The 144,179-nt window shown below is 41.0% G+C and overlaps 9 protein-coding genes across 9 annotated transcripts; 3 read left to right on the top strand and 6 right to left on the bottom strand.

The window, feature by feature from the left end:
* Positions 1-17,637: 17,637 nt before the first annotated feature.
* LOC139469763 (E3 ubiquitin-protein ligase TRIM56-like) lies at positions 17,638-22,664 on the bottom strand. Its single transcript, XM_071252045.1, has 3 exons — positions 22,513-22,664; positions 21,190-21,487; positions 17,638-20,301 (listed from the first exon to the last, which is right to left on the bottom strand). The coding sequence occupies exons 2-3, from the start codon at positions 21,485-21,487 to the stop codon at positions 18,689-18,691; spliced, it is 1,911 nt and encodes a 636-aa protein (XP_071108146.1). The 5' UTR covers positions 22,513-22,664; the 3' UTR covers positions 17,638-18,688.
* An 11,192-nt stretch (positions 22,665-33,856) lies between these two features.
* LOC139469764 (E3 ubiquitin-protein ligase TRIM33-like) lies at positions 33,857-37,146 on the bottom strand. The gene is made up of 3 exons (XM_071252046.1): positions 36,995-37,146; positions 35,750-36,047; positions 33,857-34,875 (listed from the first exon to the last, which is right to left on the bottom strand). The coding sequence occupies exons 2-3, from the start codon at positions 36,045-36,047 to the stop codon at positions 34,079-34,081; spliced, it is 1,095 nt and encodes a 364-aa protein (XP_071108147.1). The 5' UTR covers positions 36,995-37,146; the 3' UTR covers positions 33,857-34,078.
* A 19,934-nt stretch (positions 37,147-57,080) lies between these two features.
* On the bottom strand, positions 57,081-72,551 carry LOC139467429 (uncharacterized). The gene is made up of 8 exons (XM_071248992.1): positions 72,524-72,551; positions 68,690-68,740; positions 66,787-66,977; positions 65,852-66,264; positions 65,259-65,439; positions 63,838-64,358; positions 60,708-60,727; positions 57,081-59,555 (listed from the first exon to the last, which is right to left on the bottom strand). The coding sequence occupies exons 1-8, from the start codon at positions 72,549-72,551 to the stop codon at positions 58,174-58,176; spliced, it is 2,787 nt and encodes a 928-aa protein (XP_071105093.1). The 3' UTR covers positions 57,081-58,173.
* Positions 72,552-73,822: 1,271 nt separating this feature from the next.
* LOC139467428 (tripartite motif-containing protein 2-like) lies at positions 73,823-76,434 on the top strand. The gene is made up of 2 exons (XM_071248991.1): positions 73,823-74,126; positions 74,513-76,434. The coding sequence occupies exons 1-2, from the start codon at positions 73,823-73,825 to the stop codon at positions 75,904-75,906; spliced, it is 1,698 nt and encodes a 565-aa protein (XP_071105092.1). The 3' UTR covers positions 75,907-76,434.
* A 4,940-nt stretch (positions 76,435-81,374) lies between these two features.
* On the top strand, positions 81,375-106,597 carry LOC139468676 (nucleolar protein 11-like). Its single transcript, XM_071250802.1, has 16 exons — positions 81,375-81,510; positions 83,326-83,439; positions 85,783-85,839; positions 89,524-89,724; positions 92,598-92,742; positions 93,045-93,203; positions 93,930-94,012; positions 97,388-97,573; positions 97,951-98,010; positions 98,344-98,531; positions 100,667-100,792; positions 101,557-101,670; positions 102,406-102,484; positions 103,382-103,465; positions 104,636-104,743; positions 106,468-106,597. Exons 1-16 carry the CDS (start codon positions 81,379-81,381, stop codon positions 106,588-106,590), a joined length of 1,959 nt encoding a protein of 652 aa, XP_071106903.1. The 5' UTR covers positions 81,375-81,378; the 3' UTR covers positions 106,591-106,597.
* A 551-nt stretch (positions 106,598-107,148) lies between these two features.
* On the bottom strand, positions 107,149-110,596 carry LOC139468674 (thioredoxin, mitochondrial-like). The gene is made up of 4 exons (XM_071250800.1): positions 110,565-110,596; positions 109,298-109,559; positions 108,398-108,521; positions 107,149-107,892 (listed from the first exon to the last, which is right to left on the bottom strand). Exons 1-4 carry the CDS (start codon positions 110,584-110,586, stop codon positions 107,779-107,781), a joined length of 522 nt encoding a protein of 173 aa, XP_071106901.1. The 5' UTR covers positions 110,587-110,596; the 3' UTR covers positions 107,149-107,778.
* Positions 110,597-112,415: 1,819 nt separating this feature from the next.
* LOC139468675 (ciliary microtubule inner protein 4-like) lies at positions 112,416-117,415 on the top strand. Its single transcript, XM_071250801.1, has 4 exons — positions 112,416-112,590; positions 114,093-114,887; positions 116,447-116,543; positions 117,333-117,415. The coding sequence occupies exons 1-3, from the start codon at positions 112,416-112,418 to the stop codon at positions 116,530-116,532; spliced, it is 1,056 nt and encodes a 351-aa protein (XP_071106902.1). The 3' UTR covers positions 116,533-116,543; positions 117,333-117,415.
* Positions 117,416-124,742: 7,327 nt separating this feature from the next.
* Positions 124,743-125,660, bottom strand: LOC139468836 (uncharacterized). The gene has a single exon (XM_071250972.1). The coding sequence runs from the start codon at positions 125,658-125,660 to the stop codon at positions 124,743-124,745; it is 918 nt and encodes a 305-aa protein (XP_071107073.1).
* A 4,044-nt stretch (positions 125,661-129,704) lies between these two features.
* On the bottom strand, positions 129,705-140,443 carry LOC139469805 (glutamate receptor ionotropic, kainate 5-like). Its single transcript, XM_071252101.1, has 7 exons — positions 140,312-140,443; positions 139,162-139,262; positions 138,221-138,311; positions 136,496-136,814; positions 135,787-136,004; positions 134,012-134,277; positions 129,705-129,936 (listed from the first exon to the last, which is right to left on the bottom strand). The coding sequence occupies exons 1-7, from the start codon at positions 140,441-140,443 to the stop codon at positions 129,705-129,707; spliced, it is 1,359 nt and encodes a 452-aa protein (XP_071108202.1).
* Positions 140,444-144,179: the final 3,736 nt, after the last annotated feature.

Genomic DNA, 144,179 nt, shown 5'->3' with positions numbered 1-144,179 from the left:
CCAATTTTCTGATGCAACGTTAAATTTTAACTCACTTACTTAGCAGATTCCAATAAGCAAGTCAAACAAGTCAAGATTATAGTCCATTATATGGAAACTCTGAATCTGGGAAGAAAAAGCCATCCACTTTTCAATACTTTCAATATTGGAGTGTTGTTGTCCTTTAAAGTTGTCCTGCACAAGACAACATTAGGGCTGAAAGATGAACACAGATATTGGTGAGGCCAGCTGTCACCTAATTTGGTGAAGTCCAAATGGTTCTGGATATATTGTTGCTGGTGGCAAAAGTATGGAATACTGTAAGGGACATTCTCGCGATCTCGCATTCTCGCGATCTCGACCTTTGGAAACGAGGTAAATATGCCAAAAACCCGAGAATGCGAGATCGTGAGAACGCGAGATTTGGCCAAAATCTCGCGTTCTCGCGATCTCGCATTCTCGTGTTTTTGGTACATAGCCATTTTTGTCAAAAGTCGACAACGCGAGAATGCGACATTTGAACATGATGCAAAATCTCGCAATCTCGCAATCTCGACTTGTCAAATTAGGCCACAAAAACACGAAATCGCGAGAACGCGAGAATGCGACATTTCATTTTCTCGCGATCTCGCGTTCTCGTGTTCTCGCGTTTTAGACGCTGTCCGTGCGCATGCGTAATATCATAAGGTCAAGCGCATGCGCACGTTAGTAGTCCTATGGTCATGCTTCTTTCATGCTCTTCATTCTCCAAGTAGCATTTCGCAAACTTATGACTTGAGCTTGGAAATGCTATGTAATTTACATACACAAAGTCTGAGTCATCTCCCGTTGTTACAGTTTCCTATGTACTTTATAATAAAACCCTCAACATGCTCAATATATTTTACAAAAGAAATTGTGTGCATGAAAGTCCAATGATAGTGAAACTATTAATGTGTCTGAAAGCTGGAAACAAAACTATTACCGTCAGTGAGTGAGTAATATTGCTTAAAGTCGCATCAGCAGTACTACAGTTACAGAAATAATCACAACCCTTTGAGTTTCTCCATGAGGCAATTTTATACACGGCTAGCATATTCATGAAAGGCAAAATTCTCATAGACCAATTTGTAATACAAAATTAACTTTCATATTTTCATATTGTAACCGGGGATTGTGATGGAAAATACAATTTCAAACATAGACTACGGGTGTGAGTGTTTATTGCCAGAGTAGATAATGACATCCTTTAATGTACAAAACAATAACATTATAAAGACAATACTGCATAGGTTTCATTCATTCGTTTCATATAAACATACGTCTATATTCTGTACATGAACATGAACTTACTAATCAATGATATACAAAATCATTATATTAACCCTATAATGAACAAACAATTCATCAAGGGCGATAACTCGATCCCGACATCACTCATAAGATACAATATAAACCTGGTCCATGTTGTAAAACACACTTAACATTATAAATACAATTACCATTTTCTTGAAACTGCTGTATTTATTCAGTAACTCACATATATTTGGCACGATACACTTTTTACAATTCATATTTCGAGACACGACAAACATGTAAATTACCCATACCCAGTGGGTGACACTGGGATGTTTATCGTCTTCATGCAACCGCCTTATAATCGAAAATGAGTTTCTTTATAGAGCAAGCTGACGGTCTCTTCCCTCTCACAGTTAACGTCATAAAACTCTCTGCGATATTAAATTACATGATCACAATCAAATCATCAGAAATGAGGTCATGATTAATCGTATAATACACCCCGTTTCGTTCTTCAATGATTTTAGCGATTAAACGTGTGGTCATCTATAGAGTAAGTGAGAGAGTTGGGTTTAACACCGCTTTAAACAGTATTCCAGTTACATCACAACGTGTCAGCTTAATATGAGAGGAAAGCCCGAAGTGATGCAGGTCTCAGACGTTTACCTCTTCGATGAAGCCCACGAGAACGGCGAACCGGCATTCGAACCCACAATCATAGGTTCCGGGCGTGCCCAACTGACGCAACTCTGCACAGAGAATCGCGGCGCCTCAGACGACTGGGCCACCCTAACGAGTGTTGATATATTTGATGTCAGACCGCCATCATATAGCTGGAATATTGCTGAGTGCGGCGTTAACAACAAACAAACAAACAAAATCTTTCTGAAAAATACCTTTAGGCATCCATGTTGGTTATTTGTTCACAGGCAAGAAACAGAGAGTGTTCTTGACTTTATTATGTTACCAGTCTACATAAAATTTCTGTATAATCAAAAAACTTGGAACATTTGCATTCTGACATTGTCAAAAGTCACGTGATTTTGAGCAGCCATTTTGAAATAAACTTCATTAATTTGCAAAGCAGAAATTTCTATGAACGTTGTGGTTCATCCCGTCGTTTTGATGTTAAAAGACACGAGCGTGAGATTTTATTCATCATCCAACATCATTCTTCCAACTTTTTCAGTTTGCAGACAGTAATAAGATGTTGGATACAATGGTTCGTGCGCACCTCAGTTCACGCCGCTGCACGCGAGTTTACCGTGAGTGAGTGAGTTTGGTTTTACGCCGCTTTTAGCAATATTCCACCAATATCACGGCGGGGGACACTATAAATGGGCTTCAAACATTGTACCCATGTCGGGAATCGAAACCGGGTCTTCGGCGTGACGTGCGAATGCTTTAACCACTCGGCTACCCCACCGCCCCGAGTTTACCGTGACGAATTACCTTACAAAATAGTTACATTTAACTGTATAGACAATAAGCACAAAAACACGAGAACGCGAGATTGCGACACTTGACCAATGTCGCAATCTCGCGTTCTCGCGTTCTCGTGTTTTTGTGCTAATTGCCTATACAGTTATATGTAACTATTTTCAAAAACACGAGAACGCGAGAACGCGAGATCGCGACACTTGACCAATGTCGCAATCTCGCGTTCTCGCGTTCTCGTGTTTTTGTGCTAAATGCCTATACAGTTATATGTAACTATTTTCAAAAACACGAGAACGCGAGAACGCGAGATCGCGACACTTGACCAATGTCGCAATCTCGCGTTCTCGCGTTCTCGTGTTTTTGTGCTAAATGCCTATACAGTTATATGTAACTATTTTCAAAAACACGAGAACGCGAGAACGCGAGATCGCGACACTTGACCAATGTCGCAATCTCGCGTTCTCGCGTTCTTGTGTTTTTGTGCTAATTGCCTATACAGTTATATGTAACTATTTTCAAAAACACGAGAACGGGAGAACGCGAGATCGCGACACTTGACCAATGTCGCAATCTCGCGTTCTCGCGTTCTCGTGTTTTTTTGCTAAATGCCTATACAGTTAAATGTATTTATTTTCAAAAACACGAGATCGCGACATTTGACCAATGTCGCAATCTCGCGTTCTCGCGTTCTCGCGTTTTTGTGCTAAATGCCTATACAGTTATATGTAACTATTTTCAAAAACACGAGAACGCGAGAACGCGAGATCGCGACACTTGACCAATGTCGCAATCTTGCGTTCTCGTGTTTTTGCTACTGTTTGCCTGTACAGTCATCTTGTGGCTCAGTCGTCTGAGTTGTCGCAATTCGTTGTGTAGAGTTGCGTCCCTTGGATGTGCCAGAATCCTACAATGGTAGGGGCATTGCCTAAAAGTCGGGCCGGGCCGGGCCAAGGCGGCCCAAAGTGTTACTGGCTAATTACTTCATTATCGGCGATCATACCTACATATAATTGATGCAACATACAGACATGACATTAATGAACAATCACCAAACAAAAAAGTGCACCATATATAAGTAATTCGGAGTAAATCACTTGAAAACCAGAAAGTGGAGCTGTGTGTAAGCGTCGCTGATCTTGGTAACATGTAAAAGAGCAATCGTTAAACGAAATAAGATTTGAAACGTATCAAATACTTCTAGCTATCGTAATACAAATTTCCATCTGTGAGCATAGCGTTTATATTTATAGGAACGTACTATATATAAGTAAATACCACTTTATGATGTCACTGATCATCGTATTTAAAGCAGACACGTTGGTTAAAGTAGACCTCTTCTCCCTATACTCTCAACAGTCACACAAGTGTTCGGTCCGACTTGGCCCGGGCTGTCAAAATCAACTTTAAACTCACATATGTATCATCAAATGGATTCACATCTATAAACTAGTATAATATCTACCTAAATACCACTTTATAGTGTCTCAGATCGCTGTACTTAAAGAAAACAAGGGGCTCAAAGTGAAGCCCTTTTCCCTCTACATTCTCAACATAGTCTCTATCAGAAGTGTTGGCTTGTGTTGGGTCCGACTTGGCCCGGGCGGTCAAAATCAACTTTAAACATAAATATCTATCTTCATATGTGTTTACATCTATAGATTAGTGTTATATCTACCTATATACCACTTTATAATGTCACGATACATCGTATTTAAAGAAAACATGGGGCTCAAAGTGAAGCATGTTTACTGTGTTTTCTTAAGAAAATCTATGTCAGAAGTGTTCGGTCCGACTTGGCCCGGACTGTCAAAATCAACTTAAACCTCACAGATGTATCTTCAAATGTGTTTACATCTATAGACTAGTGTTATATCTAAGTGAAGCCCTTTTCCCTCTACATTCTCAACATAGTCTCTATCAGAAGTGTTTTGCTTGTGTTGGCCCGGATAATAGAAGCATTAAGCAGGGTTGAGGGAGAGGTTTATCCTGAAATCCAAAGTGTCTCACCGTACCTTCTCCAAGCGTTACCCTGTAAGTATGATTCTTGAAAAAAACGACGGAATAGGTAAAAGCAAGGGATTTTCCGACCAGACACAAACCATGAAAAAAGGGCTTCACTTTAACGAGTATACTTCACTCCAACACATTTGGTGATACATCTGGGAGGTTTAAGATGAATTTGACAGCCCGGGCGAAGTCGGGACAAGGACATGTGACAGAGATTTTCTTGAGAAGATCTTTAAATGCGAAAAACTGTGACGTTATAAAGTGGTATGTAGGTAGATATAACACTAATCTATAGATGTAAACACACTTGAAGATACATCTGTGTATTTAAAGTTGATTTTGACCGCCCGGGCCAAGTCTGATCCAACACAAGCCAAACACTTCTGATAGAGATAATGTAGAGGGAAAAGGGCTTCACTTTTGAGCACCTTGTTTGCTAGTGCAATATGAGACACTAAAGTGTAATATAGGTAGATATAATATTAGTCTATAGATGTTAAGTATGTATTGTAACTTTAGAAGCGCTTTGACGGTTATTAACACGTGTCGTGTCAGTCCTATGACATTCGCGAATATCCACTTGCAGAAAACATCCTGTGTTGGTTTAAAACGAATTAGTGCCAAACACGTTAATTAATGAAAGAAGAGTAGTCAAAACACTGTCATTTCGAATTCCTGCCCAGGATATCACACCCCTGCACGCTAAGGTCGGTGAGAAACCTTCTCATCAAAGTAAAGACACAGTCAAGACACTGACTTTTCGGCCAAATTGGTGTCACATTTACACGGACGGATCCTCAGATCCGACCTCCAAACACACTGGTTTCGGAGTCCATACCACACAACCAACTAAAACCACACAATCCTTCCGACTCCCAAATAACCAATCAATATTCACGGCAGAACTAATGGGCATGGCCTCAGCCCTCCATAATCAAGAATCCAAAAACCACAAAAAAAATCCTAATACTTACCGACTCCCTAAGTGGACTGCAAGCCCTCCAAAACACCAAAAATACCAAAAACCGACCTAAATTAATAAATCAAATACTTAAAAGCTCCAACGACCTAACTAAGGCAGGCAAACAAATAACCTTCTTGTGGATCCCCGCCCACGTAGGAATATACGGTAATGAAAACGCCGATAAAGCAGCTAAACTATCCCTCAAAATCCCAGAAATAAGCTTAAAATTACCCATCTCAAAATCAGAAATTAAAAGTGTAAACAAGCAAAAAATCACCAAAAAATGGCATAACCTTTATCTAAACTCAAATAGCCAAATCAAAAAAGTGCTCAGCAAACCACTAACCAAACCAAAAATTCTCCATCCATCCAAAAAAATCGACAGAGTAATCACTAAACTCCAAACAGGACACACCAACCTAAATAACCACCTAAAAAAAATTAAAAAAACACACTACAGGTAACTGCCCACATTGCAAACAACCAGAAACCCCAGAACACGCACTCATCCACTGCACACACTACCTCACACATCCAACCGCATTACAAACCACCCTCAATCTAAACAAGGCTCTCACTGTAGAAGCAATACTAAACCCACAAAATAAACTAGAAAACTTCAAGGCCTTAGGCGTATTCTTAATCAAAACGGAACTAATAAAACGCATCTAAAAACATAATAACCTACCAAATCAAAATCACATAAACAAACAAACATCCACCATACCCAGCTCCCTTAGTTCTCCTCCCCAACCCCATCGGCATCTATTCCAAATCTCAAAATTCCAAAATTATATATAAGCAACCCCTAAAGCGCCCTCTTAGGGTTGCACAGGCCACCTTCGCCCCTTTCGGAAACACATTAAATGGCCTGGCCGGTATGGACTCTCGGCATGTAGCTATAATTATCATTTTGTTACATTGCTGAAGATGCATTTTGATACAAACTCAATTTATAAGCAAAACTATACGTTTCTGGACATTTGATATCTGCCTAGATATGCACGTTTCGTTTTATTATTCTGCAATCCATTTTTAGTATTACCCGCTGGCCCGACCCGCCCCGACTTTTCTTGGCCCGACTTTTAGGCAATCCCAATGGTAGGTTTCCTCCCATTTCAAAGGGGCACTGATCTACAGCAATGCCCCGAGACTGGTTGTTGTCTTTGTTATTGTTTTCCCCCGTGAGTATCCGGATGATATAGCAAATGTCAAGACTAGTTCGCGACCTGTGTTGCGCCATTCGTAAGCGCATGTATCGCTTTTATTAATAGTATTTCATTGTGGGTATATTGTTTAGACAAAATGTATAAAGTTTCACGAAGGCAATTTTTGCAACGCATAAATATTCAGTTATTTTACAAATTGACTGAAAATCGGTCAATTTATGTTATTGTTATTACGAATTCCAAACATTTTTATGTTTTAATTTCATCACCCAGTGACTGAAAATGATAGGATTAAATTAAAGAAAACGAAATTCAAAGTATGTTTCTATAGTTTTGGCTTCTAATACTAGCGGGGCGGTCGGGTAGCCTAGTGGTTATTGCTGAAATAGTGCTAAAAGCGGGGTAAAATCAAACACACTCACTCACTCTAATACTAGGATAAATAGTCTAGTTTTAAGCCCTTTTGAACCTCTTAAAAGTTGTTAGTCAATCTGGACTTGGATTCAGTCAATTTCTACATTACTGATATATTTAGACATTTTATAAATTGCCTGAGTGAATCACATTTTACACATTGAGTGTAACATACATGTATACACGCCTACAGGTACAAGAGGAACAAAAATGATTTTGTCCAATGCAACAGCAAATGAATGAAAACAAAATGCAAATATCATAATAACGACCCACCGAAGTTTTATGTATACATTTGGGCAGCTTCCTTGTTCGAGGAATGTATCCGTGAACATTCACAAATAGGAACAATATCCCTTACGTCTGCAGCTGTGCAAATAAATTTATCCGACTTCACATGGCTCTGTTACATTCAAATGTTTTAAGATATATACATATAGCGTTTCTGGATATTATAACCCGTGTTCGTTTCTCAACTGATCACTAAGTTTGTTTCAGATGTTTCACAAAGGTGTCTAGTCTCATCGGTCAGCTGAGATAGCACGTGTGACAATTATGTTCATGATGTCCATGGTGCTTTATAAATATCCATGGAGTTAGAAAGCAATGAACAATCAATAAACGTATTATCGGCTAATCCTTTGAACCAAGTATGTTGTTTTTACATCGGCACTTCACGCCATGATATGAGTGTATTCCGTCTGCTTTAGTAAACCTACACATGTAAACACTTACAAACCCACTGTGCAAGATAACAGTGATTAATCAATGAACGTATTTTCTGTGGAACTTTTGATGGCGAGGAATGATCCGTTTACAAAAAAGTAAATGAACTGATCACTCCTCTTGCTGGGCTGCGACGTGAATATTACATAACATACATTTCACCTCACTTCAAACCTGGATTCAGATGAAATAATTACCCCAGACACAAGACACAACAGCCAAATGGGAACCGTTGTCAGGTAATCTGAGTAGTGCTACCACCTACTATACCTGTAATAGGTTCATTAACTGAGCAAAGACACAGGTGTAGGGTTATGCCAGAAAACGTGGATAACAACAAGAGGTAGCAATCGTATTATCTGCGCAATCCAAAATCCGAAAATGCTTTCACTTCTGGGATACCATTTTTTAAACTATAAAAATAAACTGACGGCCAAAAGAAACGTTACCAACGATATTTCTATGATAAAATATGACCAACACAAATTGAAGCAGCAATAACAATTAACACGTCCCATTTTAATTCTGGAAACCCTAAAGGCCAGAAACTCTACGGTCTTTTCCCAGTGTCGGTCAAAGGTATTTACAAAAATAAGCATGCTGTTTTCATGGGAACATACTAAGGAAGAAAAAATGAAAAAAAAGAGTTCAAAAACTCAATATTTACACCATCTCGCCCATGGGCCAATTATTGTATTGTAGAAATTCATCATTCAGAACCGTAAAATTGCTAATTCAACAACAAAGTCCTTGACCTCCAACAGGGACATTTCTTGACAAGGGGTCATTCGTCCAGTATTCGATCAACAACATTGGTTACTTTAAGGTGACAACGGCCCAGACCGTTCAAAACGGGATATGACCTCCATGAGCGGCAATGCATCTTCGAATGCGGCGTCGAACTGAGTATACAAGCGTCCTCACATCCACCGCAGGTATCCGATTCCATTCCTCACGGAGGGCAACGATCAACGCTTGTTTCGTGAAGGGAGGATGTTGACGTTTCCGAAGACGACGCCCCAGCTGGTCCGAGATGTTCTGTGGGTGACAGATCTGGTGATCGAGCTGGCCACGGCAGGACAGTCACGCTGTTGGCGTTGAGGAAGTCTCTAGTAATACGGGCTTTATGGGGTGTGGCGTTAACTTGTTGGAACACCTTCCGTTGTTGACGCTGGATGAAAGGAAGAACCACTGGCCGTACGATATTGGCAATGTAGCGTTGTGCTGTCAGATTGCCTTCGATGATGAGAAGTTCCGTCTTCTCGTCCCCGCAAACGCCGCCCCAGACCATCACACTTCCGCCCCCGTAAGGTTCAACCTCCTGGACACAACAATGCAAGGAGCCGTACGTTCACCACGTCGTCCAAAACTCGCGTCCGCCCATCAGGTTTGAAGAGTTGGAACCTGCTCTCGTCACTTAACAGCACTCGCCGCCAATCCCTTTGTTGCCATCGCTGAGTTTGCCTGCACCACGTCAATCTGGCACGTCGATGTTGACGGGTCAAGGTCATGCCCTTGAAAGGGCGATAAGCCCGGAGACCAAAATGTCGTAGTCGTCTGGTCACTGTTTGTCTGCTGACCGGATGTCCTAAGCTGTTGGCAGCTGATGACGTCACAGTAAGATATCTGTTCCTCGGATGAAGTACCCGTAAAAAGCGGTCATCCTGCGGGGTCGTGACCTTTGGTCTGCCACTCAGTGGTCTGTCTGCGGTTCTGCCAGTCTGTCGGAGACGTGCGACCAGTCTGGAGCAGTTCATGTTAATGGCAACCGCTCTCTGTGTCGCTCCAGCATACATATGGCTCTCTCCCTCTGGACAGCGGTGGGGCGGTCGGGTAGCCTAGTGGTTGAAGCGTTCGCTCGTCACGCCGAAGACCCGGGTTCGATTCCCGACATGGGTACAATGTGTGAAGCCCATTTCTGGTGTCCCCCGCCGTGATATTGCTGGAATATTGCAAAAAGCGGCGTAAAACCAAACACACTCACTCACTCACTCTGGACAGCGATCAGACTTGGCATGTTCGTTGGTGTTAATCATCGCAACCATTGATAGGGAACAGATCCGTGCGTAATTTATACCCGGGATTGCACGATAATTTGGGAAAGAATGTTTTATAAAATTGCTGAAAAACACCAATATTTCCCAAAATCCGTAAAGCACGTGTAAAGAACGACAGAGAACATGAAGGCTGTATTCGTGAAATAACCATCTGGGGTATTTCCAAATAACGACATCCGATGAGCTTCCATCGTTGTTTTTGTCCGTTTGTTTAGGCTGACGAAATTAATTAACATGCGCCCTGTGTCTGAAATTACAGATTACAGGTAACCAATCAGTGTTCTTGAACACGGTAGTCCAGTCTCTTGTCACGCTAAGTTGCGTCAGCGAGCTAATCGGCAGATAGTGAACCCCAGCTGGCAGTGTTAGACAGCCGAGAAGAAGATTAGTGCCCCTTTAAACCTACAAGCCGGGATATAACTGAAATATAAATACTGTTCAAAGCAGTGTTAAGCCAAACTCTCTCACTTAATCAGAGCCATGCCGGTCCCCCAGGCTTGATATTGGGGGTACTTTTCCAGTATAAGCATGCCTGTCATTTGGATGTTATGGCCGCAATAAATTAATAGTTACAGTTTGATTGATTTTTTAAAAACATGGGAGACAGGAGACATTTAAATTTAACGTTTTATTTTGTTTTTATCGACCTACTTTAGGCATATGTGTACAATTGCTGTCGACGGATGCGATTCACATGCATCATGTGTGTTCAGTAGGGCTACGTGTTGCGGAGTATTTTATCAGGTAAAGAAAGTAGAAACACTCATATTAACGATACTTTTATTTCTAGGAATTTGAGGGCATTAAAATAATGTAAGGCAAGATGTTTTGTTGTCAGGCGGGCGCGGATGAACATCAATTTATTAAAGTAACGAATATGGTATCGTATAAAAACAAAACAAAAAAACCATCGGACAATATCATTTTATCCGAATGCTACAATTTGGTCTGTGAGAATTTTCTTTAATGAATATTCTAGCCGTGTATAAAATTGCCTCATTGAGAAACTCACTGGCTTGTGATTATTTCTGTAACTCACAGTGTAGCCGCGAATAGCTGCAATACTGCTGATACGGCTTTAAGCAATATTACTCACTCACTCACTGACGGTGATAGTTAATGTTTTCACCATCATTGGACATTCATGCACACAATTTCTTTAGTAAAATATATTGAGCATGTTGAGGGTTTTATTATAAAGTACATAGGAAACTGTAACAACGGGAGATGACTCAGACTTTGTGTATGTAAATTACATAGCATTTCCAAGCTCAAGTCATAAGTTTGCTAAATGCTACTTGGAGAATGAAGAGCATGAAAGAAGCATGACCAAAGGATTACTAACGTGCGCATGGGCCTTGACCTTATGATATTACGCATGCGCAACGGACAGCGTCTAAAACGCGAGAACACGAGAACGCGAGATCGCGAGAAAATGAAATGTCGCATTCTCGCGTTCTCGCGATTTCGTTTTTTTTGTGGCCTAATTTGACAAGTCGAGATTGCGAGATTGCGAGATTTTACATCATGTTCAAATGTCGCATTCTCGCGTTGTCGACTTTTGACAAAAATGGCTATGTACCAAAAACACGAGAATGCGAGATCGCGAGAACGCGAGATTTTGGCCAAATCTCGCGTTCTCACGATCTCGCATTCTCGTGTTTTTGGCATATTTACCTCGTTTCCAAAGGTCGAGATCGCGAGAATGCGAGAACGCGAGAATGTCCCTTACAGTATTCCATACAAAAGGGTTCGGGGCATATAAGATAAGGTTGGGGTGGGTCTGCTTGCATTTTGGCATGTAATGCAAACGTCTGTTTGGTTGTTTTGTTGTAATTGTGTATGACGGCACAATGACAGAACCTGTCCCGGACGTGCAGTATTTGGATACATTCCATGACGGATCTGTGCTATAGGGAGAGTTAAGTAAGAACAAGTAAAAAAAACCGAAGTTATTATAATTGCATGCACAAATCTAATTGTGTTGTTAGACATCATATAATTGTTCCAGATTCCTTGACCGTGTGCTTTGGTAGAATATTCTTAAAGATTTTCAACATTAAGATGTTTTTTGTCAAACCTAACACTTTGGTTTTAGTGTCATGATATGCTCATCATACTAATCTCATACATTAAGCAGGTTGAAAACATAATTCAAACCTGAACAGACAGGTAGATGACTACAAGGGTTGAGATGAGTCCAAATTTACTACCCAGGTACCCGATTCCCTATTACCTGACCCTACCCAGGTACCCGACCCCCTATTACCTGACCCTACCCAGGTACTCTACACCCTGACTTGACCCGACCAGGGAACCTGCTGTAGGATTCGAGTAGGGTAGAAAATGCCTGATTAGAAATAGTTTACCGGACCCCTGGCAAAACCCCTTGAGATACATGTATGTACGAACTGATCAGGCATACACTGAAGTTGACTGAAGCTTTACCTTTACTCAGATATAGAAAAGTGAGAAGGAATATGTGGATCGTCAGAAAGAAATCTGAAACATTAGTGATTTGTGGTGTAGCCATGGAGTTTTATAGTTATTGAACAATATATCAAGTGACTAACTACGGGTCCGGGTAATCTTGTGGGTGCCCAGATCCAACCCAGGACCAACCTAACCCAGCCCTAATGGCTAACAAAATAAGTGTACGGGGTGAGATTCTGATTCAACTGTAAAGAGTAATATCAAATTCTCCAGTGTAACAAAGTACAGCTTACCAGCTTCATTGGCAGAGAGAAAAGGTATGTCAGTTGATCGTGGCGTCATGGTAACCGATGATGTCACACTGGTCCGCAAAACATTGTGACGCAACTTTATTGTAGCAATACCTCCTGTGGAATCCAGTTATGGAATAAGAATTTTCTTCAATATGTTTTTGCGTTTATGGAGGTGTAAGTACATGACAGACAATGGTATAGGGTCATGTTTTTTATTTGTGAACAATACATTCTGCTCTTGCTGAGTGTAAATACTATATAAAACGATCCAATGATTATGTGTGCGGTACAAAAAAGGTAAAAGAAATCAATTGAAGTTTTCTTTCAATAATTTCAATGATTATATTTTAACTGGTGGTTATGCATATCTCGGGTGAGCCACCGCGAATTCCTACGACGTCACGCAAGTAGTTTGCTTGTGGGCTCTTGCTAATGTTATTTTAGGTTAACCAATCTAATGCAACGGACTCACATGCAATTTATTTATTTAAGAATTAACTGAAATATTTATTGTGTTTATGGAGGTATAAATCTAAAAGAACTTGTGTGCATACCATGCGTTCACTTGTTATATACAATCTTCGTATAAATCGCAAAGTGTGCATACCCCTCGAAGCACATAAATATATCTTACAAGTCAACAATAACAACTTCATAAAGACATTAACACAAACAAAGAGTAGACGATTCAAAATATGACACTGTACAGGGCAATAGTGCAACACAAGATCTACCAACTCTATTATCAGCCAGTCATGAAACAAATCCGAGGGTGTGCGTGGCCTAATATTTGTTCAGTTTATGCAGAGTAAACTAAATCTATTTCATGGTCTCTTATTATGGAGCAGGGGTAGGTCCCCTGTCAATCCCCCTAAACGATAGTGTTTACAACAAATATAGTACAGTGGAATTGTAGAGGATTAAAGACTAATTTTAATGAATTACATCTATTAGTCCAAGATTTTAATCCATCAGCATTCTGCTTACAAGAGACATATTTAAAGCAGACAGACCAATTTAACTTACGTCAGTTTAATGCGTATCATTCGTTTTCTCCTCCAGGTGATAGAGCCTCAGGAGGATCTTCAATCATTGTGCGACAGAATGTTATACACAGTCCTGTTGTGCTTAATACTAATCTGCAAGCCGTTGCAGTGCGACTTACTCTGCACGTTGCATTTACACTGTGCTCTCTTTATATTCCACCGTCGTCAGCTCTCCAGCAGTCTGAACTTCAAAATCTCTACGATCAGCTCCCAAAGCCATGTATAATCATGGGTGATTTGAATGGACACAATCCACTCTGGGGCGGTACAAACATAAATGCTAAAGGTCAAGTACTTGAAGATTTTATAATTAATAATGATCTGTGTATCTTTAATGATGATGCACACACTTATCTGCATCCAGCAACTGGGACTTACTCTTCATTAGATTTGTCCCTTCCTGATTCTAATCTACACAATGATTTCGATTGGTCTGTCCACAATGATCTTTGTGGAAGTGACCACTTCCCTACTGTCCTATCAGCTGTAAATCCGTCTGATGTTCCTCCTTCTACACGATGGAATTTTACAAAGGCCAACTGGTCTTTGTTTCAAACAATGTGCCAAACTGAAATAAAACCCGAATGTTTTACTGATGCTGACGATCCTATTCAGGATTTTTCTGATGTTTTAAATAGAATTGCTGACGAATGCATACCTAAATCCTCTACAATTCCACATATACGTAAACCATGGTTTAACCTCGAATGTAAACAGGCTAGAAAAGTGAGAAAAAAGGCAGAGAAATATTTTTGACGCCACCCAACTGTCCATAATTTAAATAAATTTAAAGTGTTAAATGCTAAAGCTCGTCGAGCATTTAAACAGAATAAACGCCAATCATGGCAAAGCTATGTCTCGAAAATAAATTCCCGTACTCCAATATCTAAGGTTTGGAATATGGTACAAAGGATTAAGGGCAAAGGATCAAAATCTAGTGTTCATCATCTTAAGGAGGGTGACACAATATTTACCGATAAAAGAGATATAGCGAATAAATTGGGAGAAACTCTTGCTAAACATTCTTCCTCATCAAATTATACACCAAATTTTCAAAAATTTAAAGACCAACAAGAAAAAAAGAAAATTAATTTTAATTCTGATAATGGTGAGGATTACAACGAAATTTTCTCCATCCATGAGCTGCATACCGCCCTTGGGCAAGCTCATGACACTGCCACGGGTGCTGATAATATTCATTATCAGTTACTCAAACATTTACCCGAGTCCTGCTTAGAAACATTATTAAATATTTTCGATCATATCTGGACAACTGGGAATTTCCCTTCATCATGGCGAAATGCCGTTGTTATTCCAATTCCAAAACCTGGCCGTGATCATACTGATCCTTCTAATTATAGGCCGATATCGCTCACTAGCTGTGTATGTAAGACCATGGAAAGAATTGTAAATAACAGACTTATATGGTATTTAGAAACCAATAATCTTTTAACAAATATTCAATGTGGTTTTAGAAAAAATAGAAGTACAGTTGACCATTTGGTTAGACTGGAAACATTTGTGAAAAATGCTTTAATAAATAAACAACATGCGGTATCAATATTTTTCGATTTAGAAAAAGCGTATGATACCACCTGGAAACATGGAATTTTAAAAGATCTTTATGACATGGGTTTGAGAGGGCGTTTGCCACATTTTGTAGATCAGTTTTTAACAGACAGAAATTTCCAGGTTCGTGTGGGATCCACCTTGTCTGATTTTTACGATCAAGATCAAGGTGTCCCACAAGGTAGCATATTATCAGTAACGTTGTTTAGCATAAAAATTAACAGTTTGGCTAAGGTTTTAAATGACTCTATTGACGGGTCTTTGTTTGTTGACGATTTTAATGTATCATGTCGAGGTAAAAATATGCACACGATCGAGAGACAATTGCAACTTTGTCTGAATAAAATCAATGTTTGGGCAGAGCAGAACGGATTCAAGTTTTCTAAATCTAAAACTAATTGTATTCATTTCTGTCGAAAATATAAACCGCATAAGGACCCAGATTTACATCTAGCTGGAACTCCAATTAAAGTTGTAAAAGAAGCTAAATTTTTAGGAATAATTTTTGATCATCACCTTACTTTCCTACCGCATATTAAATATTTGAAAGCTAAATGTCTGAAGGCACTAGATTTATTAAAGGTTGTTTCTAATTCCAAGTGGGGAGGAGATCAAACGACCCTCCTTCACTTATACAGATCACTTGTCCGTTCTAAGCTCGATTATGGCTCCATCATCTATGGTGGAGCCTGTAAAAGTAATCTTAAATTACTCGATCCCATTCATCACCAGGGTCTAAGACTTTGTCTTGGATCTTTCAGAACCTCTCCCATAGACAGTCTGTACGTTGAGGCTGATGAACCACCACTTAAACTACGCCGAACTAAATTATCTTTGCAGTATATCACAAAATTATATGCTAATCCATCTAACCCTGCTCACAACTGTGTGTTTAATCCACTTTACGAGGATCTCTACAGTAAGAAGTCCTCTCTTATTCCGCCTCTTGGGATAAGAATAAAACCGTTAATTTCTTCTGCTGGTATTCAACTGGAAAATATTTCTCCTTTCCGCCTGCTTTCTTCACCTCCTTGGCAATTGGTAAAGCCACGGGTGGATCTTACATTATCTAAACTAAAAAAATCGGACACTAATCAACTCCAATATCAACAGGAATATAATCAGTTAAGGTGTGAATATGATACCTATAAATCTATATTTACTGATGGATCCAAGGATGGTGATGCTGTTGCCAGCGCCACCGTCATTGGATCCAGAACTATATCAACTAGATTACCAGATGACTCTTCAATTTTTACAGCAGAATCAAAGGCCAATTTAACTGCTTTAGAATATATAAATAACCAATCTAAACATAAAGAATTCATTATTTTTTCAGACTCCTTATCCTGTCTTCAGGCTATTAAAAATAATTCGTGTCAGCATCCAATTTTACTCGACATCATAGAACTTCAAAATGATCTTGCGACTGGCCAATATGACATCGTCTTTTGTTGGTTACCCAGCCATGTTGGAATTGTTGGTAATACAATGGCTGATGCTGCTGCAAAAGCAGCACTCAACAAATCTGTGACACCACTTCTTTTACCATACAGTGATTATAAACCTGTCATTAGATCTTACATCAGAGATCTAATGCAGGAGAAGTGGGACACCCAAGTGGGTATAAATAAATTACATGCAATAAAAGCGAATATCGGTTATAACTACTTGGGTTGTCAGTCCAGATTTGAAGAGGTCATTTTAAGACGATGTCGTATTGGCCATTCGCGTTATACTCATGAATATATTTTAAAAGGTGAGGATCCTCCATTATGTGTCCCTTGTGATGAAAGAATCACGGTCAAGCATGTCCTGCTTGACTGCATTGATTTTTCCATCACAAGGGATAACTATTTCAAGGTTACATCTATGAAGGATCTTTTTAATACTATTAGTTCTCATTTAATTATTGGTTTTTTAAAGGAAATTGACTTATTGCATAAATTTTGAATGTTATTTTCTGTACATAATCAGTTTTTTTATAATTGGTCGAATAAAATTAATAACTGAGATCGTTAGTGGCTATATCCTCGAAGGGGGTTGAAGTAGTGTAAAATTATTGTCCCCCTAAGAGGGTATGTAAGACCACGTCTTTCAAAGTATATTTATTTGTACCACGGTTTTAATCGTAGCATATGTGTTATTTTAATGTTTGCTAAATTTGTCAATAATCGCCAATAGCTGAAGGGATGATGTAAATCCGGCTAGGGTCCATGCAGGTAGCAAAAGTACTGTAAGTCCCCATGGACCCTAGCATGGTGATCTCTCTTCAGTGGCTGGCGATCTATAGCTCATTTTTATCTTGTATTGTTTCGTATGTTGTTATATTTTTATTGCTTACTACTAGTTTTAGACATGATCTGTGATAAATCTAGTTATTTTACTGTCCTTCGTCGACAGGTTTTTATTTCGTATAATTATGTGTATTATTAATGTACTTCTCGTCACGATATGGCTGAAATACTGCCGATGTGACGTTAAATCTTAACTCACTCACTCACTCACTTATTATGGAGCTGACGCAAAAAATTATTTTATTTTTAGCCAAACACTAACATGGAATCACTTACAGTTTTTTTTGACAATTGAACAATGAAATGAACTATACATACAACACTATTATAATTATTTTAGATATGAGGACAATTACACAATTGTAGAAGTGTTCCTCCGTACAAGTGTGATGCAGGAGCTATTTGTTATTAAGTGGCTCACCATAACGTTCCACAAAACAAACTTCATGACATCACAAACATCCTATATGGAACACCCGATCTACTATCGCCCTAGTAAAGTAAAAACATTCTATGACCACGGTGCAGTGGACCATGTACCTCACATCTACTGAATGGACCTGGGACGAGTCCAAATCTACAGCCCGGGTAACCAACGCGACCCGGGAACCCGCTGATGGTCTCAAGAGTTGGGAACTCATTAGTGTCATCAAACAATATATCAAGTGACCATCCACAGGTCCAAGTAGCCATGTGAGCACTTCAATAACAAGTAAACCATATCATATCCACTAAAAATAGAGTGAAGTATTGGTATCTCTTGAGCAGATTGGGATCAACCACGGGCTGTTCGCCTTCCCGGCCGACACCGTACTCACGAGAACACGGAGGCGATTTAATAAAGAGAACCAGGTTGCTAAAGACATAATGTGATGTGTAATGATGTGGAAATAATGTCAGTGGATACACCTTTGTATGATCATTCACACCCCAATCGTAAGAGTTCATTTTGTGTTGTTATAGCGCATATAACACCAGTGATACCGATGATTGAAAGCATGCAGTGGTTGATGTGACTACATGAAGTTGATTTCGAGTGTCTGACCTCCATCACAAACATACAGTGTGTCATGTCTATCTACATACAATCCTTGTGGATCACAGTCAATGTCCTGATGATCTGTGACATAATCCCCTGTCTCTGTCAGCCGTATCACCTTGCTGCTGTCTGCAACCAGGATGTCTCCTGTTGGAGTAGTCGTTATACCATAAGGGTTGAGAGCTCTGTCTCCGGTAGGAGCGTATCTCCACTCAACATCCCCCTCTGACGTCACACATGTCACAGACTTGTTCCCCCAGTCAGACACGAGTATGTTGCCCTTGTTGTTGACACACATGTAGAAGGGGTGTGTAAACAGTGTCTCATTGTTGTGTGTAGTGACTGACCTCAGCACGTGTCCCGCCATGTCCAGGATATCAACACAGTCATATGTACCTGCTGCTAGAGATGAAGGACTCAGAACAGCGAGACTGAAGTACCACTTGCTTGTTGTGATGGTTGAGAGCAGCACTAGGTCGGGGGTCACTTCTACTGTTACAATCTGACGGGATGAAGGGACAGCAACCATCACCTGGTTTTCCTTCAACTGTGTTACACAATGGGGAGAGTTATTCAGGGGAAGTCTACTGTGGCATGTCAAGTTTCTGGTGTAGAAGGATTTCACACACGTGTTATATACGTCAGTGACTACAACTGTCTGTATACCATCAACAACCAGGACTGTGACGTCACGAAGTAGAGGAACCAAATCATCACCCGCCATCCTCCCATCTATCACATCCATCAGCACTGGAGACGGCAGACAGGTGCCCTGGTCCTGGTAGGTGACGTCAATCTCCCCCAGCTGTAGGTCATCTAGGATGTGCTGGACGTTGTCAGTGTCTGGTGTAAACCTGACGTCATCTATTCTCCGTGTGTCTTCTGTGTCTGTGTCCCTGACATCCCCCAACTCTACAGCCCCCGACTCCCAGGCCTGATACGCGTCATACAGGTCCATCTCACAGTCCGATACCAAGGCCTGGTCAATGAACTCACAATGTTGTTTGTACATCTGCATCTCAATCTCTTCAGCTTTAAGTTTCTTGGTTTGTTTGTCTGTAATATCCTTGAATTCATTCATCAGTTGTTTTCTTTTCTGCTTGATATTGGCTATGGCTCTCTCAACAGCAGTTTTAATGTGATTTTCTACTGTTATTTTCTTTTTCTTAATTCTGCCAATTGTCTTGTTTCTTTTCTGAACAATTTTTTGTTTTTTATGTAGTTTCTTTGATAACTTTTCAGCGTTTTTTCTCAAGTGGTATTTCATTGTTGGTATCATTGACACTATGGTAACGACAGACTCACATTTCCTGTGGTTAATAACAAAACATGTCTGACACACAGCTTTGTGGCAGTCTTTACATACAAGCTTTATAGCCTCATCCTTGTGTTCCCTGCACATGACCTTGCGTCTCCTCTTCACCTTGACCTCTCCTGAAAGGTCACAGATCTCATGGTCATGTGATGATGGACTTGCACGGTGTATCTTAACACATCTCTCGCAGAGAGACACTTGACACTCAGAACACCATGAGGCTCCCGGAGTTGTCTCCCCTAACTTCTCACACACAGAGCAACATGAAGCGGAACCTGTAAGTGGACATGTCTACAGTTATTTGACATATCAGGACAATATTTATATAAATTAGAACATTGAGAATCCAGGTAAAATCAACCCCCTCTCACCTATTTTCAATGCACGAATAGGGCGGTGGGTGTAGGCTTGGAGTTCAAGTGTTGGCTTGTCACGCCCATGGGTTTGATGTGTGAATCCCTGCATTGGCATAATTAACAGTGGCGTACAACTGAACTCATTCACCTAGCTATGTACATGTAGTTTCAACAGCTACAGTTACTCTTACAAGTGAACAGTTTTGATCACGATTTTCACGGGCGGTAGGGAAGCCTTGTGGTTTAAGTGTTAGCCAGGTTTGATTCCCCACATGAGCAAAATTTGTGAAGCCCATTTCTGGTGTCCCCAGCAGTGATATCGCTGTAATATTGCTGAAGGCGGCAAAAATACATACTCACTCACTCACTCACTGTTATCAACCTGAAACATTCTCTCATTACAAATACCCTTTTCATTAACTGTAATTTGTAGATGTTTTCAGATAATAATATTTTCAAGGGCTTTATGGATGATCTGATTATATTGTATCATGTAAACCGAATCAATCAGCAGGTCAATTAGCATTGCCAGGGCACATTGTCCCGACGTCAAAATATATTGTAAATATTTCTATGCAGTGATTACAGTTGGAGTCATGTTTGTAACAAATGTATATTTTCTGGAGTCGTTTAGTGGAGTCAGTTGGTATCATTGAACATATTATTAACAGCAATACTGTAATTATACTGTATGTTTAAACAAATAATGAGTACCCTTTAACATGCCTTCATTACAAACATGATTCTTATTAATAGATTTCAGATTGTGAAATGAATGTGTAATTCATAATATAATAAACTATTAACCTGTTTTGACAACGTCAGCTTGTGTGTCAATCAGCCCCTGTATAATGATGCTGGGTTTGATCTGCCCCGCCCACTCCTCCACTGGCCGGCTTGGGTCGGGGACCTTGGTATCTTGTCGACAGAAGGCACAGGGGATCGTCTTGGATTGTACAGCATCTGGTCTGGTTTGGATGTATGCAGAGACACATTTCCTGCAGAATGTGTGATCACACTTCAGTGTACAGGGGTCTGTGTACAGTTCCTGGCAGATCACACAGGTGAGGAATTCTGTAACTTTCTCAGCTCGTGACGTCGCCATCTGTAAAACATAAATAACTGTTCACTTTTCCAAGAAATAATTTCAGCTGAAGATGTTTCGTCTTTGTAATGGTGTTACATGTGTTTAGTTTGAGGCAATAACATCTCTTAAGTGTGACTTCGGGCTTACCTTCCATATCAAGCTGACATGCGATTATATAACTGAAATACTGCATAACGCGGCATAACACCAAACGCACTCACCCCGTCAGTAACTTGTGTGCACCACTAAGTATGCTGAAACGCCTCTGTAAGTCCATGTCGAATGAGTAATTTAAATATCATTTCTTGTCACAAAAGTAACCATATCGACCAATCCATAGTGCTACAGAAATAACAGATGCTACACAGCGTGACTTCATGTCAAACAAGGTGTTTCAGAAGCGTGTGTCTATGTATTTGTTTATAATATTGTTTCAATCAAATATGTTCCTGCATTATAGTTTTTTATGAGTTCTGTCATAAGAACAAGCTCGATCGTTGTTTCCACACAATAAAAGATATACCTTGAATAGATGAACCGAAACTGAATATGTGAATGTATTGTGATCATGTGAGATGAGATTTGATGTCAACTTCACTCGTGTAGATGTGGCAGTAAACTGTCATCATTGATGCAAATGCACTTTTGTTTTAATGTTAAAAGCTAACTTTAAAACAACAGGGTCCTGTATTTATGACCTGTAATCCACCTCCGTCAACACCAACCAAGCCTTACTGGTTGTAGACACGCCCCCCCCCCCCCCCCCCCCCCCCCCCCCCTCACAGTCACAATACAAGGGAGGCAACTGTGAACGTTAGTATTCAGGACCAAGTCAACATATCTTTATTGTGTCATTTTTACACGTCGACGAATGACTTTGTTAACCTGAATGTCAAACATTTGTAAAACCCATAACAATAAAAGAAATTTAAATCAATATACTTTACACTTTTTTATTACCTTGGAGCCAACAATTCCTACTTTCGGTTTCTCTTCGTTTAATGTTTCGTGTGTTTTTAAGTTTAAATTTAAGAAATGCATACCTTATATAAGTTTGATGCTGCCGATGTCCTGAATAAACAGGTATACTAGTTCTTCATGTGCACTGTGTGAGATTTAATTGTATGTCCTTGGTGCCTTGAAATAACCAAATCGCGCCTCGGTTCACACCTGTGCCTACGTGTCCCTTTCCTTCCGCATGACATACAAGGGAGGTAACTGCGAAATCTCGACTAGTGGTGATTCATAAGCGATCAAATCTGATGGCAACGTAGGTTCCTGGATCGAATCAAGGATGATTCTTGTAACAACGCAAGAGATCGGCACATTACAATATACACAGAGGGGACATTTTTGTAATATCCTAAGATGTCTTACGCATTCGTATTTGTACAATTATGTGCCAACCTGCATGTAATGTAGTTTGCAGCAGAACAAGAAGTAAGAGGTTGGACCAGCGGTTATGCGGCATGTGTGGTGATCGACATGTCATAAATGTTACAACTAAGAAATATACCACAGATAAAATAGCTTTCCAGAAACGTAAAACCAAATCATACCAGTATCACTAAGTAATGTTAACGAGAACACCGTCATGTAATGCAAGTCACTGCAAAAATGAAATAATCTTGAAAGTGATATTGGTAACTATTTCACCTCATCTCCGGGGCTTAGTGTGTAATTATAGCATTGTATGCCATATTACCGCGGTAGTTAAATTATAATGGCTCGTAACAGCGTACGTATACAAACTTATTTAATATGTCATATGCAAAATATTCCTTGTTCTTGGTTCAACTTTTATGACACATCAATGAGGATTGATCGATACTGATTTTCTTTACCGAGTTCGGTAAACAAAGCACCTGCCATTAGCGAATGAAGGGCGGGCAGCTCTATATTACAGAGTTATGGCTATGTTGTGGCGTGATACATGTGGATCATGTGGCTTCACTTCCTTATTTGTATTATGCACAATCAGTATGCATACAACCTAAGTTGGGTCAAGGGATTTCGTCTAAACAAATGGGTTCTTTTCTTATCAATAAGTATGGAGGCAGGGGTATATCCACTTCAAATACATTCAAGAAACTACCATGAAAAAGTTAAAGTGTGTATACGTGACATACCACAACGAGTCCTGTATTCGATCATGCAATGAAATATCGTGTTTAGATTTGCATAAGTAAACAGTCGACATGAGTGTGGATTACGAGATTTACCGATACCGCAATAATATAGAGCCCGCAATAATATAGAGTCATACCCTGTAATGATACCAGTCTCATTCAAATCCAATCCTCGTGCTGGCTACTGATTCATAGAGGGCACAAATATCTGGTTTTAATGAGAGTGTAGTGACACCAGGTGCATGTTGAGAGATTCGCGGCCACATGAATTCTTGACTTGATATCTGAGTTTACCTTATTACACAGGAGGCTGGGCGGATCACCAAGGGAGGCTATCTGGTAGTGACCTCTGACACTACAAGGAAGCAGATGTTGAACCAGGCTGACTGCATTTGAGAAGATACCAGTGTACAAGGCAAACTGAAAATACCATTTGGTCCATTTTCTTAGCTATCTATCTATCAGATGCGTTGAAGCTGATATGGCGCAAGGGTTTGGGAATAAATTTTGCTTCTTTGTGTGATGTTTAGTTTCTACTTATTCAAGACTTTCATAAATTATTCAGTCAGCAAATCATATAAATTGAATATTGGAAAATAAACATGCAAATAAAATCCCATGTGGATTCCAGGTTATAACAGAAGGCCACAGTGAAAGAGACTACGTGGATCGTGTGGTCATGCTTTTTTACATTCTTGATTGTGACATTGTGACAGCATTGGATGTTGCTCATAATATCCATCACTAGTTTGTGTGACCCAGCCTCTGTTACCAACAGGCCTCTGTGAAATAGCTGGACATATTGCTGAGTGTAGGGTTAATCATGTAACAAACAAGCCATAGGGTGTGTGGGTTAGAATTGGTCCCAAGTAACCTGTTAGAAATAGGCGACTGCAATGGGTCGTTTGACGTGTTGTGTCACCATCACCGGACATCATGGGGCATTTGTCATAATATCAACCACTGGTTTGTCTTGTCCAGAAAAGCTTTAGCTTATGAATAGGCTGTCAGAATATTGATGGAACAACATACTCAGGTAAATGCAATCATGATTGTGTGTGTTTTATTGTGTTTAATGTCACACTCAGAAATATTCCAGCTATTTGATGTTGACTTGTAACTAATAGAGTCTGGCTCAGACAACCCAGTGATTGATATTGTGAGCAATGATCCACTCCACCAGGGTACATGAAACACAATAACTCAAGTCACAGAGCCTGACCACCCGGTATCTTTGGTTGCCTTTTACAACCAGCATACGTTACTGAGGACATATTCTAACCTGGGATCCCTGTTGGGATCAACAATGTCATTTGAATTGCCCAACTTATGATGAAATATGTAGGACTCAAGCAAATATGATTGTTTGTTGACAAATTGTTGTTGAGGGCTGCACTCAGCATTATTCCAGCTATGCCTGTAATTAATTGAGTCTGGGCCAGACAATCCAGTGATTGACATCATGAGCATCGACCATGCAAGTAAGTGAGCCTGACAACCCGATCCCGTTAGTCGTCTCTTAAGACAATCATAGCCACCTTTTACAACAAGCATGGGTTGCTGAAGACCTATTGTACTCCGGATCTTCATGGGTACAAACAAGTACGGATGGCCAAAGCATTGAACCTGTGGAAAGAACAGAAAGGTTTCAATCCTGTCTGCATCTAATATTTACGAACTGCTGTAAAAAGCTGGAATGCTGCTGTGGAATTCAGTATTCACTCAAGCCTTTGTGAGTAATTAACTGGACATTTTGACTGGTGCATGTTTCAGAATGGCCAAGGCAAAGCAGGCTGTGCTGAGGGAGAAGAAACAACACTCCCTAAAGAAACAACATCGTCAGACTCCATGTGTGGGCAGTTCATGACCACAGAAGACTGTGTATAAGCATTGTAGAGTGTGTGTGAGAGTGAAGTCCAGGGTGTGGTGAGGGTGAATGTCGACAGTCCAAGGACAGCTGCAGGAGGTATTGATTGAGTCAAGGCGGAAGTTGTGTGTCATCAGATGTGTTGACCTGTGTCACTTCACCTCAGTCAGTTTGTAGCCCTGAGAATAAAGTGAAGTTCTACAGTGTTTGCTTTATGAATTTAATATGGGCTGACGTTTGGAATAGAGTGGAGGATTGATGAAAGCTGAATATTCAGTGCACAGGATTTTGTGCAACTGTCACCATTGCTTTTCTCAAGCACACGACCAGTGAAGATCCGGGGTAGAATAGGTCTTCAGCAACCCATGCTTGCTGTAAAAGGTGACTATGTTTGTAGTAAGAGGCGACTAACGGGAGCGGGTGGTCAGGCTCGCTAACTTGGTTAATCCATGTCATCGATCCCAATTGTGTGGATCGATGCTCATGATATCAATCACTGGATTGTCTAGTCCAGACTCGATTATTTACAGACTATTGTCATATAGCTGGAATATTGCTGAGTGCCACGTTAAACAACAAACAATTAATCTCAAGCACACACTTTTGATAGATGTTAGAGACCTCTGAAGTGATCATAACTTTATTACAAAGGAAGCCAGTGGCATGGGACTTCTGTTTCAAGGGCAAACAACACTCCAACTCTCAGTCGTCTTGCAGGCGCCGGTTTAATTCGCCTGTATAATCAACAGATTACATGTAGTGCAGCACACAATCAGTCAAGATTATAGTGCATATGCATAATTTGAATCTGTGAAGAAAATCATCCATATAATATTTCAATATGCTCTTTAAAGTTGCACTACTCTGAATAGCATTAGGGGTCAAAGATGAGTGTATATATTGTTGAGTCAGCTGTTACCTAATTTGGTGAAGTCCAAATGGTTCCAGATATATTGGGGAAGGATATATTGGGGCCATCTAGTGGTTAATGTGTTCGGTTGTCACACCAAAAACCTAGGTTCGATTCCCCACATGGGTACTGTGTGTGAAGTCCATTTATGCTGTATCCCATCGTTATATTGCTGAAGTTTTGCTAAAACCATACTCACTTACTCACTTCAGATATATTGGTGGTGGTAGGAAATAAATCGGGGCCTTCAAGAAAAGGTTGAGATGTGTCTGCTTGCATTTTTGCATGTAATGCAAACGCCTGTGTTCTTGCAGTTGTGTTTGACATCAGAATCACAGGACCTGTCCCAGACGTGCAGTACTTGGAGACATTCCATGGAAGGATCTGGGCTACAGGTTGAGTTACTTAAGAATAAGTCAAATAATACCATGTGACTTCATACACACATTCATGCACCATGTTCTGCCTTGTGGTTTTTATACAAGCTAGCACACCACAGTACTTATGATATATATTTCCTGGGAGCCACTTGGCTGCTAGCAATATTTTTCTTGGTGCCATTTTGCTCTTTAAGGAGCCACATTCAAATTTAAGGAGCCACATTGATTTAGGTTTACAAAGAATTTATTTTATTTGAGAACTTAAATAACAAGACAAGACAAGATTGAAAACATTCCAATTGTTCTGATGTGTCTGAACAACAAACTTTGAAAACTTGCCACAATGAGTGAATGAGTGAGTATGGTTTTACGCCGCTTTTAGCAATATTCCAGCAATATCACTTCGGGGGACACCAGAAATGGGCTTCACGCATTGTACCCATGTAGGGAATCGAACCTACTAGGCTATCCGACGGCCCCTACCACAATGAAGACAAATCATTGAACAATGACCCTTGTCCAAAGACAATAACTGGAATTCACTAAGGCAGTTGAAGTAATCTCGGGTATCTAGCATCCCAATGTTGAATTCTCTGATTCCATTATTCCCATTAACATCTGCATCTAATAAACTCTTTTATAACCTGCTGGCAGTAATTCATATCATCATTCTGTGATGGACAGTTTGAATTAGCTTTTGAAAACATGTCAAATATTCTTTTATGATTTGAACATGCCACCATTGTGAAAGTAAACTGAGAAATGTGCATGTGACCAGAAATACATAAACTTTTGGCATTACAGATGATAGCATCAGAAGCAAGATAGGCTTTAATGTCGCTGTAGTGAGTGAGTCAGTGAGAATGGTTTTATCTGGCTTTTAGCAATACCCCAGCAATATCACGAGGGGGATACCAGAAATGGGCTTCACACATTGTACCCATCTGGAGAATTGAACCTGGGTCTTCCGCGTGACAAGCGAATGCTTCTACCGCTAGGCTGCTACCCCACCGCCCCTCAATATCACTGCAAGGAGTTGCACTCCCCAGGGAAGTCATAATGTTGATATAGATTAGTTTCTTTCAAAATGTGAAATATTTTAGTCCCCAATCAAAGTTTATTAATGGGAGCCACTGACAACCACACAATAAATTAATACAGGTGAACGGACAGGTAGATGGCTAATAGGGATGAGATGAGTCCAGAATTACTACCCGTGTACCCGACCCCCTATTACCTGACCCCCTATTACCTGACCCTACCCAAGTACCCAACCCCCTATTTCCTGACCCTATCCGGGTACTGACCCCCTATTTCCTGACCCTACCCGGGTACTCAACCCCCTATTTCTGACCCTACCTGGGTATCCGATCACCTATCACCTGACACTACCCAAGTACCCGACCCCCTATTACCTCACCCTACCCAGATACCCGACCCCCTATTACCTGACCCTGGCCGGGTACCCGATCACCTATTACTTAACCCTACCCAGGAACCTGCTGTTGGTTTCGAGTTGGGTAGAAAATGTCTGATTGTAAATTGTTTTGCCTGACAAAAATATTTACATACATCTATAAAAAGATCTGCATACACTGAAGTTGACTAAAACCTATCTTTACTCAGACATATATAATTCAGAAGGAATATGTGCATTGTCAGAAAGAAACGCGATTTGCAGTGTAGCCATAGAGTTTTCTTGTTATTGTCATTGAACAATATATCACGTGATTGACCAGCTATCCGGGTAATCCTGTGGACACATGGATCCATCTCAGGGCCCGACCCAGCCCTAATGGCTGACAATAATATATGAGGGTGAAATTCTATTTAGAGTGAGTGTGAGTCACCGTCAATATTACAGCCATATCGTGACGAGAAGTTATGATATTTAAGGATTGACTGTGTATTTTTTTCGGTTCATTGAGGTATGAATCGAAAAACCGATGTGCAAACTGTATGAATCCGCGTAGCGGATTCTTACAAAAGTTTGCACATCGGTTTTTCGACATGAAACTGTATGAATCCGCGTAGCGGATTCTTACAAAAGTTTGCACATCGGTTTTTCGATTCATACCTCAATGAACCGAAAAAAATACACAGTCAATGCTTATAATTAAATTCGACAACGTAAAACATGTTTTATCTACAATAGTTTAACCCCAAACAGTTGCATATTTCAAAACAGACAAAAATGACGGCATTGATGAACATTCCAGGTGTAGGAATACATACAGTGGCGTGACATGAATCAGGTGATCGTTTAATTTATGCACATAACTTGACACGCCTACACAGTCAGTAGCCAATCAACGGAGAGTGGGATTAAAACAATGTTCATTGGACCTGTCAATTAAGGCAAGAGGCGAAAAGACTTGCAACAGTCAGACTGTAACGAACCGGAAGAAATATGTCCGAGAGAAGGCGGCTGTTTCAAATAACATGGTCATTTACTGCGTGATTCAAACATTACTTCTCTGATTACGGTAAAACAGTTGGAGAAATGCTAGTTAGAAATGAAACGCGAAGACATGAAAGTTGAACCGAGGCGAGCGGGAAAAAAAACTGGCGTGCGAGCCTGCACGTTTGCTGTTTCATTCATTCTCGGCCTTCGGTTTCAAAGGGTAGTTTGGACAATGAATATGCATGAAAGTCGCTAAATGTCCTGTGCATGACGATACACGTGAGCAGAAAGGGAATTCCCTCGACTGTAATATTGGGATTCCCCGACATTCCGCAGTAATAAAAGTAGTGCGCAGCGGTGGGCGTGGCTTAATTTTTTACATTCATTGGGAAATGAATGCAATAACACGTGACCAATTCAGCTAATCAGAATGCAGGAATTTCCATGAACACAACGAAAATTTAATTATATTATCAATAAATATAAACCCGTCATCGTAAAATAACTAGAATATCACTGAGTAATCGTTAAAACTAGCATACAACCATAAAAAATTTTCACTAAATGGCACAATAAAATATAAAAATGCGTTATAGATCACCAGCAATCAAAGTTAGGCCACCATACCAGGGACCATGGGGACTTAAGATTCTTCTGCAACCTACATGGTACCCCGGCAGGACTTACACCATCCCTCTGGCTACTGGCGATGGTCAGAAAGATTCGCTAAACAGTTAAAACCTACACAAAATACTACGATTAAGATCACAGAGAAATGAAAAAAAAATGATACCAGACTTGCGTACCCTCTCAGGGGGTACAATTATTTTACGATACTTCAACCCCCTGTGAATAAACAGCCACTAACAATCTCAGTTATGAATTCATTCTACCAAAATAAAATCACTTTTTATATACTATACATGTTATAATAAAAAACATATCTATCAATTCTATTTCTTTTTAAAAACCGATGATTACATAAGCACTGATTTGACTAAAAAGATCCTTTATGGATGTAATTTTGAAATACTTATCTCCTGTGATGGAAAAATCAATGCAGTCAAGCAGGACATGCTTGACCGTGATTCTTTCATCACAAGGGATGCAGAATGGAGGAACCTCTCCTTTCAATAAATATTCGTGGGTATATCTGCTGTGGCCAATACGACATCGTCGCATAATGACCTCTTCAAATCTGGTCTGACAGACTAAGTAGGTGTAACCGATAGCTGGTTTAATTTCATGTAATTTATTGATACCTACTTGGGTGTCCCACTTCTTCTGCATGAGATCCCTGATGTAACATCCCATAATCACTGTATGGGATAAGAAGTGGTGTCACAGATTTGTTGAGTGCTACTTTCGCAGCAGCATCAGCCATTGTGTTACCAATGATTCCAACATGGCCTCGGTAACCAACAAAAAACGATGTCGTATTGGCCAGTAGCAAGATCATTAAACTATTCAATAAGTTTGATTTAAATCGGATGTGTACAAGATTGATCTTTAATAGCTTGAAGGCAAGAGAGTCTGAAAATATAATAAATTGTTTATTGGTTATTGATATATTCTCGTGCTGTGAATATGGCCTTTGCTTCGGCCGTAAAATGGAACAGTTGTCTGGTATTCGGTTTGACATAGTCCTGGATCCAATGACAGTGGCGCTGGCAACAGCGTCACCATCCGTGGATCCATCTGTAAATATAGATTTGTAGGTATCGTATGGGGATCGTAATTGATTATATTCTTGCAGATACATTAGTTGATTTGTTTCAGATTTTTTAAAATTAGTGAGAGAAAGGTCTACTTCAGGTCTGACTAATTGCCAAGGAGGAGTAGACACAAGCCGGCATGGATATATTATATCTAAGTCAATATTAGCATCTGCAATGTGAGACTTGATCCAAATGCCAAGTGGCGGTACAAGCTTTGGCTTGTTGTGAAACAGTTCCTCATTGAGAGGACTAGTTATAAGCTGGATTTGATGGGTTTGTACGTAATTTAGTTATTTACTGAAGGGATACTTTTAAGCGGCGCTGTGCAAGCGAGGGCTCATCGGCTTCCACATACAAACTAGCTACAGGAGAGGTTCTAAATGATCCAAGACAGAGTCTCGGTCCTTGATGATGTATGCTATCTAATTTCCCTAAATTACTTTGAGCAGCTCCAGCATATGCAATTGAACCATAATCTAGCTTAGAACTACTAAGGGTGAAGTAAGGTTGTCTGATCCCCACCCAAGCTTAGTATTTGCAACAACTTTTAGTAGATCCGGAGCCTTCAAGCATTTAGTTTTAAGATGTTTTATATGAGGTTAAAACGTCAAGTGGCGATCACAAAAAAGACCCAAGAACTTGGTCTCCTCAACAACCTTGATGGGGGCACCGTTTAACAGTTGCTCCGGGCCTTTATGCGGTCTATAATGTCAACAGAAATGGATACAATTTGTCTTTGCTTTGGAAAATCTAAAACCATTCTCAAGCGACCACTTTTGGATTAAATTTAGGGAAAGCTGCAGTTGGCTTTCTATTGTGTGCATGTTGTTGCCACGAGAAGATATGTTGAAGTCATCTACAAAGAGTGACCCATTAATTGAGTCATTCAATACCTTGGAAAGACTGTAAATTTTAATCATCAAATACAGTTAGAAGTGTCTGGAGGCTTGGTTCGGGCAAGTGTTTAAGAAGCTGTTAATGAATATTAACAGCTCAGTTGCAGTATCATGAGCTTGCCCAAGGGCGGTGTTGAGCTCATGTAGTGAAAATACTTCATTGTAATCTTCACCATTATCAGCATGAAAATTAACCTTTTTCTTTTCCTGTTGTTGCTGAAATTTCTGAAATTTAGGATCATAGTTAGATGATGAAGAATGCTTGGCTAAAGTTTCACCTACTTGATTTGCTATGTCAGATTTATCTGTTGATATATCATTACCACCTTTGAGATGTTTAATGCTGGATTTAGAATCCTTGCCTTTAATTCTTTGAATCATATTCCACACCTTTGATATAGGTGTGCGTGAATTGATTCTGGATACATAATTTCTCCAAGACTGACGTTTATTTTGTTTGAATGTTCGTCTAGCCTTTGCACTATATATTTTTACAATATTTATATTATGGACCGTAGGGTGTCGGCGGAAAAACTTTTCTGCCTTATTCCTTCGCTTTCAAGACATGGTTTGCGCATATGCGGGTTCACAGAGGACTTAGGAATGGTTTCATCAGCTATGTGTTTCAGTTATTCTGAGAACATTTGAATAGGGTCTGGAATGTTTTAAAAAAGTTTCAGGTTTCAGTGTTTCCAAACAACGAGTTTGAAATAAGGGCCAGTTTGTTCTATTAAAATTCCACCTTGTTGAAGGTGGCTCATCAGTTGGGAGAATAGATTTTAGTACTGTGGGGAAGTGGTCACTTCCGTATAGGCCATCATGGACAGACCAGTCAAATTCATTTAGTAAATTAGCATCTGTGAGTGACAGATCTAATGCTGAATAAGTTCCTGTTGCAGGATGTAAATACGTGTTTGGCCCTTCATTGAATATACTAAAATTATTGTTTGTAATAAAATCTTCAAGGCCTGTTCCCTTAGCGTTGGGGCACGGGTGGCCCAGTTGTCTAAGGCGCCGCGATTCGCTGTGCAGAGGTGCGTCCCTTGGGCACGCCAGAAACCTATGATTGTGGGTTCGAATCCCGGTTCGCCCCGATTATGTTTCTAGGTTTGTCAGCACCATACCCGTGCTCGTGGGTTTGACCTGCATCACTTCGGGCTTTCCTCCCACATTGACCTGACACGCCGTGATATAACTGGAATACTGTTAAAAGCGGCGTTAAACCAAACTCACTCACTCACACCCCCTTAGCGTTGGTATCAACACTTCCTCATAGAGGTTTATGTCCATTTAAGTCACCAATGATGACACAGGGTTGAGGGAGTTGGTAAAAAAAGAGAAGGTGGTGGAATTTACAAAGAGCAAAGTGTGAAGGCGATGTGAAATGTTAGTCAAACTGCAACGGCTTGAAGATTGGTGGTAAGAGGTATAGCTCTATGAATTATGTCCTGTCTCACTAAGATTGAAGAACCTCCAGTGGCTTTTGCTCCTGGAGGTGAGAAGAGATTATGCATATTATATTTCCTGACATCACATTTATCTGTGTTCTTAAGATATGTTTCTTGTATCTCATGGTTTAAAATCTTGAATTAAAAGCTGTAAATCATTAAAATTATTTCTAAATCCTCTACAATTCCATTAAAGTATGTTGGACGATTGTGTCATGGTGGCTCAATCTGTGAATGCTCACGTACATGTGAGGAAGAAGGACTTCTACTACTGCTCTGTGACGATGGTGTTACGTCCATGTCCAGAACATCAAAGGAGTTATGGACAACTATCTCTGAAGATGAGGAGTTCCTGGTTGTCTGAATTCTATTAAGCTTTTGTTCTTTCTTTTCTGGTCAAAGGTTGCATGTCTGGTTCTACAGCCTCAGATTCTTTAGTGACAAGCACTTCAGCAGCAGACACCTTATTGTCTAGTTCAGAGAGATTCACAGTTTGGGTGGAAGATGTATTAGAAGTTATGCTGACAGGCTGATCTGACTTTACCCAGGGCAACTCAGTCTGAATAGAGCTTGATGAGTTTTGTGTAGCAGAACAAGCAACAGCTCCAGAATATGTTTTATTTAATGGTGTTGGAGGAGATATATTTTCAACAAATTTCTTTGCCTCATGAAATGAAATGTTATTTTCATGCTTGACCTTCAGAATTTGTCATTGGCTTTGCCACACAGGACATAGCCTTGAAGAAGCCAGATGTTGTCCTTTGCAACTGGCACATTTTATTTCTGCATCACAATCGGTGTTCTCATGTTCACAACCGCAACGCTGACAGATCACAGAGTTGTTACAATATTTGGAGCTATGACCGAACTTTTGGCACTTGATTGGGGACATACACCTCCACTCGTATGTTGATATACCCAGCTTTTGACTTTAGAACTGCTGAAAGTGCAAATGGAAACAGATATGTGCTTGACGGGATGATGTCGATGTCTCTTGATTTCCTCGTAAAGCGTTTGACTGCTGTCACTGCTTGGAGTTTGAGTTCTTCCATAAATTCTTGTTCGGACATGTCGGACAGGCAATGGGCTCTGTCATGAACAATGTCACGAATTTGTTTGTCTGTAACATCCTTGACTTCATTCATCAGTTGTTTTCCTTTCTGCTTGATGTTGGCTATGACTCTCTCAACAGCAGAATTAATGTGATTTTCTACTGCTATTTTGTTTTTCGCAATTCCGCTTATTTTCTCGTCTGTGTTCTTAACAATTGTTTCTTTTCTATGTATTTTCTTTGATAATTGTTTAGCATGCTTTCTTAAATGGTATTTCAGGTTTGGCAACATTGACTGAATGGTAACGACAGACTCGCATTTCCTATGGTAAACAACACAACACGTCTGACACACAGCTTTGTGGCAGTCTTTACATACAAGCTTTATAACCTCATCCTTATGTTCCCTGCACACGACCTTGCGCCTCCTCTTCACCTTGACCTCTCCTGAAAGGTCACAGATTTCATGGTCATGTGATGCTGGACTTGCACGATGTATCTTGACACATCTTTCGCAGAGGGACACTTGACACTCAGAACACCATGAGGCTCCCGGAGTTGTCTCCCCTAACTTCTCACACACTGAGCAACATGAAGCGGAACCTGTAAGTGGACATGTCTATAGTTATTTGACATATCATGACAATATTAATATAAATTAGAAGATTGATAATCCAGGTAAAATCACCCCCTCTCACCTATTTTCAATGCACTAATAGGGCGGTGGGTGTAGGCTTGGAGATAAAGTGTTGGCTTGTCACGCCAAAGGGTTTGATGTGTGAAGCCCCATATTGGCATGATTGGCAGTGGCGTGAAACTGAACTCATTCACCCAGTTATGTACATGTAGTTCAACAGGTACAATTGCTCTTATAAGTTTTCAGTTTCAATCACTATTATCATGGGCGGTTGGGAAGCCTTGTGGTTTAAGTGTTAACCCTCATGAGTAAAATGTGTGAAGCCCATTTCTTGTGTCCCCCGCAGTGATATCTCTGGAACATTGCTGAAGGTCGCAAAATATATGCTCACTCACTCACTCACTATCATCAACCTGAAACATTCTATCATTTACAAATACCCTTTTCATAAATTGCCATTTGTAGATGTTTTCAGATAATAAGATTTTCAAGTGCTTTATTGATAATCTGATTATATAAGCATCATGTAAACCGATAATAATCAGCAGGCCAATTAGCATTGCCAGTGCACATTGTCCCGACGTCAAAATATATTGTAAATATTTCTATGCCGTGATTACAGTTAGAGTCATGTTTGTAACAAATGTATATTTTCAGGAGTCGCTTAGTGGAGTCAATTGGTATCATTGAATATTCTGTTAACAGCAATACTGTAATTATACTGCATGGTTAAACAAATAACGAGTACCCTTTCACGTGCCTTCATTCCAAACATGATTCTTATTACTAGATATCAGTTTGTGAAATGAATGTGCAATTCATAATGTAATAAACCAATACCTGTTTTGACAACATCAGCTTGTGTGTCAATCAGCCCCTGTATAATGATGCTGGCTTTGATCTGCCCCGCCCACTCCTCCACTGGCCGGCTGGGTTGGGGGACCTTGGTATCTTGTCGACAGAAGGCACATGGTATCGTCTTGGACTCTACAGCATCTGGTCTGGTTTGGATGTATCCTGTGACACATTTCCTGCAGAATGTGTGATCACACCTCAGTGTACAGGGATCTGTGTACAGTTCCTGGCAGATCACACAGGTGAGGAATTCCATCACTTTCTCAGCTCGTGACGTCGCCATCTGTAAAACATAAATGACTGTTGACTTTTCCAGAAATAATTTTAGCTGAAGTTGTTCCGTTTTGTAATGGCGTTACATGTGTTTTGTTTGAAACAATTCTATTTCTTGAGTGCGACTTCCATATCAGATGACACTCGATGATATAACTGAAATACTGCAAAACGCGGCAAAACACCAAACTCACTCCATCATTAACTTGTGTGCACCACTAAGTTTGCTGTAACGCCTCTGTAAATCCTTGATTGAGTCGTTTACATATCATTTCTTGTCACAAAAATAACCACATCGACCCTTCCATAGTGCTACAGGAATAACAGATTCTACATATCGTGACTTCATGTCAAACAAGGTGTTTCAGAAGCGCGTGTCTATGTAATTGTTTATACTATTGTTTCAATAAAATATGTTCCTACATTATAGTTTTCATGAATTCTGTCATAAGAACATGCTTGATCATTGTTTCCACACAATAAAGGATTTATCTTGAATAGATGAACCGAAACTGAATATATGAATGTATTGCGATCACTTTCACTCATGTAGATGAGGCGGTAAACTGTCGTCATTGATTCAAATGCGCATTTGTTTTAATATTTAAAGCTAACTCTAAAACAACTACCAATAGGGTCCTGTATTTATGACCTGTAATCCACTGATAATTTACTGATAAAGGACACGCCCCTTCGCAGTCACAATACAAGGGAGGTAACTGTGAACGTTAGTATTCAGGACGAAATCAACATATCTTTATTGTGTCATTTTTACACGTCGACGAATGACTTTGTTTACCTGAATGTCAAACATTTGTAAAACCCATAACAATAAAAGAAATTTAAATCAATATACTTTACATTTTTCTATTTTCTTGGGGCTAACAATTCCTTCTTTCGGTTTCTCTTCGTTTAATGTTTCGTGTGTTTTTAAGTTTAAATTTAAGAAATACTAACCTTATATAAGTTTGATGCTGTCGATGTCCTGAATATACATGTATACTAGTTCTTCGTGTGAACTGTGTGATATTTAATTGTACGTCCTGTATGCCTTGAAATAACCAAATCCCGCCGAGGTACACACCTGTGCCTACCTGTCCCTTCCGCATGACATACAAGGGAGGTAACTGCGAAATCACGACTAGTGGTGATTCATAAGCGATCAAATCTGAAGGCAACGTAGGTTCCTGGATCGAATCAAGGATGATTCTTGTAACAACGCAAGAGATCGGCACATTACAAAATACACAGATGGGACATTTTTGTAATATCCTAAGATGTCTTACGCATTCGTATTTGTACAATTATGTGCCAACATGCATGTAATGTAGTTTGCAGCAGAACAAGAAGTAAAAGGTTGGACCAGTGGTTATGTGACAGGTGTGGTGATCGACATGTCATAAATGTTACAACCACCAAGACATATATCACAGAAAAAATAGCTTTTCCTGAAACGTAAAGCAAAATCATACCAGTATCACTAAGTAATGTTAACGGGCACACCGTCATGTAATCCAAGTCACTTCAAAAATGAAATAATCTTGCAAGTGATATTGGTCCCTATTTCACCTCATAATGGCTCGTAATGGCGCACGCTTACAAACTTATTTAATATGTCATACTCAAAATGCTTGTTCTTTGTTCAACTTTTATGACACATCAATTAGGATTGATCGATCCTGATTTTCTTTACCGAGTTCGGTAAACAAAGCACCTGCCACTAGGGAATGAAGGGCGGGCAGCTCTATATTACCGAGGTATGGCTATGTCGTGGAGTGATACATGTGGATCATGTGGCTTCACTGCCTGATTTGTATTATGCACAATCGGTATGCATACGACCTACGTTGGGTCAAGGGACTTCGTCCAAACAAATTGGTTCTTTTCTGATCAATTAGAATGGAGGCAGGGGTATTTCCACTTCAAATACATTCAAGAAACTACCATGAAAAAGTTAAAGTGTGTATACGTGATATACAACAACGAGTCCTGTATTCGATCATGCAATGAAATATCGTGCTTAGATTTGCATAAGTAAACAGTTGACATGAGTGTGGATTACGAGATTTACCGATACCGCAATAATAAAGAGCCCGCGATAATATAGAGTCATACCCTGTAATGATACCAGTCTCATTCAAATCCAATACTAGTGCTCGCTACCGATTCATGAATCTAAGAGGTGACTAACAGGATCGGGTGGTCAGGCTCGCTGACTTGGTTGATGCCTGTCATCGTATCCCAATTGCGAGGATCGATGCTCATGATATCAATCACAGGATTATCTGGTCCAGATTCGATTATTTACAGATCACCGTCATATGGCTTGAATATTGATGAGTGCCACATCAAACAACAAACAAAAATAAAATATCAAGCACACACATTGAGACATCTTAAGTGATTATAACCTTACTCCAAAGGAAGCCAGAGGCATCGGACTTCTGTTTTAAAGGGAAACAACACTCCAACTCTCAGTCGTCTTGCAGGCGTTGGTTTGATTAGAATGTATAATCAACGGGTTCCAAGTAGTGCTGAGCACAACCAGTCGAGATTATAGTCTATATGTATATTTTGAATCTGTGAAGAAAGTCCTCCATATTTCAATATGCTCTTTAAAGTTGCACTGCTCTGAACATCTTTTTGGGTCAAAAATGAGTGTAGAGATTGTTGGGTCAGCTGTCACCTAATTTGGTGAAGTCCAAATGGTTCAAGGTATTTGGGGAGGTGGGGTAGGCGAGTGGCTAATGTGTTCGATTGTCACACCAAAAACCTAGGTTTTACCCCGCTTTTAGTAATATTCAAGCAATATCACGTCGGGGGAAACCAGAAATGGGCTTCACTCATTGTACACATATCGGGAATAGAATCCGGATCTTCGGCGTGACGAGCAAACGCTTTTACCACTCGGCCACCCGACCCCCCCTGCCACAATGAAGACAAATCATTGAACAATGACCCTTGTTGAAAGACCATCACTGGAATTCACTTAAGCAGTATCCTCGAACAATACTGTTGCTGCTTTTTTGCCTTATTCCAATGTTTGTTTTATGCATTTGATTCGGTTTCCGAGTCATTTATTACAATCAGACACATTAATTCATAGCAGTTGAAGTAGTCTCGGGCGTCTCGCATCCCAATGTTGAATTCCCTGATTCCACTATGCCCAGCCACATCTGCATCTAATAAACTCTTTTTAGAAGTGCCGACAGTAAGAGCCATAGTTATGTTATTCATATCATCATTCTCTGATGGACAGTTTGGCTTAGTATGGCTCTTGATAACATGTCAAATATTCTACTGTGATTTGAACATGCCACCATGGTGAACGTAAACTGAGAAATGTACATGTGACCAGAAAGACATAAACGTGTAGCAACACTACCAAGGAACCTGCTCTTGTTTTCGAGTTGGGTAGAAAATGTCTGACTGGAAACTGTTTTACTGGAGACCTGGCGAAACTTAGATATTTACCTACATGTATAAAAAGATCTAAACATGCATACACTGAAGTTGACTAAAACCTAGCTTAACTAAGACATATATAATTCAGAAGGAATATGTGCATTGTCAGAAAGAAATGCGATTTGCAGTGTAGCCATAGAGTTTTGTTGTTATTGTCATTGAACAATATATCACGTGATTAACCAGCTATCCAGGTAATCCTGTGGACACCCGGATCCATCTCAGGACCCATCCCACCCAAGTACCCGACTCAGCCCTCCCGAGTACCCGACCCAACCCAAATGGCTGGCAATAATGTACGAGGGTGAGATTCTATTTAGAACAAATTAACGTCACACCGGCAATATTTCAGCCATATCGTGACGAGAAGTTATTACATATTATCACTAAATAAGAACCTGTCATCGATGGACAGTAAAATATCTAGAATATCACAGATTAATCGTTAAAAATAGCATACAAAATATCACTAAATGTCACAATACAACATAAAAATGAGCTATAGATCACCAGCAACCAAAGTTAGGCCACCACAATGGGGACTATGGGGGCTTATGGTACGTCTGCTACCTACCTGGTATCACAAATCGTATTCGAACATTACCTTTAAACAAGTTCTGTAAGAATATACAAAATGTTCTCAATCACTAATACTTCCTTCTCTTGTGTATGGTATAACATATAAATACATTTGACCATGAGCTTCAACCTCGTCAAATTAAGCTATGGTTGGAATTACGAAAGTTGAGTATGTCTTGTCCCAGAGAGGTGCCCCATAAGTTCTGCTAGACGGCTACACGTATGCTAAGAACAGGACGAAGAATGAAAATGTGTACTGGAGGTGTGTGAACAGATCTTGCAGTGGCAAGTGCACCACAGTCAGAGACTAGGTTCGCGGCACGTCAGAACACAACCATACACCTAGTGATGACCGAGCAGTGAGATTTGTCAACGCCAAAAGGAAGAGGCCCAGGGAAGAGACAACACCTATGCAGCAAATCTACAACGACCTCATCAGCCAACAGGAGGACGACTTGGTGCCGCATCAAGAGCTGAGGTGGACCTTCCAGATCAGTGGACAGCGACACAAGATGGAAGAAGATACTGGCGTACTGCTCCGACGAGTCTCTTGAAGCACTGCAGTCCGCAGAGAAAATCTTCATAGATGGAACACTCTCTACCTGCCCTCCTCTGTGGAACCAAGTATACATTATTCACGCGATGTCAGGTTCCACCATGTACCCTCTGGTCTACACACTCCTTCCAGATCGCCAGAGAGCTACATCCACCAGACTCTTCAACCCCCTCAAGACCAAGGTTCAGCAGACCCTGGGCCGACCCCTAGCTCCATCTGTCATCCAAACAGACTTCGAACTTGCTGCCATTCAAGCTGCCGAGACGGTATTTCCTCAGACTGATGTAGAAGGCGGTCTATTCCATTTCTGTCAGGCAATATGGTGCAAAAAACAAAAACTAGGACTTGCAGTTGCATACAAAGAAGATGTGGAGGATCGCAAGTGGATACGACGAGCTGCAGGTCTGCCATTGCTGCCCCTTCTCGAGGTCCAAGATGCCTGGCTTGAAGCCATGAACCAGTGCCCTGACGTGCGCCAATCTGATGCCATGAACGACTACATCGTTACGACATGGGTGGATGACGATGCCCGGTCCCCACCACTAACAATCTCAGCTATCGCGGTTATGAATTCATTCTATCAAATTAAATTCACTTTCTATATACTATCAAAATTTATTTATTATTCTATTTCTTTTAAAAAAATGATGATTACAGGATCACTGATTTGACTTAAAAGATCCTTTATGGATGTAATTTTGAAATACTTATCCCTTGTGATGGAAAAATCAATGCAGTCAAGCAAAAAAGATTGACCGTGATTCTTTCATCACAAGGTTTAAGAATGGAGGATCCTCACCTTTCAATAAATATTCGTGGTTATATCTAATGTGGCCAATACGACATCGTCACATAATGACCTCTTCAAGTCTGGACTGACAGTCCAAGTAGGTGTAACCGATAGTTAGTTTTAATTTCACGTAATTTGTACGTAATTTAGTTATATATATATAGTTATATAGTTATAGGGATAATTTTAAGCGACGTTGTGCAAGCGAAGGTTCATCGGCCTCCACATACAAACTAGGTACAGGAGAGGTTCTAAATGATCCAAGACAGAGTCTCAGTCCACCATATACAATCGAACCATAATCTAGTTTAGATCTAATAAGGGATCTATACAGGTGAAGTAAGGTTGTCTGATCCCCACCCCACTTTTAGTAGATCCGGAGCCTTCAAGCATTTAGTTTTAAGATGTTTTATATGAGGTTAAAACGTCAAGTGGCGATCAAAAATAAAACCCAAGAACTTGGTCTCCTCAACAACCTTGATGGGGGCCACGTTTAACAATAGTTCCGGGTCTTTATGCGGTCCATAATTTCAACAAAAATGGATTCAATTTGTCTTTGCTTTGGAAAATCTAAAACCATTCTCAAGCAACCACTTTTGGATTTTATTTAGGCAAAGCTGCAGTTGCCTTACTATTGTGTGCATGTTTTTGCCACGACAAGATATGTTGAAGTCATCTACAAAGTGTGACCCAATTGAGTCATTCAATGCCTTAGAGAGACTGTTAATTTTAATGCTGAATAATGTGACAGACACCATACTGCCTTGTGGGACACCCTGATCCTGATTGTAATGGTCAGACAGGTTGAACCCACACGGACTTGAAATTGTCTGTCGGTTAAAAAACTGGATATAAACCAAGGCAAACGATCCCGAAATCCCAAATCGTGAAGATCTCTTAAAATGCCATGCTTCCAAGTTGTATCATAAGCTTTTTCGTAATCTTAAAAAAATGGATACAGCATTTTGTTTGTTTATAATGGAATTCTTATGAACGATTCTAAACGTACCAGATGATCAATGGTACTTCTATTTTCCCGGAAACCACATTGTATATCTGTGATGAGATGATTGGTTTCCAAATACCAAACTAATTGATTGTTCACCATACGCTCTATAGTTTTGCAAATGCAACTAGTGAGAGATATAGGACGGTAATTAGATTTATCATATAATATATATATATTTATCATATACCGGGTAGGTTTCTCGGCAGGTTGGAGCCAACGGATAAAAACGAGATCCGTTGGGGTCATATGCGGATAGAGATGCGAATATCAAAGGTCAAGTAGGGACTACTTTCAGTGTTTATAAACAAACATGGCGTCGCCCTTGTTATTCGTCGATCGAGTCAGAATTAACCATCGGGAATCTGGATAATCTACAGGTATAATTGCTATCATTATCAAAAGAACAGTCTAATATACGGGAAATCAGTGTCTAACTGTGATGTAGCTAAGGAATTTTATCAGTTTTGGCAACTTTGGAGATATAAATTTCGAAACAATTTTGTGAGGGCACGAGGCCTAGTCAAGCGGGATCAGTAGCCATATCTGTGCTTGTAGATCAAGGCTCGCTAAATACAATGTTTTTCCTAATGCAGGATATTTACCATCTCCAAACACACTCGCGTGATAACCTCTATGGATCTGTATGATCCCGTCCAGGTTTTGGTACAGGGACTACAATCGCATCATGGCATGAAGGAGGAAAAATCCCTGATGTCCAAATATCATCAAATATATACTGAACCAAATTAAAAACTTCACAATCCTAAAATTTTAACATTTTGACCAGTTATCATTGTGGGCCCATATTGTGTATTTAAACAGTGATGGCCACGTATTGTCTTCAGATAACCCCCGTTTTTGTGCAGGTGAATCGATCAAAATCTTGTGCACAGCTTTATAGTGGCAAAAGTGTTTTTTCACCGCACATGTTTTCAGCCAAATTTGTTAGCAGTCAATAAAAAAATATAAAAAACACAAGAAGGCTTTATGGCCATTTGTCATGCCACGCCTTTCTAATGTGCAACGTGAACGTGCCATCGGCATGTTGCAGACGAGAACGTCCGTAGCTGAAGTCGCAAGGACGATGGGTTGTAGTCGACGGACTGTTTATGATTTACAGACGCGTCTACAGCAAACGGGTACCACCGCTGATCGCATTCGGCCAGGTCGACCACGTGTGACGTCACATGCAGAGGATCGTCAGATTGTCTTACGTCACCTCCGTAACCGATTTTTGACGGCTACATCAACCAGAAATGAACTGTTTAGGGGTAGACTGAGTGCGCAAACTGTTCAAAACTGTCTGAGAACTGCACGACGGCCATACTGCGGGCCGATTCTGACTCAAGTACACAGGCGTCAACGTCAATTGTGGGAACAGCGACACTTACGATGGACTCAGGGGAATTGGAATCAAACCGTCTTCAGTGATGAATCCCGATTTAATCTTCGATTTGCTGATGGTAGGTCGAGGGTGTGGAGGCGCCGTCATGAACGTTACGCCCAGTGTTGTGTACAGGAAGTTGACAGATTTCGAGGCGGAAGTGTCATGGTGTGGGGTGCTTTCTGTGGCAATGCACGTTCCAGGCTTTTTGTCATCCGTGGCAACCTCAACGCTGCTGCTTACCGCGACCAGGTACTGGCCAGAACTTCTGCCTTTTATGGCAGCACATGGACCCGGTTTGATCTTCCAACACGACAATGCCAGACCCCACACAGCAATTTTGACAAGGAATTTCCTTCATAATGTGGGAGTCAGCTTCATGTACTGGCCGTCAAGGTCTCCCGACCTCAATCCCATCGAACACGTCTGGGATGCTCTTGGCAGAAGACCGCGCACTCTCCAGAACCAACCACAGAATTTGCAAGATCTTGGCACCATTTTGCAGCAACAATGGCAGATTAAACATGTTACATTTCCTGACATCACATTTATCTGTGTTCTTAAGATAAGTTTCTTGTAAACACATAGCTGATGGTTTAGAATCTTGAATTAAAAGCTGTAAATCATGAAAATTATTTCTAAATCCTCTAGAATTCCAATAAAGTATGTTGGACGATGGTCATGGTGGCTCAATCTGTGAATGCTCACGTACACGTGAGGAGGAAGGACTCCTACTTCTGCTCTGTGACGATGGTGTTACGTCCATGTCCAGAACATCAAAGACGTTATGAACAATTATCTCTGAAGATGAGGAGTTCCTGGTTGTCTGATTTCTATTAAGTGTTTTTCTTTTTCTTTCTTTTCTGGTCAAAGGTTGCATGTCTGGTTCTACAGCCTCAGATTCTTTAGTGACAAGCACTTCAGCATCAGACACCGTATTGTCTAGTTCAGAGAGATTCCATCAGGATACTAACATCTTAGACTATCTGTAGTGTACATCTATACGCATGCGCGGCGTGAGTCCCAGTAAGCCGTCAGCCTCTACAGACATATCTTAGTATATCAGTAAACAGTGATTAACCAAACACCGCTTTCGTTATGCAGTTATCAGCTGATACGACAACCTGAGAATATTACAACTGTAATCATAGACTTTTTTTATTTGTGGAAAAAATACATTTTGCTCGTGCTGTGTGCAAATGATATTTTAACAGAACCTATGATTAAGTATGAGACACAAAACAATGTAAAACTAATTCATTGAAGTTTTCATTTATCGATTTTATTTGAACTGGAGTCACGGACATATTACGCGCTAGACACTGGGAATTCAAAGCACGTCTCGCAGGCAGTTCGCTGGTGGGCGTGGGCTAATTTCTATTTATTGTGTCTATAGACGTACACACTTAAATATCTGGTGTGCATACTTTGCATCAGTCTGCATATAAAGTGTGCACCTCCAAAACACAAAAATATATCTCACTCCATAAATGAGTCAACAACAATAACTTCATACGCTGCATATTTAGTCATCAACACAAACAACTGTAGACAATACAACATCTGATTTTTTTTACTGGAGCCCAAGCAAAAAGCGCGATATACGTATAAAACGATCTGGTCATGCATGAGGCTTTATCTTTACTCAAACATATAGACGTCAGAAGGAATGTGTGCATAGTCAGAAAGAAATGCGAACATTAGAGATTTGTAGTTTTTTTTAACCATGGAGTTTTATTGTCATTGTCGTTTAACAATATATCCCGTGACTAACCAAAGACCCAGAGAGAGAGGGAGAGAGAGAGAGAGAGAGAGAGAGAGAGAGAGAGAGAGTGTGTGTGTGTGTGTGTGTGTGTGTGTGTGTGTATGTAAAGTAGCGCTATGAAATGAAACCTTTATATGTCTGTATTTTGGGCCACTGGCCTCTATACTGAATAAATTGTCTTGTCTTGCCTAATGTTATGTGTAATGATGTGAAAATAATGTCTATGGATACACCTTTGTATGATCATTCACACCCCAATCGGAAAAGACCATTTTGAGTTCTTATAGTGCATTTAACACCAGTGATACCGATGATTGAAAACATGCAGTGGTTGATGTGACTACATGAAGTTGATTTCGTTTGTCTGACCTCCACCACAAACATACAGTGTGTCATGTCTATCGACATACAATCCTTGTGGATCACAGTCAATGTCCTGATGATCTGTGACATAATCCCCTGTCTCTGTCAGCCTTGTAACATTACTGATGCCTGGCGTAGTTGAGATACCATAAGGGCTAAGTGCTCTGTCTCCAGTAGGGGCGTATCTCCACATAGAGGAGGCTCACCCTCATCACCCGCCATCCTCCCATCTATTACATCCATCAGCACTGGAGACGGCAGACATGGTCCCTCATCCTGGTATGTGACGTCAATCTTCCCAAGTTGTAGATCATCTAGGATATGCTGGACGTTGTCAGTGTCAGGTGTGAACCTGATGTCATCTATTCTCCGTGTGTCTGCTGTGTCTGTGTCCCTGACATCCCCCAACTCTACAGCCCCCGACTCCCAGGCCTGATACGCGTCATACAGGTCCATCTCACAGTCCGATACCAAGGCCTGGTCAATGAACTCACAATGTTGTCTGTACATCTGCATCTCAATCTCTTCAAGTTTTACACCTACTTTATGTTCCTTAGTTTGTTTGTCTGTAATATCCCTGACTTTATTTATCAGCTGTTTTTCTTTCTGCTTGATGTTGGTGATGGCTCTCTCAACAACAGATTTGATATCCTTTTCTACTGCTACTTTGTTTTTCTCAATTCCGCTAATCTTCTTGTTTTTTTTCTGAACAATTGTATGTTTTCTATGCATTTTCTTTGATAACAATTCCGCGCTTTTTCTCAAGTGGTATTTCATACTTGGCATCATTGACTCTATGGTAATGACAGACTCACATTGCCTGTGGTAAATAACACAACATGTCGGACACATAGTTGTCTTGTCAGGGTTATTTGATATTCTTGTGTGGGGGGAATAGGGGTAGATTTTGGGAGCCTAGGGTTTGATTGAAAACTTAAACAATTGCATGAGAAAATGCTTGTATAAAATTGTTATGCTTGAGACATTGGCTGCCATAAAATTACACTGTTAATAATCTTATGTAGGCCTATAGTTCTGATCAAAATGAAACCGACCTTTTGAAATGGGATTTTGTATTGAGATTAGATATGTTCAGACCCAGCTACAGAACCTGATATTTAAAAAAAATCATAATCATTTATATATATCTTTGAGCCTGAATTTGTTTGAAGAAACAAGTACTGGCATTTTTTTTTCTCAACAATTTGAAGCATAATTATGTTTTTGAACAACATTTGGGGAGAAGATATTTTTTCGATAATATCCCCGCCTAAACCCAACCGCTGAGAACATCAAATGACTGCGCCCTTACAATTACCTTTACATACTGTAGACATGTTTAGCTATTTTGTTTTCAAGAGCATTATCGATCACCTGGTCACAATAGCTGTTATGTATACTAGTATTAATATATATTATGTCCGCATCATATTCAATGTCAATAATGAACATGTTAATAAGAAGTATCATAGCTAAAATATATAGTACACCTTTCTTAAAGTGCTTTGGATACAGTAGAGACATGCTTTTGATGGATTAATGTGTATTTTCTGGTGTTTATTTGAGTCAATTGTTATCATTGGAACAGTGTCTCACTGCAATACTGTAATTATACTATATATCTAAAAAACATCAAATACCATTAAAATGCACATGTTATCAATACCCGTTTTGACAACGTCGGCTTGTGTGTCAATCAGCCCCTGTATAATGATGCTTGGTTTGATCTGCCCCGCCCATTCCTCCACTGGCCGGCTGGGGTCGGGGACCTTGGTATCTTGTCGACAGAAGGCACAAGGGATCGTCTTGGACTGTACAGCATCTGGTCTGGTTTGGCTGATGCAGAGACACATTTCCTGCAAAATGTGTGATCACACCTCAGTGTACAGGGGTCTGTGTACAGTTCCTGGCATATCACACAGGTGAGGAATTCTCTCACTTCCCCAATCTGGGCCGTCGCCATCTGGAAAACAAGAATGAAAGTCACATAAATCATTTTTCTTGTGAATTCTTTTTTCAAATTTGATAGCGTTTTTGTGTCAAACAGGCAAACTCACAGCTGCTGATGTGGCGAGCATGGAGTCAAGACGCCAGGGTATGATTAGACAGTCAGCCAGGTCTCACATTGTAACAAACGGTTCAAATTGAGTCACTCTGGTGATAAGCGTTGGTTACTTGATTATATTCAGCCACAAGTGGGGTAGTCTCTCAGTAAATCAGACTTTAATATTCTTTTAAAATCAAGTGGAAGTTTTAACCAAAACTGATAAAAATGTGTTCCCAAATTGACTATACATAGTGCTATAGGAATACATTATTCTACATATATTTATATCACGCCAACAAGGCGTTTTAGAAACGTAGGTCTAATTTAGGTATGTGTTTTAACTAAACTTCCCCTCATAATAGTTGAGGGGCGGTCGGGTAGCCTAGTGGTTAAAGTGTTCGCTCGTCACGCCGAAGACCCGGGTTCGAATTCCGACATGGGTACAATGTGTGAAGCACATTTCTGGTGTCCCCCGCCGTGATATTGCTGGAATTTTGCTAAAAGAAGTGTAAAACCAAAATCACTCACTCACTCACTCATAATAGTTGAAATCATTATCTAATGACTTGCTGTTTCCGCACATTTAAGGATTTACCTAATACTAAATACATGAATTATTGTGACAATGTGAGATGAGGCTTAATTAATGCCAATAAAACTAACACAGGCGTGACATTGTCGTCATTATTTGAAATGCACACGTGTTTCCTATTGAACTTTTAAAATCTACCAACAGTCTGAATAAATTATGTTAACAGCAAGCCTTGTGAATGTGTGTTTTTTCTGGGAGAAGGGTTGTAAGTATTAGATCAGATAATCGACAGCGTTTCCGTTGGGAATATTCAGTTAATTCTGCATTCGTCATTTTCGAATTATCGAGTTGATGTATAACTAAAGACTGTTCTGTGAAACTTAACCCGAATTATTACATGAAGCAACAAACACTCCAAATCTCACCAGTTTTCATTCGCCCAACTGGATACCGGCCTCAGTAAGGATCGAACATAAGATCCTGACTATCGCCTACCGACGTATGAAAGGCTCAGCTCCATCATACCTTTTGAGTTTAGTGAGAGAATGTGTACCATCTAGATACCCCAGATCGACCAGCGTCTCAATGCTCACCATACCACCAACATGTGACCACAGACGCTGTTCCTCCACATTTGCCTCACTTCGGAACAATCAACCTCTCACCATAAAAAACATACTTGTTCAATCAAACTACTTATTTTTGTAAGTATTGTTTTTGAAAAAAAACGGTCACACGAAAACCATCACACTAGACTTATTTGCGCACGGTTTAATCGTATGTAACAACAAATATAACTGTATGCATTTCCTCATATCGAATAATTAATTGGATTTCGAATAGATCATCACATATCAATTTGTGTATCACTTTGCTTTTTGGTTGTCCTGTAGATTTATAATTATGAACACAAGTCTTCTCCCTTTCTAGACATATGTAATATCGATGTTGGAAGGATGTACGTTGAAGTTACTGTCAGTTTCCAAATAAATATTAAAATTAAAATTAGTTCTTTTCTGTAGGAGGGAATTGGGTTCTACTTTGACTGGCTCATAGTTAGATTTTGGAAGTTGGAAATATGCACGGAAGAAGAATGACAACTTGTAAATAATATTAGATGTTTGCAATGGGCAAACAAGAACCTTTATCTTACCTCGCCCCTTGAGTCAACTTCAGCCTTGCAGTCAGTTTAAGTTAAAGTCTCACTAAGACATTATTAATGCCAGGTTCATTCACTCCTGAGTGACTCGTAAACTTGAAATTCAGAAAGTATTGTCAGAACGGTCATGAGACATGTTCATAACAACTCATCAGTCTATAAATAGAAATGTTTTCGCAAGCGTGTGGTAACGATTAAAGGTCAACATCTATCAATGTGAAAACGACGTCGAAGGAAGCTTGTGTACACAATATCATGATATGGATGTATTAATTTGAGAACGTTCCCATTGTCCTCAAAACAATGATTACTTTATGTCAATGATTGATAATAGAAAGAATGTTTCAATGATAAATATTACAATTAACAATTAAAATAAGGACGAGACATGTTGATATCGAATGTACTAAGACAGTGAGAGTGAAACCCCGTTAATCCAGGTGTCACCATCTGCGGGGGGGAGGGGAGGGGATCTGCAATGATCTACAAAACTGTAACCATGAACTTTCAAAACAAGGGCATCTGTTTCTAAAATTTGATTCATAGCCGCTAAGGTGAGGTCGCGTCCAAGATTATTGCACTCATATAGCGATGTGCGTGTGTGTGTGTGTGTGTGTGTGCGTGCGTGCGTGCGTGCGTGCGTGCGTGTGTGCGTGCGTGCGTGCGTGCGTGCGTGCGTGTGTGCGTGCGTGCGTGCGTGCGTGTGTGTGTGTGTGTGTACTAGTCCGGACTGATGCCGATTCATAGTGCAGGCACACTGTGATACGATGCCGCAGTTTAACATGAATACTCACACACAGTATACTGATTTCGAGCCGACCAGTCCTTGTTTTAGCCTCTTAATGCAGAGTGTCGGTCGGGAATCGAACCCCGGACGCTCCACCACTAGAACACGGAGGAGGCCACATAGCCGCTGAGCAAAACATCAACGAAGAGTCTTTTTCATAATATTCTCTGTGTATTACAATGTCTGTTTATTCAATGTTTACAAATGCCCAGTGACCAACATATTATGGTGTAACGCTAAGGTCACTTTGTGTAACGGGGCTCAGGTACACACAGAAGAGAGGCCTGCACTGGGTCACCAGCTTATATCTTGAGAGATAGTGACGCTGTGGCCTATAACAGTATTGTGCGTGTGGTTGCCAACTGTGTCCTGTGTCATGTCATATTTGGTACCATTAACGTGCGAATGGTCAGCGAACAGGTACAACTTTTAATCTCCATACATCGATTCAATATCTGCTTCATCTGTAACCTATAGACGAAAGTTTCTTCCCGATATGTGGATAATCATGTCGACAAACATGGCTGTAAATCACCATTATGATAAATGAGACAGTTCACTCAAACACTATATTCATAAGCGGTTTCTGAAGCTGAGTGAGATCTGGTTGAAAAATTGAACATCACTGATCGAGATTATTGTAAGAATGACATGACAGGGTGAAAAGATTACACTCGTGTGATTCCGAATCGTAAATATCAAATATGAGGAATACACGGTGTGTTGTATGCCCGTTACAAGGTCGAACAATTCAACTTTTATTCTATAAATTTTGATATTTATGATACGGAAACACACTCATGTATTATTCTCTACATGTGTTTTGTTGTGTTTATTGTTTAACGCCACACTCGGAACTATTCCAGTTATATGATGGCGATCTGTAAATTATCGCGTCTGGACCAAACAAGGTTGTGACTGTCATCAAGATAATTAGGACACGATGACATGATACAATACGACAAGCATTGATTGCCGAAGACCCATTCTAACCCGGATCTTCTTGGCGAACACATACAGTATATGCATGTGTTAGCTATACATTATATACTGGTACAAATCAACTTCTTATACAGGATTTTTTAATGCGAGGTCCCTTTTGTGAAAATATTTTGCATAAATGTTAAAGCGTCCAATGCTGACATGACAGATTGCGTTTAACTGACAGGTTGTTGTATCAAGGCAGTACATATACTGGTGTAGAGATGTGAAAAAAAGGATAATGCACCATTCCTGCAGCTTTATGCGATATTGATAAAAAACTGTTCATGTATTAAATACAACAAAGGAAGATACGAGTATCAGGGTCTGGTCGTGAAATGGGTAAAGCCGCAGTTCTGTGCACACAGTAGGACCAGAGTTCACTCTCTACAACTATCTAGCGGCGGTTACCGTATCGCCTCATCCATTCATGGCATAGAAACAGTTGGTCTATAAGTCTCTACTGAGGGCTGCGGGTCGACCAGTTAGAAAATGACTTACACTTCTTGATCTCTGGTTGGCTATAAATAATAAAATATATATTTTATCTCTTATCTCTTCCTAAATCATTTACCTCCAAAAACATATACTTTTGGCGGTGCTAGCAAAATATCGACCAATATTAAATATTAACGAATGTTTATTAATAATATGTTAGGTAGTGATTTGGATATTATGGAATTATTCCGTGTTATGTCCAGTGCCAACACCAAACCTACCTCTCAGTTGTCCCCTGTCCTGTGTTGATATGATATCCTTCCAGTCACAAGATCAGTGTACGCCCTAACATGTGATCTACTTGTGTAACTCAGATTACTAATGCTATCTATGAGATAGGCCTTCACTTTAGAAAAGAAACAGAAAGCAGACAAATAGTGCAGACTCCTTTTCAAGAAGCTTTGAGTGTCTCTGAAACATTTTTGGTGGAAGTAGTGAACTTTCTAAGCCGAATTTCCAAAGTAAACACACCGTGTTTATGCTCCTCGTTGCACGATGTATATCTTTCAACTGAGTCTTATGGTAGCGTTAATCTGGTACGTTGGATCAACACTGTGTTGTCAAAATGTTACAGTAAAGTTAAACGTCCTTTCGTAGATTTAAAAACGAAAATGCGTCGGGTAGGTTTCTTGGGTAGGTACATGAGCGGTGCAATAATATATGCTGTTCACTTTCACTGTGTTACTTCGCGTCTCATACAGAGATACCTTTTGCTGATATGTTACTGGCCTACGGGCTGTATCCCTAACTGAATAACCTTGACCTTATCCACAACGCTGCCAAGTTCACGTGCACAGCGAACTACATTCGCTACACTTTAATATCAGTATGGACATCTCTGAGATGTGCCTGCAATGCTAATCATCAGCAATCGGCGTATCGCGAAGTGTCTGCGCACAAGAATCACTCCACGAAAGAGAAATAACAATCCGGGAATGGTGACTGGAACAAGCATGAATTGTAAATTGTTCCAATAGATATTTTCACTGTTTACTTTAGCATGGGAAAATGTGTTTATATCCTGAAACATCAGCATGGCATGTTTCCTGATAGACGAAGCCCGTCGAAGGCTGACCATGATGTGATGTTTCAAATTTGTTTTTAAACATAGTAAACACGTAAATTAGTCATTCGAACTAATTTGGCTCTTAGTTTTACAAGTTGTCAATTCCTTAACCCGTCTTCATTATCATGAGTTCGTTTTCGTCAACATATACAGTGAGTCTCTTGTGCAGGATTAAAACACTGTCACAATTTGTTTCTCAAACACACTCTTATAACATATGTTATAGACCATGGAAGTGATCATAACCTTGTTATAAATGAAGCTAGAGGCATGTGACTTTCTGACTTTAAAAGGCCAACAATACTCCAACTTTCTGATGCGACGTTAAATTTTAACTCCCTTACTCAGCAGATTCCAATAAGCAAGTCAAACAAGTCAAGATTATAGTCCATTATATGGAAACTCTGAATCTGTGAAGAAAAAGCCATCAACTCTTTTAACATTGTCCTTTAAATTTGTCCTGCACTAGATAACGTTAGGGCTGAAAGATGAACACAGATATTGGTGAGGTCAGCTGTCACCTAATTTGGTGAAGTCCAAATGGTTCTGGATATATTGTTGCCTGTTGGCAAAAGGGTTCAGGACATTTAAGATAAGGTTGGCGTGGGTCTGCTTGCATTTTGGCAAGTAATGCAAACACCTGTTTAGTTGTTTTGTTGTAGTTGCGTGTGACGGCACAATGACTTAACCTGTCCCAGACGTGCAGTATTGGGATACATTCCATGACGGATCTGTGCTATAGGGAGAGTTACGTAAGAACAAGTAAAAAATACAGTGAACAAAAGTTATTATAATTGCATGCACAAATCTTATTGTGTTGCTAGACGTCATATAATTGTTCCAGATTCCTTGACCGTGAGCTTTGTTAGAATATTCTTAAAGATTTTCAACAATTAAGATGACTTTTTCAAACCTAACACTTTTGTTCGAGGATCATGATATGCTCATAATATTTCAGACTCATTCATTAAGCAGGTTCAAAACATAATTCGAACCTGAACAGACAGGTAGATGACTACTAGGACTGAAATGAGTCCAAATTTACTACCCAGGTACCCGACTCCCTATTACCTGACCCTACCCAGGTACCCGACCCCCTATTACCTGACCCTACCCAGGTACCCGACCCTCTATTACCTGACTCTACCCAGGTACCCGACCCCCTGTTACCTGACCCTACCCAGGAACAAGACTCCCTACTACCTGACCCTACCCAGGTACCCGACCCCTTATTACCTGACCCTAACCAGGTACCCCACACACTGACCTGATCCGAGCAGGGAACCTGCTGTAGGATTCGAGTAGGGTAGAAAATGCCTGTTTAGAAATGTGTTACCAGAGCCCTGGCAAAAACCCTTTCGATACATGTATATACGAACTGATCATGCATACACTGAAACTGACTGAAGCTTTACCTTTACTCAAATATATAAAAGTCAGCGGAATACGTGGATCGTCAGAAAGAAATAGGAAACATTAGTGATTTGAGGTGTAGCCATGGAGTTTTATTGTTATTGAACAATATAGCACGTGACTAAACGCGGGTCCGGGTAATCTTGTGGGTGCCCAGATCCAACCCAGGACCCACCTAACCCAGCCCTAATGGCTAACACAATAAGTGTACGAGGTGAGATTCTGATTCCAACCATTGCAGCTGTAAAGAGTAATATCAAGTGTCTCCGGCGTAAAAAAGTACAACTGACCAGCTTCAGTGGCAGAGAGAAAAGGTATGTCAGTTGATTGTGGCGTCATGGTAACCGATGATTGCACACATGTCTGCAAAACATTGTGAAGCAACTTAAATGCAGCAATACTTCCTTTGGAAACCAGTTACGAATTAAGAATTTACTTTTTGCATGTATGCAGGTGTAAGTACATGACAGACAATCCCACAGTGTCATGTGTTTTATTTGTGGAAAATACATTCTGCTCTTGCTGAGTGTAATTGTAACATAAATGTAGGTATGTTCCCTGATCTGATTGGTTAAAAAGTGTTGTCGAATGAGCATAACATCGCTGAATTTTTGGGGTCTCATCACCGTGTATGTATACATTAATTAATGGAACTATTTTTGAAATCATCAACATGGAGGAACAGATGGAAATTTACCCTGACTTCCACATCGGAGATTTCGATGAAATATTGAGTGAATGGGGCGACGAGACATTTTCTGAGATAATACAAGAATTTGAAGGTAAATGAAATTTACCTTTTTCCATTAATTACAAAATCATAATCATAAATAATGTAATTTTCTTGGGCTTGGCCAAAGGAAAAAACAAAACAAAATCAATTTTTAACAGAGTAAAAAACATTTATTGCAACTCTATAATGACTTTCATACATCCACCTAATTTTGTTCTTATTATAACCCACAAAAAGCTGTTGAAGCTGAAAACCGTTCTGAGATGGCCCCCGAACTAGGAAATACAGCCAGCGTTTCCGTAGAGCCCAAAGTTCAAGCGTCCAGTCACCGCTTCGCGTCCCTTGATACAAAAGCAGTACAGGACATCGTGGATAGGAACCTCTCCAAATCTACTGGGAGTTAAAATATTTCGACGTAAGCCATTGAAACATAAAAGAATACATAAACAAATAAAAAAAAATTCCTACGCAGATTCGATCAACATCAGCGAGAGTTACCTCCCTTACACCATTGCCATAATAGCAATGTAAAGCGTGACCAATGTGTCATCGCAAAAATTGGCAATAATATAACGAGATTGACCAAAATCTTAACATAAATTAAATATTTCGTTTTGTAAGATTTGAGATATGTTATACTAAATGGATATACGGAAATTTCATTTAAACACGACACCGTAATAATAACGAAATACTCCCACTTACCGTCACATTTGTACCCTGAACACGGCAATCTTTTCACTTCCAGAATGGCTTGGTTTCCGAGGTTTTGAACCCACGTTCGAAGAGCTTCCTGCTTTTCAACTGAATGAGAGACTGAGGTTCTTTTATGCCGAAGTCAGAAATGCTGAGGGAGAACTTTACTCAAAATCGAGTTTTGTTGGGTTGCGTGCTGCCATACACAGGCACATCAGGGGGCCGCCATTTGAGCGCAGCATAAACATTATCCAAGACCGGGAATTTCACACTGCAAACTGCCGTCACTTTACTGTCAAACGCAGGTATTGAATCGCGAGATTTGCAGAATTACCGGCCACAAATCCGATGAATCGTTGAAGTCGTATTCCACTGACTCGTGCTCGTCTCAAAAACGACATTATTCGAACATTTTTCAGAGACAGGAGCAGCTCGCTAACGAACGTAATTTGGTACCTGTCATAGATACAAATATCCTGCCACTGTCCACTGCTCCCGTGAGTAATTTCCAGGTTAATTCTTCTGCTAATTTCCACGGCCTCTCTCACATATGTTATTCTACTGAAACAGTAAACAACTTTTTCAATCCCAGCTAAGCTGCATGTCTGAAATTTGACGTCTCTTGTCACCACCTCAGTTTCAGGCGAGTTGACACTATCTTGTACAGGGGCCAAACAGTATGTACGTCTTTTCTAATTTTGATTATTTGTATTTCATAGTTACGCATAACTACAAATTACAAGTAAGATGAGGAACTGTGATAAAGAATTGAATTTGTGATATTTCCTGTTGTTTGTTTATTTTCTGAGAAATGAGCTTGAACATGTGACCACCCCTTTCGTAAAATGGACCCTCATTATTGGAGTACCTCGAAACCATTGATCGGTTTCGCGGCACCCCATATCATGCATCCTTTCGAAGGTGAGCACGAGGAGACGTATTACTAACGACAGTTTTGTTGTGTCATGCGCTCAGTAAATTAGTTCCTCCTAAATATCGATTTAATTAACGTTCATGTTACAATGTCGATAAATATTTCGTTTTGTAAGATTTGCGTGATGTTATGCTGAATGGATGTACGGAAATTTTTCATTTGAACACTCCGCCTTACGGCGTCGTGTTCAAATGAAATTTCCGTACATCCATTCAGCATAACATCACGCAAATCTTACAAAACGAAATATTTATCTCCTAAATACTATTTAAAAAGATCCAATGATTATGTATGCCGTACAAATAAGTAAAAGAAATCGATTGAAGTTTTCTGTCAATAATTTCGATGATGTATTTAAACTGGGGGCTATCACGGGCGAGCCACCGCGAATTCCTACGACGTCACGCAAGTAGTTCGCTAGTGGGCGTTGGCTAATGTTATTCAAGGTTAACCAATTAAATGCAACGGAATCATTTATTTAAGAAATTTAACACTATTTATTGTGCTTATGGTATAAATCTAAAACACTTGTGTGCATACCATGCGTTAATCTGCGTACAAAACGCAAAGTGTGCATACCCATCTAAGCACAAAAATACATTTTACAAAAAAATTATTTCATTTTTAGCTAAACGATATCATGGAATCACTTACAGTTTATATTTTGACAACTGAATAATGAAATGTACTATGCCTACAACACTATTATAATCATTAGAGATATGAATACAATTACACAATTGTAGAAGTGTTCCTCCGTACAAGTACAAGTATGATGCGAGAGTTAGGTGTTATTAAGTGGCAAACCATAACGTTTCACAAAACAAACTTCATGACATCACAAACATCCTACATGGAACACCCGATCTACTATCTAGTAAAGTAAAAACATTCTATGACCACGGTGCAATGGACCATGTACTTAACATGGTACTGAATCGAGCTGAGAAGAGTCCAGATGTACAGCCCGGGTAACCAACCCGACCCGGAACCCACTGATGGTCTCAAGAGTTGGGAACTCATTAGTGTCATTAAACAACATATCAAGTGACCATCCACTGGCCCAAGTAGTCATGTGAGCACTTCAATAACAAGTAAACCATATCATATCTACTAAGAATAGAGTGAAGTATTGGTATCACTTGAGCAGATTGGGATCAAACCACGGGCTTTTCGCCTTCCCTGCCGACACCGTACTTACTGGAACTCGGAGGCGATTTAATAAAGAGAACCAGGTTGCTAAACACATAATGTGATGAGTAAGGATGTGGAAATAATGTCTTTGGATACACCTTTGTATGATCATTCACACCCCAATCGTAAGAGTCCATTTTGAGTTGTTGATACCGATGATTGAAATCATGCAATTATTGATGTGACTACATGAAGTTGACTTCGTGTATCTGACCTACACCAGACACATACAGTGTGTCATGTCTATCTACATACAATCCATATGGATCACAGTCAATGTCCTGATGATCTGTGACATAATCCCCTGTCTCTGTCAGCCGTATCACCTTGCTGCTGTCTGCAACCAGGATGTCTCCTGTCGGAGTAGTCGTAATACCATAAGGGTTGAGTGCTCTGTCTCCGGTAGGGGCGTATCTCCAAACAACATCCCCCTCTGACCTCACACATGTCACAGACTGCTCATCCCTGTCAGACACGAGTATGTTACCCTTGTTGATGACACACATGTAGTCGGGGTGTGTAAACAGTGTCTCATTGTTGTGGGTAGTAACTGACCTCAGCACGTGTCCCGCCATGTCCAAGATATCAACACAGTCAAAAGTACCTGCTGCTAGAGATGAAGGACTTAGAACAGAGAGACTGAAGTACATCTTGCTTGTTGTGATGGTTGAGAGCAGCACCAGGTCAGGGGTTACTTCTACTGTTACAATCTGACGGGATGCAGGGACAGCAACCATCACCTGGTTCTCCTTCAACTGTGTTACACCATGGGGAGAGTTATCCAGGGGAAGTTTACTGTGGCATGTCAAGTTGTTTCTGGTGTAGAAGGATTTCACACACTTGTTAATTAAGTCAGTGACTACAACTGTCTGTATGCCATCAACAACCAGGACTGTGACGTCACGAAGTACAGGCTCCAACTCATCACCCGCCATCCTCCCATCTATCACGTCAACTCGCACTGGAGACGGCAGACTTGTGCCCTGATCCTGGTATGTGACGTCAATCTTCCCCAGCTGTAGGTCATCTAGGATGTGCTGGACGTTGTCAGTGTCAGGTGTGAACCTGATGTCATCTATTCTCCGTGTGTCTGCTGTGTCTGTGTCCTTGACATCCCCCAACTCTACCTCTATTTTCTTTTTCTTAATTCTGCCAATTGTCTTGTTTCTTTTCTGAACATTTTTTTGTTTTTTATGTACTTTCTTTGACAACTGTTCAGCGTTTTTTCTCAAGTGGTATTTCATTGTTGGCAACATTGACTGAATGGTAACGACAGACTCACATTTCCTATGGTAAACAACACAACATGTCTGACACACAGCTTTGTGGCAGTCTTTACATACAAGCTTTATAACCTCATCCTTATGTTCCCTGCATATGACCTTGCGTCTCCTCTTCACCTTGACCTCCCCTGAAAGGTCACAGATTTCATGGTCATGTGATGCTGGACTTGCACGATGTATCTTGACACATCTTTCGCAGAGGGACACTTGACACTCAGAACACCATGAGGCTCCCGGAGTTGTCTCCCCTAACTTCTCACACACTGAGCAACATGAAGCGGAACCTGTAAGTGGACATATCTATAGTTATTTGACATATCATAACAATATTTATATAAAATAGATTGAGAATTCAGGTAAAATCACCCCCTCTCACCTATTTTCAATGCACGAATAGGGCGGTGGGTGTAGGCTTGGAGTTCAAGTGTTGGCTCGTCACGCCCATGGGTTTGATGTGTGAAGCCCCATATTGGCATGATTGGCAGTGGCGTACAACTGAACTCGTTCACCTAGTTATGTACATGTAGTTTCAACAGGTGCAATTGCACTTAGAAGTGAACAGTTTCGATCACGATTTTCACGGGCGGTTGGGTAGCCTTGTGGTTTAAGTGTTAGCCAGGTTTGATTCCCCACATGAGTAAAATGTGTGAAGCCCATTTCTTGTGTCCCCCGCAGTGATATCGCTGGAACATTGCTGAAGGCGGCAAAAATACATACTCACTCACTCACTCACTCACTCACTCACTATTATCAACCTGAAACATTCTATCATTACTAATACCCTTTTCATAAATTGCCATTTGTAGATGTTTTCAGATAATAATATTTTCAAGTGCTTTATGGATGATCTGATTATATAAGCATCATGTAAACCGATAATAATCAGCAGGTCAATTAGCATTGTCAGTGCACATTGTCCCGACGTCAAAATATATTGTAAATATGTCTATGCCGTCAGTACAGTTGGAGTCATGTTTGTAACAAATATATATTTTCTGGTGTCGTTTAGTGGAGTATCATTGTAATTATATTGCACGTTTAAACAAATAACGAGTACCCTTTAACATGCCTTTATTACAAACATGATGATATAACTGAAATACTGCATAACGCGGCATTACACCAAACGCACTCACCCCGGCAGTAACTTGTGTGCACCACTAAATATGCTGAAACGCCTCTGTAAATCCATGTCGAAGGAGTCGTTTACATATCATCTCTTGTCACAAAAATGACCATATCGACCAATCCATAGTGCTACAGGAATAACAGATTCTACATATCGTGACTTCATGTCAAACAAGGTGTTTCAGACGCGTGTGTCTATGTATTTGTCTATACTATTGTTTCAATAAAATATGTTCCTACATTATAGTTTTCATGAATTCTGTCATAAGAACAAGCTTGATCATTGTTTCCACACAATAAGGATTTACCTTGAATAGATGAACCGAAACTGAATATATGAATGTATTGTGATCATGTGAGATTAGAATTGATGTCAACTTCACTCGTGTAGATGTGGAGGTAAACTGTCGTCATTGTTTGAAATGTGCATTTGTTTTCATATTAAAACCTAACTTTAAAACAACTACCCATAGGGTCTTGTATTGATGAACTGTAATCCACCTCCGTCAACACCAACCAAGCCTTGATTTACTGGTAATAGACACGCCCCCTCACAGTCACAATACAAGGGAGGTAACTGTGAACGTTAGTATTCAGGACCAAGTCAACATATCTCTATTCTGTCATGTTCACTTCGACAAATGACTTTGTTTACCTGAATGTCAAACATTTGTAAAACTCATAACAATAAAAGAAATTTAAATCAATATACTTTACATTTTTTTATTACCTTGGGGCCAACAATTCCTACTCTCGGTTTCTCTTCGTTTAATGTTATGTGTGTTTTTAAGTATAATTTAAGAAATACAAACCTTATATAAGTTTGATGCTGCCGATGTCCTGAATAAACAGGTATACTAGTTCTTCATGTGCACTGTGTGAGATTTAATTGTACGTCCTTGATGCCTTGAAACAACCAAATCCCGCCGAGGTACACACCTGTGCCTACCTGTCCCTTCCGCATGACATACAAGGGAGGTAACTGCGAAATCTCGACTAGTGGTGATTCAAAAGCGATCAAATCTGATGACGACGTAGGTTCCTGGATCGAATCAAGGATGATTCGTATAACGTCGAAAGAGATCGCACATTTTAATATACACACACATTACACATTGTAAACAGTCTTTATGTAATATCCTAAGATGTTTTACACATTCGTATTTGTACAATTATGTGCGAACATGTATACATGTAATGTCGTTTATAGCAGTACAAGAAGTAAAAAGTTGGACAAGCAGCTATATGGCAGGTGTGGCGATCGACATGTCATAGATGTTACAAATAAGAAATATACCACAGATACAATAACTTTCTTGAAACGTAAATAACAATCTTACCAGTATTTCAAAGTAATCCGAACGGGCAAATCAACACACCGTCATGTAAACATCTTAAGCCCGAGAAACATGTAGGTGTTACACCAGTCTTACATCAGCAGGATTCCATGGGCCTCCGTGTGTTACAAAAAATAAATAAAAAAAGCCATGTATACTGTTGTGGTCAGAAGCATCAGATCACTAATCGAAGTCACGGAGTGTAATGTTAGTATCAGATATGTTCACTGCATGCTGAATAATCTCGTTTCGTTTTACTTGAACACAAAACCTGCATATGTAGCACGCGCGATACCCTACAGGTAATCTCTTACTTGTTTCCCTCAGTACGTATGGTGACTGATGTTTAGCCTCTGATTATAGCCTGATAGCATTTACTGATTTCAATACACGAGATTTAACGCATGTATTTACGTGTTTTACTATTCCTTCATGATTTATTGATGTAATGATACATGGCCCTGATCGAGTTTGGATCTGTGCGATGAAGGAATATCCCTATTTACTTCTACAGGACGGTGTTCCTTTCCATATATCTATTGAGATAGTGTCATCTCCATGAGTAGGTATATGCTGGCTGAATGAGTTTTTATCTCACGGTAGGTTGCGTTTACAAATACAAATTTACACTTGAGTCTGTGAGTGAAGAATGTAACCCAATGGGGACGTTACTATTGACATCTCATTGATCAAAACAGATGTTGAGTTGTATTATCATGCTGAAGGGTCACCCTTCGATGGACAGCTGTGTTTCAAAACGTGTTGATAAATATAACTATGGATTCATGCTGTATGTGTTGAATACTGATATCCTACTTCAATATCTCCTATGACCCTACAGAAAAACAACTGAACGCTCATTTATATATGTGTGAGACTGGAAGAAACATGAAACGAAACAGCTGAGAAGCTAGCTAAAACTAATTGTTTGTTTTAGTTGGCAACATGAACTCTTATATCAACTAAATAAGGATTGTAAAAGCATTCAAACATTTGTCTTAATTATCCCTGCATTCGCTGCATTCAGCAATATTCCAACTGTATGACGGCGGCCTGTAAACAATCGAGTCTGTACCAGAACATAATGAGCATCGACCGCCGTCATTGGGATACGATGATATGCATCAAGCAACTAGCCTGACCACCCGATCCCTCGACAGTAACTGCACACAAAATGTCCAATACCCTCGAGAGTATAAGAATGAGATCCCACTTTCAGATGAATATGTAACCATGAGATCATACATTTAGATCAATATGTAACCATGCGATGACACATCTAGATGAATATGTAGGCATGAGATCCCACCTTTAGATAAACACGTCAGCATGAGATTCCATTTTTAGATGAACTGTAAGAATGAGATCCCAACTTTAGATGAACATGTAGGCATGAGATCCCACTTTTAGATGAACATGTAAACATGAGATCCCACTTTTAGATGAACATGTAAACATGAGATCCCACTTTTAGATGAACATGTAAACATGAGATCCCACTTTCAGATGAACATGTAAACATGAGATGAACTTGTAAGCATAAGGTGCCACTTTTAGATGAACATGTGAACAAGAGATGAACTTGTAAGCATGAGATCCCACTTTTAGATGAACATGTAAACATGAGATCCCACTTTTAGATGAACATGTAAGCATGAGATCCCACTTTTAGATGAACATGTAAACATGAGATCCCACTTTTAGATGAACATGTAAACATGAGATCCCACTTTTAGATGAACATGTGAACAAGAGATGAACTTGTAAGCAGGAGATCCCACTTTTAGGTGAACATGCAGGCATAAGATTTCACCTATAGATAAACATATAAACATGGTTTGAAATTAATAACAATCGCAACTAAAATCTGAAGCATATTTATTTTCAAACAACTCAGGAAATGACTGCCTGCCCACATTTAGCTGATCACTCGCACTCCTCGTGGGATAAAGTTTGCAATAGTAAGTAAAGGACAAGTAATAAACATCTATCACGTCAGATATAATATATTTGTTAATGGATGCAAGCGGGTTTGTGTTTTAAAATACAGATTCAAGTAAACTCCATAAGTTACTTTTTATCCTAGTAAAACCTGCTTTACAAGTCTTCCTTTTTCGCCTGCACCTTTTTCAATCGTTGTTTTGTGGCTGTGTACAGGTCGTGAGACGTGATGTTCTCAGCCCTGTCATAGAACTGGCGGAACACCTGCGCGTTCACATGGTAGAATGCCAACTCATGCTGTCGGCGATGGTCGGGGACGATTTGGCCGTTTTCGTCAAATGTCTGTGCAGGTAAAGGACATCCAAAATGGTTCAGATTTGCCTGTGCTTTCGCGACAGGCTTCCCGGCTTTAGTTGCATCAAGCGTCTTGTGAAGTTTGTCACAGAGGAAACACTCATATCCTGAAGCAGCCTTCCCAAAACGTCCACCTGCGTACTCCCCTGGTGATACCCGGGCGAGTTCTGACTTCAGCCTTGGATTTGAAATACCCGTGTGTTTGAATTGGAGGTATGACTCATACTGTTCATCGTTCTCATCAAGCTGCTTGATGAACGCAGCCAAGTCTTGAATAGTGTCAAAGTCTTCGACCAGAATTGCTGATTTTGTGGATGGTAAAAAGTCCTGAAAGTACGTTTTAAGTAGAGCTGATTTTACATTGCATTTATTTGAACAGAACAAACTACAAGCAGAAAAAAAGATGTATAATAATTACTATTCTTTCCGAGGCTGAGAGCTAAGCTTCAAGTCGACTACAAGTTTGTTCAATTCCTGAACAAATTTATTATTAAGTCCTTTCACGCCGTTAAGGCCACAGTACATATTTATAACATGACCATACAACAGAAATGATTAATTGGCACAGTCGCACTTTAATATTGATTCTTTATTCGTTAGTTTATCTTTCTTCTTTAGTTTTTCTCATTCAGCTGTTCAGATAATAGAAACAGATCACAATGGGGGTTCACAGTTTTAAATCATTCATTAAGTTACTGTATTATTTTGTCTGGATGTGTCCTCGAAGGTTACATGAATATTTAGGCGTATATGCGTCAAACGTAGAACCTGTGATTCTTAAATTGTGGTTGAAAAATAATCCTGATGATAACAATGGATCAGCGACAATCTTTCTTGATTGAAACCTCCACCTGTGCATGGATGACCCGCTACTCCGTTAGCCTTGTGTAACGCCCATAAGTTGAGTAGCTTACTGCAAAACGTTTTCATTCATCCGTTACACGAGACGATAACTATATTTAAGACCAAATATTACCCTCTGTCCTATCGTAGTCGTTTATTGTATCGAAGTTGTTTAGAACATGTAATTATGATTATGCCTTTACATCTACGACTTACGACTTTGTGTGTCTTGGGTACAGACTAAGAAAATATATAATTACTTATGTACCCTCACGAAAATGCCACCACACAAACAAGACATCTCGCCCATCTTTTTGTCTAGTGGTCCAAGCATAAGAACATTTACTCTCACCGAAATGTTTCAACACACAAAAGTCATCTCACCCTGATTGTCGGCGAGCCGAGCACAATAGGGACAGTTCCCACCTGTAGAGGGCGCCACAACTTCTCCGTGATGTAGTCGTCACAGATGGCGTTCTCAAAAGCTATAGCAAACTTGTAGCGGGCGACAAGTCTCAAAAAGTCTGGCTTCAAGAAGCCTGCTATACCATCGAGATTCTTGAATCTATATGCAACAGAAAAAGAATGGTTACAGTTTAATAGTTGCAAAGTGCTTTGTTCTTCATTCCACACTGCATGTATCTTTCTAACAAAATAGATAGACTAGCCCAGTCTACATTTTGATAACAGTGAGTGCATGTAGGTCGGAAATGTGGTAAAAGATTATGAGCTGTACTGACCATACTATATATTATGATAAGTCTGTGTACGTCTGTCTGTATATCTGTGTGTGTGTGTCTGTATGTGTGTGTGTCTGTATTCGTGTATGTTTGTCTGTATGTCTGTGTGTGTCTGTATGTGCGTGTATGTTTGTCTGTATGTCTGTCTGTATGTCTGTGTGTGTGTCTGTATTCGTGTATGTCTGTCTGTGTGTCTGTGTGTGTATGTTTGACTGCATATGGTTCAGGTGGACTCACTCTTCTGGGAAGTCCTTGTTGTGGAGACAAGGGCCGTAGGAATCTACATCGACGTATTTCTGCAACGTCTTGACGTACTGCTCCCTGTTAGATGGTGTGTTGCAGTCGCTGTGGACAAATATAATTGGAGCTAGGCCACCATCTGTCCTCATCACGTTCTTTCTGTCTGTGGGGACTAAATATTCTTTACTGAGCAGTGTCTCTTTGTCTGTCAGCCAGTGGGTGGTGAGCGGGTAGTCAGATCCACTCTTGAAAGTCGATGTGTAGTTGAACAGCTCTATAGTGCTCCTGAATGAAAACAGCCAATCTTTGTTCATGGGCGACTCTTCGTGGATCAATGCCCAAATATCGCCATCCTTCCTTGGAAAAGGAAGACCGCTCGACAGAAAGAATGGGCCGTAAAATACGTACATCTGAAAATGTAAATGGAAGATTGATAGTCCCTCTGACAAAAATTACAACTTCTGACTGTCTATGTTCTGAAGGCGTCACGGACGAGTGTGCGCAGTGTGGCCATTTGACGCCAAGGTTGTCGTGCGTTTTTCGCTTTGAAAGAAGAGGCTGTTGTGACGACGTTTTTTAATGTTGCGGTGAACACGAATGAAATAAAACTATCTGCGACAGGCATCAGCAAACTTACTGAAGCGAGACATCTCTCTAAAGTTCATGTCAGTCTAATCCCCTATAACCTACATAATATATCGCGATAATGGCCGGTTGTAAGAACACTGAAATCATGACGCTCCATGTAGGTAGATACTTTTGGGGAGTTTCTTTCGCAAACATGCCTACACACATAGTTGACATGATCGACCGTTTGTACTGGTAAAGCTTAATGTGACGGTGAAACAATTTCAGTAATACATAGAGCAGATAAATTGCAACAGAAGCGTCACTCAGTAGCCGTCTCATCCAAAATTATCGCAAACATTTACCGTGTAAATGTTGTCATGGTTACTCACCATGACTTCCTGATGCTGCAGTCGTGTCTTGTTTCTGGACACGAGACATCTCTGTTGCGTCTCACAGGAGATGACATAATCAGGATATTTGCCTGTCGACTCCCACCAAGTCAAGACTGGCAGGGTGGCGTGACTCTCATCCACCTCATAGCTGACGTCTTGCCCTGCACAGTGAAAATGTAAACATAGCTCACTCTAACCTCTCCGTCGGTGGGTGGGAAGGTGGGTGGGACGGTGGGTGGGACGGTAGAAGGGTCGGTGGGTGGCTCGGTGGAAGGGCAGGTGGGTGGGTGGGTGGGTCGGTCGGTCGGTCGGTCGGACCACGTTTCTCAGGTGACGGTCATGGCAGACTGTCAATATTCAAGTCTGGACCAAACAAACCTTGAATTTAAAGCATGAGCCCCGATGAACGACAGGTTTCGATCCATGTCGATTCGTACGAAAATCGAAGTATCCTGAGAACCATCTCTACCCCGGAATCACCATGGAGACCATGTTCTACATCATAGCATTGGAGGTTACAATGTCTGAAGAGATGAGTGCCATTCGCTCACCATAACACACAGAACCAGTTCTATCAACTCTGTCCCATCCAGATTCGATGACTGAGTGAGTTAGTTTGGTTTTACGCCGCTTTTAGCAATATTCCAGCAATATCACGGCGGGGGGACACAAGAAATGGGCTTCACACATTGTACCCATGTCGGGAATCGAACCCGGGTCTTCGGCGTGACGAGCGAACGCTTTAACCACTAGGCTACCCGACCGCCCCTTCGATGACTGAAGATACAGGGATACAGTTGCAATATGGCTTGGTTCGTTAACATGAATAAAGTCCCATGACTCGAGGTGACTGAAACATGCTGACACCAATACACGCAACGGATGAAAGAAAGATGTTTTACCGTATTCGACCTAATAAGCGCCCAGGGCCCTTATAGGGGGCCCTTATTAGAATAAAATTTTCGTGAGAACAAAAACACTTGAAAAATTGTAAATTTCGTGGTTTATGCTAACAGCATGAAATGATACAAAAGAAAAGTCTGTGCGTATTATACACGACAGATATTTTTTCAATAATTTAATTGCCCATAATTAAGGGTGCATATAACACACGAGTGCGTATTATAAACGAATAGATAAATCTTGTGAACATTGATCAATCGGTAGGGGTGCTAATTAGGATTGTTCACTACTATTTAATATATTAGCAAATATGGGCGCTTATTATAGTGGGGCGCTTATTACGTCGAATACGGTATGTTGTTTTCGTAAATGTTCTGACATCCTTCCTTGCCTCATGTTTTCATGACCTACTAACTTCACAGTACATATCAATTATACTACAGCAACAAAACCGTTTCCATATTTATAAGAAATCTATCCTGAAAGCAGATTCATTTACCATTCCGACAATATGAGTGAGTGAGTTTGGTTTTACGCCGATTTTAGCAATATTCCAGCAATATCACGCGGGGGACACCAGAAATGGGCTTCACACATTGTACCCATGTCGGGATTCGAACCCGGGTCTTCGGCGTGACGAGCGAACGCTTTAACCACTAGGCTACCCGACCGCCCCCCGACAATATGATGATCATGTGTTTAGTAATCATTTTCAAATAGTGATGACACCAGGTGTTCGTAAAAAGGTGAGCGTATCCTGCCCCACCGGTGGGACCCGTCACAAACACATGCAAAGGCACGTCAGTTGTTCACTTGAAATACACGAGAACATTTGGAACAAGTCAAATTATGGAAGAGCATTGGATATTATTATTTACATGTATTATATCCGTGAAAATATTTAAAAGATAATTATTAGCCACATTACAGCCTCAGTGTGTTAGGTAAAGATATAAAGTGACCAACGTACCATCACCCACTGTGTAACAAGTCCAAATCAACGCCAAAACAGAGATCTTATCTGAAACATACAATATCACAATATCATGGTGTCAAAATACTAAAGTATGAAGACACATTTTTTCACAGCGTATTTTTGCAGAACACTGCACATGCCAAGTTAACAATATATCATTGTGGGTAGCAAATGGTCTTGCGGTATTAAAGAGTATGAGTTGGTTGACGTTGAAAAACCGAATCACAAGTCATCCTCAAAACAAAATAGCCATACTGCAGCCAAGTAAATATGAAACTGTACATAAATTACACATCACTGTCTTTATACATGATCAATATGCTGTTGTATCAATAATCCATGTAACTAACTAACTTAACTAACCTGGAAGCATAACTTAGAGCAATCACCCCCTCTCCATCAATGCCACAGTTTATCAGCATTTCCCATTAACAAAATATACCCAAGGCGCGCTGATGCTTCCCGTCTCGGTTGAATGTCGTGTCTCTCGGGGTATACTTCATACACACGCTAACGTACCCGGCCAGGTGAGTCCACTCAAGCATATGTTCACTCACCCGTATGACTCAGTAATCAGTATGAGTCAGTAATCGCTGTCAATAACGGACAAAGTACTTTCCAAATCGCATTACAGAATCAACTAACATACAGTTAGGTGAGGTGAAATGTGTTTAACGTCGCGTCCAAGATTATTGAACTTATATATGCATGCACATGCGTGTGTGTGTGTGCGTGCGTGCGCGCGCGTGTGTGCGTGCGTGCGTGCGTGCGTGCGTGCACGTGTGTGTGTGTGTGTGTGTGGCTGCTTGTACTAGTCCGGACTGATGCCGATTTGTAGTGCTAGCTCACTGATATACCATGCTGCAGTTTAACATGAATACCCCACTCAGACACAGTATATTGACTCCGAGCCGACCAGTCCTTGTTTTAGCTCCTTAATGCCGAGCGGCAGACAGGATAACAACAAGTACCATCTTTTAACGTCATTTGGGATGACGCGGCCGGGGATCAAACCCCGGGCCTTCCGCTTTCCGGGCGCACGCTCTACCTCTTAACCACGGAGGCGGTCTCACACATACAATTAAGCTTGGCTTGTAAGTTTGAGTGGTTAGGGCAATTTTGTCATGTTGATGTATTCGCGCGTGTAATGTATTCACGGGTGTGATGTAGTCATGGGTATGATGTAGTCATGGGTATGATGTAGTCACGGGTATGATGTAGTCATGGGTATGATGTAGTCACGGGTATGATGCAGTCATAGTATGATGTAGTCATGGATATGATGTAGTCATGGGTAGGATGTAGTCATGGGTATGATGATGTCATGAGCATGATGTAGTCATGGTATGATGTAGTCACCGGTATGATGTAGTCACGGGCATGATGTATTCACGGGTATGATGTAGTCACGGGTATGATGAAGTCACGGGTATGATGTAGCCATGGTATGATGTAGTCACGGGTATGATGTAGTCATGGATATGATGTAGTCATGGTTATGATGTAGTCACGGGTATGATGTATTCATGAGCATGATTTAGTCACCGGTATGATGTAGTCATGGGTATGATGTAGTCATGGGTATGATGTAGTCATGGTTGTGATGTAGTCACGGGTATGATGTAGTCACGGGTATGATGTTGTCACGGGTATAATGTAGTCACAGGTCTGATGTAGTCACGGGTATGATGTAGTCACGGATATGATGTAGTCATGGTATGATGTATTCACAGGTATGATGTAGTAGTGGGTATGATGTATTCACAGGTATGATGTAGTCACGGGGTGATGTATTCACGGGTATGATGTATTCACGGGTATCATATAGTCACGGGTATGATGTATTCAGGGGTATGATGTATTCAGGGGTATGATGTATTCACGGGTATGATGTAGTCATGGGTATGATGTAGTCATGGGTATGATGTAGTCATGGGTATGATGTAGTCATAGTATGATGTAGTCATGGGTATGATGTATTCACGGGTATGATGTATTCACGGGTATGATGTATTCACGGGTATGATATAGTCACGGGTATGATGTATTCAGGGGTATGATGTATTCACAGGTATGATGTATTCACGGGTATGATGTAGTCATGGGTATGATGTAGTCATGGGTATGATGTAGTCATGGGTATGATGTAGTCATGGGTATGATGATGTCATGGTATGATGTAGTCATCAGTATGATGTAGTCATGGGTATGACGTAGTCATGGGTATGATGTAGTCAAGGTATGATGTATTCATGGGTATGATGTAGTCATGGGAATGATGTATTTCGTATTTTGTCTGTTATACTTCAACTTCGATTTTCAATTGTTTCGATTCTAAACAAATCAGGATCATGTTTAAGATATAAACACATGTAGGCACACCCAAACGCGATGATATGTAGTTGAAATATTGCTGACTGCGGCGTTAAACAACATTCACTTACTTCACTAATCTCATCACCGGACATGCTTGTTTTTATCAATGGAATCAAGACTAGTTGACGACAGAGGGACATGTGGACAGGTCTGTGGACAATATACAGAGCTACCAGCAGATATATAAACAAGTGCGAGTGACGAGCCTGGTGGATTTCTTATTCTATCATGTCATACTTCAAGTTTGAAGGTGACATTTGTTGTTCGTTTTGATTTAAAAGTGTTCAGATTCTTAACATAGAGATATAGTTCAGAGATATAAACATATTTGCATGGTTTATGGAACGTGTTTAGGTTTGCGTTTTACTTAGACAGATTTTAACAGCGTCGTCATGACAGGACTAATGTAGATGGCGTGGTCAGGCTCTGTACCTTGGCTGATTGTGTGTTGTCGTGCCACGGTGTCGTGTATCGTCGCTCATGCTTTCAGAAGATGATTTGCCTGGGCAAGGTTCGACTATTTAATAGCCGCCGTTATGTGTAGTTGGACTATAGCTGACTGCGGCGTAAAACACCATTCACTAACGTGTTGCGTTAAACAACAATCACTCATTCAATAACCGTGTATGCTTGTTAATATCATCATGTTACTCAAATTGACGACAGTAGGCACTTGTGGACAGGTCTGTGAACAATAATTAATATAGACACGCCAACTGGTACATATGTGTTATCATGTACCAGAAGCCATAAAATGGTCTCTGTATAATAAAGTGCGGTGACGAATTTGTTAACATGGAAGTGTATATGTATTAAATGATAAAATACAGTATTTATCTGAAGATTTAAAACCGATACCTCATTCGGGGGAATTAACACTCTTTGGCGGAAGCAGATTTTCAATCTGCTTCATAAACACAATGTTTTTTCAGAGCTATGAGAAAACTACACAACAAACAATATATTTACTTTTACTGTCGTAACATGTTCATCTCATCTCGTGTCCTGACGAAGTTAAGATTTTCACTCGTGTACATGTCAACTGTGTCCGGTCACTCGAACACACAAAGAAAATACTTATATCCTCTATTTAGTGCCACACACTGCAACACTGCACAACACTAAAACCTGTCGCCAGGGTTATTGGTATGCAGTCATAAAATGGCACGTACGTTGCACGCTTGCATTGTCATAATGGATTGATGTGGGTGTGGAAACATCACGTGACAGAGCATGATCACTTCCGTGTCAGCTTGACACCACGTTACCGGAAGGTAAGACAGTCCCCATTTTCTTTAATCTCTTAACATATACAAACACGTATGCATGTCAGCTTCATTGCCATCTTAGAGTATAAGTCTCCCTGTGTACCCGGAGTGTATTTCTTGTAAAGTAAACTCATTTCTCTGGTCTTTAACAGATGAACTGAAAAAAACACATTTCCATACATACTTGTTTTGTGTGTCATTGCAGCATGCATACTTCTACTTTCGTTATGGTGATTTCATGGCACCTGGGTCTTTGCTTTGTGTCCTAAATAATACTTGGTGTAGGAAAGATCTTCTTTTGACAATACACTTCCATGTTTATAATTTGTCATATGATTGATATTTTTATCCATGCGATGATCCAATCCAATAAACTTATCCGGGACACAATGTGGTATTGGCGTTTGCATACAAGGGACACAACTTCGCCTTGCGATAGTGAATGAAACATTCGTAAAATGACTTCTAGTGATTGTAAAATACATTATTAAACAACTCTAACTGTGCATAGTTGCTTTGGCTGTAAAATAACAGGCCCCTGTTTATATGTGTAATGGTGAGCAATATTTGGTTAATAACTGTTTTCAAAGTTACATATTTTTACATCTAATATCTGATATGTTACATCTAAATACATAGCTATCTTCAAAAATTTCACCACGGTAACAGTTTGTACACTCTCAGCTATCACATTAGACAACCAGCGTCCTGAACAACAGAGCATTTTCTGTGTATGTAGAGCATGTTCTGCCAATCACATAATGTGTGTAAACAAAGTAAGTGTTTGTTTGTTTGTTGACTGATGCCGCACAGCTGTACTCCTGTCAATTCTCATGGACGCCATTTTCAACAATCCAAGAATTCAGTTCTGATGACCATATGGGTGTGTAGGCCATATGAGTGTGTGAGAGAGTGTAAGTAAGTGAGTGAGTAAGAAAGGTGTAACGCCGCTCAAACAATAATTGAGTGATGTCACGGCCTGTCAGCTTGATGTTGGAGAAAAGTGACGCAAATCTTAGTCTATGAGTGAGTGAATGAGTTTGGTTTAACAGTATTCAAGTCATATCGCGGCGTGTCAGCTTAATGTGGGAGGAAAGCCCGAAGTGATGCAGGTCTTAGACGTTTACCACTTCGGTGAGACCCACGAGCACGGGTATGGTGCTGACAAACCTAGAAACATAATCGGGGCGAACCGGGATTCGAACCCGAAATCATAGGCTTCTGTCATGCCCAAGGGACGCAACTCTGCACAGCGAATCGCGGCGCCTTAGACGACAGGGCCATCCGTGCCCCCCTCTTAGGCTATGAACATATGCACGGTCAATACATGATAAATTAACACAAATAGTAGATAAGAATGATTATAATGACAGGCTGACGCCCTGGTAGAAAATGTGCTTCTTTCTTGTGATAAAGTATAGATACAGGAAATGGTCAAATACAGGTATTGACATATATCCATTTTGTTTACTTTTCTCTGCAGATGGCGACCCCCCAGGATTTAACGGATAAATTCCTGAAATGTGCAATCTGTTTCAATGTGTACATACACCCGTGCACTCTGAACTGCGGTCACACGTTCTGTCAGGGATGTCTTCTCAAATTTGTTGAAACAAAATCAGGTGCGGTACAGTCTAAGTCGATCCCCTGCCCCTGCTGTCGACAAGATACCAAGGTGCCCGACCCCAGCAGGCCCGTGGGGGAGTGGGTCACCCAGGTCAAACCAAGCATCATTATACAGGGGCTGATTGAATCCCTAAGTTCCGAAGGAAACCATGCTTCAGACGGTAGGTCGACATCATTGTTGTACATGAACCTTTATACCAAAATAACACAAAACACAAATAACTATGTGACCCTCTGACACAATAGTGAGTGAGTGAATGAGTATGGTTTTACGCCGCTTTTAGCAATAAAATCACGGCGGGGGACACCAGAATGGGCTTCACACATTGTACCCATGTCGGGAATCGAACCCAGGTCTTCGGCGTGACGAGCGAACGCTTTAACCACTAGGCTACCCGACCGCCCCTCTGACACAATAAAGTTGTGAAGGAAACTTTGCTCCAGATGATAAGTAAACATCGGTCTTGATCAGGAAGCCTAATACCAGTAACTACATACTTATGTGAACCTCTGGTACAATAAAGCTCTGTAGGACACTATGATTAAGATGGTAGGTTTGAATCATTGTGCTGCGTTCTCTACCACAGGACGTGTTCATCTCTTGTTACCATTGAATCCATGAAATCGCAAATGGAAATATTTATTTCACGAAAAGTTGCTCAAACATCCGCAAAAGTTGACCTATTCACAAAGAAGGTATCTGTGTTGGAGGTTGACATGGCAAAGGCCAACTCTATTGCAGATTCCGTAAAGGAAAGAATTATCTCTGTCACAGAGGCGGCAATTAGAGAAATTGAGGAAAAGAAAAAAAAGAAAATTAGTGTATTAGAAGAACTGTTAGCTCCCACTCAAGCTCATCTTAAGACAAGTGAGATTGAGTTGCAAAGGCACCAACAGCATCGTGAGTTTATGAACAGGACATTGCACGCAGGGAATCATATGGAGCTTTATATTGCATGTATGAGCACAGAGACAGACAAGCTCAGTAACTTGAGAGACAAAGAAGATGGAGAACGAATAGAGAGCATTGATTTTACTGAAAACACCGACATTATGGACATACAACTCGGTGAGATCAGCGTAAAATACAACGGTGGTTCTAATCTGATATCTGTCCCTCAAATGTATAAGACAATTGACTCAAGGACTGATGAGAGTGACATGAAAGATCTACTTGACATAACTGTTCTCTCAGTTAACGGCAGAGAGACAGTCGTTGTCTCTGACACAAACAACACATGTTTGAAATCCTTCTTTGATAGGAACTACCAGTCATGTAGTAGTAAACTTCCCTTTGAGAATGCTCCTGGAGGAATAGCAAAACTGAGCGAGAACCAGGTGATGTGTACTGTGACTGGACAGCTAGCAGTAGTGAACGTCACCCCCGACTTAGTGCTTTCGTCAACCATTGCAACAAGCAGGTCGTACACTAGTCTAGCTATTCCGAATCCTTATTCACTAGTAGCAGGTGGCGCCGGAAGTGTGGACATCCTGAATACGATGTACCAGGTAGTGACTACATTTACTACACACAACGATGACACACTGTTCATGTGGCCCGACCATATGTGTGTCTGCAACTATGGCAACATACTTGTCTCTGATTGGTGTAAGAAGTCTGTGACATGTCTGACCCTGGCTGGAAAAGTAAGTTTTTACAAACCTCCTGGAGATAGAGCTCTATCCCACCCAAGAGGCATTGCAACTACGTACACCGGTGATATCCTGTTAGCTGACGGTAATAAAGTCTTACAGCTGACGGAATCAGGAGAGTTCGTCAGGGATGTTCTCACCTCACGGGATGGTATCACACTGGCACAAGGTCTGTGTGTAGACAGGAAAGGTTCACTGTTTGTGTGCGATGGCAGCAACATCAAAGCATTCATTTTTGCATTAGGATATATATGGATTACTTGCATCTGCTTTGTGGTTAATTTGTAGGGGTTAATGTATGTGACTCATGCAGGGAAGATTAAATACCTATATAGAAAGTAGGATCATTAATCGTTGCCATTAACAACCATTAACCTTCATTAACTCACTCTTCTGAGCTTCAACTGATCATCATCCTTATTTAGTGATAATAGCTTTTGGAATATCAAGCTGAAAAAAACACTAACTACTTTTTCATAAACACTGTCGTGGGTTCGCATTATTCTGCAAACAATGTAATTGTCTCTGTGGCAGAGTAATATTTTGTACATACAAGTTAGGTTTTAATTCTATTTTAGCTATAGTTTTATATACATTCTATTTCATATTTGAATTAAGTACATATTTATTTACTATGTCTTTCTTTTGCCATATAATTGTATTTCAACTTAAACATTAATACCATAGCCTATCTATTTATTCATTCAGTCTATTATTTATCCAGCCTTGACTAACCATGCATACCACTGCATGCTTTTAACCCACAGAACTTAGTATTCCACCCCGCGCATAGATTTCTGTATTGTTCTCTGTGGTCACTCACAGCTGACCACAGGTATACCTTTGTTTGCTTGTGATCTGGGGCAGTTGCCAGATTACACTTGACATATGTACTTCATGGTCATTTTGTATATATTTTGAATGGATCTTGTCTTTTATTCATGGATCCAATAGATGTGATTATTTCATGGATTTGAAGGTTAGTCGTAGTATATTTCCTGTGTGATACTTCATGTATTTGTGTATTTCTAATTCTTAAAGTCAGAAATAAGTTGTGCTTGGTTAAATGCTAATCAGGTTGTGTATTGAATTCACAGTTCAGTGTATTCTGGTTGCGATTATTTTATATGATAAAGTATTATAAAGCAGTTTCTTTAATTGATAAATAGCTAATTTATCCTAGGCTATTATCATCTTAACTTGAACATTAACTAAATAAAACTAAACCCTAAATAAACTGTAGTAATTCTATACCTCATATCACATTAAGGTAATTATGTTAATTGTGTATAAGAATGTATGCGTATGTGTGAAAGTGCATTATTTAAGTAATTTGATCAATCCTTATTTTAAATACCTATTTTACTTATGTGTTGTGTATAATTATAGTGTAAATAGTATCTGAATTAGTTTATACTTTGTCAGTGCAGATGTAACTGGTACAATCTTGGAAGCCTTGGTGACACGGCACAGGTTTCACCAAGCTGGTATGTATTGTTTTTTGTGTTATTCATGAATGTATAAATGTGTGCATCTATGCTGACGTATATCTTTGTAATGACCATGTAGTATTGTACCTGTCTAATGTTATGACAGGGGACATGGTTTATGTTTAGTTTAAACTGATTATAGGGTCATAAGCATATATATCATTGTGCAGGTTACTTCCTACGTGTGTAACATAGGTTTCTCGCTATTTTAGGTTCATATAATTGAATGTCCATTTGATTTAAGGCCAATATGTATGTTATAACAATGTCAATATTCTATGTCTTGTATGCAATATGTCTTATTATTTATACATTGTTGCAGGCCGTATTTATTCACCTTTCTCTTCTGAGAGGGACCGCCTCCGTGGTCTAGTGGTAGAGCGTCCGCCCGGAGAGCGGAAGGTCCGGGGTTCGATCCCCGACCGCTTCATACCAAAAGTCGTTAAAATATGGTACTTGTTGTTACCCTGTCTGGGGCTCGGCATTAATGGGTTAAAGCAAGGACTGGCCGGCTCGGAGTCAGTATACTGTGGCTGAGTGTTAAACTGCGGCATGGTATCTAGTGGGCTAGCACTATAAATCGGCATCAGTCCGGTCTAGTACAAGCAGCCACACACACACGTGCATGCACGTCGCTATATGAGTGCAATAATCTTGGACGCGACGTTAAACCCAATTTCACCTCACCTCACCTCTTCTGAGAGAATAAACAGCTATCAGCTCACGTCCTGTAGCACGTTTGTTGTGTGTTAACCACCCCGACAACTAGGTGCTACTACATCTCCAACTTGTGTTTATCGGTATACTTGTCAGTGAGTTCTTGATGTTTCACGTACAAAGTACAGGTTAGACTGGACGCAGTGGCTGTTTTCAAAAGGAATATTTAAAAATATATACAAACTCATCCCTGGTGTGCTCACACTTTGCGTGAAAAACTCTGAAACAAATTGTTTCAAAATATATTTTGTGCCGCATATTCTTTGCTTGTTTAATATTTTCAGATATTCTATATTTTACTTATAGTCTATAAGTAGTTTTATGAAAACGGAACGGAACGGAACGCACGTTCGTCTTCGTTGATTTTTCGAATTCGAAATAAACCTCTTTTATGTATCCCTGTCTCCTTGGTTTGTTGCCCTAATGGTTCAATTTTGCTTTGTGTCCCTTTCCTGAATGTGTATAGAAACGAGCTGGCGTTTCTTATCTTCCCCTTCTAGATATGGAGAGCGAGTGATGTTGAGTTTAGAGCTGCAATAAGAACATGGATAAGCCCTGACAAAAACAGTTGGCAACTCCCCTTCATGACATTAAATCAACATGACTTCGGACATAGTCATGGACAATGGGAGGCACGGGTGGCCCAGTCGTCTATGGCGCCGCGATTCGCTGTGCAGAGTTGCGTCCCTTGGGCACGCCAGAAACCTATGGTTGTGGGTTCGAATCCCGGTTCGAACCGATTATGTTTCGAGGTTTGTCAGCACCATACCCGTGCTCGTGGGTTTCACCGAAGTGGTAAACGTCTGAGACCTGCATCACTTCGGGCTTTCCTCCCACATCGCTGGCACGCCGTGATATGACTGGAATACTGTTAAAAACGGCGTTAAACCCAACTCACTCACTCACAGTGACAATGGGTGGATGAGTTTGTATTCGGCACTGCTTGAGATGTTATTTCAGTTCTATCGCGGTGTCAGCTTAATGTAGAAGGGATGATGCAATTCTGAGGTGTTTACATATTTGGTGAAACCCACGATCACGGGCGTGGTGCTGACAAACTAATGGTCATCAACATGCCAGTCCTTGCATCATGGCAACTGATGCAACTGTGCAGAGCGAGGTACTGTACCGGTAAAACGACTCGATCGCTAACTTCTCTTTATTACTCAGAAGAAACACCTTGGTTCGGGGTGGCACATTGCTATAGACATGATATAAGTCCTATTAATATATAAAAAGCGGCAGCAAGACGATTACAATTGATTATTTATGTATCATATCACAAAATGAACATATGACACAACCTAGTCAGCCAAAAGGCGTAGTTGGGCGGTCGGGCAGCCTATTGGTTAAAGCGTTCGCTCGTCACGCCGAAGACCAAGGTTCGATTCCCCACATGGGTACAATGTTTGAAACCCATTTCTGGTATCCCCCACCGTGATATATTGCTGGAATAATGATAAAGCGGCGTAAAACAATACTCACTCACTGAGTAAAGGCGTAGTTATTAGGCCTACATCTTGGGATGGATTAACATTTAAGCCCGAAGATCCAACTCCGGTTCTAATTCTTGCCTTATAGCACCAATATGAAGATCTAAATCTTCAGCAATATATATATAGTTCTACCAGTTGAAGAATAACCCAGTAAAGTTCTTGTGCTCGCATATAAACCACCAGTGAGGATGCACAAGTCGATATAACTGAACCAGCTAAACTACTTTCTATTTGTTGACATATGTCAACATTGGAGAACTTCGTGTCTTTGTGATCCTGTTCTATCGTTTATTCGGAAGTGCACGGTATCAGAGTCGACTTAAGTTCTTCATTTCAGGACTTTCTCGGTTGACCAGGGTCATCTTCCGAGTTCGACTCCTTAATTCCCGTGAAGACTGCTGAAGGTTGTCTATCAATAATATACAAGGAAGATCAAACACGTATTCCCTAATCTTAAGATTTTCACTCTGCCAGTCAATACTTGATCCAGGACAATCAAACACCTGTCATTGGAGCCCCCTAATATAAAAATGAAATATTTGTTTTCAACAATGAACTCATTAAATGTTCTAATGATAAATTCTATACCTGACTCAGTTAACTCAATATACATGTTTACAGGAGGTTGTTGTCTGTGAAATTCAAGATCAAACATAGTGAGCTCTGTGTTCAATAATCGCTTTTACCTATTGATATTATAGGCATAAAAGTGTAATTATATATATTTAGATCATTAACAAACAATTAAAGTAATTAATAAAGCATTAAGAGACATACTGATTCTATAAAAAGATCAAGTCAAGTCAAGAATTGGGATATATATATATATATATATATATATATATATATATATATATATATATATATATAAAATACAGGCAGCTCTGGTAGTTGAAGACTAGGGGGACATGCCTGGCCACGAGCATCCAGGGGTGAGGGTAGTAGGTCGAGGGCTAATACATTAATGAAAAATGATTAACGAGATGGGGAAATAGATAAAAAGGTAGAGCAGAGATGAGAGGGACGGAAACGTCAGGGTCTTTGAGACATATATGGTATTGGGGTGGGGAATAGTTGGAATTCCAAAAGGCTGAGAAGCGACATCAGACCAAGCCGAATAAGGTGCTGGTTATTAGATCAGAGTGGGTAAGAACGACCTAAGGTGAGGGGGGAAAGGTGTTTGACCAATGGAATATGAAAAAATGGGTAAAATCTTGACGTAAGCTTGGGGGTAAAAAGACGGGGAGACCCAAGGTTCGGGGAGACTGGAGGATCCCATTTGAGCACCACGATCTCGACCTTACTCTTGGAAACACCAGATTACACCTCCAGTATTTCGGCCTGGACTGAAGCTTCGCGGCTAAAGTCCTTTAGAACATCGTGACCAGAAGTTGGTGATCAATCATGTGATTGAATAAAGCCATCGACAAAAGAAAACTCTTTGTGCTCATTGGGAGAACTACGGTAATTCATCCAAGGCCCTCGGGTACTGACATTGTACCTCTCGCACATCCCAGACTGTCAGCACCAAGAACGAGGGGATTGCCGTAGTACAGGTGAGGAGGTAACGACTGTTACACTCCTGTAATTAACATCAATTAACGCCTGTAATTAAGGTGTTAAAAGTACCTTGGATATTCAGTTTAACAATATTATCGCTGAAACCACCTACATATAACGTGCATACGTCAAAACAGCTGAAATATTATTGCAAGGAAAATAAAAGAATTATTTCTTGAAACAATTTTCTTCAATGTTCCATGTTGTTTTATGATAGTAGTTTGATATAGCAAATAAAAACAGTATTAAGTTATGTACGTATGAATTCACAACTGTTCCAAATTATTTTATTTGTGTTTCTCAAAATATATCTCTATGGGCCTTTGCCAGACAAGGCCCGGTTACTAAGAGTAATCTTTGCGCTACGATGAGCGTAAGTAAAATTATCCTATATTTAAAACATGGCAGTGACATCTTCACATCGCGTTGTGCACGCGACTCATTCAGCTAGATGTCGGAATGGATAAACGAGTTTCCATTCAGTGCGGAGTTACAACATGGCGGCGCTCGCGGATGGGTTTTCTCTTGCAAAATTATCAGAAGAATCCGCACTAATTGGGATAGAAAAGGGAGAAAAACCAAATGCAGTGATCATAACATCGAAGACCGGTTTCATAAATGAATATAAGGTAGATTACAGTGTATTTCTATTAATGATGAGCAGTTTTAACATACTGGAAAACGACATCCACGTGTGTTTTGATGGGAATGACCCTTATTTTCGTGCATCAAACTGGACACTTAATATGTTTCAGACACTGCTTAAGAGGTTACGTATTGTGTAAAAATGTCAACGACTTCTATAAAATAATTGACTATTCATGGCATCAAAGAAAAGCTAAAAAAACGTTTGAGTGACATGCAGTGATATTTCAGCAGACAAATGACATTACTGTGGGACAGATTCATGATTTTAGAAAAGAAATAAAAAAGAATGATTTTATTACAATCAGTCCATGTCCTTGACAATGAACCATCTGAAATCCAGAATGTGTCAGGTCAAATACTAAAATGTTATAATAATAAAGATCTAAAAGCATAATGTGTTTTTATATCCTATCTGTATCAGTGTCGATCATGTATACATTGTTTTCTAACATATTTACACCATGAAGAAGTTAATTCAAGGTATTCAATACAGGGATTTAGCTTCGAAGCTGATATTTCCCCCGCATCTGCAGCAAATATCAGTAAAATTTCCTAAATTGGAATTAATCATTTCACTTCTTTGAGAGGCATTTAGAAGTTGGAGTACTAAGCATGGATAAGATATATGGATGGACGTGGTAATCACAAAGTTGCAATCACAACTATCATCCAACTCAACAACCTGGAAGACAAGTACATCTACTCAGCTCCTAATTGTAATAAAGAAGTTGTTCATCCATATATCTTATCCTTACTTAAACTTAAACATTTCACAACTGAGTCTTATCATGTTCTTGCTGTTATCTGGTTATAGTTATAACTAATGTTATGTTAATGTTGAGATGTCTTGTATTTCACTTATAACAGTACCAATATAGAGGAATAACAGGATCAGTATAGACATGACAGAGGAAAAGGGTTCAGTACTTAGTTTGACATCGTTACATATTTGAATACAATGTTAATAGTCATTCTTAACATGGTTGCCGAAATTAAAATATCTCTGAAAATGATTTGAACAAAATATTGATTTTTCCCAGTCTGTTTGCCAAGCCGACCTAGGTTTGAATTCTAGATAAATTCCAGCAGTAGTTAAATTAAGTTTGTTTGTTTATTTGTTGTTTTATGCTGCACTCAGCAATATTCCTCTGTGATACTGATAGCAGTCTGTAAATAATCGAGTCTGCACCAAACAATCCTGTGATTGATGTCATGAACATTAATCCAAGCAAACTGGGATACAATGACAGGCATCAACAAAGTCAGCGAGTCTGACCACCTAATCACTTTAGTCGCCTCTCATGACAATCATAGTCGCCTCTCATGACAATCATAGTCGCCTCTCACGACAATCATAGTCGCCTCTCACGACAATCATAGTCGCCTCTTACGGCAAGCATGGGTTACTGAAAGTAAGTAAATGAAGTATGTGTCCTATGGATCTGATGAATGTTTACATTGTTTAGTCCCACTGATAGTAATTAACATGAATATGGAATATTTTGATATTAACAATAAATGGACACAAAATCAAGGGCCTGCAAACATAATGAGTATGCATTGCTTGTGGTCATATTCATAAAGACCATGATGACAGGGTTCACTGTCAAATAATGAATAATCGGAAATGATCAACAAGTCCAGTGAGAAAGATTTACCAGTACATAAACCATATCTACACCATGAATTCTGATAGTTTTAAATTTTGTTTAAAAAACAAAAGAACACAAGAATGTTTATTACGAACAAAGTCTATTAAGCTCTGTGTTTGAAGTGTTTGAATGTTCTTGTTGCAGTTGTCTGACCAGAAACTGACCAGGAGTTGGTCACTGCGTCATGGCATCCAGATTACCTGCCCCACGGTATGGAGCCCCACAAAGGAGGAGTATCTCACAGTACAGAACAAACAGGTCACAACATGTGCTTTGTATTGTCAGTTAATGGATTGACTGATCTAAGTCAAAAGCTACCCAATGATAATGATGATGTCACCTTCTGATAATGTTTGTTGTTTGCACTCGGCTATATGATGGCGGTCTGTAAATAATCAAGTCTGGACCAGCCAATCCAGTGATTGACTTCATGAACATCGATCAACGTAATTGGGACATGATGACATGCATCAACCAAGTCAGCAGGCCTGACAACCCGATCCTGTTAGTCACCTTATGCGACAAGCATAGTCGCCTTTTACAGCAAGCATGGGTTGCTGTAGACCTATTCTACCTTGGATTTTCACGGGTCCATCTGATCATAGATAGATAAAGTAATTTTGTAAATCAGAATACACATATTCAGCGTTATCAATTGGCACTAGTCCTGTAGTCCTTGCCAAACTGCTTAATAGTTATGTAGAAATTTGCCTTTTTTGAAGGCTTTTGCTATATGTTATTATTATAAGGACTAGTGGACTAAAAATGTGTACATTTGTAGAATCATATCATCACAAAGTTAGGGCGGTCGGGTAGCCTAGTAGTCAAAGCGTTCGTTCGTCACGCCGAAGACCCGGGTTCTATTCCTGACATGGGTACAATGTGTGAAGCCCGTTTCTGGTGTCCCCTGCCGTGATATTGCTGGAATATTGCTAAAAGCGGCGTTAAACTATACTCACTAATTCATCACAAAGTTAAGTTCAGCTGCTTCCCCAAGTTGACATGTGATCAAACATCCATAAAATCTAAAGCAGCAGATGCCAATAAAGGCATTTTGAAAAGAGTTAGGTAAGGTCATGAAGACTGTGCACAGTCTAAGTGTTACACGATGAGCTGTTTCATGTATTCACGAGGGCTGTTGCTGTACTGAACATTTTCACTATGTGGATCAGCAGTGTTTTGCTTGTTATTATAAGACTATTGGACAGGACCTGAGTTCTATTCCCCACACTGATACAATACGTGAAGCATATTTCTGGTGTCCCCTGCAGCGATATTCCTGGTATGTGTCTTAAAGCAGCATAAAACTCTACCAGGGCTCTATTTAAGGAACTTGATTTTACTTGCACCAGGTGAATGTTGACATGAAAACCAAGTTGCACCAAACAAAACCAAGTTGCACCCTGGTCCCATAAATTTATCAAAGTTGAAACAGTGGCTATTCTGCTGCCTGTGTCAGTAAAGTAATAGCGTATTGCTGTAGAATGTAATAGGAACATGTCACATACTCTGGAAGTACCCACAGCTAGATGACAATCAGTACAATACAGGGATTGGTAATTTGTAAAAGGGTACACAAAAATAATGCAAATGAAATAAGGAAAACACATGTATGTAGCTACTTTCCTAGTGTGTGGTAGACTGAAACTTTATACAAATCAGAACCATCCTAGCAAAGAAAGAAGCTTAGAGAAATCATTAAGCTTAGCCCTATACAGTAAACATGTATTATAACCTATGTGAAAGTTTTACCTTCACATCATAAAAATCTACACATGGTTTCCGATGCTACATTACACTAAGATTATTACATACTAAACAACCAAAAATATGACATGATTTACATTCAAAACATATTCAAAAGGTTCTTAGCTAATAGATAAACTTACAATTGGGTGGCTGGAGCTCGACCTGATACAGCATGCAATGCTAAAACCCAATGTGGGGAACCCACGGAACCAATGTAGCGACCAAGAAACGTATGTTTTAAACTAGCCCTGTAGCCCTTCCCGTTTTGAGTGAAGAAAATGATTGCAAACCACTAAATAAACTATTACTGTTACTTGTAAAGGCACACACTTTGTGCATATAGACATAAATATTAGGTTGCATTTTTCAATAATAGGTTGCATTTGTGCATGTTTTATATACCGGTAGGTAAATGAAGCCCTCCAGACTCTCCCCTTTGTCCACCTCAGCTGACCACTCTCTTGAACTAGGGGGCACAGGTGGCCCAGTCGTCTAAGGCGCCGCAATTCGCTGTGCAGAGTTGCGTCCCTTTGGCACACCAGAAACCTATGATTGTGGGTTCGAATCCCGGTTCGCCCGGATTATGTTTCTAGGTTTGTCAGCACCATACCCGTGCTTGTGGGTTTCACCGAAGTGGTAAACGTCTGAGACCTGCATCACTTCGGACTTTCCTCCCACATTAAGCTGACACTCCGTGATATGACTGGAATACTGTTAAAAGCGGCGTTAAACCCAACTCACTCACTCACTCACTCACTCACTCACTCACTCACTCACTCACTCTCTTGAACTACTCTTGTTATGTATTAATCATGACCTTTTTACTCATACAGCTGTTTGATTCATTTTCAGCAATTAAAGTCATGGACCTCAGACACAACAAATTTTGATAAGGCGAAGAAGAAACATGTGAGTAGTGCTTTTTATCCTGCTAAATTATATATGTTACCATGGTGATGATGGTTATATATATGTCACCATGGTGATGATGGTTATCACCAAGCATCAGGTTCTGAATGTGCTAAGAGGTCTAGATATTCTAATTTCTTCTTTCTAATATTCAGCTTGACATTCTGCAGCAATGTGTAAGGCTGGGCTTTTTGGTTCCAAATTTGGAAAGGTAAACGTTTTGTAATGACAAGGAATATTGTGGATAAAAAGTTCATTGTATATACACAACATATCAGGGCAACATCGTCAGGTGAAAAATGGGCGGTCGGGTAGCCTAGTGGTTAAAGCGTTGGTTCGCACCCCGAAGACCCGGGTTCTTTTCCCGACGAGGGTACAATGTGTGAAGCCTATTTCTGGTGTCCCCCCCCCCCCCCGTGATATTGCTGGAATATTGCTAAAAGCGGCGTAAAACCATGGTCTTCAAATTCAAATTTCCAAATTGGGGTTAAAAGTGACCATTTTCGAAATACACAAGTACAGTTATCATGACAGATGTTTTAACCCCTGGTGCAAAGCATTTGTCACCTTAGATGAAAAACTAATATGTAACGTGTTTGATTTAGTCACCAGGAACCACCTGGCTCTTGTTGTTACTCTCATTGTTCCCCGCCGCGCGAGGGACATTGTTTTCAGGACCGTCAGTACGTCCCGTAAGTCCGTATGTCCGTCCCGTCGTTTTGTTGCCGCGATATCTCAAGAACTAAACACTGGATTGTCTTCATATTTGGAACTATGGTGTATACAGACTCTGCAGACACCAGTCAGTTTTGGTGACCTTGACCCCATTTTCAAGGTCACTGCAGGCAAATCTGCTTTTGGAGTAGGAAAACGGTGTTGCCGCGATATCTCAAGAACTAATTGCTGGATTGTCTTCATATTTGGTACTATGGTGTATATACAAACTCTGCAGACACCAGTCTGTTTTGGTTACGTTGACCCCATTTTCAACGTCACAGCAGGCAAATCTGCTTTTGGAGTTGGAAAACGGTGTTGCCCCGATATCTCAAGAACTAATCGCTGGATTGTCTTCATATTTGGTACTATGGTGTATATACAGGCGGGGGACATTTCGTCACTTTGTGACAAATACTTGTTTAACTTGTAGTAACCAAAGCTCATTTTGTAGCCAACTTAATTTACCATTTTCAATGTCGGCATTTGAAATAAGTCCTGTCATTTAGACATCAGATCTACATGTTGAATTCATAATGAATAAACGCCGCCTCCGTGGTCTTGTGGTAGAGTGTCCTTATGGTAGAGCGTCCGTCAGGAGACGTCCCCTGACCCGTCATACCTAAAGTCGTTAAAAGATGGTACTGGTTGTTACCCTGTCTGGCGCTCGGCATTAAAGGGGCACTGATCTAACGCAATTCCCCGGGACTGGTTGTTGCCTTTGTTATTGTTTTTTCCCAGTGAGTACCCGGATGTAGAGCAGAAATCTAGACTAGCTCGCGACCTCTGTTGCGGCATTCGTAAGCGCATTAGTCACTTTTATGGATACCGGTAGTAATAAGAGCGTATGGTCACATTGATCAACAAAATGAAATACAGTATTCAAGATAATAAGGAAGTGTAGGCATCTTTGTGGGTAGCATCGGTAATGGTGACGAAGTTTTGATAAGTCACTTGCTTGGTAATTTTGCGATTTTCGTTTACACTATTTTGACTTGCAACACAAAGTAAATATTTCACCTGAGCATTGCTTTTTTTATAGTGTGTATATTTTTTTACTGTCAAAATGTGTAACATATTTATTAAACAGCTAAATGTTTAGTTATTTTACAAAGTGACTGAAAAACATTTCCATCTGTATTATTATGATAACGAATTCCAAACATTTTGATGTTTAATGTCATCACCAAGAGACTGAAAATGTTACATTGAAAAGTACATTTCTGTGTTGTTTGCCTTCTAATCCTACATAATAATCTGTTGTGATGTTTGTAGGCCCTTTTGATCGTCTTAATCAATCTGGACAAATGTTTTAGTCAAAATGACTGAAATATTTACACATTTTAAAAATTGCCTGAGAGAATCACATTTTACAAATTGACAGTAATCTATACATGCTTACAAAGGAAATGACCTGTGAAAACAACGTCTATCGCGCATTGAAGAATTTCCCAACCAAGACGTAGAAAAACAAGAACGAATCGGTTCAAATGAAGGAAAACAAAATGCAAATACCATAATTACAACTTACCAAATTTATGTGTATAAATAGGCAGCTTCCTTATTCGAGGAATGTATCCGTGAATATCCACACAAAGGAATAATATCCCACTTGTCTGCAGCTATACAAAATAACTTATTCGATGTCACGTGTCTCTGTAACTATCAAATATTCTAAAAGATATATATCGTTTCGGGTGTCAAGTCTCAAGGGTCGGCTGAGAAAGGCCACGTGACAACTATTTTCATTACGTCGACGGTTCCTAAACAATCCATTGAGTTTGATAACAATGAGCAACCAATCAACGTATTATCAGTTAACCCTTTGAACAAATTGTATGTTGTGTTTACATCGGCACTTCACGCCATGATATGAGTGTATTCCCTTTGTTTTAGTAAACCTAGACATGTAAACACTCACTTTTGACATATCCACTGTGCAAGATAACAGTGATTAATCAATCAACGTATTTTCTGTTAATCCTTTGATGACTAGGAACGATTCGTTGATTTACAAAAAAAAGTAAATCAACTGATCATTCATCTCTTGCTGGGCTGCCACGTGCATATTACATAACCTCACTTCAAACCTGGATTTAGATTGAATAATTACCCCAGACACAATAAATGCCAAATGAGAACCTTTGTCAGGTAATCTAAGTGGTGCTACCACTAAATGTACCTGTAATAAATTCATTAACTGAGCATCAAGTGAATGACGACAAATACACAAGTGTAGGGTTATACGAGAAAACGTGTATGACAACAAGGGAGTAGTAATCGTATTACACAATCCGAAATCCGAAAATGCTTTCACTGCATGGATACTTTTTTAGTATTAAACTATAACCATCTGGGGTATTTCCAAATGACGACTTCCGATGAGCTCTGCCGTTCTTTTTGTCTGTTTGTTTAGGCTGAAGAAATTATTTAACATGCGCCCTTTGTCGAATCTTTACAGATCACAGTTAACCAATCAGTGTTTATGCAAAAATGCGTAAAACAAATATTGCCTCCAGCCTCCAAGTTTATTTAGCTGTCCTTGCAGACGGTAGCCCAGTCTCTGGTCACGCTCAGTTGCGTTACGTATCATCCGGGTACTCACGGGGGAAAAAACAATAACAAAGGCAACAACCAGTCCGGGGAATGGCGTTAGATCAGTGCCCCTTTAAGGGGCTAAAACAAGGACTGGTCGGCTCGGAGTCAGTATACAGTGAGCTAGCACTATAAATCGGCATCAGTCCGGTCTAGTACAAGCAGCCACACACACATACATGTGCATGCACGCCGCTATATGAGTGCAATAATCTTGGGCGCAACTTTAAACCCCATTTCACCTTACCTCACTTATCATGTGCACCAAATGTACATCCTTGTCACAAGCCATCACCAGACGCACCCTTGTGGAACTGGGATAATGCCATATGTGTCAATATTATCCTGACTATTATTTGTTGTGTGTTTCGTCAGATCGGTGCAGACATCGTTCGGATCCTGGTGGAGACTGACTTCCTCCCAATCGTGGTGTGTGAGAATGGCCGAGTTGACTTCCAGGCTAACATCAAGGACAGCTGCAGCACAGGGACGCTGGCCCAGGGGGAAGCCATCTTGTGGTGCCAGTCCTATATCTGTGCTGGCAGTGTGTGTGTCGTGCTGGTCACTCGGACACAGGTGGGTCCTGACAGTGTGTGTGTCGTCCTGGTCACTTGGACACAGGTGGGTCCTGACAGTGTGTGTGTCGTCCTGGTCACTTGGACACAGGTGGGTCCTGACAGTGTGTGTGTCGTCCTGGTCACTTGGACACAGGTGGGTCCTGACAGTGTGTGTGTCGTCCTGGTGACTCGGACACAGGTGGGTCCTGACAGTGTGTGTCGTCCTGGTGACTCGGACACAGGTGGGTCCTGACAGTGTGTGTGTCGTCCTGGTCACTCAGACACAGGTGGGTCCTGACAGCGTGTGTGTTGTCCTGGTGACTCGGACACAGGTTGGTCCTGACAGCGTGTGTGTTGTCCTGGTGACTCGGACACAGGTTGGTCCTGGCAGTGTGTGTGTCGTCCTGGTCACTTGGACACAGGTGGGTCCTGACAGTGTGTGTGTCGTCCTGGTCACTTGGACACAGGTGGGTCCTGGCAGTATGTGTGTCATCCTGGTCACTTGGACACAGGTGGGTCCTGGCAGTGTGTGTGTCGTCCTGGTCACTTGGACACAGGTGGGTCCTGACAGTGTGTGTGTCGTCCTGGTCACTTGGACACAGGTGGGTCCTGACAGTGTGTGTGTCGTCCTGGTCACTTGGACACAGGTGGGTCCTGGCAGTGTGTGTGTCATCCTGGTCACTCGGACACAGGTTGGTCCTTGGAGTGTGTTTGTCTTCTGGTTACTTGGACACAGGTGGGTCCTGGCAGTATGTGTGTCGTCCTGGTCACTTGGACACAGGTGGGTCCTGACAGTGAGTGTGTTGTCCTGGTCACTCAGACACAGGTGGGTCCTGACAGTGTGTGTTGTCCTGGTGACTCGGACACAGGTTGGTCCTGGCAGTGTGTGTGTCGTCCTGGTCACTTGGACACAGGTGGGTCCTGACAGTGTGTGTGTCGTCCTGGTCACTTGGACACAGGTGGGTCCTGGCAGTGTGTGTGTCGTCCTGGTCACTTGGACACAGGTGGGTCCTGGCAGTATGTGTGTCGTCCTGGTCACTCGGACACAGGTGGGTCCTGACAGTGTGTGTGTCGTCCTGGTCTCTCGGACACAGGTGGGTCCTGACAGTGTGTGTGTCGTCCTGGTCACTTGGACACAGGTGGGTCCTGGCAGTGTGTGTGTCGTCCTGGTCACTTGGACACAGGTGGGTCCTGGCAGTATGTGTGTCGTCCTGGTCACTCGGACACAGGTGGGTCCTGACAGTGTGTGTGTTGTCCTGGTCACTCGGACACAGGTTGGTCCTTGGAGTGTGTTTGTCTTCTGGTTACTTGGACACAGGTGGGTCCTGACAGTGTGTGTGTCGTCCTGGTCACTCAGACACAGGTTGGTCCTTGGAGTGTGTTTGTCATCCTTGTTACTTGGACACAGGTGGTTCCTGGCAGTGTGTGTGTCGTCCTGGTCTCTCAGACACAGGTTGGTCCTTGGAGTGTGTTTGTCATCCTTGTTACTTGGACACAGGTGGGTCCTGACAGTGTGTGTGTCGTCCTGGTCACTCAGACACAGGTTGGTCCTGACAGTGTGTTTGTCATCCTTGTTACTTGGACACAGGTCGGTCCTTGGAGTGTGTTTGTCATCCTTGTTACTTGGACACAGGTGGGTCCTGGCAGTGTGTGTGTCGTGCTGGTCACTTGGACACAGGGGGTCCTGGCAGTGTGTGTGTCATCCTGGTCACTCAGACACAGGTGGTTCCTGGCAGTGTGTGTGTCATCCTGGTAACTTGGACACAGGTGGGTCCTGACAGTGTGTGTGTCGTCCTGGTCACTCAGACACAGGTGGGTCCTGGCAGTGTGTGTGTCGTCCTGGTCACTTGGACACAGGTGGGTCCTTGGAGTGTGTTTGTCGTCCTGGTCACTCGGACACAGGTGGGTCCTGGCAGTATGTGTGTCATCCTGGTCACTTGGACACAGGTGGGTCCTGACAGTGTGTGTGTCATCCTGGTCACTCAGACACAGGTGGGTCCTGACAGTGTGTGTGTCGTCCTGGTCACTTGGACACAGGTGGGTCCTGACAGTGTGTGTGTCGTCCTGGTCACTCGGACACAGGTGGTTCCTGACAGTGTGTGTGTCATCCTGGTCACTCAGACACAGGTGGGTCCTTGGAGTGTGTTTGTCGTCCAGGTTACTTGGACACAGGTGGGTCCTGACAGTGTGTGTCGTCCTGGTCTCTCGGACACAGGTGGGTCCTTGGAGTGTGTTTGTCGTCCAGGTTACTTGGACACAGGTTGGTCCTGGCAGTGTGTGTGTCGTCCTGGTCACTTGGACACAGGGGGTCCTGGCAGTGTGTGTGTTGTCCTGTCCACTAGGACACAGGTGGGTCCTGGCAGTGTGTGTGTCATCCTGGTAACTTGGACACAGGTGGGTCCTGGCAGTGTGTGTGTTGTCCTGTCCACTAGGACACAGGTGGGTCCTGGCAGTGTGTGTCGTCCTGGTCACTTGGACACAGGTGGGTCCTGGCAGAGTGTGTGTCGTCCTGTGTAAACATGGTTGTGTGTAAACATGGTTGTGTGTAAAAATGGTTGTGTAAACATGGTTGTGTGTAAACATGGTTGTGTAAACATGGTTGTGTGTAAACATGGTTTTTGTAAACATGGTTGTGTGTAAACATGGGTTTGTGTAAACAAAGTTGTGTGTAAACATGGTTTGTGTAAACAAAGTTTGAGTTAACCAGAGGCTTGCACAGGTTAGATGAAATGTATTTTTATCAACATGATCAAGATTCCCAGCTAACAATTTAGACAACATTGAAGATAATATTTTGTAAATCTGTCACATGGGCTTCCTACTTGTATACAGCAGAGTGGTGATTACAGACAGCAGCAGTTGGGATATTTACAGTCAGCCCATGTATTTCAGGACCAGCTAGTGAGGGTCCACCGTCACACGTATCTGTCTGATGCGGAGTGCTGGAGCCTTAAGACCACACCCCTGTCTCTGTCTGCCGATGCCCTACTCAGTTGCTGCCTCTCCCTGAAGGCGGAGCCCAGTCTCCTGTCACTGTGTAAGACCTTTTAGTCTTTATTTGTTAGTTTATAAGAGTTGGTGGTCAAAAGTCAATACAAATAGTTGGGAACAATTTTTTAACATCCCAATTAACTAACTATAATAGATGAAAATTGACACTCGTTTGAATAGATTCCGTCATCCTGTAAAAAGAATGTCAATCAATGTGCTGCTTGGGCAACCCTTAGGATATCGTTTTTTGATGCAAAAAATCAATTTGTAATGGTTTTTACGCTCAGACAGCTATAAGACAGTGTCAACACTGCCCCAAATTGTCAAATGTTATTTCACGTGTTGCAGGGCAAGATGGCCGGCTGCTTGACCTGCCGCTGACCGGGTCGTCCAATATGGATGACAGCCAGGAGGTGGCCACCATCTCGGGTGTACAGACAGACTCCTGCATGATCTACCTCGACCACACCCACATCGCTGTGGCAGGCATCAGGCAGAACACTACAGGTTGGTCAGCACAGTAGGGGGATGTGGAGGTTGGAGTCCCATAGTTGCCAGCAATGTTTTCCAGCCAAGCTTCATTGAAATATGATCTTTCACTCTGATAGGAGACCTCTCTGTATGAAGATCTGATGAAACCTCCGTAGAAGGTCGCGCCGGGTCAGCCAAGAGGGTACTTTGACACTGCCCAATTAAAAAAAAGCTGCATGAGTTCTTGAGCCAGTCAGCTTCCAGTTTTCTAAAACAATTCAGCTTCAGTTTTAACCTCGATTCAGAAATTCCAATTTGTGCAAATGAAAACCCACATAATGCAAATACTCATACAATGGTACTCCTCTTTGTATGTAATATTATGACACCCGATACTTCTTTCGGAACTTTTAATTTTAGTGCCTTTTCAAGGTAGAGAAATCAGATATGCTGGTTTGAATCATTAAAGTCTCGACACTGATTGTCTGATTTAATGCTCAGCTGACGTGACCTCCAATGGAGTTGACCTCAGATCATGCAGAGAGGTATCGTATCAGAGTAAACTATCTGATTATGATTGAATAGGTCAAATCACAACATTACAAATAATGATATCTGTTTGAGGAAAACTAGCGATAGATGGCCTGAGTTGTGAGAATCATGATACACTGTCAGACATACCACATCGTTCATGCTTGGAATTATTACATTTGACATCAAAAGGGTCAATGAGACAATCCCTGGTTCATTTGTTTGTTTCAGTCGGACTAGGTATCTTCAATGTGAAATTCCAGGCTCTGCAGTCATGGCAACCATTCCCAGAACCATTGCTGACAAGACCTAAGGTGAGATAGAACTGTTTTAACAGAGGCATATTATTCTGATTTGATACCTGCTGAATGACCAATATGACTCCTTCTGCGTCTGCGTGGGGATTCAGAGTTGGAATAGGTCCCACGCAAACTATGCTGGTCTTAAGAGGTGACCAAGTGGATTGAGTGTTTTTTGTGTCGTCGTCCCCCAGAGACATGGATGATTCCTCACAATGTCGATCACTGGATTGTCCGGCCCTGACTTGATTATTTACAGCTGGAATAATGCTGGAATGTTGCTGAGTGCTGCATTAAAAATCAATCAAAGTAATTCTGTAAAGTAATGCTGATTGGCAATTGGTGATGTTATATTCATTTGGTTTGTTATAAGAATGCTATTTTTATCTGCATTACATATTGCACGTTGCTCTTACTACCGAAGTCCTAACTAGAAATGAATGACGATCTATCAGAGGCTTCAGTAACTCTTTTGCCCAACATGACCTCCATGACGCTCGTGACATCTGGTGTCAGAAGATATGCCCCCAGTTCCAACAAGGAGCAGATCCCCCTCCGTTCCAGATTGTCCGGGAGGAGAAGACTTCCCAGGGGACAGGCAAGACTGGGAACCTCCCCCAGCCATCCCTATCTGCGACTCACCGATAGAGGGAAGACGCTCTGTTTTGGCAAAATTGGATTCCTCTTTCTACTAAAACATCTACTCAAACATCTAGGTATCCCCCACTGATGACCATGCAGATATCAGAGGAGTTCTGTTCAGATCATGCCCAGCTCCTTGCCACCAACATCAACACCCTGCTGGCCATAGAGGACCTGGACCCACAACAGCTGACCCCAGGGTTAAAGAACTCCCCAGTGTTTTTAGTCTCAAAGAGAAGTCTCCTACCTACGCTTGAGGGGTATTGGCTTCATATTTTACATAGACAACTTCCTCATGAACCACCTTGAGAGACAACATGTCATTTATCAACAAGATTTCATGATGCTCCTGTTTCGCCAACTTGGTAGCTTCCTCAACCCTGAGCAGTCGAAACTAATACTGACCCAGAGACTGACGTTCTGTGGCCTCTTCCCCCTCCCCCAAGATCGATGAGACAAGATTGTCACCCATGTCCAAATGCACTAGACGACCCTCAATCCGGTCCTCAGTATTGGGCTCATCAACTGACCAATGCCAAGCTGCTGTTTGCAATGGACAACACAACAGTCGTCTGGTTCATCAACACGCAGGGATCGACTCACTCAAGCTCTCTTTTGAACCAGATGTTCCGCTTTTACCAATGGAACCCAGAGCAAGACGCATCCTGGCAGTGCACTACCAAGGTTGTGTAAGCTGCATCCGGAGTGCTTCTGCGAATTGTGCCAGCAGTCGAGGCAGCTGATGATAGACCCGTTTGCCACCACACGACACCACACACAGTTGCCTTAAATTAGGCAGGTCTCAGCATGGACGCATTTCACCCTCAAGTGCTCCTACCCTGGGCGATCCAAAAGATCCACTCAACAACCAACCTGTCCTTGATCCTTTTGGCACCGCATTGGCCAACAAGAAGCAGGTTCCAAGACCAATTACACATCACAGGCAACCAGCTCCAAGAGTGGTCCAATCTACTGCAGGACCCTCACAGTCACTGCCTCCATCACTTCATGCCTGGGTCGTATGCAGAAGCAGCAAGGCCCAGGAGAATGACTAGACACCGTCTGTTCATTCAAACCTCGTTGACTTGAAAAGGAATACCATCTCCTTTTGGTGGAGATCCACAATCCTGCCGGCCTATGATGCAGCAGGATTTGAGCAACCCAGGCCAACAACCAGCTGGGCATCCGGGCCCCAGCAGGGGTGCTTTTGGAGCTCTTCTACTGTCTTTGCGAGCCAATACCTCCAGGGTGTGTCCGTAGAAGACATGGATGGCGTTGATTGTTTTGGACTGTTGGTGGCTACCCAGCAGATCACTAACCCCAAGAAACACTGCTAGACTTTTGCCCAACATGACCTCCATGACGATCGTGACATCTGGTGTCTAACAAGGAGCAGATCCCCCTCTGTTCCAGATTGTCCGGGAGGAGAGGCCCTGTTTGATCCAGTTCATCATGGAGGGTGCTTTTGGAGCTCTACTACTGTATTTGCGTGCCAATACCTCCGTGGTGTGTCCGTAGAAGACATGGATGACATGCCTGTGATGCAGCCCACCCTCATTCCCCCTCTGTCAAACAGTTTCCAGGTTTGAGGAAGGTAGATTTGTAGTGAACATTTCCAGTTTATCTAAACTAGTAGTTTTAGGTTCTCATTTACTGGGTTGCCATGACAGCGCAATTCCGGGATTCGGTTACCCAAGGATTAGAGTACCAAAGGTTATGTCTGGTTTTTCCCATGTGCTACTGTTGTATGTGTCCACTGCCGAGGGAGTTGTCGAAGCTGATCATCTCAGGCAAGCCCAGCCTACAGGACCGCTCTACGAGATGCCATGACATGTGACAGCTATCCTAGCACTGGACTGAGGGTATGCACCACCACCTACCACTGGATAAAGTGCAATATGTTATGTAGGATAAGTTACAAGCCCAGCCTACAGGACTGCTCTACAAGATGCCATGACACATGACAGCTATCCTAGCACTGGACTGAGGGTATGCACCACCACCTACCACTGGATAAAGTGCAATATGTAATGTAGGATAAGTTACAAGCCCAGCCTACAGGACTGCTCTACAAGATGCCATGACACATGACAGCTATCCTAGCACTGGACTGAGGGTATGCACCACCACCTACCACTGGATAAAGTGCAATATGTAATGTAGGATAAGTTACAAGCCCAGCCTACAGGACCGCTCTACGAGATGCCATGACATGTGACAGCTATCCTAGCACTGGACTGAGGGTATGCACCACCACCTACCACTGGATAAAGTGCAATATGTAATGTACGATAAGTTACAAGCCCAGCCTACAGGACCTCTACAAGATGCCATGACACATGACAGCTATCCTAGCACTGGACTGAGGGTATGCACCTCCACCTACCACTGGATAAAGTACAATATGTAATGCAAGATAAGTAACAAATTTACATAATTAGAGTCTTATGTTTATTTTATATACTTATCCTGCATTACCCAAGGGCCTCCCCATAACTGATTTTTTTTCCCCCACTGCACCATCCGCCATGAGGGACATTCAAAGACAATAATGACATATAGGAAGTGTGTTTTCCGACACCAAATATCTCGAGGGTCATGGCGGCAATGCTTGGCAAAAGAGTTACTGAAGACACTGTTAGATCGTCTTTCATTTCCAGTAAGGAATCTGGTGGGAAGAACAATGTGCAATATGTAATGCAGGACATGAATTATCATAATACTCTGATTATGGAATTGTGTTTGCAGCTCTTCTGTCATTACGGCCACTTATTCCTTGCCTGCAACAAAACGCTGTATGCCTTCCCTTATAAGTGTGAGCCATCAACGGTTGCTAGGTTACTGGGTCAGAGAGACAAGGTCAAGGACACTGGAAAGGTCACCGATTTGGCTCATGGAGTTGTCAGTTGGTCCACCAAGCAGAAGCCAGCACAGGTGGGATTGAATTTATGACAGAAATATTCATGATATGAGACCAAAGGAAAATCACGATTTTTTAACACGGCATGCATAAATCATGATTTCAAACACTACAACGGTTATATTAAACTGTATTTGTTTTACTCACCTACTGATTCACATCTGTTAACAATGGCTGAGGATAAGTGGTTTTTTTTGGGTGTATCAAAATCACATACCACTGCCAACAATTATAAGGCATTAAGTTGCCCATGGGTAACAAAGATAAACACATATCTTCGTCCCTGTCAGAATAGGGTACATGTGTAGGCCTAGAGGGAATGCATGGGGTAACCATAATTACACAGTTACTCTAGGTGGACACAGGCTGAATTATGACATGCTGTTTTCAGAAGGGTGCAGGTGATCTGGAGATTGAGAATCTGTTCACAAGTCTTATTGACAAGACAAAGGTAAGAAAAATTCAAGTATATTTCTCATCTTAAATGTAATAACCACTGGTGGCGCTACGATCGAGCCCAGAAATTCCAGTTTAGTTTGGCATGGGTCGAAAAGGGACTTTTAAAGACAGTTAACTCCCTCGCCTCGGGAAGATGGACAGAGACTGGTTTTATAACAATTATCAATTTTTCATGCAAGAATGGGCTTCTTACATTGTTCTCTTTCGGGGCATCTAGCCCAGGCCTTGATCTCAACAAGCCAACACTTTAATCCCTCCACGTGAAGACCCAGGTTGGAATTGGTACAAATACTGTATGCACAGTGTTGTGTTCTGTGTGCTTCAGACAAAGGCTAAGGAGAAGTTTGAGAGTGAGTTAAGAAAGCTGGTGAAATTGTTGTCGCAGTCAGTCAACCGGCAGTGGATCGTCAGCTCCCACATGTCCCAGCTTTGTCAGACATGCTTCTCCCTCACAGCCTTCTGGCCCCGAGCTGAGGTACAGCAGCTCATACAGCACAGGCTCATCTCGAACAGGTAACACACACACCACTAGCAGCTCATGTCTGACAGGTAACGCACACACCTCTAGCAGCTCATACAACACAGGCTCATCTCGAACAGGTAACACACACACCTCTAACAGCTCATGTCTGACAGGTAACACACACACCTCTAGCAGCTCATACAACACAGGCTCATGTCTGACAGGTAACACACTCACCACTAGCAGCTCATGTCTGACAGGTAACACACACACCTCTAGCAGCTCATAAAACACAGGCTCATGTCAGACAGGTAACACACACACACCACTAGCAGGTCATACAGCACAGGCTCATCTCGAACAGGTAACACACACACACCACTAGCAGCTCATACATCACAGGCTCATCTCGAACAGGTAACGCACACACCTCTAGCAGCTCATACAACACAGGCTCATGTCTGACAGGTAACACACTCACCACTAGCAGCTCATGTCTGACAGGTAACACACACACCTCTAGCAGCTCATACAGCACAGGCTCATCTCGAACAGGTAACACACACACCTCTAGCAGCTCATGTCTGACAGGTAACGCACATACCTCTAGCAGCTCATACAACACAGGCTCATCTCGAACAGGTAACACACACACCTCTAGCAGCTCATGTCTGACAGGTAACGCACACACCTCTAGCAGCTCATACAACACAGGCTCATCTCTAACAGGTAACACACACACCTCTAGCAGCTCATGTCTGACAGGTAACACACACACCTCTAGCAGCTCATACAACACAGGCTCATGTCTGACAGGTAACACACACACCACTAGCAGCTCATGTCTGACAGGTAACACACACACCTCTAGCAGATCATACAACACAGGCTCATGTCTGACAGGTATCACACACACCTCTAGCAGCTCATGTCTGACAGGTAACACACACACACCACTAGCAGCTCATACAACACAGGCTCATGTCCGACAGGTAACACACACACCTCTAGCAGCTCATACCACACAGGCTCATGTCTGACAGGTAACACTCACACACCACTAGCAGGTCATACAGCACAGGCTCATCTCTAACAGGTAACACACACACCACTAGCAGCTCATACAGCACAGGCTCATGTCTGACAGGTAACACACACACACCACTAGCAGCTCATACAGCACAGGCTCATGTCTGACAGGTAACACACACACACCACTAACAGCTCATACAGCACAGGCTCATGTCTGACAGGTAACACACACACCACTAGCAGCTCATACCACACAGGCTCATGTCTGACAGGTAACACACACACACCACTAGCAGCTCATACAACACAGGCTCATGTCTGACAGGTAACACACACACACCACTAGCAGCTCATACCACACAGGCTCATGTCTGACAGGTAACACACACACCACTAGCAGCTCATACAACACAGGCTCATGTCTGACAGGTAACACACACACCACTAGCAGCTCATGTCTGACAGGTAACACACACACCACAAGCAGCTCATACCACACAGGCTCATGTCTGACAGGTAACACACACACCACAAGCAGCTCATACCACACCACTCAACTCTTGGTACAGTGGGTACCCGGGTGGTAAATTTGGACTCGTCCCAGCCCCAGAGGGTCCAGTTACAAGAGAGGGGGTGATATGTACTGTGTCATGTCTAACCGATGGCCACCAGTCCATATTGTAGGCTTAAATATATACCAGTTCCAAAATCATAATTGTGTAAATTCTCTTGTTTCTTGCAATTCCAGTAACCATTTGATCAAGGTTGGTTGGTTGGTTTGTTGTTTAACGCCGCACTCAGCAATATTCCAGCTATATGACGGCGGTCTCTAACTAATCGAGTCTGGACCAGACAATCTAGTGATTGATATAATGAGCATCAATCCGTCCAATTGGGATTGATGACATGCATCAACCTAGTCAGCGAGCCTGACCACCCGATCCTGTTAGTCGACAAGCATAGTCACCTTTTACGGCAAGCATGGGTTGCTGAAGACCTATCCTACCCCAGATCTCATTTGACATGACTACCAGGGTAGTTACTACTGTTGTGCCATTAATGGTTTCTCTCATGCCTTTCAACATGTTACAAAAATAACCCCTGATAACACTATCGCAGTTGTACATGACTAGTTACTTCCCCTGTGTTGTAGTGACCAGTCCGCCCTGTACCAAGCCCTCGCTGACCACAAGGAGATCCTGCTGATGCACCAGTCCTTCAGCGTCATGCCCGATGTGGCAGAAGACTCGCTGGTCAAGAGCCTATGCTGCTACCTCGAGTAAGTGAAAACATAGTCAGTGGCCATCTTGGTTTCACAAGTTTTACTTATGATTTGTATGATGTAATTCATATACACAGTAAAGTAGTTCCAATCTCATTAAAATCAGATCTTAGTTCTCGCTACTGCTAAACAAAGATCTGAGGACATCCCATTTGGGGTCACGTCAGAACGACCTTTCATCCGACCAATCAGAGCGTTGCTTACCAAATCATGAAAGTGACAGTCGGTATGTGATTTCTCATCATGCAGCCTCGAAAACTTTAAAACGGAGTATTCCGAACGATTGTTATGGGCTTAACGTCTGAATCTGTACAATGTAGATTATATATTAGCCATTCGAACATGTTCTGTTAATCAAGTTTCAAATTTGTACGCGAGAATTTGTCAAAATATGTTTGGAAACGTTGTCGCCAATTTGAAATTAGTGCCGTAAAGCATGAGAAAGCTGCCTTCTGATTGGCTAATGTCGACTTCTTGTCAGTAATTCAATTGGTCGGTCAGAGTTTGCGAAAGGTCGGTCTGACGTGACCCGTAATGGGATGTCCTCAGATCTTTGTTTAGCGGCAGCGAGAACTAAGATCTGATTTTAATGAGATTGAAGTAGTTCTTACAAGTTGTGAATTCAAGGTATAGCATCTTTAAGGGGACATAACTCTTGGTAAACAAGATTTTATGACATGCTATGCTATCCTCATTGCTGTGTATATCTAAAGTTATGACTTGTGACATAATCTGATTTATTGATAAATGTACCATTTCAGTATATCAGATGAAGAATGTACTGAAGAGTGTGAAAGCATCGCCATAGCAGACGAGATGTTGGATGCGTCTGAGGATGTGACGTGCCCCATTTGCAGCTCCAAGGCTGTGCTGCTGTATCCTTTGTACAAGAGTGAGTGAGTGAGTTAAATTTACGTCACATCGGCATTATTTCAGCCAGATAAAGACGAACAAGTTTATATTATACAAGTGCATTAACACAAAGTTATATTTACAACCAAATATGTCAAACATTTTAACATTTTTCTGTACAAGAGAGTCATCAAAGATGAAGGATAAATCATTGGTTGAGAACTGTTTTATTTATTTATTTATTTATTTATTTATTTATTTATTTATTTATTTATTTATTTATTTATTTATTTATTTATTTATTTATTTATTTATTTATTTATTTATTTATTTATTTATGTATTTATTTATTTATTTATGTTCCAGAAACACTAGTTTTAGTCAGAATTTCAGATTTGAAATATTTGACGCTGACATGACTAAGAACATGCCACAAGTATAAAAGTGTTTATGTGTGTTTATGTTTCAATAAACAAAGACCTGCAGCACTTTGTGCTTTCCTCCCACATTAAGCCGATAGCTGTGATTAATAAACTCACATGATATGAATACAGAGAAAGGTCTAGCTCTATGAATTGTGCACCCCAAATCATTACACTTGTTTATAGGTTACATTCAGGTCATGGTTTAGATCAGGAAGCTTGTGTCGAAAAACTTAATCAATTCAGTAAACTGTTTTGAAAAAATATTTATGGATAGATAGTACTTTGTTGCAAAGTTTTGAAACAATGTCATGGTTTCTTCTTAATCAAATTCAGTAACCGTCTCCTCTGTTTGCCGTTCAATGATGTGTTTCTGGTGGACTCTCTCAGGAAGCTGCCTTTTAAGAATGTCTTGGTAAGTAGAGTTGAAATCTGTAGTTTAAGAGTCTCAAACCCCTGGGTCGAACCCTGTAGTTTAAGAGTCTCAAACCCCTGGGTCGAACCCTGTAGTTTAAGAGTCTCAAATCCCTGGGTCGAACCCTGTAGTTTAAGAGTCTCAAACCCCTGGGTCGAACCCTGTAGTTTAAGAGTCTCAAACCCCTGGGTCGAACCCTGTAGTTGAAGAGTCTAAAACCCCTGGGTCGAACCCTGTAGTTTAAAAGTCTCAAACCCCTGGGGAACAGAAAGTAGTATGACTTATCCCGGCTTAGACACATCCAGCCTGACCTGGTTCATGTTTTGGCTATTGTAAATGATACAAATTCTTTGGTAAGTAGTGTTTAATAAGAAAATGAGTTTGACTTTTCGGGTAATTTGTTTATAACTCTTGGGACTATAGACTAATTTAAAGAAACTGGAATTTGAGACATCCAGTCCAACACACCCGGGTTAAAATAGGGATGAATATAGCAATTTTATGATGAATATAGTAATTTGAATAAAGTAGTAAGTTTGCCAGCATTGAACTGACAGGAGTCAAAAGTTTGACTGTACATGTATTTCGTTCTACATTTGTGGGGCGGTGGGGTAGCGTAGTGGTTAAAGTGTTTGCTCGTAAGGCAAAGACCAGGGTTCGATTCCCCACATGAGTAGCCCTTTTCTGGTGTCCCCTGCTGTGATATTGCTGGAATATTGCTAAAAGCGGTGTAAAGCCATACATATCATCATCATCTAGGTTAGTCAGCAGACTCAGCACCATACCTGTACTAGATCTACAATACTTGGGGATTTCGTCCCACATCAAGCCGACATGCTGTGATATAACTGAACTTCTGTCCAGTCATAAACTCAGGCCACTCACTCCTCCTTGCAGACAGTGCTGGAGTACCTGTACTACCTCCTCAAGGTGCTCCCCTTGGCAGGACGGCCCCGGACAGGCGTCCCAGCTCTTGGCAAGGTAAGATGAGTACTCGTGATCTGGTCCTTCATCACTGGCTCTGTTGTAACGATACAGTGATACAGCACTGTATCCCGATACAAGGCCACAATACAATTCATGATTTACGATCCCTGTATCATGATACATATGATACATTACGAGTTGTATTGGGGGCGGTCGGGTAGCCTAGTGGTTAAAGCGTTCGCTCGTCACGCCGAAGAACTGGGCTCGATTCCCAACATGGGTACAAAGTGTGAAGCCTATTTCTGTTGTATCCCGCCGTGATATTGCTGGAATATTGCTTAAAGCGGCATAAAACCACACTCACTCACTTACAAGTTGTATTGGTGAAAAAAACATGGAATAATAACAGATTTAGAATACTCAACAAAATTGTTCACATGCAAAACTTGATGCTGCCGACATTGATAATTTTTATCAGTGCAATCAGTTGCTGCCACTGACCATTTCTGCAAAAATACTTACAACAGTTTCTACAGCCACTAAAATTATGTATGTATAAAAACATTACCCAAATGCATGGTCTTGAATTAGATGGATGATTTTCAACTGTATGGTTGTTAAAAAGATAAGAATGCCATGTTTGAAAATGCTTTCATGAAACCATGCTGACCTTAAATTTGCAAGAAGTAACAAACTATGTGACATGTGAAAACAAGATGGTAACTGGACTGACCGACAAATTAATTGCTGCCATGAGTGGTCAGTTACATTACATTCCCGGGTGGTCCAGTTGTCCAAGGCGACAAGATTCGCTGTGCAGAGTTGCGTCCCTTGGGCATGCCCGAAACCTATGATTATGGGTTCGAATCCCGGTTCGCCCTTATTATGTTTCTAGGTTTGTCAGCACCATACCGATGCTCATGGGTTTGACCGAAGTGGTAAACATCTGAGACCTGCATCACTTGATGCTTTCCTCCCACATTTTGTCAGCACCATATCTGTGCTTGTAGTAAATGCCTTAGACTGGCATCCCTTTGGGCTTTCCTCCCACATTAAGCTGACATGCCTTGATGTCACTGGAATACTGTTAAGCAGCATAAACCCACCCCAACTCAATCACTCATTAATGCATCTCCATTTTATCATTAAAAGTAGGATGAACTCATGAAATGTCCTTGTGCTATCACAGCATCTTGATACTGGTAATTTCTGCTGCTGTTTCAGGTGATTGATTGGATATCATTGTTGATCGATGCTCATGTCACACAACTGATCGTCTCCCCTGATGCCAGAATGTTGCTAGGCAACCTACATGAAGTTGTTGGCGATCAGGTATTGAAAACATATCCTTCCAAATGCATTAACAGAAGGGTCAGTGTAGTCATGGCGCTTGTTTTAGATCTTTAATCACTAGTTTGATATAAAATCATATTAATATAAAATTGGAAAGACATATATTTAGTTTACCTATGACAAGACAACTTACCCTATTGAACTAAGAGAATTGGTTTAAATGTTAATTACTGATGAAAAGATAAAGCTGCTGCATGGTATTTTTAATTTTATGCATCACAATAATATATAACCTCAGCTCAATCAAACAGCTGTTTTCTATCAATGTTATATTTGTTTTATTTCTTTTACAATGTCACATTAAAACATGTCGGTAAGATAAATTCGTTTAATGAGTCCCGCATTAGGTTTTATAAAACTCGCCTCAGGCTTGTGGTATGAAACCTAACACTGGACGCATGAGACCCCATGTACCCTTCATGATCCTGCTACAACTTACAGTAGCAGTTTGTGTTGACACACAGGAACTTGTTATTGGCCAGTAAAGAAAAATATATACCTCCTATACATATTCTCTCCACATACATGGGGGCACGGGTGGCCCAGTCGTCTAAGGCGCCGCGATTCGCTGTGCAGAGTCGCGTCCCTTGGGCACGCCAGAAACCTATGATTGTGGGTTTGAATCCCGGTTCGCCCGGATTATGTTTCTAGGTTTGTCAGCACCATACCCGTGCTCGTGGGTTTCACCGAAGTGGTAAACGTCTGAGACCTGCATCAGTTCGGGCTTTCCTCCCACATTAAGCTGACACGCCGTGATATAACTGGAATACTGTTAAAAGCGGCGTTAAACCCAACTCACTCACTCACTCTCCACATACATAGGGTGCATAATATCTTATTTACTGACTAATAATGAGTTCCTGTATGTTGACACTATGATAAGTGCATTGACTTGTGTTCTCAGTAGATAATAACAACTTCCAGTGTATATAGACCTTGCTATTATTCACGGAGGTACTTATCAACATAATGGTAAAATATAACAGGACCACAGTGCACCGAGATGGCATTCCGACTCTGCAGTCTCGGGTTACAATTGGCCCCCCCCCCCCCCCCCCCCGCATTCTGGTCCAAAGGGGCAACATAATACCAACCACTGTATTTTACTGGCCCAGACTTGATTATTTACGAGCAGTTGTGATATAGCTGGGACTGCAATGTGATAACAAATCTTAGTGGAATATCATTTGGGACATGTGTTATCTTAGTGTTATCAGTAGATGCCACATCCAGTGGGAACCCGAGTTAGAATTGGTCCCCAGCAACCTATCCTGGTTATAGGAGGTGACTAAAAGAATCAGGTGATCAGGCTTGTGACTTGGTTGATGGCATGCCATTGTTCCCTGCCACTTGGATCGTTGCTCACAATATCGATCACTGGATCGTCTGTTCCAGATGCTCTTATTTACAGGCTGCTATATTACTGAGTGTAGCATTTATAAACAAGAAACAAGCAAAACATTAGAGTACGACTAACTAAGAGGCGACTAACGGGATCGGGTGGTCAGACTCGCTGACTTGGTTGATGCATGTCATAGTATCCCAATTGCGTGGATCGATGCTCATCAATCAGTGGATTTGTCTGGTCCAGACTCGGTTATTTACAGACCGCCGTCACATAGCTGGAATATTGCCGAGTGCGGCCTTAAACGAGAAACAAACACAACAGTAGAGGTGACATGCACTGCTTGTGTGATTGACAGGTAGAGTTCTGCAACCAGCTGGCAACCCTGGAGGCAGTCCTGTCCCAATTCAAGAAGAAATGTACACCTGTCACTCAGCAGAAAGTGGGATCCTATTGCATTGAGGTCCTCCATGTCAGATAGCACAAATAAACAATGATGTATTTTTACACTTGGTGTCATGTTATAACTTGGGTTGGGTGTTTTCATTGTCAACTATTGCAATACAAACTCCCACTTTATGAGAGAGTATCATTCCATTTACATTTAAGGGGTGTAGTTAAAGTGTTAGCTTTTCATGCTGAAAGCATGGGTTCAATTCCCTACATGGGTACAATGTTTGAAGCCCAGACATTTGGTGTCTTGTGATATGGCTGAAATATTGCTAAAAAGCTCACTCTCTCTTTCATCACAGACAAGACCGTGAAACCATGTGAACTGTGTGCAATCAAATCAAATAAGGTCAAATTATCTGTAGTACGAGACGTTATGGGTAAGATTAGCTCCATGCTTTCCATGAGGGTCTTAATGGAATGCTTGGCCATTTATGGTGACCTGGTTTCTTGTGAGAGCATTGATTGCTGCTCCCATTATCCATCATGGTATAGCCTGGGCCAGACTCGATAAATACAGGTCGCTGTCACATAGGTGGACCATTGCTAAATGTGGTATTGAACAACACAGTTAAGAGAATCAGTTTATTATGTACAAGCAGTTTGGACCATAGATATCATAAGCCATGGAAACACAACACATTCTTTGTTTTTCTGATAATCATGCCTTTCGCTTGAGTTTTAAGACAATTTATCTTAATGCCATTAACAAACACGAGACCTTTCTTGTGTTCAGCATCCTCTTCCAGTAAAACATAAGGACAGTTCCCGAGAACAACAAGCTGAATGCTGGTGAAGAAGGTTGTCCTTATTGCATCACAGATACTCAACACCAACATATGCCTTGTCATAGGAATCTGAAGTTCTGTAAAATCTGCATACAATTTATTATACTCCAAAACTTGAGATTCCCATGTCCCGATCAACTGCTAATGGACTAGAATAAACGTCTTGAAATTGATAGTGCATCGCTCACACCAACCAAATGAGTTGTTTAGATACACATCCCTCAGCCTGTAGGGCAGTAATCTAAGTGATTATGCAACTTTACCTTAACCAACATGTCCACACACCAGTTCATCTTAAGATTTGTTTGACCATGTCACTAATAATTCTTCAAACATGGATATTCAGTGTTTAAATTTGACAGTTATTTCTTGAAAGTTTTTTATTGCAAATTTGATGTGAATATAAAATACTTAAAACATCAGATCAATCATCAGTTGATTAGTTTCTCAACAAAAGTGTCAATAATGTCATCCTCTTGTAATCCAATAAACTTCCCAAGTGGCTGACCATTTCTGATGCCCACAACTGTTGGCACGGAATTTACCTGCAGGAAATAAAAAGAACAATGGAATAAAAAAAATTATCTACACACGTATGAAACAACTCATTATGCTAAACATCTGAGATGTATAACAATACTAAACTTTCCAATCAATGAGAGCGAGTGAGTGAGTATGGTTTTACGCCGCTTTTAGCAATATTCCAGCAATATCACGACAGGGGTCACCAGACTTTGGCTTCACACATTGTACCCATGTTGGGAATAGAACCTTGGTCTTCGGCATGACGAGGGAACGCTTTAACCACTAGGCTACCTGACCGCCCCCCAATCAATTAGAAGCCTAAGTAGCACACATTTATCAAAGACAGCTCCAATATTTGCTGCTGCTGGTTTTACCTACAAGGCAACTACAGTAACAGTACTTTCTTAGTCCTAATTCTTACCTACATATCATAAAGGCTTATTTATTAGACATGACACAACCCTAATACCTTTGACATACTGAATGAAGTGTATGTAGGCTCTGACCTGGCATATCTATACCTACCCCAAACCTCATAGCTAGATCAGCATTGTCATCTATATCAACCTTTGCTAGAATCACTTTGCCTGCTTTACCAGCAATGATAGACTCTAACCTCGGCGCCAGGAGCTTGCAAGGCCCACACCACCTGGAATGTTAGCATGATAAGTGAGGATAACAGTCACAAATTATATACTGTAAATCTTGAAACTAATGCAAGCGTGAATTAAATGCGAAAAATGCGAGTGGTCTTTGCTCACATTAATTAACTTTGCATTTATGTCTCCAAAATGATAATCAACAATCAGACAGCCTCACTGCACTCTTTGGACAACGGAAATACCAACTTGAATATAAACACAAACACGGTTTATTGAGCAGCAGTTTTAATAAGTATATAAGAAAGTCATTCAAAGAATAGGAATTACACAATGGGCATCCAGTGTGTTCTACCCACTCGTGTCAAGCTTGTTGACACCTCTGCATACCAATCAGTGAACTGCTATTGCCTTTGTACTTTCTTAATGCAGAGTAAACATAAACAGTGTGGTGCTTTTAGAAGAACACTGTTTATTGTTTTTACGGAAGAGCTCTACTCAGTGCTAATAAGCGGTGCTATTTACTGTTTGATTGAATTAAGGTAAGGATATGTATCATTCAACTGGGGATTGGATAGGGGCAGTCGCATTGATATTGAGTCATATTTGGCTAGGGGTTAGCCTGTCGTATTAATTTGGGACGCATTAATTTCCAGATTTACAGTATGATTGAGTAAAGTAGCATAGTGATCCAAACAATTTTATGCCAAATATTGAGAACCTCAAATTTATTTGGACTGATGCAAGCTAATTCGTAATTAAACATGTGTAAAGAAAAAATTTAAAAAACATGGTATGGGTCAGTGTTATCGTAAATTTGTCTCACGTTGCATGGAAGTCAATGACCACTGGTGTTTTGCTGTCAAGGACTCTCTGCTGGAAGTCGTCCTCATCCTGTATGTTAATACACTCAAACTTGGCACTTGCCGCAAGTGACCTGACCGGGGGCGTTGTCATCTTGGTGACATGTGACTGGCATGACAGCATAGGCTGTGGGAGGCGGAGACAGTGGTGACATCTCACACTGCTTGTAACCATAGGAACCAGTCTGCGAAGTAGCTGTCGGCTTGCCATCATGGAATTGAAACCTGAATAGATACATATATCAGTTTCAGACATCAATTCATCTTAGCACAGATTCCATTCTAGCACATCTTGATGCCTCCTATATCAGAAATAATCCAGATATAGATACCTAGTAATTTATAGTATACTATTTATGATATAATGATACAGCTATTTCAGTTGTGGCCTACCCTATATGACAATGACCCATTTAGCATGTTTATCATGCTCATCATATATACAAGGTGAGAGAGTGAGTATAGTTTCACGCCGCTTTTAGCAATATTCCACCAATATCACGACGGGGGACGCCAGAAAGGGGCTTCACACAATGTACCCATGATGGGAATCGAACCCGAGTCTTCGGCGTGAAGAGCGAACGCTTTAACCACTAGGCTACCCGACCACCCCCATATACACAAGGGCTTGTAACACAACAAATAGCAGCTCCAAGATACACGGTCCCATCAGTGTCAGTTCAGACTCGATTATTTACAGACTGCCATCATATAGCCGGAATATTGCTGAGTGCGACGTTAAACAACAAACAAACAAAATTAAAGGATAGTACTGACACGTTGGTTATTTCTTTAACAGAATTCACCCAGGAGTACCATTTTCATGGGTATCCTATTTAATCTGTTATGTAACTTGCTGTTATGAAATATGCAGCAAAAATAAATGTGCCAGTACCATGACTAAGCAGAAAGATCTTGTATGACACGATCTGAGTCATATCAATTAACTCTGACATCGGGCTCTTGGTGAATACACGTAGTCTGACAAGAGTATATATAAGACTGTAATAATGCAAGGCGGATGCCCTCGGTCGCGCTTAGCCTTAGAACTGTTGAGAACAAATGATGGGTCGTTTAATTGTTGATGATGCAATGCTGTTTGTTTATGAGTTCCATATCTCTATTAAACTTCTGATATGCATTTATAATCCTTGTTTTCGACATGGTACAACATAATAATAATTATCTTGGCACGTTGCATAAAACACACAAACATTGAACTACCCTCACCTTGCATGCACACACTAGACATATAACTGTGAACTACGTCACAGGAATTGCGCTGGTGTACTACGTCATCAATACTGTCCTAGATCCTCGATAGCGTGCATGGATACTGACCGGCCCACTTCTTACGGTAGGTGACAACCATTTGAAACTTTGAAAAGTTCATGTCACTTTCTCTTTCACTCTTACGAGCGTCCTATGGAAAGATTTGTTTGTGTGTGTTATAACCGCACTCAATGATACACATAATAAAGTTTAAGCTAATGTAGACAAGTTGAATCGCTTCGTCTAGCCTCGTATTGTTGTGTCTAGTTTAACACAACGGGATATATAAACAACCCTGCTCGTCTCACAACACATGTTCTGCATTGCGAACAGAATTGGCTTTAGATATAATTGACTCTCAGCTTATCCTTATGACTCGATGAAATTGTAAACCATTTTTTTCTGTGCAATCATAAATAAACTCTAAATCAATCGCGTACGTAACCGGATCTGTTGGTTGTGGGTTCGAATCCAAGATTCTCTCTAGTTATGATTTTTGGTTTATCAGCACCATTCTCATGCCGATGGATATAAGTGGTAAAGGTCTACGGCCTGCGTCACTTAAATTTTGGCTTTTTCACAAAATGATGGTGTCAGACATTATACCCTGGACATAATTAACTAATTTGAAAAAATATACACAAACGTCTCACATCCGTAGCCTATGTAAATATGCGAGAAATGAAATGCCAAATGAGGAGATTATTGGAATTCTTTGAATATTGGTTGGATTATCAAGGTAGGCTGCCGCACTCAACAATATTCCAGCTATATGACGGCAGTCTGTTAATAATGGAGTCTGGACCAGACAATCCAGTGATTGACATCATGAGCATCGATCCACGCAATCGGGATACGGTGACATTCATCAACCAAGTCAGCGAGTCTGACCACCCGATCCTGTTAGTCGCCCCTTATATAGGATAAGCATTGTCGCATTTTACGGCAAGCATGGGTTTCTGAAGACCTATTCTACCCCGGATCTTCACGGGTCATCAAGGTAGGTTTAAACCGGAGGATACAAATGCCATGTTTCTTTTATTTCAATTAAGTATATTACGTGTTACCCGAATGTGCAAATTGTAGCCATGTATATTTACATCTAAAACAATGTTTATTCTGCTCAGTCATGATTTTATCAGTTGAAAATCTCATATCAATAATAAATTCGAAATTAACAACAACATACTATTTCTGGTTATTCCAGTTAAAGCAATATTATTTATGATAATATAATTAAGTACAATAGCGGCGACAATTTCATCTAATGAATCGTTAAATATAAACCATCACTCATAGCTGCTTAAAATGAAATAAAAACAAGAAACGTCCAGACGTTTGATATACACTGTATACAAATAATCAAACTGAACGTTGTTCGATTTTCGGCATGTTGCTATTCCAGCAATCAATAGATCATCAATCAGAGCTAATCAATAACCGCTCAGCTCGCAATGCAGAGTAAAGATTCCTTTGTCGTCGAAACAGTCGTTTCCCCACGCTATTTGCCCGGTTATGATTTACCAATGGTTGTATGAGGTATATGGTCGCTTTTCTATACTGACAAGGTCCTACATTCTTAGAAAACGTATGTCTGTTTAAGTCCTAATATCGAGATACTAAATGAATTGTTGTGGGAATTTACATAGAAAATCAAAATCATGTCCTGTCTTATATGTTTTTCACAGTTATTTAGTCACGACACTCCAATTTGGCATGTATGATTACATGTGTACACAATGGTGTCGATATTAAAGCATTTGTTCCTTTCCAGGGACACAAACGCTGTGGGCGTGTTAAATCGACAAAATGGCCGCAGTGGCCGCACAACAGCCCTCCGATGTCAACGCTGCGTATAAGCCCCGCCGGACACAGGCCATGCCCAAGAACTCGCTGTTTGGAACGTCCCTTGAGATGAAGGATGGGGAGGAACAGCATCAACAGGTGGCTGAAGCCGTCACTCCATACGTCAGCGTCCGTCAGGGTAGGGCTGTCTGATTCTTCATAATACCCATAGTGTACACACAATCTCATTAAAAATCAGATCTTGGTTCTTGCTACCGCTAGACAAAGATCTGAGGACATCCCATAAAGGATCACGTCAGAACGACCTTTCATTCGACCAATCGGAGCGTCGCTTACCAGATCGGGAAAGTGACATTCGGAATGTGCTTTCTTGTCATGCAACCTCGAAAAAATGTACACGGGGTTTTCCGAACAACGGTTACTGGCTTGTCTATCTCTCGCTTCAATGGGACACAGATTCGAAACGGAAGAGACTTTCCATAGCCCGTTGGAAGTGCTGCCATACGATATCAACCAACTATTAGACATTTCAGAATTTGTTTTGGTCAGTTTTGAAATTTTTAAACAATATTTTTCAAAGCGTTGTCCGGAATGGAAGTCGCCGGTTCGAATACAAGCGCCGTAAAGCTCGAGAAAACTGCTTTCTGATTGGCTAATGCCGAGTTCTTGTTAGTCATTTCATTGGTTTAAAGTTCGCGAAAAGTCGTTCTAATGTGACCCGAAATGGGATGTCCTCAGATCTTTATTCAGAACTGAGATAGATTTTAATTAGATGGAGTGTACGCAGAAACTGTTTGGCTGTACACATATGTCCATGTATATTATGTTATAATGCGAAGGGTGACGACGCTGCTAAGATAATAATGTCATCTTCAATATGAACCAACTTAGTGTCGAAAAACTAAATAATGGCCATGAACCAATACTATTTGTAATCAACACTTATCATATATGCTATATTCCGTAAAACGATACGACCAGGTTACCTCCGTGGTGTAATAGAAAGCGCACCTGCCCGGAGAAGGAAGGTCCGGGGTTCGATCTCCTGGCCGCGTCATATCAAAAGACGTCCAGATATGGTGCTTGTTATACTGCCTGCCGCTCGACAGTAAGGTGCTAAAACAAGGACTGGTAGGCTCGGAGTCAGTACATTGGGTTTGAGTGGGGTATCCATGTTAGACTCGGGCATAGTATCCAGCACTATAAAACTGTTCTTAAGTCCGGACAAGTACAATCAACCACAAACACGTGCACGCATGCGCTTTTTAAGTGAAATTATCTCGAACGCGACTTTAAACCCATTTCACTCATCTGCAGCCATATGCTTCCATTCACATTCGTTCTACTTCTACAATACGATGCTTTTAAAGCCTTAAATATCATACCGAAGCAGTAATATAACAAGACTATGTATGACCATGTATGACTAGTGCTGACCCATGACCTTGAAGCACCAGCAAGGTCAGTGTGTTATCTGATTGTATTGCATGCTGTCGTGTGAATAACTGAGCCGTATATCGACGATCACCACTTACCTATAATGCTTTCACAAGACTATCTTTCAATCTCGAAAACGTCCTTTATAATCTACCCAAGCTTAACACGTGTTCGTATCTTCGCCTGTACCGAGGGGTACATATCTGGGTATCACCTCCAGGTTGTTCTATGTTTCCCATCCAGATAACGATATCCTTCGCCACAAGCGTGCTGACTTTGAACACCAGAAAGAGGTCGTCCGGAAGAGTCAGAATGACCTGAAGTCTGCTGAAGACAAGGCCCTGGCGTTTAGCCCTGACCCCCGAACTACAGGCATAGGTTCCATGACGTCAGGTTCCAAAAATGGTCAAATGGACAAGGCGCACCAGTGGTTCACGCAGAAGGATATAGAGCACGCCAAAGACATGAATGTGGGAGGTCTCACTGCTGCCGGAAGTTACAATCGGGACAAATATGGCCGAAAACCTAAAGTGCATTCTTATAGCCAAATGGGGGACATTCTGTATCCAGGGATGGAATTCACTCCCCGGCAAGGCCATGACGTAAATCAGAACGGCAATTTCAGCAAAAAGAAATCTCAGCCAACGACCAACATCACGAACGACCTTGAGGAGCAGACCACTGCAGGCCCATCAGCTCCCCGCAGTGTCATAGCGATTCCTGCCAATATCAGGCACAAGTACGGCAGTAAGGTATGCGATGCCCTCTTCTCAGACGAAATCACTGTGGCGGACAGCATAGCTCGACAAGAGAAGCTGGAGGCTCCTGTTCAGAATCGGCGTCCTGTACAAGCGGGAGTGTTCAAGAAGAATGACAACCCCGAGTATGATCTTCTCAGCAATGCCACCCGACAAAACGTCTTCCCTGGTTACACTTCCGGGCATAAAATAAGTACCACGAAAACTGTGTACAATGATAAAATTTTCGCTGAGCGATACCAAGATCCAGAGGAATACCGATATCAAAGGGACGAACTCAGTGAGTATACTTCCGACGTTCCAAGGTATCGGAATTATTCGGGGGATTGAAACCAATAATACACTAAAACACTATGCAAACATCAATGCAATGTCGTTTACAAACGAATTTATAAAAAAAGAAAATTATTGTATTCTCTGATGTTCTATGGTATATTGTATCCAGATGTGACTTAGAACTGTCCAGGCAAAAGTACAGAGTTATGTTGCTGTGGGTCACGTGGCCCTATTTTAGCATAGAAAAAATATATACATATATATACAACTGGCTGTATATTTAACGTTAAGCACTTGTCATCAATTAGTATCTAACTGAAAATAGAAAATTGTGTTAAAGTTTGTTCTGATCTACATTTACCAGTGACCAGTGAAGACCAGTCTACAGAAAACCATGCTTGTCGTAAGAGGCGACTAACGGGATCGGGTGGTCAGGCTCACTGACTTGGTTGATGCATGTCACTGTATCCCAATTGCGTGGATCGATGCTCATGATGCCAATCACTGGATTGTCTGGTGCAGACTCAATTATTTACAGGCTGCCGTTATATACGTAGCTTGGATATTGCTGAGTGCGGCGTCAAACAAACAAACATCCTCCATTTGTCACATGCACATATAGGGCTGTAAAGTCGGAACTTCGGTATCACATGAGACTAGGCGACCTTGCCATATTGAAACTTCTTATGGATGTAATTATACAATTTTGAAAATGATAATAGTTCTTATGTTCAGGCTCTTTAGCTTTCTGCATAAAGTTTCTTACTTTAGCTACACTGACTACTTTCCATCGAATTCCAGATTTCACAACCACCTCTTTTTCTAATCCATCACTAACTGTATCATGTATCAGAAAATCAGTGTCATCATCGCAAGACTTCAACCCCAACCACTTTTTCACCAAAAAATATGAATGAATTCGCAATGACTTATTTTGAAGTCATTGTATTAAATGCAAGAAAAATTGGTATTTAATAAGAAATTGAGAGTCACGTATTTTTGAAAAGAGGTTCGATCGGAATTCTTGCCTTGGTGCATCGTTTGCAAATCATTTAATGCTTCTAAACTGTCTTTCCGCAACGCTTCCATTATATGAGGTTCCTGGTACATCTTAAACGATCTGACCGCCTCCGTGGTCTAGTGGTAGAGCGTCCACCCGGAGAGCGGAAGGTCCGGGGTTCTCCAAAAGACGTTAAAAGATGGTACTTGTTGTTACCCTGTCTGGCGCTCGGCATTAAGGGGCTAAAACAAGGACTGGTCTGCTCGGAGTCAGTATACTGTGTATGAGTGGAGTATTCATGTTAAACTGCGGCATGGTATCTCAGTGGGCTAGCACTATAAATCGGCATCAGTCCGGTCTAGTACAAGCACACACAGACACACACACACACACACGTGCATGCACGTCGCTATATAAGTGCAATAATCTTGGACGCGACGTTAAACCCAATTTCACCTCACCTCACCTTAAACGATCTGACGTTGTGTTCCGCCTTTTGCTATGCACGTTTTCCCCTCGCTTATTGGTGTGCTCGTGCTGCACGTGTTTTTGGTCTGTTCTAGGCAAGTGGGCTGAACACAACGTGCTGAGGGAGAGAATGAAGAAGGAGTGGGATCGCAAAGCTTTGGAAGGGGGGAAGAAGGAATAATCTGTATAAGGGTAAACAGACATGTCACTTCGTTTCATCTTCAATTCAGTGAAAGAATAACTTCGTTAACGTTTACTTCTTAAGGTTTAGTTAACCATATCTATTTCAGATATACTTCATTATTAATGACTTGTATTTACGCTGTTTTTCAGTCAGAGGAAGAACATTTTTTATTAAGATATGCGCTTTTGCTTGAACACGATTGCTTTTTCTTCTCACATATAACTGCACAACTAATGGCACCAGGTAGGGAATATTGATACTGTGACATTATATAGACATGATAGTACCCGCGAAGATCCACGTCAGAATACGGTTTTCAGCAACCCATGCTTGTCGTAAGAGGCGATTAACGGGATCGGGCGGTCATACTCGCTGATGTCCATGATGTCAATCACTGAACTGTCTGGTCCAGACTCGATTATTTACAGACCGACGTCATATAGCTGGAATATTCTGAGTGCGACATTAAACAACAAACAAACAAACATATGATTGATCTTTTATTCAGGTTTGCCTAGCAACGAGCCCGTGATAATTTAAATCCTTTTCAGCTCGTCATACATTTCAATTTGACCCACATCGAATCAACGAAGCCCTTACAATCCCGTATACAGAAGCAAAATCTATTAATCGATTTTTCTCATGTAAACATGATATTGTAATCTTACAAGTGCATTATTTTGCAGTTATATTTATCATAAAATATATGTGACTAAAATATATTGGTATTTTTGTCTTTAGACTATAAATACAATAATGTTATGTACATACCAACATCTGAACGTCTATCTTTTCAGGTACTTGGGCAGAACACAATGTATTGCGACAGCGCATGGGAAAACAGTGGGATGAGTATTTAACCAGTTTACCCAAGGCAGCTGTAAACTGGGATCGGAGTGCCACGCGACCCGTTCCTGTTAAACCTGCAGCACAAAAACTAAAACCTAAACCAAAGCCTAAAAATAAAACGAAACCGGAATCAGCTGTTGAGAAGCCTGCCACGCCCTTAGAAATAATAGAGTTTAAGACCCCTCCCATAACCCCACCCCCGGCACCGGCACCGGCACCCATGCCAGAAAAGTTTCAAAAGGACGACGACTTTTGGAATTTCTTTGATCAGCCGGTTCCTACGTGATGGTTTGTTTTAATTTTATAACTACCACGGGTAATTGTAATTATATTTCCAGTTACGGTTTCACATTTTATAACTATCAAGGGTAATTTTAATTAAATTTCCTTTTACTGTTTCACTGTGGCTTGTCTTCTCCGGGTATATTGCTTATTGATATTAAATTGTATTAGATTGTTTCATGTACTTGTTGGAAAATTATTATTTTTAATGTTACATAGCATCGAGAGAGCTCAGCCTCAAATTACTAGCAATTACCAAAAGAGCATTAAGTTTTCTTTTGTTATATTTTCCACTTTGCAGGATAGATATAATGTCCAATGTTAGTAGATTTTACTTTGTATTACTTTTGTAACCACGTTTTTACTGTACAAAAATATGTATATCTACGCCAAAACAATGTACAGTAAACTACGGTTATAACGACCTCAAATGGACTACTAATTTTAGTTCGTTATAACCGTAATTCGTTATAAGCATATATACAGTATAACTACTGCATATAGTCGGGACTAAAAAGTTAGTTCGTTATATCCGTTAGTTCGTTATAAGCGTGTTCGTTATAACCATAGTTTACTGTATTTATGCACCATGCAGTATTAAGTGTATCGTGTAAGTGTACAGGGCAATGTATCAGTGTTAGTATGGTTGCTATTTGTAGATCTCAGTTGTACGTTTATATGGAGTATTATATTATATGACCCATGCATGTTTCAGAATCAGTTTATACGTTTTACTCTTGCTTCACTCTTTGTGTCTGGTGTTCACCTGCTTCATCGTCATCACCACCGCAACACACAGTTGTCTACCTTTTATTAACTTGCAGATACGAAAGGTTATATTTACGTTCTTGGTTATAAAAGGCAAGAGTAATTGTAATTCCGAGAAGCATTTTCATGGGGAAGAGTATAGATCGTAGGTTCTCGTTGAGTTTCGTTTTCAAACATGTCCCTATGCATTTTGAGTACCGTCGTATTTAATCTTTGAACATGTCCCCATTGTCTTTGAACGTTTCCCGTCAGTCTATTAATTCGTCCCCATTAGTCTTTAATATTATCCTCATACCTGTTGGCCCTTAATATCGCCCTCTTTTCTCTTTATCTCATACCTGTTGGTCTTAATATCGCCCTCATCTGACTTATATCTAGTCGCTATTGGCCCTTAATATCGCCCTCTTCAATCTCGTGCCTGTTAATCGATAATATCGTCTTCCTTTGACTTAATGTCGTACCTGATGATTTTAATATCGTTACGGTGAGTTCCCGCCATTGACACTTACACATATTTGCATGTAATGCTTGCTGCGTAACCTGAGATGCTCTGGTTATATTAAGAAGTATTTATTTTCGTCAAATGAATAATACCGTGTGATGTGAGAACACGTTTAGCCCTCATGACACAGATAGTTCTGACGTCTTACATACAATATGTTATGGAAGATGACCATAGACGAATCAAAGAGTGTCTACTTCCACATAACTATTGTGTATTCAACATATCTTCATCGTATTACCAAGCAACCCGTGTCTTCGATGAAAATTCCATGTAACAAAAGAGCCTTACCATTACTAGTTTGTAAGAAAATAAATACTAAATCATATTGAGAGTTTTTGTTGACTTTTGAGAGTTGATTTTTCCTAATTTAGTTCATAACCATAGTAAGTGAGTGAGTTGGGTTTTAGTCTGCTTTGAAGACTATTTCAGCTATAGTTTAACCCGGGAGGAGCGCCCTCCACCGCCCTCCACCACTTTGGTGGAAGCACTGACAGACCAAAGATCATACATTGGCTAAATCTTGAGTTTGAAGCATCGGTCAGTTGATCTTGGCATGACCAAAGGCCGCACCTCACATCGAGTTGTGGCAGCTTATACCTCTGTGTAGGGGCGGTCGGGTAGCCTATTGGTTAAAGCGTTCGCTCGTCACGCCGAAGACCTGGGTTCGAAGCTCGACATGGGTACAATGTGTGAAGCCCATTTCTGGTGTCCCCCGCCGTGATATTGCTGGAATATTGCTAGAAGCGGCGTAAACCCAAACTCACTCACTCACTATACCTCTGCGCAACCCGCCCTGCCCTGTCGGATATGATCGGTATTATAACCCACCATCGAGGTTCCTGCTACGATGAAAAGTCGTTTCATATCTGTCTTACAAAATGACCTCCATGGACATCCACAGCCTCAATATGGTAATTATAATTTTTATATTTCAAGTATACAGTCAGTGGAGTTTAGAACTATGCAGAACGTTGAAGCGATGCAGGTTTTCGAAAACATATAAATCGACAGGAAATGTTTGTTTCTTGATTTTATTAAGCGAGGTGAGGTGAAATGGAGTTAAACGTCACGTCCAAGATAGTTACACTTATGTATATCAACTTCGAGTTTGAATTTACATCATACCAGATAATAACCAAATGGTAATGCTTATTGTGTCCGGTTTCAAAGGAGAACTTTGTTTTTTATATTAACAAAAATCTACCCATAGCATATCGGTCTTTAAATAACCTAGTCTCGTCCAGACAAACCAGTTGTTGATAGCATTAGCAACATTCCATATCGTTGGAGTATGATGACACGCAGCCAGCAAGGTCACCCATAGATCCCAGCGGATCTCAATATTTACCCGGTTTTTAACTACGACGTGGGTACTTGGACACGTTCGGCCTGAAGATCACTATGGATGGCTTGACATTCAATAGAACCGTCGACCCGTGGGGATTCCGGGGGAAAATACAGGTCCTCAGTAACCTATGTTTATTGTAAGAGGAGACTCAGTGGATCGGGTGTTCAGGGTCGCTGGCTTGGTTGATTGCATGTCATCACATCCCAAATGTGCGGATCGATGCTCATTATTTCAATCACTTGATTGTCAGATCTACACTCAATTATCTGCGAACCGCCGTCATAGAGCTGGATTATTGGAGAGCGCTGTGTTAAACAACAAACAAAAAACAACAACAACATCCCTTGGTCTACCCATATCTTGAATTAGTAAACTGAGGACACTTCATGCAATCCGCCAACTACCCATTGGTAGTGTAGATGAGATTAAGGGTGTTTGTTTGTTTTGTATGTTTGTTGTTTAACGCTGCACTCAGCCGTCAAGGATGTAAATCAGTGGGAGATGTATCATGTTTATCCCTTCATTAACCCTTTAGGGGGCACTGGTGGCCCAGTCGTCTAAGGCGCCGCGATTCGCTGTGTAGAAACCTATGATTGTGGGTTCGAATCCCGGTTCACCCCGATGTTTCTAGGTTTGTCAGCACCAAACCCGTGCTCGTGATTTTCACCGAAGTGGTAAACGTCTGAGACCTGCATCACTTCGTGCCTTCCTCCCACATTAAGCTGACACGCCGTGACATAACTGGAATAATGTTAAAAGCGGCGTTAAAACCAACTCACTTACTCACTCTTTAACCCTCTGGGTGCGTTGACCAAGTCTGAACTTAAACTGATAGCGCACGTGGTATACGCCAGGCCAGCGGTAATTGTTTCTGCAAGACTAATAGACGGTTAACCAGTGCAACCTTTATCGTATACGCCAATGAAAATACTGTATATCCTTTAGACCAAACAATTAGTTATATAGTTAGGACAATATCTAATCAGACACATTTGCCAAGAAACGAATGTCAAAACATGGCATATTTTATTATTCATTAGAGTGATGGTAACATTATACCTAATTCTTTCCCATCCAAACGTTAAAACGGAAATGACATTTGACACCAGTGAACTCGTGGCCATGAATATTTATTATTGGCATCTGTTACCGATACAAGACTTGCCCACAAAAGTAAACAACGGCAGAATGCATGTACATGTATGATTTGGTTGGTTGGTTGGTTTGTTGTTTAAACGCCGCACTCAGCAATATTCCAGCTATATGACGGCGGTCTGTAAATAATCGAGTCTGGACCAGACAATCCTGTGATTAATATCATGAGCATCGATCCACGCAATTGGGATCGATCACATGCATCAACCAAGTCAGCGAGCCTAGCCACCCGATCCCGTTGGTCCCCTTTTCAACAAGCATAGTCACCTTTTACGACAAGTATGGGTTGCTGAAGACCTATTCTACCCCGGAGTCTTCACGGGTCGTACATGTATGAACTACGATTGACAACATGCAGGCCAATGAATCCCTTACTCAGCGGCTTTGTATGTCCACACCCTGACCTGTAAACATGTGAGATATGAATTCAACCCTTCATTACAGTACACTGAGTGGGTCAGTATGGTTTTACGTCGGAATTTACCTGCAGGAAATAAAAAGAACAATGGAATAAAAAATTATCTACAACTCATTATGCTAAACATCTGAGATTATAAAACAATACTAAACTTTCCAATCAATGAGAGTGAGTGAATATGGTTTAACACCGCTTTTAGCAATATTCCAGCAATATCACGTCGGGTGACACCAGAAATGGGCTTCACATATTGTACCAATGTCGTAAAACGAACCCGGGTCTTCGGCGTGACAACCGAACGCTTGAAAACCACTTGGCTATCCGGCCGCCCCTACAATACACTGAACAAAAATTAGTCACCACTCTACAGCGATTTTTTGGAGTGCACATTCCTTCACGTTTAACGAAAAAGTGTCGAAATAATGAAAGATGTTCCAATGAACTAGGTGCATAAATGTAAACAAAATAGTATCTCCCACTAAGGAGTTCCAATGAACTAGGTAGCTTCATTTAAATGAAATAGCATCTCCTCTTAGGAGAGTGTTTGTGATGTAGACTCAACCTGAGCCAGTCTTGGACAATAATGTGGCAAAGCCACGCCTATGGAACCCCAAGAAGGCAACGCCGTATTCACCGTGCAGAGTTGCGTCTCTTAACCGTACCAGGATCCGATGAATTGATTCCCAGATTCCACTGATTTTGATCTGGTATGTGAGAAATATGGGCATGCCAATGGGTTTCGCCAAAGTTGCTCACGTCAACGGTCTATGCTACGACATCCAAATGTCACCCTGAGGTATACCTGAAATTGCTCTTCATCAGCCCATGCTTGCCTTAAAAGTCGACTATGCTTGTCGTAAGAGGCGCCTAACGGGATCGGGTTGTCAGCTTCACTGGCTTGGTTGAAGCATGTCATCGTATCTTAATTGCGTGGATCGATGCTCATGATGTCAATCTCTGGATTGTCTGGTCCAGACTCGATTAGTTACAGACCGCCGTCGTATAGCTAGGATATTGCTGAGTGTGGCGTTCAACAACAAACAAATATAGAACTGAAATACTGTTTGATCCAGGCGCCGTTTAACCCAACTCTCTCACACGTGTTGCTTGTCTGTGGTTTACACTACTTTTACAAAGCTACTGTCTGCAGTGGGACAACCAAGATCGGCTAGTGTCATGAGGAATGTTTCACTTCCACGTCTTCTCCATTGGTGCTTCATCTTCCCGAGGCAAGGGAGTTAACTGACTATATAAGTCCAGTTTCCTCCCTTGCCGAACTATGGAGATACATTTTGGCTTGACTAACGAGTCTATTCATAGTCCAGTCAAAATCACGCACCGAAATCGAAATCCGGTTCGTGAACAGTCGTGCAGATTTCAGTCGCGCAGGATTTGCAAAGCATGTGCACTGCCAAGTCGTTGTCAGCAGATATTTTCCAAATCTTTTCATGTTTTTCAAGGTGCTTACTTCATTTGAAGCATCTCGCGATGTAACACTCGTTTTATCACAATATAGATCTTGATTATCGATCAGAGCGGCGCCACCATTTTGTGTGAAGCAAACGCTAGTGATACGAGAGGTGGAATTTGATTGGTCCATAGGAAAGGCTTAAAAGGGACATTACTGGTAATAGCCACTGGTGGCGCTACGATCGAGCTCAATAATTCCTGCCTACGTCGCCAAGGGTGGAAACTGGACTTTTAAAGTCAGTTAACTCTCTTGCCTCGGGAAGATGTTGGTGATTATACAGAACAGGATGGACAATAACACACATCAGCTACATGACCACCAAATGCATGAAAGCGTTTTGCATCAATGCACTATTCGAGCGTGTAGTTTCTTGTCACACATATCTGAAACGTCATAGGTAACTGGAAGACAAGATACTGCCATGCGCAGGTACTGACTTTTAAGCATATAAACAGCTATTCACAGATCACACAAGAACATATCTGGTGGCGATCCAATGTTAAGTGGTTCTATCATCGGAGAAGATTCCAGTAATGAAATCCATTGTCATGTTGGACTAATCTCTTATATCACAGATAGACATCAAGCACTTTCCGAGTGAAATCCTAACACAAATATTGAAATGAGATCGCATGCTTACCATATCTTAGTGTATACATGCTTTCCCCCCACTGAACACCTGCCATCAACACTATTTCATTATAAACCTATATAGAATTCATTATCGAAACAATACAAATAGCATTCGTTTCACAAGCAACATGCATAGTTGAACACTGTTTGGGTCTGTATGTAAGTTAAATGCCTCAAAAAGGCAAATATCTTCCTCCCGGGGATATTAGTTACCCACATTAAATAACATAATAAATAATATACAGTTTTGCGAAAGAGTGGTTGCTTTAACGCAGTATTACAAACGGATGCGATAAATAATCAATATACACCCCTACTACCGTCAATAAATCTTTCACTAAATTCACGCCTTTTGTAAATATCGGTGCCACTGTTCCTGCAGCTTTAAAGCTTTCGTCACATTTATGATTAGTTTCAGAATAGTTTAGAAAATAAACGACATGATGTTAAAACATATCAACGCCCGGATATTCAATCATGATTAACGATGGTTATAAACAATGATTCGCTTTCGATATTTAAACGACTTACATTGTTTATCGATATAACCTCCACATATTTAAGGTCCAATCACAGAATAACGTTATGGCTTCTTTAATAGATCAAAACGTCCACGTGTCACTGCTCCTAAAGTCCCAGTGCAATGTTGACCTCAGACCTCAGACCACAGACCTCTGGCCAATGCGACAACCGAATGGAAGGATCTTGACATTAAGTCTAGGTCAGTGCGCACTACGCACCATGCCCGTTTAGGCTCCTTGACCTGTTACTGTTGGGGCTATATTTGTGGCAAACCAACTTCAGACTCTTTCCTTGATGTTTCACTGTGGTGGGTGTCCTCTCTTTCGCCAATGACGCCCACTTCCTCGTCATCATCCTTATCATCGCCACGATCGTGAAGTAGTTTCCGGTGACCTCTGAGTACAATGCGGAAGTCACTTGCGGATGATGGTTGTGCCTTCATTTGACTCTTTTGTCCATCTTTTGCGGAATTGACGCTTACTCTTGTTACTGAGTAGTAGTCGCTGTGGAGCTCACTGTTAGGGTCATACTCCTGTCTTGTATCTCCCTGGAAACTGATGGAAAACACCTCTGTCTGGACTTCTGGGAACATCCTAAGGCTCTTCCTTGTCTGGGCAATCTTAGGGTTGAAGGAAGCATTGTGGGAAGTTCTGGACCGAGGCGCAGGTGGTAGAAGAGAGAAGGAAGTCTTCATAAAATCCAAACCTTTAATGGGAGGAAACGATTCCTTCTTTATCGGAGATGGCCTTGAAGGCTTAGCACTTGCCAGTGCCACCTTCTGTTCATCTGTCAAGATTGCCTTTGGGAAATACCGCCCAGGAACTTGCTTTGCTCGTGCCATAGCTGGGCGAAGTGGTAATGCTTCTATGCTCTTCTTATTGTTTTTGGAATAGATGGCTTTAAGAGTCAAACTGGTGAGTTCTCTGGAGTCAGCTCTCATGGGGATGGTCGGTGCAAAACTTGATTGCACCCGTCTGCCATTAACATTACTAGTAGCGCCCAGAATACGGAGCGGGGATGAAACTCCAGATGTGTCCGTGTAGCTGTAGGAAGATTTCACATCTCGGGTTTCTTGTTTGGACAAGCCGGGAACATAAAGGCTGCCTCCACTCCACCTTGGGACGTATATCCCTGGAGTGAGGGAGGAGGTGAAAACTGGTCCCGCTGTCATCATACCAAATCGCTACCGATATGTGGTCAGGTTTCAATTCTCATTCTTTAATTCCAGCCTAGGTATCTCAGAAACTGTTCTTGGCAGGTCCGATACTCCCAGGTTCGTACTTTTCTAATCACACAAATACCAACAAATGCACAGAGTAAATATCGGCAACGGTTAACGCGTGAGTTCCGCTCCGCGTACCGTCCTTGATTAAACTAAAGTAATTTGTTCACAAACCGGCTACAGACCCTCCAAATCACATATTCACTTGGGTCATTAGGCAGACGACACCTGATCGCCGCGCCACGATCTTCTTTAGCCTCAGCTGTCCACGATGTAGGTCTTCAGAAGGGCATGTTTGCTTTTTTCTCGAAATACGATCTCACTCAGACGTGTTGCTGTGATTCGTTTGGTCTCTCTGGCCAGATCTCGTGGTAATCCCATGACAACGGGATCACAGCGAGTGTTCGATGAGGCGTAGAGGAACTATTTACTAACTTTCAAATCTACTCAAGATTATCTTCTCGCTAATAGTATAACACGGGTTAATATAAGCCTCACGAATAGCTGACGCATTGTTCGAGTTGGGTTTAATCTAGCGTGTCTTAAACATGTGAATATCACGCTCCTTCGTGTAATGATTGATAACGCACTGCCCACACTGCGATCTACGAGCCTACACTAATATGGTTTATGTGTTGCTCATAATAGGCGATGATTGACGTGTGGCCAAAGAATTAGTGTTAATGACACGAATTTGATAGTCCTATCCCTATGCTTTGTATGTCAACAATGTACTTCATTTCAAGGGTCATGTCTATACGTTCGTGTGTAAATAAAGGATTTGATGTGTAGAGTTGTATATATCAGTTTCTCGTTTCATCCATGCGGAATAAATTCACTGATCCACAAAACATGTGGTTCGGCATTAAACATTACATGCATCCGGAATCACTGTAGATCTTATTGCATTCCGATTGACCTGGAACGATACTTTGGCCCCGTGGGAATTCCATGTTAGAAACATGTCCGCAGTACTCCGTGCTTGTAGGGAGAGATCTATTATGGGCATTTGGTGGTCTTGTTTCGTGGCTTGGAAGTTTGTGGGTATTCATACCCTGATGGCGTGGGCAGTTATTAATGACTAAGGTAACTTGAAGCCCAGTGATATAGTGATATATTGTTTACTGTGCCGTTAAACAACATTCACTCACGTATATTATGCCACTGTGCATTCCATGTCACGCATCTCGAATCATAGATTCTTTCTCACAACATGGAAGAGAGACCCACGAAATGAACTAAAGCATGTGTTGAATCTCGGTTGTTACCTACCTACTTAGAACGTTGAAATTCTAGATTTTGTAAATTGAACCGTACAACTGTTTGGAAATGATAACAAAATCACAGTCAGTTAAATGGTTTTAACCCAACAAACCATTTTGGCGGCTTTGTATTGTAATGGGCTCACTGTATCGTTGCAGTGTTGGGAGTACACGCCAAAGCGCCCATTCGTCACCACTCGCCCCTTTCCGTAACCTGCCATTCGTCACCACTCGCCCCTTTCCGTAACCTGCAAGAAGACTCGTCTTGCATCTTAAACTATATCCCAGATGCAGGTAAATGTGTTCAGTCGTATTTATAAAAAACGTAAATCCCTATGTGTTTTAAATAGCATCTGGAATATATATGACATGGGGGAAATATACGTGAATCACAACGCGACGACTTGACAATTCGGACTTGACAATAATTATGCCCGCCGTTTGCGCTTAGACGGGACCCTGTCGCAAACACGGAAACGAGAGCGCACAAGTTGTTATTCGGCTTGTCCCGGAATAACACGAGTTGGTCACAAATGCAAAGCTTCATGTTTTTTTTTCTAAACGCAAGCATTGGCTGCTGTAAGATTTCGTGCAGTCGCAAATGAGTCGCTCAGCTGTATTGCTAGATCATCTTGTAAGCTGCTATGATTTTTAAAACAAATAAAAATATTCATATATGTTACGTACGGTTTAAAAAGATCAAAGCGACCATCGGGTGTGCATTTTGTAAAGTTAATATTAACTGCCTGAGACAAAAACACCCCGTCTCGGACGGTCAGACAGACAGGTATTTCCAACGCTGCTCAAGGGAGTGCTAACAAATAGGAAACAATATGTCATTTTTGTATAGCTTAGGCCACATGCCGCAGGCTCTAACACCTGTCACGCGTGACGGAGCATGTCACGTAATGAGAAGACCACCTCCGTGGTCTAGTGGTAGAGCGTCCGCCCGGAGAGCGGCAAGGTCTGGGGTTCGATCCCCGCCCGTGTCATACCAAAAGACGTTAAAAGATGGTACTTGTTGTTACCCTGCCCGACGTTTGGCATTAAGGGGCTAAAACAAGGACTGGTCGGCTCGAATACTGTATCGAGTGGGGTATTCATGTTAAACTGCAGAAAGGTATCTCAGCGGGCTAGCACTATAAAATCGGCATTAATCTGGACTAGTACAAGCAGCCACACCCACCCACACACGTGATATAAGTGCAATAATCTTGGACGCGACGTTAAACCCCATTTCACGACCTCACCTCATATAATGAAGTATTATTTATCCGTACAAAGTAATGCCATACAATAGTTTACTCTTGCTTAACAACACGGTATACGTGTGATCGTGTTCCAGGCATTATTATCGCCATTTTCATGTAATTAGTTAAGCTTGCAATGTTCGATAGTTTAACGACATATGGTGGACTCATTATTTATTCACGGATTGAGACGAGATCAAGAAACAGTTTTTCATCATTGGTCAATGTTTCAAGCTCCTCACAGAGATAGTCCGTTCGCGGACATTGACCCTCTTCTGAAATATGGAAGATAAATTGATAATTGGTGGCCATATGGATTATGCAAATTAGGTCTGCAAGGTCCCGAATACAACATGCTAAAAGTCCCAAGCAATCCCAGTTTGGGAAATATGTCTAATTTGCATAATCCATATGGCCACCAATTATCAATATATCTTCCATATTTCAAAAGAGGGTCAATGTTTTGATGAAAAAAACATGACTGTGTTGTATTGCGAAATAGCCATATTATGTTTCTAAAAAGATATTCACAACGACTGAACGTTTCCGACTATTGCCAAGTCTGCAAAGATTCAAGATGGCCGCAAATTTCATGATGGCTGACAAGTTTCCTAAATGTGTGTTTACACTGTTGAATCTTTTAACTCTAAAATAGTGTGCTAGGACTTATATGCATATAACTTGGCACACTAACTCAATGACTTTTAGTATGTTGTATTCGGGACCTTGTAGAAATGCATTGTGGTAAAATAAATTCTGTTGCAATTTGTCCCAAGTGAAGCCTTATTTTGCCTGGACCAATAGGAAGGGTAACTAAGGTGTCATGCGCTACGAAGGGGTTAAATATCGATGGATTCGTAGTATATGGATGGTGCAAAATCTATGGCGGATCTGTGGCAGGAATGGACATTTCCATTGTCATATGACGCCATAATCAAATGACGTCTTATTGAACTGTTCGGGATTGTTTCCCCCTTTGTACGTGCTTTGGGCCCTGTGAAGATCCGGGTTAAATCGGTCTTCAGCAGCCCCTGCTTATCGTAAGAGGCGACTAACGGGGTACATGCTAATTCATTAAATATCCAGTGCTTCTGTATCTACCCATAGTGTTGTATTGACTGATTGATTGCTGTTTAACGCCGCACTCAGCAATAGTCCAGCTATATGACGGCGGTCTGTAAATATTCGAGTCTGGAGCAGACAATCCAGTGATTGATATCATGAGCATCGGCCCACACAATAAGGATACGATGACATGCATCAACTAAGTAAATGATCCTGACCGACCACCCGATCCCGTTAGTCGCCTCCTACGACAAGCATAGTCACATTTTATGCAAGCATGGGTTGCTGAAGACCCATTCCAACATTATTGTAGATTGTTGTTGCACTGTAAATACTAAACAAACAAAGTCATACCTTATATTCATTTTTTATTTGCGACCCCATTCGCAGTGTTCTTTTAACCAGGACTTTTGTTCTTTTCAGCGTTTCGTAGCACAACGTGGTATGATCTCAAATACATAAGTCTCTCCCAGTAGAACAAGCAAAGCAGTTCCTATGCCCACAACACATGCTGCAAGGGCACTGTAGTAGTCTTGGATCTGTAGGGCAGACACGCCCACTGCTACAGACTCGTCGGAACAGGACTCCTGGGGAGGAACCCACTTACTGTACCACTTGCGCTCAAGTCCGGTCTCCCACACCGTCATCAATCTGAAACAGTGAGTGAGTGAGTGAGTGAGTATGGTTTTACGCCGCTTTTAACAATATTCAAGCAATATCACGGCGGGGGACACCAGAAATGCAATCTGAAACAGAGTGAGTGAGTGAGTGAGTATGGTTTTACGCCGCTTTTAGCAATATTCAAGCAATATCACGGCGGGGGACACCAGAAATGCAATCTGAAACAGAGTGAGTGAGTGAGTGAGTATGGTTTTACGCCGCTTTTAGCAATATTCAAGCAATATCACGGCGGGGGACACCAGAAATGCAATCTGAAACAGAGTGAGTGAGTGAGTGAGTGAGTGAGTGGGCCAGTGTTTTCTTATTGGACTGTTGTCTCGCGAGTTCCAATTTTATTTTTTTTAATTGTTAACCATTCCATTTTGTTTAAATGCACACAAACCATAGATATTGCACCTTCAGTCATGATCCGGGGCAAAAATACGTGCATAAAGTATCCCTTATAAAGCTGGATGTCAAACATCGGTCGAGTATTCACATTAGAAGCTCTACAGTTGAAGTTAACGATGCCACCTGTGCAAGGAGGAATGTCCCCTCGAATTTTGCAGACCGGTAATTCTGTAACTGCTGCTGCATCTCACCACTAATACAAGACTTGCACAAAGTCACCAGCAAACAGGGTTACAATTACGATCTACAACGTTCTGGCCGACTCAGAGTTACAACACCTTGACAAGATCGTTTTATATGGGTCACTCATCTGAGGAACAGAACTCAAGCGCAACAAGAACAGTAGCTGTAGTTCAGAGGCAAAGAGGAGCAGTAGCAGTAGACACGATTCGACGACGCTGCTCAGCTCCACTGTTGACGTCCGTATGTAGGGCCAAGTTTGACACAACATCACTGTCAACAACGTTGACAATGGGCCCGCCAACATCAACGCTGGCGAGGTGCTCAGTGGAGTCGCGCTACCATCTTTCTCATGGCAGTCGTGTACGTGTTTCGCGTGATCGTAATGAACGTTAGTTACCCTTCTTGCTGTGTCATTCAGGCTGTCATGACAGATGGGATGGTAGAAGCGTGATGGTCCAGAGCTTTTCTTAGGTCCTGGCTGCCCGTCTTCCGAAAAAGTCTAATTGCTGTCGTGTATAGGGTTTAAGTTCTTAGTCATCATGGCTTCCCCATTATTGTTGCACACCCTAACCTTCAGTTGTTCCAACCCCGGATATGGCCTCTATTGAACTTGTTTGGTACGAAATTCGAATCCCGCACGGGACTCAACCCCAAAAAAGTACTAGAATCTGAACTTTACTAAGAAAGTGTTATCCCAAATATAACATTAGTTACATCTGAACACTTTCTAAATGGCATTGTGTATTCATAGCTTTCGGCCATGGGAGCCGTGCCAATTTACACTTGTCAGGGGGGTACTCAAAGTACGTGATCTAGACTACCAGTTGTCGGACTTTCATTTTTGTGGAAGGCTTTGTGGCTGAGTGGGTTAGATCGCTGACTTTGTGTGCTGGCGATTAGGTACCTCACCTTGGCAGGTGTGGGTTCGAATCCCGCACGGGACTCAACCCCCCAAAAGTACTAGAATCTGTACTTTACTAAGAAAGTGTTATCCCAAATATAACATTAGTTACACGAAATTAGACTTCGGATTGAAGCGGGCAGACAAACAAACACACTTGCAGAATTAGAACAGACACTAGTGTTTGAGTGGAACCAGATATCTCAGGGGTTCTTTCAGACACGTGTTAACTCGACGAGGCGACGTTATACCTCCTGTGCGCTTGCCAAAGGCTCGCACTGAGATTTCATATTTTTAAAGAACGAAGGCTATCTCTCTCTCTGTGACGTTCCGTGTTCCTTTGTAAAATTCTGTGATGCCGGCCTAATATTCTATCTATAAATATGTGTTATGACACGAATGTCGTCACATGTCCTAGATAGATGTTACGTGTACTTACAAGATCATTGTCATATATTGTCGTTGTATTTCTATCATACAGAGTACAGACGTTATGCCCGTCTATCAGAAATACCTGCCTATTTCTGTGTCATGTAAAGAAAAAATGAAAAAGCCAATTGTGAATATTGTAAGTGCTAGACGAAACGTGCTAGATGGGAGTACACATAGCAGGGCATGCAACATGATGATATATACACTTAATGTAAGTGGATAAGATATGCTAGATGGGAGTACACATAGCAGGGCATTCAACATGATGATATATACACTTAATGTAAGTGGATAAGATATGCTAGATGGGAGTACACATAGCAGGGCATGCAACATGATGATATATACACTTAATGTAAGTGGATAAGATATGCTAGATGGGAGTACACATAGCAGGGCATGCAACATGATGATATATACACTTAATTTAAGTGGATAAGATATGCTAGATGGGAGTACACATAGCAGGGCATGCAATATGATGTTATATATACTTAATGTAAGTGGATAAGATATGCTAAATGGGAGTAAACATAGCAGGGTATGTAACATGATGTTATATATACTTACTGTAAGTGGATGAGATATACTAAATCGGAGTACACATATAGCAGGGTATGCAATATGATGTTATATACACTTAATGTAAGCGGATGAGATATGCTAGATGGGAGTACACATAACAGGGCATGCCATAAGATGTTATATATACTTAATGTAAGTGGACGCGACGTGCTAGTTCGGAGTACACATTGCAGGGCATGCAATATGATGTTATATATACTTAATGTAAGTGGATGAGATATGCGAGATGTGAGAACACATTGCAGGGCATGCAATATGATGTTATATATACTTACTGTAAGTGGATAAGATATGCGAGATGTGAGTACACATTGTAGCACATGCAATATGATGTTATACATGCTTACTGTAAGTGGATAAGATATGCTAGATGGGAGTACACATTGCAGGGCATGCAATATGATGTTATATATACTTACTGTAAGTGGATAAGATATGCTAGATGGGAGTACACATTGCAGGGCATGCAATATGATGTTATATATACTTACTGTAAGTGGATGAGATATGCTAGATGGGAGTACACATTGTAGCACATGCAATATGATGTTATATATACTTACTGTAAGTGGATGAGATATGCGAGATGTGAGAACACATTGCAGGGCATGCAATATGATGTTATATATACTTACTGTAAGTGGATAAGATATGCGAGATGTGAGTACACATTGTAGCACATGCAATATGATGTTATACATGCTTACTGTAAGTGGATAAGATATGCTAGATGGGAGTACACATCTAGGGCATGCAATATCATGTTATACATACTTACTGTAAGTGGATAAGATATGCTAGATGTGAGTACACATTGTAGCACATGCAATATCATGTTATACATGCTTACTGTAAGTGGATAAGATATGCTAGATGGGAGTACACATTGCAGGACATGCAATATGATGTTATATATACTTACTGTAAGTGGATAAGATATGCTAGATGGGAGTACACATTGCAGGGCATGCAATATGATGTTATATATACTTAATGTAAGTGGACGCGACGTGCTAGTTCGGAGTACACATTGCAGGGCATGCAATATGATGTTATATATACTTACTGTAAGTGGATAAGATATGCTAAATGGGAGTACACATTGCAGAACATGCAATATCATGTTATACATACTTACTGTAAGTGGATAAGATAATGCTAAATGGGAGTACACATTGCAGAACATGCAATATCATGTTATACATACTTACTGTAAGTGGATAAGATAATGCTAAATGGGAGTACACATAACAGGGCATGCAATATGATGTTATATATACTTACTGTAAGTGGATAAGATATGCGAGATGTGAGTACACATTGTAGCACATGCAATATGATGTTATACATGCTTACTGTAAGTGGATAAGATATGCTAGATGGGAGTACACATCTAGGGCATGCAATATCATGTTATACATACTTACTGTAAGTGGATGAGACTTGTGAGAGGGTAGTCCATATTCTGGACGACAATGCACTTACTTCAGTGAGAAGTGTTGTGTTAGTTAGGGAACATAGACGGGACGGTACTCTGGACGACAATAGACTTACTCCGGGTAGAACAGCCGGGCTAGTGGGGAATACACGGGGAAGGTCATACCACCGGTAGTTGGCAGGAAACCTCCTCTCATCTTGGCAAACGAACAAGTATCGCTCATAATGTTCTCAGCAACCGTGTTTGTCTCAATGAAGGCATAATAGCCTTCGTGCAGTTTTTGTAGTTGAAACTGATACTCGTCGTCTGTGTTCTTGGGGCTGTCCAGGCGCGTTTTCTCTATTTTCCTCCATAACTTTTTCATCACGGTTTGGTTGGAGGTCTGAAAGTTACAGTGACTGAGTGAGTGAGTTAGGTTTAACACCGCTTTTAACAGTATTCCAGTTATATCACGGAGTGTCAGCTTAATGTGGGAGGAAAGCCCAAAGTGATGTTGGTCTCACACGTTTACCGATTCGGTGAAACCCACGAGCACGGGTATGGTGCTGACAAATCTGGAAACATAATCGGGGCGAACTTGGATTCGAACCCATGCCATGGGAACGCAACTCTGCGCAGCATATACAGATATAGAAAACGAAGTTCAGTATGTGTAAAGATTTGTTTGAATATCCTTTGGAAATACAATATGTCAACACTAGAAGAAAAAACAGTCTCATTCATCCGTCGAAACCCTAGGCTTATGGCACTACACTACAACGTATAGCAGAAACGTATGGCGACGTATGTTAATTTTGCTTAAACGCCGGCAACGCTGAAACACGCTATGGATAAGTTAGGTGTAAGTTGTATACGTTTAACGCACGCTGGTATATGTTGTTATACGCCGAGGCTTAAAAACATTTTTGTGCATGCAGAAAATTTTCGGCGTATGGGAACGTATGAAGGTATGAATTATACGTTAGGCATACGTTAGAGATACCGTCTACATACGTTTATATACGCCAGATATACAGCGCGCTAGTCAAACGTTACTCATACGCTGGGATACGCTGGTCATACGTTGAACACCCCAGACACACGCTGGCAATACGCCAGTTGTGTATAAGTCAGTGATACGCTACTAATGCGTTACTAATTGGATGTCAACGCGCATGTTGACGGGGAATTGGCTCTTGGGGGAATCAAGGACAAAATCGACATCACTGTCCCAGAACGTTTTATGCACAACATGTAAACTATAAACAACAATTACACAATGAGCGGAATACCTGCTCTGACAACACAAACACAGCGACGAGCGGACCTTCCAGCTCAGGCGTACATTGGGTGAGCGGTGCTCCAGCTCAACCTCAGGACGTTTCCTACGAGCGGCACACCCTGCTCGAGGTCGTCCCTACACCAGCACTCGGAATACCAAAAACTGACTAACAGTGTAATGATAACACATTTATAGAAACGATCAATGGACAGACAAAGAGACAATGACGTTGCTCTGGACATTGGATATATGGGCGTGATGAACCGACACAGTTCAGGAGATCATCAATTAAGGCAAAAAATGTCATACTATAAATAACAGCAATTAACGGAAAGTAATATGGTAGCCCAGGCTGGCTGACAGTCAATATACAATGAAATGTTGGTGAAGATTAACAACGGGGATTAGCGTTTTATAAATAATGACAATTAAGTTACGGAGACATATACATGTCATGGCTACAGGGTAATTAGCCTTTGGAATCAAATGTTCTTCAGACAATGGTTGTCCAAAATCAGTCGCTATGACATGTCTTTTACACGCTAGGTGCAAGTTACTCTAAAACGTGGTAGTGTGACCGGGCTATACACGGTACAATAGGTGACCTGTACATATACAGTATACTGTTACCTGTATGGCCAGACTGTAGTAGCTGCCTGCAGTTGCCCCGACATCGTACACGTCTTGGTTAGCCAGCTCCTCCAGGTTACGGAAAGGGATGTCAGTTCGACTGACTGTGAGGAAGGCCATCAGGTTACCTCTGTAGATAGCCGCCATGATGAGGCAGAACAACCACCAAAAGCTGAACAGCATCCGACCGGAGTCAAACATCGGGGAGTGCTCTGATGCTGAATGCATTGGTAGGGATGACAAGATGAGAATGCACTGATTGAGTATTACAGGCTGAATGTGGAGTTCGGGGAATAACTGTATACAAAAGTTTAGTAGCTGATACCCTGTGTACCACTTTAAACTGGATATAAGGATATACCCCTTTATACTTGATATAAGGATATACCCTTTTATACTGGATATAAAGATATAGCCCTTTATACTGGAGATAAGGATATACCCCTTTATACTGGATATAAGGATATACCCCTTTATACTGGATATAAGGATATACCCCTTTATACTGGATATTAGTATATACCCCTTTATACTGGATATAAGGATATACCCCTTTATACTGGATATAAGGATATACCCCTTTATACTGGAGTTAAGGATATACCCCTTTATACTGGAGATAAGGATATACCCCTTTATATGTAACGGACAGTAGACATGGAGGCTTCACTACTCTTTTGGTGTAAACAGTGATGCGTATGTTACCTACATTGTCCTAAAGGTGCCATGATAGTCATGGTGAAGCCGGTCACGACGGAATCCTTCTTCTCCGCTGCTGGAACCTTTGACGGATAAGGAGTTACTCGGATGAGAAATACATGCATCAAACCGACGGCGGAGAGAACAATTCCGCCTGCGAAGTAAACCTCCCACTTGAAACAAGCTAATAAAACTTTCCAGGTTTTTTGGGCATCTTCCGATTTCTTGTACAATACTGTTGTGAACCCGGAATGCATGAAGTACGTGAACTGCATCACTTTAGCCCTCTCGACGTTGTAGGCATATGGGACAGAACAAATGTCAGCCTCCTGAAAGCGTAACCATGACAACTTACTGTTTGCATGAAGTAAGCATTCTTTGTAATTAAGAAGCAAACATACAGAATTGATGGATTATCTAAAATAATTGAATTGTTTAGTTTTTATATCTGTAAAGATAGCATCTTCCCGAGGCAAGTGAGTTAACTGACTATAAAAGTCCAGTTTCCACCCTTGCCGAACTTGGCTGGTATTATGGAGTTACATTTTGGCTGGACTAACGGGTCTATGCATAGTCCAATCAAAATCGCGCACCGAAATCGAAATCCGGTTCGTAAAGTGTAAACGCTTTGGAACCAAGCGATTAGCACAATGTCTCAAATGTATAAATCAAAGGCATTTAATCTGCAATGGGACTGCATCAAATTTCAAAACACAGTAGGTTTATCTTCATTCTACCATGACGACAAGCGCGCTTTGAAATAGGTGCTCTCTTGGACGCGGAGTTAAAATACACATAGTGTGACAAGCTATCACGAGTGAGTGAGTATGGTTTTACGCCGCTTTTAGCAATATTCCAGCAATGTCACGGCGGTGGCACCAGAAATGGGCTTCATACAATGTACCCATGTCGGGAATCGAAGACAAGCTATCAAACTGACTTATTGACATCGTTACTAATCTGCCTGTTACTTGATGTGTTACTGTAATCACAAAGATTTAATTGCTACCTCATTAGATCTGTCTGCTTGAGATTTTAAAGCCCACCCAACGTGTCAACCGTGTCCCCTTTCAACATTTGATTAATAATGGACTTGTTATAATATATAATAGCGGCTGATAATTTTTACTATTTCAAAATATATGTTTTTTCAAACAATACATATGAAACACAAAATAGTTTGTACATGCAAGTATCATCAGTTGTTAGAATTGCTCAGATAAATTATTTGGTGCTTTTGAATGTTTGATTCAGTCTTGCTTTCGTAGATGCACTTAAAGACATGGACTTTTATGGACTGTTTCATAAGCATTCTAGAATTATTCTCTAACAAATACGTAAATATAAAAAAGGGTTCAAAATAGTTATTCTAAATGTTGAGATGAGTCAGGCAGACAGACAGATACACAGACAGACAGATACACAGACAGACAGATACACAGACAGACACACAGACAGACAGGTAGATCTTGCATCGTCTCATTTACAATTTTGCTGACAAGTTTCGAAGAGGTCTCCAGAACGAATACAAGTATCGAGAGATACCAAAGCAGTTACTGGTATTTTTTAACATATATTTACAATCATGTTTTTAATTTCGTTTTGTTTTGTTATGAAAGGGCAGCATGTAAGCATTGAGTAGGAAACTATAAAATAAATTGTACACAACTTTTATAGCTCAAGGGACGCAACTCGGATGAACGATTTTCTGTCAGTTAGAACAGGACTAAATTACCTCTCTCTGGAGTGCCCCAACAATTCCAGTCCAACTACCGTTATCCATTTTTTCTCCCCATTGTCCATCTGGCGGCTCCACATACTGGTAGCTACCAATCACACAATCGGGATGAGCAAGTTTATATGAGATGAACTATCTAGTTATGCAACAATATTTTAATATGAAATCAGATTTATTTATAGTAGGACTAGTCGCAATTCGAGTCAAACAGTGAGAAGAGGACAGAGTTTAACGACAAAATATCAGTTATATCACGACGTGTCAACTTGATGTGGGAGGATAGGCTGAAGTGATGCAGGTCTTAGGTGGTTTCCATTTTGATGAGCCCACGCGCACCGGGCATGGTGCATGCCGAAAACATAGAACGGTAATCAGGGAGATTCGAACCCATATCATAGCTTTCTGGAACTCCTAAGAGGGACAACTCTGCACCAGAGTCACAGAGGCACAGACAGATGGCACCAAACTGTCCTATTTCACATAGGAAAAGAAAACATCAGTGTGGTTCTTCAAGTAATTGGTTGCAAAAATTATTTTGTTTTTAGGAGAATGATACTACCATGAAACATAAAAAACAGGAAACAACTCCTCAGCGAAAACAAGAACATATAACTAGAAAGTGCAAGTGGTTGTTAGAATATCCTTAACTTACCCCCAGTGTGGTTTCGAGTTAGAATAGTTTACCTATTGTTTCTAGGTGGTTGTACAGGCGACTCAGTGGATCAGGTGGTCAGCTGGCTCGCTGACTTGGTTGATCGTGGTCATCGTAAACCCAACGGCGTAATATATTGGTTGTAATAAGATATAATTGTAATATAACTGCTTTGCCTGGCCCACAGACTCGATAATTACAGGCCGTCGCAATATCATTGGAATATGGCTCCTTGCGGTGTTATGCCAAGAAACAAATTCAAACGAACAAGCCAAACGCAACTTACCTGAAATTGAAGCGCCTCGAGAGGTGTTCCATAAATTCATCGGCGATCCCCGTGTAGGAGATATTGTCTGTGTTCCTTATCTTGACACTGTAGGGCTTCCACTGCAGAAAGAAACCCCGATCCGTGAAGTAACCACCATTGGTCATGTCTGGATTGCATATTTTTATCACTCGCTGACGACAGAATTAGGGGGCCTGTAGGGTAGCCAAGGCGTTAAAGCGTTCGCTCGTCACACCGAAGGCCCGGAGTTCGATTCCCCACATGGGAACAATATGTGAAGCCCATTTCTGGTGTCCCCCGCCGTTGAACTGCTGGAATATTGTTAACAGTGGCGTAAAACATACACACTCACTCACTCACAGATTCAGCGACTGGTTAGTTTGTTTACATTCATTCAGTGATCATTCTTTTCACAGGTACAATTATTTTGAGGTACAATCGAGCATGCTCTTTCTACCAAGATGTCAAAGAGCGTCATACGACTCTTGAAAGTTACAACATTCAAGGCCTCAGTAAAGCTTCAAAAAGTTTTATGGTAGACATGTGGAGGACATTTCCAAATTTGACGCATCAGTGACAAAAATGATGTCCGATGTAATTTCCCTATTTTGACTTGTACCACATGTTCCCGTCTTTTTCAGGTGCACAATTGACTTGTCTTTGCATGTGTTTGTGATGAGGGCCACCGGTGGGGGCAGGATACGCTCATCTTTTCATGAACACCCTGTGTCATTACTATTTGATAGCGATTCACAAACACATGCTCATGATGCAGTCGGCATCGTTAATCGACTCTGCTTTATCCAGAGGTTTCAAAAGGATATAGAAAGGGTAGTAGTAGTAGTAGTAGTAGTAGTAGTAGTAGTAGTAGTAGTAGTAGTAGTAGTAGTAGTAGTTACAGATTAAAATAAAAGATGCTGCAAAGAGGGTTTGGGTGATCCTGGCACAGTCAGGCTGGTTAGGCTCATCATCAGCTCACGGTCCTTGCCGCCTCTACACGCAGCCCAGATCAGCAAATGAGACTTCTCCCAGGAAGCGCTGCCTAGTCAAACCCACCAAGAACTTTTCGGAGAATGTGAAGACTGGCCAACACTGCAGCCTTCTGCATTACCCAGATTGTCAGAAGGGCTATGAACTATGGACATCTTACCTCAAGCGATAGAACCAACAGTTTTCTTCTATTGAGACCAAATGCCATATTAGGAAACAATGTGACATTGTTTATGCTGATGCTGATGCCGCTGTCAAGGACGTCCCAACGTCGGCCTCCCGTCGACCACATTAACGTTGACAACTCCTTTTTCGTGGAATTCTAAACCAGGTGAAGGAGACTCTTTATGAAAGTAGAGAACAACACTCGTGCCTTCTTGTGATAAGCATTAAGTGAAAGGCATCCTTTTCTTGTCCTCTTACGATGAAAACTCTAAATGTATCATGTTCTGAATAAAGTAAGATAGTAAGATGGCTTTTTTTCTTCTAAAGTAAAAAACTAAACATCTTAACACCACGTTGTTTCTAAACACACTAAAGCAAACGGTCCCAAGAAAACGCCTTCTTGTATTCTAAAGGTACTTAGTGAGCACATCTTGTTTATTAATATAAGTAACTACTTTCGTCAAATTGTCTCCACATAATTATTAATTATTACCTATATTTTGCTTTCAGATTTATTCTTCATCCTTTCTGTATCTAAGTATACAGTTAGTCCTCGTTTGTGTTGCTCAAATGTTCCATTTAGTACACAAAACTAAACTAGTGACATACCAAACAAGTCAATTGAAAGCATAAAATGAGGACCTGTGAAGATGTTGTGCTAAAGAGTTCACAGTGCTTAAGGTCTTCATTTACGTTACTTATATGTCAGATATGTCTTTACATCCACTCTATTGGAATTGGTATATGGAACATAGTTAATAGTACCCAAAAATGGAACAAAAAGGTGTTTTTGTTTGCTTATCGCTTCACTTACAGTACATTAACGAGCACTGTATATGAGCCGATATGACAAACACAACTGTTCAAACAACGACCATGAACGTACATCATGTGTTAAATTACGCCTAGAGAGCACTTCTATGTCGTTATGACCACTAACGCGCGCTATCGATCGCCGTGGCGTGGTCACAACCACCTCAGACATGAAAAAACGGTTCATCATCGATCATTATATACATGTGTAACCACAGCAGAATGTTAATAGCATTATTTACATGATACAAGTGTCTGGTAAAACCACGTTTCAAAGGTCTCGTTCTATTACACTTGCCTGGCTTTGTGAGAGAAACACAATGTTATCAAATGTTTGGTTTTGAACTAGGATGGTTCTGTCATCACTCGGAAGCGCAATCCACTTGGAGAAATGCCTCATCACGGACTTCCTCCCGACCTTAGCATCAAGTTCACGTCCCTACAAACAAAGACTCACAGTATTACATTGCGTTCTTAATTGTCCCATTATGAATTCAGTACTTATCCATATCCTTTAACGAACAGATTCCGTTGAGTTAGCCTGTCGTTCAATCCACGCATCCCATACAAATCTTTAATATTTGGCAAGTCTAGGTTACCGCTGTTTCAAAATGAAGAAGTTTCTCGGCTCTATATTATCACAGTTTATTAAGATAATTTAACAAGCTGTCTTGGTCTTTTTTAGGATATGATCATTTCAGAGACTAGATGTTAGTCTACGATATGGTAGTCAGGGACTTATAGTGTGTACGTTTGCTTTTTTGTGACTGCGCTTCATAACGACCATCGTTATCAAGCAATAATGGAAAGCAGATAGATCCATGTAATGTAACTGCCGCTCAATAAAACTAAACAGCTTTCGGAGAGTGTATTGATAATTGTGCCCACGGAGTCTGCACGTTCATGATAGCAAACATTTGAACAGGTCCCCTGTGTCAAACAGATGACTATACAAACGCAACTTGTTTAAACATAATTATAATAACGTGCATGACAGAATAATGCCAAAACCTTACCATAGCTAGTGAGTATTGAATGCATTTGGCAGAACAGATGATGACGAAGTTGAGAGTTCGTCGCATCATTTCGATGTTTTCTTTCTTGGCCAGTTCATCAATGACTGATATTATTTGTCTACTGAGCGCATCTGGCTTCGTGTATTGTATTTTTATATGGTGAGACAGGCTGTCGCTTAGAGCATTAACACAGGCGTCTGAAAAAATAATAATAACCACGATTGTCTACAAGAAACGGTGAAACATCGTCAAGTCGAATATCAACATACTTGGCGATCGTGTTTACCAGTTTGAATACAAACGGGATTAGGATATTGGACATGCAATATACAATTATTGTAACGTAGCCAGGCGAAACGTAACGTAACGTAACGTAGCTTAGCGAAACGTAACGTAACGTAGCGAAACGTAACGTAACGTAACGAAGAATAGAATAGAATAGACAACACAAGAAACCATACCATACCATAACATACCAATCATAACATAACATAACATAACATAACATCTTTTTAAGAGACATATCTAATCGAATTATTGAGGTATTTCACTTCCATATAAAAAGCATAAGTATCAGTAACTTACAAGCCAAACCATTCCCGTTCGTAAGACATGGGTGGCTTTATATTTTGCCTTCGTGACAGGCAAACGTCTTACGTTGCGCAGCCTTACATCCCTACATTACAAGAAAACAACATGTTATTGGAATAGAAGGAATAGAAGCAATTCATAAAGCCACACATTGGGGAACGAGTGAGAGTGAGTGAGTATGGTTTTACGCCGCTTTTAGCAATATTCCAGCAATATCACGACGGGGGACACTAGAAATGGGCTTCACACATTTTACCCATGTCGGGAATCGAACCCGGGTCTTCGGCGTGACGAGAGAACGCTTTAACCACTAGGCTACCCGACCGCCCCCATTAGAGAACGAAAGATTGATTAAAGATATTGATGGTGTTTGGCATGGAGTAGAATATTTCATTCCCCATTATTAATCCCCTCTGTTTTATGATATATGTACCCTTGGCCTCAAAGATTCGTTTCGGAAGTGACTTCACCATCCTCAATTTCTCTCACTCATGATTGGACGACATTTTATTCCGGCTTGTCTTTCGGATAAATTCAAAACGGTACAATGGTAGAGAATTGGCCCAGAGTATTTCTCGTAATGGAATGTTTAACCTGTGATAATAATAACATAAATGTCCCCGCAATTCGGAAAGTCCTCCGTTTAAATTCAGTATGTACAAACAAGATGTGTCATCAGAATACATTTACGACACTGCTGATACATGTAACAGTACACACTGTACAGGAAACACAATAATACACCACACAATACACGAATATGCATAACACCTTTGTATATTATTTTGTGTCTACACATTCACGTACCTGAGACTTCCTCACGAGAACCATAACCCACATAATGTGCCGGAAAGGACAACATATAGGACACGAAAAGCGAATTGCAGCTGTTATCAATTTTAAGAAAGTTGCAAGAAATTGTAGCGCAAAATCTAAGTTAGAGGTCCTGTTCTACCAACTTCATGGTTTCATAATTACCCAGCTCGTCCTCGTATATAACGAATACTGTTTCCATGTCCTCACTCGTGATAATGTTGGAGACTATCGGGATAGTATTCTCCTTGCACCTAATCTCATCTCGATTTGAATCTGGAAGTGTAAAATAAATATTCCCCATACATGAATACTAGCGCAGAATGTCTTTTTTCCTTGCAAATTAATATCCATTAAACATAAGTTTTGATAAATAATAATATTTCCTGGTCATGAAAATAACGACCACGATTTTCATTCTGGATATATTTTATTCGTTGTTTAGATCTCTGAATAAAGATTCAGAATGACAAACCATAACCACAAGACCGTGTGGCACAAGGGATGACTTCAACTTTCCAATAGTCAAACTTTCTCTGTATGCGAAGCAATATTCCAACATTCCAACATCTCCGTTGATGTCTACACTTAGTTTTACGGCAGACATGCGAAGGACAAATTTGACGCAAC

This window comes from Haliotis cracherodii, unplaced genomic scaffold (assembly GCF_022045235.1).
Source record: "Haliotis cracherodii isolate W230 unplaced genomic scaffold, xgHalCrac1.p SCAF_2, whole genome shotgun sequence".
NCBI classification, from domain to species: domain Eukaryota; kingdom Metazoa; phylum Mollusca; class Gastropoda; order Lepetellida; family Haliotidae; genus Haliotis; species Haliotis cracherodii.
The sequence above is the reverse complement of the archived record's forward strand: the minus strand, read 5'-3'. Positions and strand labels throughout refer to the sequence as shown.

Bases quoted from the DNA above. Each gene is read 5' to 3' on its own strand.
- LOC139467428 (XM_071248991.1), top strand. From the start codon at position 73,823: ATGGCGACCCCCCAGGATTTAACGGATAAATTCCTGAAATGTGCAATC. The intron at 74,127-74,512 runs GTAGGTCGACAT...ACTATGATTAAG, and splicing joins AGGAAACCATGCTTCAGACG to ATGGTAGGTTTGAATCATTG.
- LOC139469763 (XM_071252045.1), bottom strand. From the start codon at position 21,487: ATGGCGACGTCACGAGCTGAGAAAGTTACAGAATTCCTCACCTGTGTG. The intron at 20,302-21,189 runs GTTAATAGTTTA...GTCCACTTACAG, and splicing joins AGCTGACGTTGTCAAAACAG to GTTCCGCTTCATGTTGCTCT.
- LOC139468676 (XM_071250802.1), top strand. From the start codon at position 81,379: ATGGCGGCGCTCGCGGATGGGTTTTCTCTTGCAAAATTATCAGAAGAA. The intron at 92,743-93,044 runs GTAAGACCTTTT...CACGTGTTGCAG, and splicing joins GCCCAGTCTCCTGTCACTGT to GGCAAGATGGCCGGCTGCTT. The intron at 104,744-106,467 runs GTATTGAAAACA...TGTGATTGACAG, and splicing joins ATGAAGTTGTTGGCGATCAG to GTAGAGTTCTGCAACCAGCT.
- LOC139468836 (XM_071250972.1), bottom strand. From the start codon at position 125,660: ATGATGACAGCGGGACCAGTTTTCACCTCCTCCCTCACTCCAGGGATA.
- LOC139468674 (XM_071250800.1), bottom strand. From the start codon at position 110,586: ATGTCTAGTGTGTGCATGCAAG. The intron at 109,560-110,564 runs GTGAGGGTAGTT...GTATCTATTCAG, and splicing joins GTCTAGTGTGTGCATGCAAG to GTTTCAATTCCATGATGGCA. The intron at 108,522-109,297 runs GTGAGACAAATT...CTAACATTCCAG, and splicing joins GTCATTGACTTCCATGCAAC to GTGGTGTGGGCCTTGCAAGC.
- LOC139468675 (XM_071250801.1), top strand. From the start codon at position 112,416: ATGGCCGCAGTGGCCGCACAACAGCCCTCCGATGTCAACGCTGCGTAT. The intron at 112,591-114,092 runs GTAGGGCTGTCT...TTTCCCATCCAG, and splicing joins ATACGTCAGCGTCCGTCAGG to ATAACGATATCCTTCGCCAC. The intron at 114,888-116,446 runs GTGAGTATACTT...GGTCTGTTCTAG, and splicing joins ATATCAAAGGGACGAACTCA to GCAAGTGGGCTGAACACAAC.
- LOC139469764 (XM_071252046.1), bottom strand. From the start codon at position 36,047: ATGGCGACGTCACGAGCTGAGAAAGTGATGGAATTCCTCACCTGTGTG. The intron at 34,876-35,749 runs GTATTGGTTTAT...GTCCACTTACAG, and splicing joins AGCTGATGTTGTCAAAACAG to GTTCCGCTTCATGTTGCTCA.
- LOC139469805 (XM_071252101.1), bottom strand. From the start codon at position 140,443: ATGTGGTCGACGGGAGGCCGACGTTGGGACGTCCTTGACAGCGGCATC. The intron at 139,263-140,311 runs GTAAGATGTCCA...TTCTTTCTGCAG, and splicing joins TGTTGGTTCTATCGCTTGAG to TGGAAGCCCTACAGTGTCAA. The intron at 136,815-138,220 runs GTAATTTAGTCC...TTACGCTTTCAG, and splicing joins TTGGGGCACTCCAGAGAGAG to GAGGCTGACATTTGTTCTGT.
- LOC139467429 (XM_071248992.1), bottom strand. From the start codon at position 72,551: ATGCATGCTGCAATGACACACAAAACAA. The intron at 68,741-72,523 runs GTATGTATGGAA...TGTATGTTTCAG, and splicing joins TGCAATGACACACAAAACAA to ATAAGATCTCTGTTTTGGCG. The intron at 66,265-66,786 runs GTAAATGTTTGC...TTACATTTTCAG, and splicing joins ACCATGACAACATTTACACG to ATGTACGTATTTTACGGCCC.